Here is a 140,496-nt window from a genome sequence, read left to right as displayed (position 1 = left end):
GATATTGGACCTGCATTTAGCCTCACAAACCCAGAAAATCCTCCTCTGTTCAAAAGAACTGAAGTGGGGACATACGTGGAAGATTACTTCACTCATAAGTTGGATGGAAAGTCCTACTTGGACCTTATGAGGATCTCAGATCAAAACCTCTCTATCTAGTTCCAACTACTTACTATTTTTCAATAAATATCTTAATAAAGTTTCCCTATCTTTCTAGAAAAATGTCACTCTCGCATTTTATTTTCTACTGTCCAACAAGCCTAACTTTTCGGCTCTCTTTAATTTTCATTCTAATATATAGGGCTGGACAAAAATAAATGATATGTATTGTACTATAGTTAACTATAATATATTATACTTAAAAAAACTGATCCACTTTTACTATAAGTTTAGTATACTATTTTATGGTTTAGTTTTTAAAAACTGAACTTATACCCGTTTAATTGCTCCATCTTGTTAAGAAAACGTTATTTAATAATAAAATATTAATAAAAGAAACCGTTCAAATAAAAAATTAATAATGAATTTTTTAAGACAAAATTTTTTTATCACAAATTTTATATTTTTTTATCAATAAACATATATTATTTTTTAGATAATATTATTTTAAGTAATAAAAGTAAAATATATTTTTTTAAATTTAATTTTATTAAATGATTAAGTAATATAAATCATAAAAAAAAGACTATATAAAAAAATAATACTTTAAATATATTATATTCTTTAACATATTATTAAATATGTAAAAATATGTTAAAACAACTTTTAATGAAATTAAAATGTGTGTAAGCGCACACACTAAAATAACTAAAATAAATATTAATATTATTATTTTTAAATGATAGTATTTTACATACTAAAACTAAAATATATTTTTTAACGTTAAATTTTATTAAATGAATATATAATGAAATATCATAAAAAAATAGTAATGTAGCAAAAATAATTAATTATAGAAATATCAAATGACAAAAAAATTAACAAACGTTTATTAAGAGTAATTTTTCTAGTATCATCTTTTATTATATTATAATAATTAATAAATATTAGTTTAATTTTTACATAATAAAATATAAATAATAAATAATTGATTAATAAAACAATTTTACGAGGAAACAAAATAAATATAAATAAAAAACTATTTTAAAATAAAATAAGTAGATAAAAATAAAAAATAAATTATATACACATATAAAACAAAAAAATATAAATAAAAAATTAAAAAAATAAATATAAAAGTAAAATAATATTCATGACAAAATAAATATAAATAAAAAAATAAAAAATAAAATAAATAAATAAATAAATAATAAAATAATTTCCATACACATATAATAAAAAAAATATAAATAAAATAGAAAATAATAATATCAAATAATTAAAAAGTTAATTTGTAAGACACTTATGAATAAAATAAAATAAATATTAAAATAAAATTCAATTAAAAAGAACATGTATTGTTATACTATTCAGTTTAAAAACTAGTACAATTTAGTTTAAAAATTAGTACAATTCAGTTTAAAATTAGTATAATTCAGTTTAAAATTAGTATAATTATTAGTTCAGTTTAGTTTACATTGTAGTTTAGTACAATTTAGTATAGTTCAGTTCAGTCCAGTTTGATAAAATAAAAAACAGTTCAGTTCAATTTGTCTGAACTGTTTTATAGTTCAGTTCAGTTTAGACAAATTAGTTTTTAGTTCAGTATAAATTTAGTAATACAGTACAGTTCAGTTCTATTTGCCCACCCCTACTAATATACTTTTAAGTTTGGATTCTTTACATATAAATCATAAATATCTAGTTTTAAAATATATTTTTTTTCAAAAAACTTCCACCATGCTCAAAATTCTAAAAACCAGATTGTAATAAATAAATAGTATATATAAACTTCAACTTAAAAACTTATAAAATTGAGTTAAACATAAATCCTCAGGTACAAATTAACTCAATACATTACATTTTATAAAACGATTCATTTTACTTTTTGTTACCTACCTAGGCTCTTCTATACGTATTCACGATCGAGAAGCTCGTTTAAATGTGTTTTTAATAATGTTTCATTTTTAACATAATGGAAAATGATTTTCTATTTTTTTAAGAATATGAAATTCGAAAAATATGTCTTGATTTGTTTTTAACTAATATTACTTTTCGTTGGACGATGTTTTTTGAGAATGTTTTTTACAAAATCGTTATCGTAAAAATGTGGAAATCTATCTAACACTTTTAAATTAAAATAAGAAATGTTACTATAAAAATATTATCTTATTTTTATTATGCAATATTTTATCACACAATTTATCATGGTAAATAATTAAGGTTTCTGATAAAAATAACATGTTATATATTCTGCTTTAATTTCATTAAATTTACACGCATATTTCTAAAAAAAAATTATTCAATGAAACAATTTAATCATTCTTGAATTGCATACATAACCCTTAACCAAACTAAAATAATGAACTTATTAAGTAAATAGTTCCATCTTAATTTACTCTCTTTGCATAGTATAAGATGTGAAAACAAATTATTCAGGGAAGACACGAAAAGAATTCCGAACAACATTACATTCCACAGCTATACTTTGCCCAAATTAGACTCATGTGCATGCATTTAAATATAGGACATGTCTTATGCCAGACTTTTGTTTCCCATTTGTTTCATAGGTGAAGGTTAGGGCCATCCTAAACCCCATTAGCCATGGCACCAGACGAAGAACACAAGGTCAAAGTCCAGGAGAAGGTTCCATTTTACAAGCTATTCACTTTTGCAGATAGCCTTGACAGGACTTTGATGATCATTGGTCTCATCTGTGCCATGGCTAATGGGATGGGGCAGCCTCTCATGACCCTAATTTTTGGGAAGATGATCAATGCCTTTGGCTCCACTGATCCTTCCCACACAGTTAAGGAAGTTTCCAAGGTATAATCAATAGGCATATTAATTTGGCATGTAGCATTGAATGAAGCGTCATTCTTGTTTCTTTTTGGAGCCTTGCATTGCTTGCCATGTACATTTTTGTATTAACTATTCCATTTACATAGAATATGCTTTCCCACTATTGACACTTCCAATTTCAGGTTGTGTTATTATTTGTTTACCTGGCTTTTGGTGCTGGAATAGCCTCTTTTCTGCGTAAGATATCTCTCTGTCGGTGTTTCGTTTAAGCAAATGTGTACATAATATTATAGGAGTTAGTACTATGTACACTGTTGCTTGTCGTTATTTTCTGGGACGTTGTAGTTTTCCAAATAATAAACCCAAAACTCTGATAAGAGGTTGTTTTATTGTATGCTGCAGAGGTATCATGTTGGATGGTGACAGGAGAAAGACAAGCCGCTCGGATCCGTTGCATGTACTTGAAAACTATATTGAAGCAAGACATTACCTTTTTTGACACTGAAACAAGTGGTGAGGTAATTGCAAGAATGTCTGGTGACACCATTCTCATTGAAGATGCCATGGGAGAAAAGGTATGCTTCTTTTTGCGTATGAAAAGGACCAATATATAACAAAAAAGCAGAAGTACTGAAAAGAAGTTACTGGCAGGTTGGGAAGTTTATTCAACTTGTTACATCCTTTTTTGGTGCCTTTATAATTGCCTTCACAAGAGGATGGCAACTCTGTCTAGTTCTGCTTGCATGTATTCCTTGTATTGTTATTGTTGGTGGAATTATATCCGTGATGATGGAGATAATGTCAACACGCGGGCAAGCTGCTTATGCAGAAGCTGGAAGTGTTGCAGAACAAACAGTTGGAGCCATCAGAACAGTAAGACACAAAAAATTAGTGATAGATAGTTTATGCATTGTTTTTGGTATTTAGGCATATTCCTTGACATCCTGATGTTTAACCAGGTTGCCTCTTTCACTGGTGAGAAAAAAGCAATAGAAAAGTATAATAACAAGTTAAGGATAGCTTATATTACAACTGTTGAACAAGGGCTGGCTTCAGGGTTTGGAATGGGAATACTTTTATTGATTATATTTTCCACCTATGCACTTTCCATGTGGTATGGTTCTAAACTCATCATTGACAAAGGCTATGATGGTGGAACTGTTTTCAACATTATCATATCAATGAATACTGGTGCAATGTAAGTGGCACAATGTTTTTCTTTTAGTCTCTAGAGCTTTGTTTTTGTTTGATGCTCATCAATAGTATTTTATTTACTTAATATACATCCCTTGATAATCTGTTAAACTAGGGCACTTGGTCAGGCAACACCATACGTGAATTCATTTGCAGCCGGTCAAGCAGCAGCATATAAGATGTTTGAGACAATTAAACGAAAGCCAAAAATAGATGCTTATGACACCAATGGTGTTGTCTTAGAAGACATAAAGGGAGATGTTGAACTCAAAGATGTTTACTTCAGATACCCTGCAAGGCCAGATGTTCAGATATTTTCCGGATTCTCATTCTATATTCCGAGTGGCACAACTGCTGCTTTAGTGGGTCAAAGTGGAAGTGGGAAGTCAACTATAATCAGTTTATTAGAAAGATTTTATGATCCTGAAGCTGGAGAAGTTCTTATAGATGGTGTGAATTTGAAGAATTTTCAAGTTAGATGGATAAGAGAACAGATTGGACTTGTTGGTCAAGAACCTGTCCTGTTTACAGCTAGTATTAAAGACAACATAGCATACGGGAAAGAAGGTGCAACAGATGAGGAGATAACTACAGCAATAACTCTTGCCGATGCAAAAAAGTTCATTGATAAGCTGCCTCAGGTACAACAAATTTTCGAACTCAGGATATAGTTATACACACTGTCTTACAAAAGTGATATACCAAGTTTTATGTTTGTTATTTTTTCCTCCATATTATTTAAAGCTAAGTTGTATTATTCTGTTTGTAGGGCATTGACACGGTGGTAGGAGGACATGGAACTCAAATTTCCGGTGGGCAAAAGCAAAGAATTGCAATTGCAAGGGCAATTTTGAAGAACCCAAGAATCCTTCTCCTCGATGAAGCTACTAATGCATTAGATGATGAGTCTGAGCATATGGTTCAGGTAGCACTTGAAAAAGTTATTACCCCAAGGACTACTGTAGTTGTTGCACATCGTTTGACAACTATTAGACACGCTGACATCATAGCAGTGGTACATCAGGGCAAAATTGTGGAGAAAGGTAATAAAATTGAACCTACTGTTTCAGTTCATTTTGTCAGCACTATACTTTTGGTGTCATGTTTAGTCTACTAAGCATACTGCTACATATTTTTTTCATAACACGAATAAAAAGTACTGCATTTTTCCTTTATTTGCAGGAACTCATGATGAGTTAATCAAGGATGCTGATGGTGCTTATTCTCGGCTTGTTCGTCTACAAGAAGGAAATAAAGGAGCAGAAGAAGGGAGCCGTAAGTCAGAAGCAGATAAGTCAAATAACAACAGTTTCAACCTAACTCGAAGAACATCCTTTGCGAGATCGAGCAGTAGACACTCTCTCTCACTTGGTTTTGCTCTTCCTTATCAATTTCCCTTGCACGAGTCTGGAGTGGAAGATAAAGGGGATGTTGAAAGTAGTGACGTTGATAATAAGAAGCATCAAAGGGTTGCTGTTAACTATTTGGTCAAGTTGAACAAGCCAGAGGTTCCTGTCTTAGTACTAGGATCCATTGCAGCCGCAATACATGGCCTTACTCTCCCTGTATTTGGACTCTTGCTCTCATCAGCTGTTAACACATTCTTTAAACCTCCTGATCAGCTTAGGAAAGATTCTATGTTTTGGTCATTTCTATTTGTTGGTTTGGGGATTGCCGGTCTGGTGGCTATGACATTGCAAAACTACTTATTTGCGATAGCAGGTGGGAAACTTATAGAACGAATTCGTTCAATGACATTTAATAAGGTTGTGCACCAAGAAATCAGTTGGTTCGATCATCCTTCAAATTCATGGTATGTTGAGGTGATAATTACTTCCAATTTTAAAAGACAAAATAAACAGGCAATCATGTCATATATTAATTCCTTCAACTCATCTAACTCAAAATAATGGATCTCCATGCAGTGGTGCAGTTAGTGCAAGGCTAGCTACTGATGCTTCAACAGTGAGAAGTCTCGTCGGTGACACCTTATCCCTCATTGTGCAAAACATAGCAACAATCACAACAGGTTTAGTTATAGCATTCACTGCTAATTGGATTCTGGCTTTTGTAATTCTGGCTGTGTCACCCTTGTTGCTTCTACAAGGATACCTTCAAACCAAGTTCTTGAAAGGATTCAGTGCAGATGCAAAGGTTGGTCTAAATTCTGTTTTTCTGATTCCATCCGCAGAAATGAGAAAGTAGGCACATATTGACAAGTTTCCTTTGAGTTGTATAGGTGAAGTATGAAGAGGCAAGTCAGGTGGCAAGTGATGCTATTGGTAGCATTAGAACTGTTGCATCATTCTGTGCTGAGCCAAAGGTGGTGGATATGTACATGAAGAAATGTTCAGGGCCAAAAAAACAAGGTGTTCGCTTGGGGCTTGTTAGTGGTGCAGGACTAGGTTTCTCTTTTCTTGCTCTATACTGCACAAATGCTTTCTGTTTCTACATAGGATCTATTCTTGTGCAAGACGGGAAAGCAACTTTTGGAGATGTTTTCAAGGTATGTCATTGTAATGTAACGGTCCACCTTAATTGATGTTTTCTTCTCATCTGCTTCTTACTATAGATTTTATGCAGGTTTTCTTTGCCTTAACAGTTACAGCAATTGGTGTTTCCCAGAGCAGTGCCTTGGCTCCAAATACTAACAAAGCCAAAGGTTCTGCAACTTCAATATTCAAAATTCTTGATACCAAATCAGCGATTGACTCCAGCAGTGATGAGGGCACAACACTAGACCCCATAAAAGGTGATATTGAACTACAACAAGTCAGCTTTTGCTACCCAACAAGGCCTGATATTCAAATCTTCAAGGACTTGTGTCTAAGCATGCCAGCTGCAAAGGTAACCTCTAATCATTAGTATTCTATTACTTCAGTAAGAACAAAACTTAGGTGTAACTTGTTATTTGAATTTGATGTTGTCTTTTAGTTTCAATAAGATTTGCATTAAATGTTAACATAAATTAACCGGACAAAGTTACAGTTCTATAATTAAAAACCAATAGGAAAAAACATTCAATGAATTATTGTGTTGTACAAATCTACTAATTTGAGACTATATGATAACGTTGTTGATATATGTCTGTGTAGACCGTTGCCTTGGTTGGGGAAAGTGGGAGTGGAAAATCAACAGTGATCAGCCTCTTAGAGAGATTTTACAACCCTGATTCTGGACGTATACTACTTGATGGAGTGGATATAAAAAACTTCAGACTGAGTTGGTTGAGACAACAAATGGTTTTGGTTGGTCAAGAGCCAATTCTTTTCAATGAAAGCATTCGTGCCAACATAGTTTATAGTAAAGAGGGAGGTGCCACAGAGGAAGAAATAGTTGCAGCAGCAGAAGCAGCAAATGCACACAAGTTCATAAGCTCTCTTCCACATAGTTATGACACCCCTGTGGGAGAACGAGGGACACAACTGTCAAGAGGACAAAAGCAACGCATAGCCATTGCAAGAGCCATTCTGAAAGATCCAAAAATCCTTTTGCTGGATGAGGCTACCAGTGCACTTGATGCAGAATCTGAGTGTGTGGTTCAAGAGGCTCTTGATAAAGTGAGTGTTAATAGAACTACCATTATGGTAGCTCACCGTCTTGCAACAATTAAAGGTGCTGACATTATAGCAGTATTAAAAAATGGGGTCATTGCTGAGAAGGGGAGACATGACGCGTTGATGAAGATTGATGATGGAGTTTATGCTTCAATGGTATCTCTCCATATCAGTGCATCATAGTGTGAAAAAAATGCTAGTGCCATACAAAACGTCACTAGATAGTATCAAATTTTGCAACTTATCACTTCTTTTTTCTTACATGACTTTAAAATTCATGCTAAAGTCTTGTAAACACATCTAAAGATCATTCCCAGATTCCGGAGAGAAATTTACATTAAATATTATTAAATTTTTATTAGTGATTTTTTTTAATATTCAATTTTACAGTAATTACTTATAGTATCTACTGAACAAGAACATAATTGAGATTCAACTTTTAAAATGCCAAGTATTTTAGAATAAAGTAAAACATCAATAATTATTGGAAGAGTGCATATTTACTAATAACTAAGGGTTATAGGGTTTCTTTTTATAATCAAATACTAGCTGTATTTTTTTGTCATTAATAAGAATCTAATTGAGTGTAGATTAATGGTGATAATGACGAAAATAGGAAAATTTTAAGTTTTTTTTAAAACTTGTTTAAAAACATCTAAATTAAAACTTAGTAGGTAAAATAAGAAGGGCGTAAAATTATTTAAGTTGATTGCCTCATTAAATGAAAATATAAATGAACAGTTCAAAGAGACTCCGAGTCTCTATTTATAAAGTTACTTTTCAATAGAAATTTAATTATACAAACATCAAATTAGTGGTAAAAACAATCCTTTTCAGAAAATTTCTTTGCATGTATAAGGAGAAGACTGTATAATTATCCTTTTTCCTACTTTCACAAAACCAAAAACCATTACACAGATGCATTATATAAATATTGTGTTAGCTGCTAATAGCATGATACATCATATTAACATGAGTAAATGAAAAAGTCATTAATAATAATATTAATGTGAATGACAAAGAATGTGAGCATGATACATCATATTAACATATATGAAAAAGTCATTAATAGTAATATTAATGAGAAGGATAAAGAATGTGATTTTTTCTCTATAGACATACTTTATTTTATTAGTTCAAGAATTTGTAAGAATGATGAGATCATGTCTTTAAGAACCATTTTCCAAGCAAAGATGGTTGATAAAAAAATTTACTATGTAGTCGTATGTAGAGCAACCAATGATGCATAGACTCCATTGATAATCTTCATCAACTCATTATGTTTTCCCTTTTCAGCTACCGCTCCATCTTTCATTACAGCTATTATATCAGCCCCTCTAATTGTTGTAAGACGGTGAGCTACTACTACTGTAGTTCTATTCACACTCACTCTATCTAGAGCCTCTTGAACTACTTTCTCTGACTCGGCATCAAGTGCACTAGTTGCCTCATCAAGCAAGAGGATTTTGGGATCTTTCAGCATGGCTCTTGCAATGGCTATCCGCTGCTTTTGTCCTCCTGACAATTGTGTTCCTCTTTCTCCAACAGGGGTGTCATAGCCTTGGGGAAGAGCACATATGAATTGGTGTGCATTGGATGCTTTGGCTGCTGCACTTATCTCTTCCTCTGTGGCAACTCCTTCTTTGCCATATGCTATGTTGGCACGAATGCTTTCATTGAAGAGAATAGGTTCTTGACCAACCAAACCCATTTGCTGCCTCAACCAGCTTAGTCTGAACTCTTTTATATCCACTCCATCCAGTAGTATATGTCCAGTGTGAGGGTTGTAAAATCTCTCTAAGAGGCTGATCACTGTTGATTTTCCACTCCCACTTTCTCCAACCAAGGCAACAGTCTGCAGAGACATTTATATCAACAATGTAGCTACATCACATGTTCCCAGATAAAGTTTATTTGTACTATCCAAAAGCTTAATTACTGAAATATTAACGCATCAGTTGACTACCTTTCCAGCTGGAATGATTAGACACAAATCTTTGAGAATTTGAATATGAGGCCTAGTTGGATAACTAAAACTGACGTGTTCAAAATCAATATCACCAGCAATGGCTTCTAGTGTTCTACCCTCATTGCTGCTGGAGTCAATGGTAGGTGTACTGTCAAGAATGTTAAATATTGATGCTGCGGAATCTTTGGCTTTGTTGGTGTCTGGTGCCAAGGCACTAGTCTGAGAAACGCCTATTGCTGTGATGGTTAAACAAAAGAAGACCTGCACAAATTGTGGTGAGAACTGGATCAAAAGAAACATCAAAATAAATATGGAGCGAAAGGTTTTGGTTGACTTATTTCACCTTGAAAACCTCTGGAAAAGTTGCTTTCCCATGTTGCACAAGAACAGATCCTATATAGAAACAAAAAGCATTTGTGCAGTATAGAGCCAGAAAAGAGAAACCAAATCCTGCACCACTCACAAGCCCTAACCGAACACCTTGTTTTTCCGGCTCTAAACATTTCTTTCGGTACATATCCATCACCTTCGATTCGGCACAGAATGATGCGATAGTTCTGATGCTACCAACAGCATCATTTGCCACCTGACTTGCCTCTTCATACTCTACCTACACAGCAGTAAAAAGGTTCTCTTGATGTCCATCCATATTCAATAATGCATAATTTCAAACAGAATTGAAAGTAAGACTGACCTTGGCATCTGCACTGAATCCTTTAAGAAACTTCATCTGAAGAAATCCTTGCATAAGGACCAAGGGTGACACGGCCAGAATTATGAATGCAAGAATCCAATTAGCAGTGAATGATATAACTAGACCAGCTATGATTGTTGATAAGTTTTGCACAATGAGGGCTAATGTGTCACCAACTAGACTTTTCACTGTTGAAGCATCAGTAGATAACCTTGCCCCAACTGCACCACTGAAAAGTAATTCACATCCTTTAGTTGATGAGTATAATAAAGGGCAACACATAATAATTAAAATTTCTTGCTAAAACACCTTGAATTTGCAGGATCATCAAACCAACTGATTTCTTGATGGACCACCCTTTCAAATGTCAGTGAACGAATTCTTTCTATTAATTTTCCTCCAGCAACGCCAAAGAAGTAATTTTGCACAGGTATGACCACAAGAGTAATTAAACCCAAACCCATATATAGAAGTGCCCAGAACCTAGAATCTTTCCGCTGTTTTTCTGGAGGTTCAAAGAACATAGTTATTGCTGAGGAAAACAAGAAGCCAAAAATAGGGAACACAAGACCATGTATTATTGCAGCAACGGATCCAAGCACTAAGACAGGAACTTCAGGCTTGTTTAAGTAGGCCAAACGTCTCAAAGAAACCTTTATGGGCTTCTTAGCATCAACTTTATTTTTTTCAACATCCCCATCTTCATCTTCTACTTCTACAGATTCATGTACCCCACTTCGATGAGAAAGAGCAAAGCTATGTGACTCGTAATGTCTACTTGATGAATCTCTACCTAATGAAACTTCTCTCTGGGTGGAAGATCTGGCTGTGTGATTATCAAAATTAACATTGTTATTTGACTTCTCTGCTTCAGAATTATGGCTACCCTCAGCTTCCTTAGTTCCTTCCTGTAGGCGAATAAGCTGAGAATAAGCACCATCAACCTCCTTGATTAACTCATCATGAGTTCCTACAAATAAAACCAAGTGTCAAAAAGTGAATATCCTGTTCTAAGATGTCACAGAAAATAGAATTTTCTTTTATAGATCGCCACCCTGAGTTAACATGAAATAGAAAATGGACCCAAACTACTTTGATATACACACATAAAGAAGGAAACAATTGGTTCATGTTTAACCTTTCTCCACAATTTTTCCTTGATGAACCACCGCTATGCTGTCAGCATTTCTGATTGTTGTCAAGCGATGTGCAACAACTACAGTAGTCCTTTTTGACATGGCTCGTTCTAATGCTTCTTGAACAACACGTTCGGACTCGGCATCTAATGCACTAGTTGCTTCATCAAGAAGAAGGATTCTTGGGTTCTTTAAAATTGCCCTTGCAATTGCAATTCTCTGCTTTTGCCCACCAGAAAGTTGAGTCCCATTCTGGCCTGCCATTGTCTCAAGGCCCTACTAGCAGAGAATAAAACACGTTAATAGAATTAATAAAAGAAAACAACCTAAAAAGATAATTGATAATGGATTTTTGAATATTTATACACCTGAGGCAGCTTGTCAATGAACGTCTTGGCATTGGCAAGTGTTATTGCTGACTTAATTTCCTCATCAGTTGCACCTTCTTTTCCATAGATTATGTTCTCTTTGATACTTGCTGCAAACAGGATAGGTTCTTGACTAACCAGCCCGATTTGTTCTCTTATCCATCTAACTTGAAAATCCTTCAAATTGACGCCATCTATCAGTACTTCTCCAGAATCAGGATCATAGAATCTTTCCAATAAACTTATCACAGTAGACTTTCCACTTCCGCTTTGACCCACTAAAGCAGCAGTTGTGCCACTGGAAACATGTAATGAGAATCCAGAGAAGATCTGCACATTTTTCCTTGCAGGGTAGCTAAAGTAAACATCCCTGAGTTCAATATCTCCCCTTATGTCTTCCATGACAACACCATTGGTGTCATAAGCATCAATTTTTGGCTTTCTTTTAATTGTCTCAAACATCTTATATGCTGCTGCTTGGCCTGCGGCAAATGCGTTTAGGCTAGGAGATGTTTGACCAAGTGACCTGAGAATGTTAGAAAGATTAATCGGGTTTCAGTTCTCCATTAGGAATGCTAAACTGCTAAACTATGTGAAATCCAGAAAAAAATCTTATATTCCTAACTGATTTCATGCCTATGCCAGTTATTCGATCAAAGGTCATTGTCTCACTTACATTCCACCAGTCATAAGAGCCACTATTACAGTGATGACGGTTCCACCATTGAATCCTTTCTCAATAACCAGTTTAGAACCATACCACATGGCAAGTGCATAGGGGCAGAAGACAATCAACAAAAGTACCCCCAGTCCTAACCCAGAGGCCATCCCTTGTTGAATCATAGTTTTATAAGCAATTTTTAACTTCATATTATACTTTTCTATTGCTTTTCTCTCACCAGTGAAAGATGCCACCTAATTACATTTAAGAAGAAAGCCAATGACAATGGTTAGATAAAAATCATTCATTTTTTTTCTACAACTAGTTTCTGTGACTATGACTTCGCTCCCACTGTTTGTTCAACTACAGTTCCTGCGTAAGCAGCTTGCCCACGACTTGACATTCTACTCATCACAATGGACAGAATTCCACACATGGTATACATGCGATCAAAATAACAGCAAGTCGCCATCCTCTTACAAAGGCAATCACAAAACCACCAATAAAAGTTGAAGCAAGTTGTATAAACTTCCCAACCTATATATCATTATAATTATAATTTGTTATCACTGAGAAATGAGAAAAAAGATCGTTAATATAAAAATTTTAGACTAGTTAATAATTGAGATTATCTTGAATACGATACCTTTTCTACCATGGAATCTTGAATGAGAATGGTGTCACCAGACATTCTCCCAATAACCTCACCAGTTGTTGTCTCAGTGTCAAAGAAAGCAATATCCTGCTTCAATATAGTTTTCAAGTACAAACCTCGAATCCTCGCGGCTTGTCTTTCTCCTGTCACCATCCAACATGCTACCTTGCAACATTTAACCAAAACACCGTAACTCTCATATCAAAATTCTGTAATCTGATACTGAACTAACGCTACATAATATATAGTCTCTAACAAATAAATAAACAGAAAAAGAAGCGTGTGCCATCTTACGAAGAAACGAGGCAACTCCAGTAGCAATAGCCAAGTATACAAACAATAAAGAAACCTGAAATTTGAAATAAGAGTACAAACACATACAAGTTAAGGTTACTTTTCTAGACGTAATGCCACTTTTGTAATTTTATTTGACATGAAGAGTATTACGTAATATTATTGCATGTAGTAATCAAGGGAAACAATCCTGGGTAAGACCCTTTTACATAACCAGGAGTATTTTGCCATGGTATTGCAAAAGAATCATAAAGAACCATTCTTGTCTGTGTTATGAGTATTCCCCATGCCGTTGGAGCAGATACTATAAAATGAGAAAAACTTTCGTTGCAAGCATACGTACCTTGGAAACCTCTTTGATGGTATTTGATGGATCGGTGGAGCCAAAAGTGTTGATAAGCTTTCCTAAAATGACAGTCATAATAGGCTGCGACCAGCCATTAGCCATGGCACAGATTGTGCCAATGGTCATCAAGGCCTCGTCAAGGTGATCTGCAAAAGTGAATAGCTTGTAGAAGGGAACCTTCTGGTTGGCTTTGTCTTTGTCTTTGTCATGGTGTTGAACAGACGTAGAAGAAGGTAACCCGTCGGTGTTGTGTGCCATGGCTGTCTCAAGAGAGATGAAGAGCAAACCACAAATAAGGAAGAAAAGAGTGAGAGAAGTGCGAAGGGTTACAGGTGTACCTCGAGTTATTGGTGGAAGATTACATGATTCAGTTAATCAGTTTCACTCTCATTTAATTAATTAATACTTTATCATCATGATGGAACATTTTTCTATGTATGACATTAGTAAAAATAAAAAACAAATGTTCTGTTAATATTTAACTGATGTGATCTTTTTATGATAGGCATCATATCTGGAAGAACTTTTGCCTTTCTTTTCTAATTTTAGAAATTTGTCTAGATATTTTTGTCTAGAAGAATTTGTCAACTAATTAAAAACTATTTCCTATATAATTTTAGAAATATAAAAACCAACAAGTTTTTTTTATGTATCATGATGAAATGAAATGATAATATTAACCTTTATTTCTATTTAAGTATACTTTTTATCATTTAATAGATTGGTTTACATAAATATTCAAATTCACTTCTCCATGTTTAAGGAAATAAGAACTATTTTTAAATATTTTAGTTATACTTTATCTATATGAAAAATAATTTATATTGATACAAAATTATCAATATTTATAAGTATTAATTAACAATATTGATTTTTAAAACATCAAATTTAGAAACACTGATGGAAGAAAATATTGAAAGAGACATGAAAGCTAGATAAAATCGCTAATGTGTTTTATTTTTAAAATCCAAATATATTCATAAAATGTATCTTATATCTTCTTTTATGTTTTTAAAATAAATAAATGTTTTAACACTTTCTTTTAACTTTTTAATATTTTTATTTCTAATTTAAAATTCAAATATGATGAAAATTGAAATAGTTAAGAAATAACCAAGTCCATTACCTATAATTATAGGTCTGTAAGTGAGTATCTATTTTGTAATTCATTAGTAAACTTATCCATAAATATGTTTTACCGATTATTAATTGTCGATAATAATTCGTTGATAATAGTAATGATTGGAACATTATTTAATCTTAATCCAATATTTGTTTTACATAGGAATAATTCTGTATTAAATATATTAAGAACATACACTGTTATTATTGTGTCAAATTAAAAATAATTAGATAATGTTAATAGTTATGTATATGAAAGGTTATAAGACTTCTAATATGTGACAATTTAATCTGTCAATAGGATTTTTGGATCACATATCTTTTTTAACATCCCATCTATTGTAAAAAGGAAAATTATTAAAAGATTATATAAAAAGAATACGTAATTTAAAAGACCAAACTGTTTTGTTTTCTTTTTTATTATTATAAATTTATATATGTTCCCACTTTTAATTATGATTATTAACATGACAAATTAAGGATTATATATGTGATATTTTTTTATTAAAAAATTAGATTTAAAATTGGTTTTAACAAGAAGGAGATGCACCTATGAAATATAAGTATGAACCCAAATGGGATTAATTTCAATTTAAATATTTAATTAACCTAATAAATTATTGTGTTTTTGTGCTCCCGTTTGACTCAGAGTTTTGTAATGAATACAATATCTTTTAAAATTGCATTAAAATGATTTGGTACCTTTTTTTTTTCTTTCTTATAACGTTTTTTATAAAGTGAAATATAAAATGTTAGAGAATAAGAATAAAATAATATATTTTTTGCTTCAAAATATCAACCATTAAATAAAACATTAGTTCAAATGTGGGTTAAAACTCTTTCAGTTGGATAAAGAACTCAAAGAGGTATTAAAAGTGATGTGTGATGTGACAGTGAAAATTATAAAAGATTAGTTAAGACCACATTTTAATAACTATTAATTACAGTTCATTCAAAGTTTTCGTATATTTATTAGGTGAGATAATAACTTATAATAAATAGTATTAATTACAAATTTTATATTGTTGTTTTTCTCATTTTTAACTCTCTCCGTCTTACTTCGTATTTGTCACATAAAACACTCGCAATCTTATAAATAATTAATTATAGCAAAGTTGCTTGACAACAGTTTTGGATAGTTAAAAAGGACAATTATTTGTATCACTTTATTGTTTAAATTAAGGTTACATAGGATAGTAAATGTTTTTAATCATTATTTTTTATCTTTGTTTTTAATTAAGATGATATTACAGGTTAAAATAACAATATATTTTATACAAACTGTACAAGATGAAAATTAAACTTCGTATTTTTTTCCATTTTTGTGGAATATTTGGTTATGGCATGACTTTTTATTGTTTGCTATCTATGGCAGAGTAAAACGATTACAGGTCATAAATATGAATCAATGAATGAGATTTTTCTGCTTTTGCAACGAGTAGTACTAACATGTTGTTAATTGAAAAATAATTCTTTCAACAGTTAAATTTTTTATATTCATTTATCTTTTTTTCTTAAAAAAATATAAAACTTTATATTTTTTAAATTATTTTACTATTATATTATACGTTAAATAAATATAAAAGTATGTCATAATATCATTTTCTAGTTAATTAGAGAAAGATATTTAATATTTTTTTGATTACAAGGTCATAAACATGAATTAATTGATGAAATTTTTCTATTTTAGAATGGGGTAACACTTGTTAGTTAATTAGAGGTGAAGAAATATTTGCTATGTGTGAATTATGTGGAAAAAATTTAAGATGGTATGTTTCATTAATGTTTGTATTAATAAAAGATTTTAAATGTTGAAAATTATTTTATTGTTTTAATAATTATTCAAGTTCAATAGAATGGAATGAGATATATGTTGATAGATATAGAAAGTACTAATATAAGGTTTTTATTTTGATGAAAGATTATTTAGTGTGTAATATAATGAAACTCGTTAATAATAATTTTTTAAAGAAGAAAGGTCACCTACTACAAAATTTTATAGATTTCAACGTTAATATTTTATTCAAATAATTAGTCTTTATACATGAAATGATTGTTTTTATAAATAAATAATGTATAATAATATCTTTATGTTTATTTTATCAAAAAATAATTTGTACATTAACTTGTTTTTTTCTTTTTGCATTGTAATTAAATTATTATATTAAAATAATATTTTTTATTATATTAAAAATAACATATATTAATTTTTATTATATTAAACCAAAATATTTAGTATTTAGTATTTAGAATTGTAAATTGTAAATTTTTACTTTACAAAAAATCGTATTTCTAGCATATTGTATTCATGTAGCCTGTTGTATTCCTCTAAAATGAGAATAATTCGGATTATGATTGGTTCCATAAATTTCCAAAAAAATATGCAAATAAAATGTCCCAGCCAGCCCCATCGCACAGGCTTGAACCAGAGAGCCTTGTCACTTGACATAAACAATTAAATCTTTCCCATGCTATGAAAAATATTATATATGACTGTGATTCCGTGTAAAAGTGAAATACTAATTATTAATAATTAAAAACAATGGTGTCTATGTCATCCATGACTCAGAAACTCCGACTATAAGAACCATGGAAATGCCCTTCAACAAAAGATACAAACCATTAAAAATGGCTAACTTCAGTGCCAGTTACAGTACTTCTAGTTTCATTTGTTACGGCCTTCTACTTCCCCTTCTTCTGTTATCACTGTTCTTCTTTCAACTTTCATGGTGTGGATCCACGGTTAAGTTCCTTCCTGGATTCGAGGGACCCCTTCCTTTTGTTCTTGAAACCGGGTACGTTAAACTCAGCCAGGAAAAAAAAAAAAAAAACATTACAGTACTTCTGATCATGGGAATGAAAGCCATAGACATGTAACGTTACATTATATTTGTCGGATAGATATGTGGGAGTGGGTGAATCTGAGGATGTGCAGGCATTCTACTATTTCATGGAGTCAGAAAACAATCCAAAGGAGGATCCTCTCATGCTTTGGCTCACTGGTGGCCCTGGTTGCTCGGCCCTCTCTGGCCTTGTCTTAGAAATAGGTTTTGTTTCCAAATTTCTACTTTACTTTTTCGGAATACTTACATAAGACTTTGAGGTTCACTCTATTTGAATGTTGCAGGTCCTCTTGGTTTTAAGCACGAGGAATATGATGGAATCCTCCCAAATTTGTTCTATAGGCAACACTCGTGGACTAAGGTCTCCATTATGCTTCTTCCTTTTTCTTGGTTCAAACTCATGTTTGAGCTTTTATTCTATTTATTTCATCACATCCATTTCTTATTATGTTATGCTTATTTAATATTTATCATTTTTGGTAGGTGAGTAGCATTATATTTGTAGACTTGCCAGTTTTCACTGGATTCACTTATGCCACAACAGAGTCTGCTGCTCAACGAAGTGACTGGAAACTTGTTCACCAGGTCCATCAATTTCTAAGGAAGGTCTTCATCCTTTTTCTTTTCTTTCTTTATTTCACAATCATCACCTTTTTTTCTGTTTCTTTTGGCCTTTTTTGTAGATAAATGTATTAGTTCACTGATTTGTTACTGTCATTATTAAATGTTGGCAGTGGCTGATAGATCATCCAACTTTTTTGTCAAACCAAGTTTACATTGGTGGCGATTCGTACTCTGGCATTCCTATTCCAGTGATTGTTCAAGAAATTTCACAAGGTAAAAAACTGATTAATTTGTATATCATAGCGTCATTGAGTAATATAGACTGATTGCCAAAATCTCTTGTTTTCAGCAAATGAAAAGGGGGTACAACCATGGATAAATCTCCAGGTTAGCATATCTCTTTGATGTTGGGTATACATTTTTCCGCAATTATTACTACAATGTTTTGTGTGAGGAGAATCAGAGTATTACGGAACATAAAAGTTTAGGACTGAATTTCTTATGTACATTCATTTGTTTTGTACAATGATTGCATTAAGAAGCCATGAAAATTCGGACGTTCTTCTGCAAATACTAAAAGATGGACAGATTCAATGTACTCATCATAAAATGCTTTTTTTTTTCTTCAGGGATACCTGTTAGGGAATGCTGCTACTACTGGAAGTGAATATAATTATCGAATTCCTTTTTCTCATGGAATGGGACTTATTTCCGATGAACTATATGAGGTATAATTTCATTATAATTCATGAACAGCTGTGTTGAAGAAAATCAAATGCTAACTAAACTCTCTTATTACAATGAAAAGTCACTACAAAAAAATTGCAAAGGAGAGTACACAAAAGTAGACGTAAAAAATGTATTATGTTCTAGAGATATGGAGTCATTCAACGAGGTACGCTTATTTGATTTCTGCTTGCAAGATTTTCATGTGTAGAGTTTCTAATCAAACAGATAATCACAAAAGTGAATCATTGTTTCATTGTTATAGGTTTTATCAGGAGTTAATACTGTCCATATTTTGGAACCATCATGTGTGTGGCTTGATACTGAAACATCTTGGAGGAGATCACTGATTAAAAAATATCCCAGCACGAATTTCCTAAATACTCGTCTTAAATTGCCATCCTTGAGCTGTCGAGTAATCTTCATGCCTTGTTCAATCACTAATGTTTTTTCTGTATATTTATGTAATGATATTTTTGCTATAACGTACATCCGTTGTTTAACATACCTTTTGTAAACTAACTATACAGAGTTATGTATACTTCCTCTGCGGTTTATGGGCCAATGATGAAAATGTTCGCACTGCATTACATATCCGTCAGGTGTAGCTCATATCCCACATACAATTGCATATACAACTTCATATATAACATAAATCTTGGTTGCATGTGCTGCAGGGAAGTATAGGAAAATGGCATCGTTGTACGTTTGATATACCTCACAAGAAGGATATCCCGAGCAGTTTTGAGTATCATGTAAATCTCAGTAGAATGGGCTATCGTTCGCTCATATACAGGTCAATATTCTTTCTCTATGCTCGTATATTGAATAAGGAAACACGGTTGAACTAGTTTGAATTTCACATACAAGATAAATTTTCTATATTGCTGGCAGTGGCGATCATGACCTTTCGGTTCCTTTCTTGGCAACTCAAGCATGGGTCAAATCTTTAAACTACTCCATTGTGGATGATTGGAGACAATGGTATACAAATGACCAAGTTGCAGGGTATTCCACTAACTGTAGTTATATAATAACCAGGCTTAGTTCATCTAAAATGCTAATTAATTTATGTGTTTGATTTTCCTTTTCCTGCAAATAGATACACCAGGACTTACTCCAATCGAATGACATTTGCAACTGTGAAGGCAAGTCTTTTTTGTTCTTCTTGTTGCTTTTGTGGGTCAAATATAGATTCCATTTAATAAGTATATTCTAGATGGGTTGTTGGATCTTGTTTACACAAAATAAATTTGAATGGTTGAGTCCACTTATCATTGGTGGAGATATAATATTAAGTTTATGTCTGATTATTAGAATTCATGAACTCTGATCTCTGGATTGGATGGTAGAATTATTTCTTTAAAAACTATAACAAAAAGTGCAATGAGAATATGGTATGTATAGCATATTTGGTAGTTTTTGATTCCATTGTTTGTACTGATACATTTTCAGGGTGGAGGCCACACAGCTCCAGAGTACAAACCTGAAGAATGCCTTGCCATGTACAGTAGATGGCTATCTCACAGAGCTTTGTAAGAACAACCAAATAAGGTTATTTTTGGCAAAAACAATTTCTTGCAAAACTTACTCAAATACACGTTCATAGTTGATAACCACATTTAAGATTCTATTCTATGGAGATGTGAGAAAGACAGGCTCAGGCTATTCTACGTTACACGTGCTGAACTCAAAGAAAATTGATTATTTGAATACATCTAAATCTTTTACTTTCATTTCATATTATTCTTATTAACTTTTTACTCTCTTACTTTTAAAAAAAAATACAAAAATTTACAATTTTATATCTGTTTTCTGTGTAAAATAAATGTAAAAATATGCCGGTACCATCATTCGAACTCAAATCAAATAGGTAACAAAGAGGTAAATTGGAAAAACTTTGTTTGATACTCTCTTTAAATATACATTCATTTCACACTCTTTTTAACAATATAATAATATATATTATAATTTTAAATTAAAAAATAATATAAACACAATTAAAATATTATTATTTTCCAATATTAAATTAATATAATTTTATCTTTTGTGTCAAATATAACCACCAGTTAAATATATTTCCACCTTCCCCGCATGCCTACAAAATATACACATACACGCTCTCTTAAAATACATACATATAGAAATTTGTAATGCACTAAATTAACTTAATAATTTTATTTAAATTAAATGGAATAAAAAATAATTATTTTATGGTATTTATAAAACTTAAGAAAAATATATATCAAATAAATTAATTATTGTAAACAAAATAGGGCAATAAATTTAATATTTTAAATATATATATATATATACTATTTTTAATTTTAGTTAATATATTTAATCATAAATTTATATATATATATATATATATATATATATAAGAGAATTTTTTTTCCACGGGTTTTTCCAATTTTATTCTTTAAATAAAAAATATTAAAATTAAAATAATTATTTTATCAATTTTATCTTTAAAGTGATTGTTTCTTTCAATTTAACATTTTTTTATTCTATTTTTAAAAAAAATTGACCTTTTTTTTCAATTTTAAAGTATGACGCACGTACAATTCGTGTATCATACGACACATTTATGAGATAAAATTTTCATAATACTAATATTCTGTTAAAAAATGAGATAAATTTTTCATAATTTTACATATAAAAATAGAAATAAAGATAAACCTTTACTTTAAAAATAAAATAATCTCGTCTTAATCCATTTATACTTATAATTTCACACAATTTATCCTAAAATAATAAGATATTTCAAGAAAAAAATATCAAAGTGTCCACTTAATCTAAATCCTTAGTTTAAGACAGCATTTAAACTTTTAATTTTTATTATCAAATAACTACGTAATGTTATGACTCGCGCTTAGCAATGAGGGAGTTTCGGGAATCTCTGTCTTTCCGTCAATAAGCAACAAAAAATTGTGCACATAATCATTCATTAAACCACAAAGCAATTATCCTTTTCCATCATCAATGATAAGTATTGGTTTTTTAAAAACAAATATCTAACTTACTAAATTTATTATATTAAATTTCATATATTTTCGATTGACAACTTTCCCTTTCACAAAAAAAATCAATATTTTTTTTTAAATTTCAAGGACTAACAATATTTTTTATAAAAAACAACTACAATAATAATATAGATCCCGTTCTGAAAGTTTTGGTGTTTTGTACAAACCGATAAAAACAATATTGTTTTAACCATTGAAATATTGTTTTCCTTACATCTTTACATTTTCAACGATGGCAGTTATGAAATGGAACAATTTACCTAAACGTTGATTTTATATTTTTAACTTGTTATCAACTTTTTTTTTTCTTTTCAAAATTCATAGAAAGTAATCGAGTAAAGTGTATTATATATATATATATATATATAATATTAAAACTATAAATAAAATTATTTATAATATATCAGTGATTTAGAATGAGTAAAGTGAAATGATATAATTTTTTTTAAAAGAAATATATATTTAATATTATCATTATAATCATTCATAATATCGTATTATACCATGTAAATATAATATATAATTTTCTGTCATTGTACAAAGACTATCTACTGGTTTGTTGTTAGGGCTATTTTTTGTCGTTGAGCACCATTTTTAAGAATTAATCCATGGGAGCTCCATTAATGATTTAATTGGGAGGCACTTCTGCTAGGCAACAAAGTGACATTGAGCGCCATTTTGACTGGCGCTAAGCGATTGTTTCCAGAGGCACGGACTAGTGGCGTTGGGCGATATCAAGTAGCTTATCTTTTCTCGTGTAAAATTTTATTATATGTGATTTGGTGATTATTCAAATGTGTTGAATGTTTATGAATAATATGTACTTTTGGAGTACAAAAAGGTACGAAAGAATAAATGGTAAAGGGAATTTTAGGAAGGAAATTATTTTGAAATGTGTTGCATAGGGCATGCATAAAATTATGGACACAAAATGAAAGTTATCTTAAGACTATACTAATCATTTATACTCAAATAAATAAAAATGAAATAGGAGGTGAGAGTAGCAAAGGTCATGGTTTAAAGAACAATGTAATTTTTATGATTGTAAAGGATAAATCTTGTTAGGTGGAAGAGTATCTCCAATAAGTGAATGACTTTCAAGCTATCCGACATTAATGTATTTTTTATTCGGATGATTGAGTTTAGGATAATTTTTTCTTTAATATGAATATGTTTATCTATTATTTGATGTATTTTTTGATATATTAACTTATCATCTCTCTTTATTGGTCTGATATTTGTTTTCGGTATTATTTTCTTATAATGATTGTCTTAATAGTGTGAACATATGATGCATGTTTGGATAAATTTTTAGAAAAAAATACTGGTGTTTTAATATAGTTATAAGAGTTGTAGTTTATCTTTAAAAAAAGTTGTTAATTCTTTAGTTATATATCCTAATATCTTTTAGAGTTTATATATATATATATATATATATATATATATATATATATATATATATATATATATATATATATATGTACAACTTATTTGAATATATCTTTTGAGATGATATATTTTGTGTATTTATACTTTATATCAATTATTTAATATTTTATTTACTAATTTTACATTATTAAATAAGATATTACACATAAAATAAAACAACTTTATAAGTTGCACAATTAAAAATTCCTAATTATAATTCTTTTAATAAATTTTATTAATAAAAACTATTATTCTTTATTCAAAATTATAAAAATGTTAATCAACCCTATTATAATCATTTTACACTAAAAATATAGTATAAATCAATTAATTCCCACCATCAACAAATTCAAGGGTGTTGAGGTGTTAATAAAATAAATGTCGATAGTCATTATTTTATAGTTCAACATTTATTTTATAGTTCACCAAATAGTTAAAAAAAAAAGAAACTTTGGGTTTGAGCGTCGAAGTCTCACACCAAACATCACCTAAAAAAATGAGAATTAAAAATAATATTAAAATTAAAAATGTAAAGATGATTTTGGCGGGTCTGGATCTCCCTATAAATATGACAGTCTTGTGGGAATATCCGCTCAACGCAAAACACGCATCACGAACGAAGTCTCTGTTTTTGGTTTGCAATCTCCGGATCCGTCGTGACTGACGGCATGGCTGCTTCCAATGGCTTCGTCGACGGCGCAGCCACCCCCACTCCTTCGGAATCGGCGTTGATCTTTCTCGGCACCGGTTGTTCTAGCATGGTTCCCAATCTCATGTGCCTCCTTCAACCTTCCAACCCTCCCTGCTCCGTTTGCTTCCAGTCATTGTCTACCCCTCCCGAACGAAACCCTAATTACAGGTCCTTCACTTTATCCTCTTCTTCCCTTCTCCCATTTCAAGAATCAGCTTCAAGATCTCGATTTGCAGGTGCAACACGTCTCTCCTGATTGACTACTGCGGCGACGCGAGCGATCACAAGTATATATTAATCGATGTTGGAAAGACCTTCAGGGAAACAGTGCTTAGGTGGTTCGTTTCCCATCGGATTCCCAGAGTTGATTCTGTGAGTGCACTTTTCTCACGACGCTTCTTAATTTAGAGATGGTTCCCTTTTGGGTGTAAGCTAGTGGATTGTATAATGCAATGTGCCTTTATGCCTCTTAATTGATTGGAAGTTCGATGAGGATTGCATAAACTGCTAATGAAAAAGAAATTCATCGTTTCTGCTGATGTTGCATTTCGTACTTAGGTAGGCGGGATCTCCTTTATTTCTTGGGGCAATGTATGTATGGCATCAATGTATTTCCTTGCAATGTGTTGGATGAGTCAGAAACAAGTGTTACTACACTGTTCACCTTTTTGTAATTTTGGTCGTGTTTGATATAGAGGAGAGAAATATGGCGGATGGAAATAAAAAGGATGTGTGAAAGTAGGTAACAAATAATAAAATGAGTTAAAGGTGTTTAGTTGAAAATAGAAAAAGATAAGCGATGAGGAGAGAGATGGAGAGATATATGAAAATATGTGAGATATAGAGCAATGAGCTTCACCGTTTTTCAAAATTATTTCCACCTTATTTCGCTTCTTTCAAACACATCAACTTCTTTCCATCTATCCCTCCTCCTGTATTTCTCACCTACCAAACACACCCCAAAAGAAGTACTATTCTCATCATAACTGAAAAAAGGCTGAAAGGAGTAGCTTGCTTCCTCTTTATTCTTCCTCAGAGAAAAACTGGCTCCTAAATGCCGTTGTTGTTTTTGATAATATGATGTGATTTCTATCTTATCTCTTATTTACTGGACTATGGGCGATCTTGTGAAAGTTTATCAATTGAATGAGAAAATTTGTTGAGTGGTACCCAGCCTTTTTATATTCCTGAGATTGTAAAAGTCTGTTTGATTATGAAGGTAGAAACTCTTTTAATGGTTTCTCTACTAGCAAAAGCTTTATATTTTCTGTAGATAAACTCTCTCGAGCTCTTCTAGCTTGTATCCAAATAGGCCCTAAACCATTTTACCTGTATTATTTCCTTGCAATTTGTGTTGACCTGAATTTCACTTTATGTGAAAAACAAGTTTAATTATGCTCCAATTGCAGATTATTTTAACTCATGAACATGCTGATGCTGTCCTTGGATTGGATGATATACGTGCTGTGCAGCATTTTAGTCCAACAAATGATATTGATCCCACACCCTTATATCTAAGTCAACATTCAATGGATAGGTAACTCTGTTAGTGACTTATTGTTTTTTAACAAAATATTGGTAATATTAACATACCTGATTTAGCCAATATAACATGAAACTTCCATCTAATTTCCAAAAAGCTTCATACACATCTCTCAAGAATCAGGCACCACTACTAAAATATAACCCTAACCATCAAATAGTATCAGAACCATTATTCCTGACTCAATTGCAAAATTATTGTCAAATACCCTAAATATCAAGACTCCTACAATTTAACCTTCTGTGGGTAAATGGGCTTGGGTTACATCTTGTGTGGGACCATTGCTAGCATTGAGTTTAGTTATTCTCTGTATCACTTGCTTAAACTGGAATTTCTTAAATATCACTTGCACACTAGATAAACTTAGTTATTTAAGAAGATAAACTTAGATAAACAAATAACATTTTATTACACGTTCTTTCAAACTTTTTTTCATCACATGTACTTTATGGTTAATTGACACAGGAAGGTTAGTGACCTTTTTTTTTTTGTAACACACTTCCTGATTGTTAGAAGTTTATTGAAAATCATTGATTTTGGTGGGTCTCACTTGTAAATTAGGAGAGTCATTAAATGAGAAGTGAGGCCCATAAAAGTTTGTGATTTCCAATAATTTCAGCCAATCATAGAGAGAATGTAACAGTGAGTGTTGCTAGCATTCCTCTTAACAAAAAATATGTCCCATTAACACAAAAGGCGGCTAGTTGTACCACTACTTATGATAGTTAGTCAGTTAACTTGAAACTTAAAATGTAGTATGGACTTTGAGTTTCAACATAGATTGTGCGACTCAACTCAAGTTCCTATCACAGGATAATTTTATGATCGAAAAATTAGCCTTTTTAAAATTATTATGATGCAAGCCTTTGAGACATGATTGCTTTGTGTGCACTTAACAACCATGTTGTTTGATCACTAGTATATCTGGAAAACGGTCTTGTCTTGAATCTTTATCACAATGTAATCCCTGCTGCTGAATTATGCCCCTCTCAATGATTGCTTTGTGATTTCCAATAATTTCAGCCAATCATAGAGAGAATGTTACAGTGAGTGTTTTTAGCATTCCTCTTAACAAAAAATATGTCCCATTAACACAAAAGACAGCTAGTTGTACCACTACCTATGATAGTTAGTCAGTTAACTTGAAACTTAAAATGTAGTATGGACTTTGAGTTTCAACATAGATTGTGTGACTCAATTCAAGTTCCTATCACAGGATAATTTTATGATCGAAAAATTAGCCTTTTTAAAATTATTATGATGCAAGCCTTTGAGACAACATGATTGCTTTATGTGCACTTAACAACCATGGGGTTTGATCACTAGTATATCTGGAAAACGGTATTGTCTTGAATCTTTATCACAATGTAATCCCTGCTGCTGAATTATGCCCCTCTCATTGATTTCATGGTTGTCTTATGGTCTCGGGTAGTTGAATCCATGTTTTAAATCTTTGCAACAGCATAGCAGAGAAGTTTCCCTATTTGGTTCGGAAAAAGCGTAAGGAAGGAGAAGAAATACGAAGGGTTGCTCAAATTGACTGGAACATTATTGCTGATGACTGCAACCAACCTTTTTCTGCATCAGGATTGAAATTCACTCCTTTACCAGTTAATTTCCAGGATCTTTGTCGTTAATGGTGATGATGCGGCACCCTTTATTATAAGGATTTAACTGTTTCTTTATGAATGTAGGTTATGCATGGAGAGGATTACACATGTTTGGGCTTTCTTTTTGGTGAGAAAAGCAGGGTGGCTTATATATCTGATGTTTCCCGGTTTCCTGCTAGTACAGAGTATGGTATGTTTTAACTTAGTTTCTTCTTGTTTGGACATATGCATCTACTATGTATACGTTTTGTATGATATAAATAGTCTATACTCTCTGTTGTATCATATACTCTGACTCTCTCTATCTCTTCCTTGGAAAAAGGACATATCGGTCATGGATTGCTCATTTTGGCTGTTTGGGACATGCTGTCATTCTGTAGTTTGGACAACATGTGTAGCTTTTTAGATTGCAATAACACCATCAAACCCATAAGACAAGTTTCATGTTTGAAGCATGCATAAGAAAATTATCAAATGAATTACGATTTTCAACATCTTATATCTAGCAATAAATTTCTTCTTACAGTCATCTCAAAAAGTGGGGCTGGACAGTTGGATCTTCTTATATTGGATTCATTGTATAGGGTCAGTAGTTCCATCTTCAACTCTTTTGGGTTTAAATTATAAATATGATGTTCAGGCCGTGTTCCAGGTATATAATCAGTTATGTTCTGCCACTGAATTTGTTCCGATAATGTACATGATATACCAATAAAGGATCTCTCTACGCCCAAAGGGCATGAATGCATGTACCCTCAACATGCAAAAGTGTCTTCTTATGATTTTTTAAGGATTTTTTTTTATTTGTTTTCACTTGACATGGTTGATTTATTTTGTGTTGCATCATCCTTGTCTGATTTACAGTGCTTTTTAACTGTTTCTTATGGCTTGCTTTGATTCAATCTTTTGTTAATTTGTTCTATGGAATAATATTTTTCAAGTTTATTTTATTTTCCTTATACATGACGGACACCTCTTATTTGGTGTAAGTTTAAATTTTTATCAAAAAAGCTGATAAAATATGATTACTCCATGCATATGTATGCTAGACAATTGTTTTAAAATTTTCTTGCACTTCACATATCTTCAACATTAAAATAATGAAACCTCGTGTCCTTTTATTGCTTAAAAAACATAAATATGAAGTTTCATTCTTGATAATTTTGAAGTGAGAATTATCAGATTCATGTCATTTTATTCTGTGTTTTACCTTTTGTATTTCTCTACTCGTTGATTCATGTTTTCTTGTTTGTTTTCTGTGTTATCACAGACTGGGTCACATAATGTTCACCTTTGTTTTCCACAGGTTTGTTTTCCATTTTATCCAAAAAAGTTATGTTTACACTTCCTTGGTCCCTGACGTTGATGATGCAGTGTTATTAAATTGGTAATTTTGCAGACTCTAGAAACTGTGAAGAGATTGTGTCCTAAGCAGGCACTACTTATTGGTATGACTCACGAGTTTGATCACCACAAAGACAACGAGTTTTTGAAGGAGTGGTCCAAAAGGTATGTCTTTTTATTTTTTGAAGAGATCAAAATCGTTGCAAATACATATAGTAATAACTGACACGATGATCTAATAGTAACAGGGGAACCCGGAATACTAAACCCTTATATGTGTGTGTTTTATTGTATCTATATGTTTTAGATTTTAGAAAAAGATAGAAATGACTCTTCTATTATTGTATTATTTAGGGAAGGAATTCCAGTGCAGCTTGCTCATGATGGACTTAGAGTCCCCATAAACTTATAGTATGGAAAGGTAATTATACTTCATTTTTCCATCAACAGTGTATGACGAGTGGTGTGTGAATCTGTGTCTGATTTAAGGAAAAGGATAAGGAGTATGTGTGGGATGGCAAAATAATTTATTCATTTGCTTGGGTAGTGGTAAAAACTGAGAATTTACTCCCATAATATAGAAGTAGATAAGTTGCAGTGGAGTGTATATGAAGTAGAGAAGTTTTTTGTTTCCGAAAACAAGCACAGCCTTCTTTGTACCTTAGCCATTGACATTTTGGAATTGATTACGCATTTTAATACCAGACATATCATTTACCTTTTCTTCACCCCGTTATAAGTAGCCAAATTGACTTTCGATGATTATCAATGTTCTTAAATCTTAATATGTGCTATATCATGCTATTGCAGGTTAAAGCATGTGACATTGTATCCCACACACTGTGATGTTAATTAGACTGTATTGGAGCATTAATATTCTTTACAGGATCCTCATTTTTTGTAGTATTAAAAAGCCACATTTTTGCTTAAGGTGGCATTCCTGTATAACAATGATAATTTATTTTGATGGAAATCCCGATTCTTCTAATTAAACTCGCGAAAGCCGTGTTAAAATAATTCTATAATAGACTTCTTAATCCGAGAAAATGAATCGAGTAGCATTGACTTTTAAGAGCTTAAAGGATTCACGTCTTAGATTTCTTTGGCAGTCTGAGTCACTGCAATGAAACTAATCTGTCGTACAAGATTTTTATTATTTAATTGTATGCGTTGCTCTAAATAATAATTGGTCAATATGTCAATGGAACAATATGTTTTCTCACTCTGGTCTTCCTTCATACATTATGGAATATTCTGCCTTTTCGGATACCAATCATGACAATACCATAATTGTTTAATATATATAGTTAAGTTAATCTAAATGACAATTGTTTGCTGTCTTTCATGTATGTTTTCTATTTGTGATATGAATTAACATTCCTGAGTAACACAAATTTCTATAATGAATACTCGCGTTTGTACAAATAAATTTTACGAGGATAGAAATTAAGGATTTATAAATATATCATTCTATTCAATGTATAAATTTCAGTTTGGTTAAAGAAAGTAAACATTTCGTTTAATTAAATAGAACATATATTACATTTTCTATTTATATTTATTTTGTTGCTATGAATGAAAGTTATTTTATTTTTCTATCTATTTATTTATTTTTTAATTATTTATTTTATTATTTATTTTATTTTCACATGTACATAAAATATATTTTACACTCTTATCCATTTATTTTATTTTTAGACTAATTTTTTATTTATATTTATTTTGCTACTATATGTCCATGAAATTATTTTGTTAATCTATCATCTATTATCCATTATTTAAAAATTAAACTACTATCTAATTGAGTCAGTAAATATTCTAATTAGATAAATATAACAAAAATGTCATTATATATGTTGATTAGATGAGTTTAGGAATACTTTGATTAAATAAATTGTCGATGAATTGATTAAATTAATCTAACAAATTCGTCAATGTATTGATTATACGAGTCTAACAATACATACTAGACTAATATATTCATACACTAATTTATATTTATAATAAATATACTCAACATATTTTTGCATAATCTACATTTAAGAGTTTACTCTATATTTAAATTTCTTTATATATATATATATATATATATATATATATTTTGACTTTCCAAACTTATAAATATGATTTCATATAAATATGTTTTCACGTTAATTTTATTCAAAATTTAATTATAAATTTAAAATTATTATTATTATTTTCTTCCACTTCTAAATATCTTTTAAAAATAGTTCTTAATACATGCATAAATTTTCACCCGTTAAAAATAATATTAGTTCTTTATTTATAGAAGAAAACTTAATTGGAATAATTAAGTGCTACTATATGTTGCAGGGCTGGAATCCAGTCATCATATGATGTTTTTACTCGGTAATTTTTATTTGACCCGTAAGCTTTTAACCCATTCCACTCAATTATTTTAGGCGAATTTTAACTCATGGAACTTAATAAATTTTTAACACAATATGTACAAACGAGAGTAAATCTCACGTTTGAGTTTAGATTGTTACTTATAATGCAACGGATTCTTTTTTCTAAGAAACGGGGTAAAATATGTCGACTGTATACTCTTATATAATATATTTCAACGAATTCATAAATTAGTTTTTTTTAAATGTTTCAAAATTTCTGTATAAATTATTTTTTATTTTCTAAAATACTTCTAAAAGTTTCTTTATATATTTGTCGGTGTAAAATATATTAATGAATTGAACTAAAAAATTACACTGACAATGTATATAAATTAAATTAAAATACAAACATAAAAGTGAAATTATCTGTGAAATAAAAACATCTATTAACCTTTGCATTTCATTATATTGAAATTACAATCCATGTTGAATTAAGTTACAGATAAAAGACAAAGTTCTGAACCTTGTTTTAAAAAAAATAAAAGTATACTATAAATTCTTAAAAACTTTATTTATGTTCTGCATGTCTAATATTATATTTATCCTCTCATTTATTTTATGCTTTCTGAAATTGTAATAAAATATATATACAGAACAACAACGTTCCACCATAAATTTCTTAGACATTAAAGGGTTTTTTGTTCATGTTACAAAAGATACGAACGTGTTGAACTAGTCAATGCACGTGATATCTTTTTGGTTTCCATTTGGAAGACTTGGTCGTTTGCAAGAAACAACAGAAGTCCATGCAGAAGGAAACAACGAGTTGAGTTCCTCAAACCAATTAGAAACCTTTCTATAAAGCAGCTTCAAATTGATGGAAGCTTCGGGTATGCGTGTTTTATGGTTTATTTTTCGTATTTGAAGATTCTCAGAGACAAATAGAAACATTGGTAATTTAGTGCCAGTGAAGGAGCTTAAAAGCAAGGCTAAGATATACACAGTACAAACGTATGATGGCATGTTCTGTGCCTTTTAACAAGAAGAATTTGGACATAAGTTTCTTCGTTTTCAAGCCAACTATTGTGATCATAGATGACCTAGTTCATGAACTCAAACACTTCTCCTTAACTACTGAGAACCTTGGCTGTGTTCAGAGCTCTATATTTAGAAGCATCCATGGAAATATGGTAAGTTTTTTCTTTAATTTCTCAGTCTTTTTAATTTTAAATCATTTCTCATAGGCTTAATTATCTCGGTTTTGAATTGTATGATCTAAATTTCTGTGTCTAGTTGGTTCAATTGGTTTGAAACTTGCTGATTATAGTTTATGAAAACCCGTTTTTTATCCTTGAATGATACCAATAATTGGGTTGGAAGACAATAACTGATCAGTTTGCATCCTAAATTGATTAATTATATTTTATCATTCTTATTTTCAGATTTGTTTTCCACGTGGGATTTTGGACCCACGAGTTCATGTTCATGAAGAACTTCTATCTTTCAATGAATGACAACTTCAGATGCCATTGCTTCATGGTAGTTTACCATCTGTAATGGTTTAATCTGTCATCAATTTACCGATATATCCGTTTAACATCAGTGATTTTGCTTGTGTTCAATTAACTAGTTTTTACCATGTGGGTTCTCAGTGATAATCAATTTCCTGAATTAGCAGCAGAAAATTATAAATTTCGACAATAATTACCCCTGTTTCATTGATTAAAGTTATTTTTTGGACCCAACAAAACTCTAAACGTGTACTGTACTTACACCGATCATCCCACAAATGATGTTTTGTTCTGTTCTGTGTTAATGGTAAACTCTTTGGGTTGATGTTCTTCTGATTGGGCTTATCAGACACCATTGTTCTTTATCTTTCTTGATTTATTTGTTAACTTTGTGATATTTATGCTGTGTAATCAGATCATATGGTATGGAGCATGGCCGAGGCAGTCGAGTAAGGAAAAAGAGGAGCTGACCTCAACCCTTGTAAGTTGGACTCTTTCTTGAATAATCAAAATATGAAAAGTAACCAATTCCTAATAAAATTCATTTGAAAACAATGACATTTGCTTCAACGAAATCAACTGCCAGCCCACACAGGTTGAACAATTGATATCATTTTAAGGACTAGTCGTTCAGAATTTGGCTCACACATCTTTAACTATTAAGAAATGCACAAGAGACATGCAAAGGAAAAATGTTCTCTTTACCGAATTGTCACCTTACTAGGTTATAAACTACATTAGAACATGTAAACTCTTATTAATTCTTTAGCTATCTTTCACTTTAATCAACATACACTGATAACCTTTTCCTTTTTAGTTTTCTATGTATTTATTTATGCTATTGTTGGCACTCTACAGAAAACAATGTTAACCAACAGCATATCAACCATGGCTGTGTTAACTGATCACAGTTTCCTTGAAGCATATGGTGGAGAGTCAAGAGACGGGTCTTCCACAGCAAAATTCTCCACTGGGGACATATTATCCTTGAACTCAGCAGTGACCACTACCAATGACCTTAATGATCTCTGCTACGCTGTTCTAGCAATTTTAAGGTCTCGCTTTGCCAAAATTGAAGGAACAATCTCTGGGCTTTGCTTCAAGGGACAAAGCAAACCCAGAATGGTGTGCATGCATGTCTGGAAGTCTCTCCATTTTTGTTACTCATGGATTCTGAACTCCGACCAAAGAAAATGGATGATGCCATATCTCGAACGTTTCTCCATTGAGATGAAGTATGACATTTTCCGAGTAGTGTATGTCAGTGGTGACAATGTGGTTGATTTCAACTGTGTTTCTACTCATCAGATGTTAGAAAATGGGAAGGAGAAGAGCATGCAAGGGCAGGTTATGCAGAACTGAGATAGCTGCAAAGGGTTTCAAGTTTACAACCATCATCTTTTGCCGACTTTTTAAACTCCCTCTTATACTGTAAATATTGCAAGTTACTCTCAAAGTCAGGTTACAGTTTAGAACTCAAAATCCTATGTAAGGTTTTGGTTTTGGTTTCGGACTGCAAAGTCTTGATCAGTGAAAGAATGAATCATATTTAATAAAGAAATACTGTGTAAGGTTTTGGCTTACACGTCTTAATGTTCAGAAAAAGTATGAATCAAAAGGTTCGATTTCAGAAATAGTGTGAAATCCCTTGAATCATTCTTGTTTTCAAACCCACCCCAGAGTTGAAGAGACAAGTTCAATCTAGTAATGTGTTTTTTATTTTTTTAACAAAAAATGAAGGAAATATCATTTTAATCATTTTAAGAAACTTCTTCTAACACTAGTTTATTGAAAATTATAAAATCATATGCGTGATATGAAACATTTCGTTAATATTTGTTTTATTTCAAATACTTGCATTTTCATTTTCCCTTAATGTAATTAATTGTCAATTGAAGTTTCATAAAATGAGAAAAAAAAATAATGTAGAAAAGTAAATAGATAATTCCTCCATAATAAATAAAGTTTTTTTTATTATCTAATCTGAGTACTTTATTTTTTTTAAGTGTTTAATTATTTAAATTCTTCAAATATATTGTAGCATTTAAAATTAAAAAGTTTTATTAAAAATAAGGTGACAAACTCACGTTAACACTCTGTATATATATCATAATGTCTTTTAACAAAACTTCTTAAAGAATAAAAAAGACACACAAAATGTATTCTCATTATTAAAATAACTGGAATAATTTTTTAAAAATTTAAGATAAAAGTATACAGTAAAAAAATAGCTATTTAAAATTTCTCATCTTCACTTCATCTGTTTCAAAAATATTGTTCTTTCAGTTTCCCTTCTTCATATTGCCAGATTCCATTTTCATGAATTTCTCACAGTCACTTCTTCTTCCATCGTCAGTCCGAGAGAGAGGTATGTGTTGATTTTCACATTTTCCTTTTTTCCCTCATCTCTCACAAACTCAATACCTTTAATTGTAGTTAATCGATTCCCAAACATTTGACTGATGTCATTTTTGAGGAGGTTCAATTATTATTTACTGGCAAAACTTTTAGCTTCCAATTTTCGTGATAACCATTTCCCCTCTATTGGTTTGACCTTTTTTTCTGCAAAACATTCTGTTCTTTCTGCTTCTTATTCAACCGCTGGTCTCAGATATCAAAGTGAGGGTAAACGCAGTGACATTAGGAATTTCGACTGTGGTTTGGGGAAAACGGGTCCTGATTTTCAGGAAAGCTTAAGTTTTGTTGCGAGTGTTTGTGATGGGGCAGAAGAAGAACAGAGTGAAGAAGGGGAGGGGTCTAGTGATGACGATAGTCTTGAGTTTATCACTTCCTTTAGTGGTAGCAACCAACAACAGAGTGAAAGTATTGCAAGAATTGAAATTGGTGAGGCTGAAGTTAGGCACCCTTTGGTGAGGGAAGTTTGTAGGTTAATCACACTTAGGTCTGCTTGGAACCCTGATTTGGAAGGACATTTGAGGCACTTGTTGAGAAGCCTCAAGCCCCCACTTGTTTGTGCTGTCTTGCGCTCTCAGACTGATGAACGTGTTGCTTTGAACTATTTTTATTGGGCTGATAGGCAGTGGCGCTACAGACATGACACTATTGTGTACTATACAATGCTGTATGTTCTTAGCAAGACCAAATTGTGCCAAGGTGCGAGGAGGGTTCTTCGGCTAATGACTCGCCGCGGAATTGAATGCTCACCCGAAGCTTTTGGCTATGTGATGGTGTCTTATAGCCGTGCAGGCAAGTTGAGGAATGCATTGCGAGTTTTGACATTGATGCAGAAATCTGGTGTTGAACCTGATTTATCTATATGTAACACTACTATCTATGTTCTGGTGAAGGGCAATAAATTGGAGAAGGCGCTGAGGTTCTTGGAACGAATGCAGGTGGTTGGAATCAAACCCAATGTTGTAACTTACAACAGCTTGATCAAGGGTTACTGTGATATAAATCGGATTGAAGATGCATTGGAGCTTATTTCAGAAATGCCATCCAAGGGTTGTCGTCCGGATAAAGTTAGTTATTATACTGTGATGGCTTTTCTCTGTAAGGAGCGAAAAATTGATCAAGTGAAGCATCTAATGGAGAAGATGGTTCAGGATTGTAACTTGATACCAGATCAGGTTACATATAATACGCTTATCCACGTGCTTTCAAAACATGGGCATGCAGATGAGGCTCTTGCTTTCTTAAAGGAAGCAGAAGAGAAGGGTTTCCACGTGGATAAGATTGGGTATAGTGCAATAGTTCACTCGTTCTGTCAAAATGGAAGGATGGATGAGGCAAAAAGTTTAGTTATTGATATGCATTCAAGAGGATGTAATCCGGATGTAGTGACATATACTGCAATTATCAATGGATTTTGTCGCTTGGGGAGGATAGATGAAGCAAAAAAAATGCTGCAGCAGATGAACAAACATGGGTGCAAACCAAATACGGTATCATATACAGCTTTGTTGAATGGCCTCTGTCATAGTGGAAAATCATTAGAGGCAAGAGAGATGATAAGTGTAAGTGAGGAGCATTGGTGGACCCCAAATGCCATCACTTATGGTGCCGTGATGAATGGGCTTCGTAGGGAGGGAAAATTGTCAGAGGCCTGTGATTTGACCAGGGAAATGATTGAAAAAGGGTTTTTCCCTAATCCAGTTGAAATTAACCTGTTAATACAGTCACTCTGCCGAAATCAGAAAGTAGTAGAAGCTAAAAAGTATTTAGAGGAATGTCTGAATAAGGGATGTGCAATTAATGTCGTAAATTTCACTACTGTAATTCATGGTTTTTGTCAGATCGGTAGCATGGAAGGTGCACTATCTATGCTAGATGACATGTACTTAAGTAACAAACACCCTGATGCTGTCACATATACGACATTGTTTGATGCATTGGGGAAGAAAGGTAGACTGGATGAGGCAGCTGAGTTGATTGTAAAGATGCTCAGCAAAGGTTTGGATCCAACTCCTGTAACATACAGATCAGTTATCCACCGTTATTGTCAATGGGGTAGAGTAGATGATATGTTGAACTTATTGGAAAAAATGCTCGTTAGGCAGCCATTTAAAACCGTATACAATCAGGTTATTGAAAAACTTTGTGATTTTGGGAACCTTGAGGAGGCTGAGAAACTACTGGGGAAGGTATTGAGAACAGCATCAAAACTCGATGCCAATACATGCCATGTTGTGATAGAAAGCTATCTAAAGAAAGGGTTTTCTCTATCAGCGTATAAAGTGGCTTCTCAAATGTTTAGACGTAATTTGGTTCCTGATTTAAAGTTGTGCAAGAAAGTGAGCAAGCAGCTGGTGTTAGATGGTAAGTTAGCCGAGGCTGATAACCTTATGTTACGATTTGTTGAGCGTGGAATACAACAAAAATGAGATGCATTTGTGAGGTTAGCTGCTATTCAAAGCTTAAGTCTCGTAACAATGATTTGTTTTAAATTTCCTTTATCATTTTTATTTTGCTGGTATTCCATCTTGTAACCTTTCATGTGGCTAGGCAATTTTGAGGCAACAATGATTTTCTTTTGAGAGCTCATATAACTATCATTATATGATTTAGATGATTTTATAATTTTTTTAGTTCAGTCACATCACTTTCCATTCTCTGGTGGTAATGATATGCATTGAATACCACTCACAAGAGCACACTCCCAGTTTTATCTAAACTTCAAACTGATCAATCAATCCTCCGCCAAAATATTCCAATTGTACATGATCTTATGATAAAGCCATTCCTTGATAAGATATGTTACCATCAGCAGAAATTCATAGGTTAAGGATCTTCGTGGATTTCTACCCCTGTTGGTTCAGTTGGTCCACCACGTAGCCCTACATGTCAGTGCTTTAACGCCTATATAGGATGGATGCATCTGCAGTAACACTAACTCACAACATCATTGTCGATGACTGAATTTCCAGTTGAAATTACCAAAGGAAAAAGTTGTTCAAAGATTTGTAGCACAAGACGAGGAGGTATTACAAGGTTTCTCTTTCTAAAAGAACTTAGATCAAAATTGTATACTAAGTAAAAATCAAGAAACTGAAAAACAGTAATTTAGAACATATATGTCTATATCTTTTCTAAGGTGATCTTATGTTAAAATTTGCTTGCAGATATAATAGCATGAGGAAATAAAAATTCAAGCAAGGAAAAGACATCTACAGGTAAAATTCGACGTAGAAATGAGAAGAATTGAGGTTCTTGGCTGTAGATGTCCATATTCATTGGAAAGAAACTTCTTATATAAGAATTCAAGAATTTTGTTAAGATTAATGTCTGCTTGAATATATAGTCCATAAAAAAATAACAGGATTAAATTGGTATTATAGTGATGTTTAAATCATATAGTTTTTTTTTCTTTAATTTAGATATTCTAATTTTTCATTAGGTATCTTATAGTTTTTTTTTTAATTTAGATATTCTATACATAGACAAACCTAATTAATCATTCCACAACCTGTAACTTCCATGCTTTTCCAAGGAAGACGTTCAAGAAGCCTCTTGCAAATTTAAAATCTAAAGTCAGTTTGAAAGTAGTTAAAGTCGAAATTACAATTAGGAAATTAAGAATAATAGATTTTACTTTCTACAAAACAAAATTAAATTATTAAAAAAAAAAGTAACATTTCATGAACTTTCACAAAATAAATTATATTATAAACCCTTTACAATAATAACCAAAATAAGAGTCTTAAGTTAAGTGCGTAAAAGAAGAAAGTGTTCCATTTTAATTGATTAAAATTGATACGATATAACAAAAAATAGCCTTTATTTTAAATTGAATTTGAATTTTGTTTTAATTAAAATTTATTCAAAAAGATAACTATTGAGTGATGTTAAAACTAAAAATACGAATAAAATAAATTTTTAATTCTTTTAAATTTTGATTAGGTTAAATACAGAAAAGAAGTTAATTTTAATTGTATTTAGTTTTGATTAGATAGTGTTAGAGCTAACAATATACATAACAATAAAATTTTAATTACATAACATTTTAATTAAGTTTAGGTTTCATTTGATCTAAATACATTCAGCAAAAATAAATAGGTAATATTCAGATAAAAAAACTAATTTACAATTTTGTTTAATAATCTTATGTATTTTACTATGTTGCAATTCTGCTTATAATCTAACACGTATAAAACCATAGAATTTTACAATTTAAATCTCAATTTTAACTAGATTTAGTTCTGTTGGAAGAAAATTAATCACGATGCCATACATTTTACTAAGACATCTCAATTAAATACATGCAACCAAATTTAGAACTCTACTCACATTTGCAATCGAACTTTCATTTGGAAAAAGAAAATATCATAGGAGCTCTTCCATTTAAAATTAAAAAAATAAAATCTTATATTAAAGATGAGATGAATGATAAACTAGTAAGTAATTGAGCCAAGAACACTAAAATGGGCTATTCTCTAATCATAATTATTTTTTACCTTCTATCCACATTGAGATTATTGATAAAAGTCTTATTGTTGCCCATGAACAACATGAAATATTCTAAAGACTGAAATTAGTTTATAGAAAAAAGGAATATATATATATATATATATATATATATATATATATATATATATATATATATAAGCCTGACTGAAAACAAAGTAAAAATAAAACAGACAATAAATCCATACATATAGCTGCATAGCAAAAAAATATTCCATTAGACATAATTAAAGTTTCATTTGCCAAAACAACTCCAAACAATCAAGTCCTATCATCGTTCTAAATATAAAAGACAAACTCACAAAATCTCAAGCTCCAATTACAGAGAAATAAACTTAAGAGAAAAATCAAAGAAAATCTTCTCCTTGATATATCTCTCAGACGCTTCCTTTACAGGTCTTGAACACTCAAACCTGAAAATCGTTAACAGAAAAATAAGTTGCACGGCAATATACGACCTAGATCATACAACACGAACTAAAATAATAAAAAAGAACATAAGCGCCCATACAAGCATATAAAACTTGCTCACAATTAACCAGTTCAAAATATAGTTGTTCATAGAAATGCATGTTCCCTCAGCCAAATACTACGCAATTCGTCATGGATATAACACAATTGGCATTGTGTCAAAGCAGGGTACTCCACACTATGATAAACATACAATCACAAACTACAAATTCCATTACTAACCTGGAGGAAGTGATTGCTTCAATTTATCAGCTTTCTCTGGGTCAAACACACAGAGTGTGTAGAGGTACTTGGAGCATCTAACCTTGAACTTAACCACATCTCTGCTCCTCTTAATCTTCACCGACCTCGCATCCTTCCTTCTGGCTGTGAGAAGAAAGTCCTTAATCTCGTGAATTTGCTTAGGCTGCATAGGAAGTACCACACAAGCATTAACAGCAATTTCAAAGCATAGGAAGATAACTCTAAATGAATTGATCCCAAAACCACTAGTAAACCGAAAAAAATTAGATCCGAAACCTAACTGAATGTTTACTCGCATCCAAGCATACAGATGCCAAAGCATAATTACCAACGTCGAAATTAGAGAGAGATAAAACTCTTTGAAAAACGAAAGCCTTGAATGAGAGTATAATTACCAATTATTAAACCTAATTATATCCTCACACCATCAAAATCGATAACGCTATACTATCACTAACCCCACCTAGCTTCTTTGCACCCAATTTTCGTTCGAGACGGAAATAGGTTTTCCAACATTCTTTAGAAACTCGATTCCATTAAAAACAGAGGCATTAACTGAAACTAAAAAACCAACGAAAATAGATAAATAATTGAGAATAGGGGATGAGGAATCACCATGGTTGCGATAGACACAGCGGTGGCAGAGAACAGAGGCGCAACCAAATGTGCTGTCTATTGTAAAACTAATGGAAGGGCACCTCATAAACCCTAACCCTAGAGTCTCTCTCATTCCTCTCAAAGCCCAAATTGTGTTTCGGCCCGTTGGCCTGCTCCACTTCTTTTCAAGCCCATGATCTTAAAATTATTTTTCGAGTTTAGTTACAATCCGGGATTTTAGAGTTTGAATTATGTTAAGTTTTCAGCTTTTAATACTTTTAGTCAATTAAATGTTTCAAATTTAGGCAACTTTGACTTTCATTATTTTTTAACTTATATTTTTGCTCAATATATTTAAAATTTTAATGGATTAAGTTGCTTCAAATGTTTTTTACTGTAAACTTTACAATGAAAACATCAAATTTTAGCAACTAAAGAAAATTAATGTTCCCATCTTTAACTATAAATTTTCATCATCAAACTTCTATTAAAATTTCAAAACTATGTGATACCTCAAATTCATTAAACTTGGAATATTTGGATAACCACGAGAATTCAAAGACTTTAAAAGCATAAATTTTTTTATAGATGAGTCAAATTTGTGTAAAAAAGAATAAAATATCAATAAGCTAAAATAATGGGATGGGATTCTTCATTATTACACTTTAAATCTTTTGTGGACAAGGATTTGTTTTTGGGAGCTCAAATTCTCCTTAGAATTGTGGCCCAAGAACCCCACACAGCTATTAGACTAATGGGGCCTTATAAAATTAGGTTCATGACTACAGTAGATTTTACATCTCTACAATGGATTCTTGCATTTTTCTAAAACAACCAAAATTACTTTTTAGTGTGTGTGTGTGTAGTTTAATTATGTTAGTTTCTCTTCTTCATTTAATATTTGCCATGTCATTACCAACCAGGCCTCTTGAATGCTCTGAAAAATGTTTTCATAGTTTTGAACTAAAGCAAATTACCCAATAAGCTTTGCATATAGAAATGGAGCTAAGTTCAATGAGCCGCTAAACTTATGTTCATAATAATTTATTTTCTGGAAAGTGCATTGGAAAATATATTTTTCATTGTTTTGAAAACTTTATTTTGTAAAATCTTACTATGTGAAAGAACAGTCTAGAATAATCAATTATTAATTTTGGATTATAAATCCTGGAATTCCCACTTTGTAATGGATTTTTTTATAATGCTTTCACAACATGTAATCCGAAGACCTTTTAATATATTCAGTATAAGATTTCGGAGAACATTTTCGTCACTCTACAACAATAATAAATTGCATAAATCATCTATAGAGGTGTAAAAAACAATTTACAGAGTTTTAAAACACAATCGCACATGAAATGGGGACATCATGCACTCAAGTATACAAACCATAACAGAAAAAACTTGATAGTTCAGTGTAATTGCTTTAATAATTATAAAGATAAATAACTAATTATCTATAATATTTATAAAAACAAAAATAGTTTTGGGACTAACTTGTTTTTTTTGAATGATTCCGAAATTGTATCTGTTTGTAGTACACATTACCTGACATTCCGAAAGAAACCAACATGTTCCGGCCTCCAATGAGAGAGCAATGGCAAATTATTGGTAGTTAATTAAGCTACAGAAAACCCAACCTCCGTACCCAAATTTCGTACCTCTCGTACACAACAGTCGTTACATATTACCCCAATACTTTTGAAGATTGGCAATTCCCTATAGTTTAGTCACTCTCATCAGAACAACTCAAGATAAACACAAGCTGAAACTTTTTTAGATAAGTAATAGAATATGGGAGTTTGTATGATGGTTAAGGGAAAATTGATGAGAAAGGTGTGTGCACGTGTTGGTAGAAACGTTTTTGGTCATATTGTGAGTGACAGAAGGGAAGCATAGAGTGGAGTGAGTGGGAAGAAACAAAAAAAGAAAAGAGGGTGAGTTGAAGAATGGAGAAAAACTAGAGAAATAAAAAATTTAATAAATAAAAAAGAAAAGGTAGGGTTGGGGTGGTTGGGGTGGGATGGCATGGTATTATTATTGAGGATAGTGCCCTACCTGGTCACCATTCCATACCCAGAAAAAAGGTCCTACAAATAAGACAGCCCCACACACACATGCACAAAAACAAATAGTACTAACCAACACTCAACTCCAACTTCTTTAATCACCCATTTCCCACTTTGGGAACCTAGCTATTCACCCACTTCCAAAACTTCAAAAAGCTCCTCTTCTTCTTCTTCTTCTTCACGCCTTCCATTCATTCTAAACTTTATTTCTTTTCAACAATTTTTTAAAAACAAAAATATGACTGCAACCTAAAATCATTAAATCAATTATGCCACTGTACGGCATCAGAATGAAGTTATCTTCTTCTCACTGTCATATCTGCCGACATCAACACGTTCTGAGATTTTATCTTTTTCCCCAACATATATGTAAGGACATGTTCGCAGTAAAGAATAATTTCTCTCGTATGTAAAATTTTGGTCACTGTACTTCTCGATTTTGTTCCGATCTCGTGTAAAATGGAAACTTTATTATGCAAACAGATTTCGCTGTGTACTATATAGCTCGAAAAGGATACGGATCCCATGTAATTTTTTTTTCAATTCTATCAATCTCAATCATTAACATACATATCCATATATGTAATTGTATTTATTACGTATAACCAAATGAATTTCATGGGTTCGGGTAAAATTCTGTCCAGTATATTAGCAAAAAGAGTTTTGGATTTGGGATAAAAGTAATTAAAATAAGATATCACTGAAAACAATAATGAATATATTTGTTTAATACTAAGCAAGGTTAAAAAGCTGAACAGTTACACTCTTTAAAATTATCAATCTGTTTGTTGTTCGTGTTCACTTCCTGCATTACATGGTTTTTGCATTTGTGAAAGGGGATATTTACTTTACGTTGCACAATATACATTTTAAAAATCAAGTTATTAAGGTATATAAATCTCGTAAGAATTTTCCAATCTTATATCCACGTTAAATATAAGCATACGATAACACCGTATGGTATGTTTAAGTGGGCCCGGCTATTCATTAAATTTTAGGCCACTTTTGTACCAAACATAATAAAGAGAAAGATAAGTGAAACAAAATTAAGAATAGACTTACATATGTGTTCCTTAATCAATTGGCAGAAATTATTAATTAATTAATTTGTCTGCTGGTTAATTTTTACAATCGTAACAATGATTGTCCCGATAAGTTGAAATTATAGTAACAGGTATTAAGGAGGTAACGTCATTTATGCATGTTTTCCATGAAACACGAACTTAGACAATATTCCAAACACTTGGGACAGTAGAGCATGAAAAGAGGCCTGATTAAGCAAGATCGAAATGGACAAATGCACACAGCTTTTTCACTTTGCGATTGATGAGGCAAAAACATTAAGAGGAGGTGAAAGGGTGCATGTCCAAAACCAAGAACACGACAAAGCGGGCCACTTTAACATTAATAGAAGGACATGGTGATTTGTTTTCCATCCCTGTATGATCAGAGAGACACATCACATGGCTTTGGTGTCCTCTTCATGTTCTAAGGGTCACACAACCTCCTTTTCCCAAATGCGTTTATCCATCACTCAACCAAGTCAAGTACTCCAACATCATCACCAGTGCCATCTGCACCTCTTAATTGAATATCTTTCCTACATCATAATAGATTCTACCAAACATTTCAACCAAAACTCATTAAAGGTGACAACAAGTTCAACATCACCTCCACTCCATTGCCCACTGTGCTCCATAATGCACCCCAAACATTTAGCCAAATCCAAACTAAAAAGAACCGTACAAGCTAAGAGAACTATCCAAGGCATTGATTTCCTAACGGATTAAGTATCGTATATATTGTAGCTAGCACAATGACTAGATGCCATATAGTTAAAGTATTAGTTTATGAATGGTCCTAGCAGAAAAAACAGGAAAACAAAATCCAAAGGCTGTAGGCTATATAAACTACATTTAAGCAACTGCTTCTCACCGTACAAGAAGGGTTGAGAAGTAAGGGTAATAATATTACATTTGATAGAAGAAGTGCAGACTATTAACAGTCACATGATTTCAGTAGTCTAAAGACCCCACAGCTGTTATTCCAGTGCTTAAATTTCTTGGGTCTTGACGGCTCACATAGTCATCACAGATGCCATTAGAGAGCCTTTGAATTGGAACCGAGTTCAAGAGCTCAAGGCCGGAGTTCCTCATTTGCTGCACTTCCTGAGGAGAAAGTATCTTTATGCACCATACACTATTTACGAATTCCCTGTCATAACATCAGCCATGCGTCAAATATGAACAGAAAAAAGGGCTCCATCATTTGATTTAGAAAAAATAAAGATTCTTAAATCCACAACATAAAAATGTCATCACCATGTGAAAGGCTAAAAAGCAATTTAATGCAAGTTTATACTATTTCATAATATAAAAAGGATTAGTTCATACTTCATACAAAAACTACCATATTATTTATAACAAGTCCCTCACTTTCTCTACTTTTCAAAACGTGCAGTGTTCATAGGTAAAAGGAAGAAAAACAAAGAATAAGGCATGTTAAGTATAGGAGACTTACGGCCAGGGGCCATCACCGAGGAGAAGAACATCGTTCTCTCGGTCTACAAATACAAGCTGCCAGCCTGATCTCACAGGGTCCTCCAACTCGCCTTCAAGGCCAAACATTTGTGCAAGTTCACTTCGCAGCTCATGGTAGCTGCTGAATTTAGTGATATCCAGTGACCTTCCAAAGGACCCTGACTTATAAACCTGTACCCAAAAAGTTAAGTAAAAATGTATGTAAGTCATGAATAATGACCAATTTCTACTATTTAAAAAGATATAATCCTGCTGGAAAAGCTTACCTTCACAAAGGTTTTGTTCAGCGGGTTTCCTTGTCCAGCATTTTCTGGACTCTGCAGGTAACCTGATTCACCGCCAATACTGGGCGTTATTCCATGATTCAATGAAGAACCAGTCCCTGTGGCGGTATTCAGATAATTAGAAGATTGATATGGCATGGTTGAGGAGTCATTGTTGCTGCTAACCCCCTTAAGGGTTGACATTCCATTAGGCATGAGAAGGGATGATGAATCTATATTAACACCAAATAAGAGATGATTTTGAGGATCATTGCTCCCTTCTTGGTCTATGGAGCACTCCCTACCAGGAAAAGGGGGTAAAGTAATAGCATTTTGAGACACAGTACTCTGGGGCTGCCCTAGCTGCTCCACCTGAGGTAGAACACACTGAGAGACTCCAGTAGAAAGAAGAGCATCCACCGCAACACGCTTTGAAGGCCACCCAGTTGAATTTTGAACAGGAATCCAAGAGCTTGTTCTGGGAAGGTTCAGTAGGTGAGCTGTTTCATCCTGTGGAAATGAACCCAAGATACTGTGAAGGGGAGAAACAATAGTAGGCCCAGAGTTCCCATTCGAATCAGAAAAATTTTGCTGTTGGCACAAGGAAGAGATAGCTTGCATAGGTGGTGATTGAGGTGGAGGAGCTGAAACAAACTGAGACATTGAAGAAACTGCACTTGAAATTTGCTGATTATCTACTACTTGTTGCTGTTGTTGTTGCTGCTGTGTCTGTCGTAGTTGTTGCTGGTGCTGATGATGATGCTGACTATTGAATGAGTGCTGATGTTGTAAATGTTGCTGAAGATGAGCCTGAGTTTGCAGCTGAGATTGTGGTGAATGTTGATTCTCTTGATTATTTCCAAAAATCTGCTGATGTTGTGGCTGCTGCGCCATCTGGGCCTGCACAAAAGCAGCTGTCCTGTTTGGGAAATTCTGCTGTTGTTGAAATTGAAGTATGGAAGCAGAATGCTGTTTGGAAGGATCCAAACCCCTCATCTCCTGAACAGCAGCAGCAGCAGCTTGATACATATCTGTTTGCATATTCAACATGGAGGGATCAAATCTAGGCTGCATCCAAGGATTAACACCAATTCCCTGAAAAGTAGGAGACTGAAGCCCCCTATCACCATCTCGGAGCCACAAGAGAGATGAATTCAGGCCAAAATCATCATCCTTCATGCCTGCCATCATTTTAAGCAAGAAAAATCGGGAGAGCAAGGAGAATGAGTTTCCGTCCACACATAAACGAAAGTCTATGAAATTAATTAGCTAGGATTTTATTTTAAAAAAAAAAGGTGGAGAATTTCAGTCCCCTCCCCAGGTGGGGGCAAGAAGCTCACCATGGAATGAAGGAAGTCCAGGAGGCCATTGTCGTTTAAGCCTAAGGGGGAATGGAGATGGATACATAGGAAACGTAGTTAATGGCTCAATTTCCCATAGAGACACTCTAGGTTGTCTCTCTCCAGCAGTAGATTCATCCCAGCCAACCTGCAATCCAACTCAAAGCCTTACACTTGAGATGAAAGATGTAGGCCAGTATAATAAGAAAGCTGGAATGAAAAAGCACAGTATTTCCTCACAAACCTTAACTGAGCGCCAGTGTGAGTTTGGCCACCGGGCAGAATCCAGGTCACTAATGCCAGTTATTGTACCCATGTATCTGCGCAAGAAACATACAACAGTAATACATAATTACAATAAAAACAAGTATCATAAACTTTATTAAATGGTTAGCCATATCTTTTCTGACAATGAGAAATTTATTCAACCAAACACTAAAGTTTTTTTTATTCTTTACTCATTAGAACCTTACTAAGGATCAGAGGTTTGATCAAGCATACAATGAAACGCACATCTCATTCATTTCATTGTAAACATTATAATTTAGAGTAGCATTTGCCAATGTTTGGCTAGCCAAGATAAATATGATACAAATACTGTTACACAACATCACATCATAGGCACGTTTTTGCACACATTATAAAAGACCTCACATTTTTTTAATGAATTGAAGCATAGAGCAAGTACACTTGAAAGTCAAAAATCTAATATTTATGCTTCATCTTCATAATATCATTATTATTCTTTAGGTCATTATAAATCTTAAAAATATCCAGGTCCCCAATCGTATGTTTCCTCGAAGAAATGAAAGTTCTAAAAACCTACCGTCGTACACTTGATTCCTCAGTTTCAAACAGCATCCTGAACCGCATACCAACTGAAACTCGAGTATGATACACAGCTTTAACATATTTCGCTAAGGGTATGACAAATTCTGATGGGCTAGCACTGAAATTATAAGGAGAAAAAAAATAGTCAATTAAAGCAAACATTTCCATGACTTTAAAGTTCTGCAAAAGTGTACAACTTATACCGTGGATTATAGAAAATGGTGAACCGACTATTTGTTGCAGCTGCATGAGCTGCTGCAGCAAGAAGCCCCAAGTGCATACTATCACTAGACAACACTGATGAAGGCATCACAGTTTGTGGTCTATTAGCACGACGGATCCCAAGAAGAAGCTGGTTCTTTTCATTCCTATACCAGAAAATGCACGTTACACAAGACAACATATCATATAATAGTAACAAAGTCAACATTTCTCGCACATTATCTTAATAAAGTAAACAGATATAAGAGATAACAAGCAACCACACATCTTAAAGTCTGACCCACATGTCAATGAGAATGTTTTCACTTTTCTTTTCAGTATAATGATATGTTCTTTAGAATGGCCAAATGACAGGCAAGTCACACGGCCTGGTTCAGGGGGTAAAAGTCAATGAGCCAAAAAAGCCAAAGGTCAAGATTGAATTTATGAGAAACTTCGAGGTGGAGATGCAGAGTAATATTAATGCTGCTCAGAAAATTAGCAGCACATGTCTCTGGAGAGCAGGAAACAATTAAATTACTTGCCAGATAAACAGCACAGAATCACCAGCAACAAGTCTTTTAGCACTCACAAAGACACTCCACCCAGTTGTAAGTAGATGCCTTTTGGGCTGGCCTACAGAGGAAAAGAAATAAAAACCAACTTCAAACATTGTACACAAAAACTGAATATAGAAGTCTCGGACTGAAAGGAAAAGTACACTTTTGCAATTATGTTGCCGGAAACCGTGCTTTTTAACTCACCGCGGAAGATATGTCTGAATTTCCATTCATTACCATGCAAATCCCTTGCAATTAATTCTTGAGCAGGAGGCTGCTGAGAAAAATCCTGCAAGATCGCAACTATAAATATAAGACCCAGAAAATTACCAGATTCGATAAATAGGTTGACTTCACGTAATATGTTATTCTTCACAAAGGCTTACCAATGCAGGGAACACTTTTTCAGCTGCACGGCGAGGTACAGAGAATCCCCCATGCGTGCTTGTGTCACTTGCAGTCAATGTTTTGCAGAAATAGTTTGTGGGCTGTTTACTAGGAGTGCCCAATTCCGCTGGAAGGTATGCCTCCTTTTGCTCTTGCTGAAACACAGAGATAGTTAAAAGCTGAAGAATGACCACAACTCTAAAAGCTCCAAAACCAGTTATCAATAGAGATTTCAGAGTCATGTACAGGATTCAGAGGTTGCAAGGTCATCTGAGCATACACTTCGTCAGTCTCTGCATCAGCCTGAATCCCAAATAAACAAAAAGATAATAAAGGCAAAGAGGCTGCAGGATCTAACAAGGTAAAAATTGAAGCAATCAAAGGCCAAAACAAACCAATCATCTCACTAAAACAAGCAAGCAATTCATACATGCATAGTCATGTTATGAAGTTGACAAATGAGTTGAGGAGGCAAGCTTGGGTAGTTTGGGATATGAGCATCCACTTCCTTGTTGGTAGACACAGCCACCTGAGCAAACAAAAGAAAGGATAAAGTTTTGAATGAGATGGTTCATGTGGTGGTTCTGGAAGGCAAGTGAAGTTACTTCATTAGCCTTCAACAGTTCAAGACTAAAGAATTGAGCTTGGGAACACCAGTTAAGCATAAATATACACATGGTTCCCCAGAATGAAAGAAAAAACAGGTTTTGCTAAACAAAAGTGTAACAGTAAACCCCACCCCATCCTCCAAATTAGAAGCAATACGGAGACAGAGACAAGAGACAAGAGAGCATCCTCATGCCCAGAAACACAAGATTCGCATTATTACTTTATTCTCAACACCGGTAAGAGAATGTTACCACAATGTCCACAAGGCTAGTAGCAATACAATAATCAAACATCATATATTTTACTCACTTGTTCACTGTGACCTTGTGGAAAGTATACCACGCGGCTACCAACTGCTGGTAAAGAGACAAGGGGACCAGCACATGCATGCCAAAGTTCTGAATCTAGAACTCGCCTTTCCCCTGCAAAACCCACCCCAATGTCATCAAACATGAAGTAATATCAAGAGCCCACACCAACAAACTCATTTTGGCATACTGAAGCCAAATCCAAGATCTTCATACCAATAACCGAATCCCAAAAAACCAAATTACGTTTTTTCTCTGATCTCTGAGCTGTGAATAAACAAGAAAAAAGCATAGCCCAAATAGTTAAATTTTCACCCCCCCCCCCCCCCCCCCCCCTCAACATTAGCACCAGCCATACAAAAGACTTCATTGGCTTGGCTAGTCATATTAACACAAAACACACACTCTAATCCACCAGGGACTTAAGGTTGCAAGAACAGTTTCAGAAAAGTTGAGAAGTGAAAACCAAGAAGAGATGAAATTTGGAAGAAGAAAAAGAAGAAGAAGGAGAAGGAAGGAGAGGAGAAAGACGAGAAGAAGAGGAGGAAGAAAGTGGTTACCTTCCTGGGGAGGAGGACTAAAACCAGCTGAAGAAAGTCTCATTTGAGCTAAAAAAGTCTCAGACAAATCAGTAAATTCAAAATTGAGTCCACAATCACAACACTACCAATTAGGCAACAGAATTCTCACAAAATAACAACTTCCACCACAAACCAAGCCTTGTCCTCTCCTCCTTCCTTCCCACTGCAGAATAACATTCTGAGTGATCTTTGTCCCAGTTTATAACACCTCTTAAAACCCAACAAAATCCAGTAATTACCCACAAGATTCCCACCCTTACACACTCAACCAAAACCACAGTGACAACCAAAGACGATTGTTTTACGTCTCATTCGATTCCGGTTCTCTTCAACCCCGAACACCCCAGGTTGCAATCCTGAACATAAGTCCTCATTACACAGAACAGAGTCTCTGGGAAACGCACGTGTGGTCTGAGTGCCAAATTTAGCAACAATCTGAAAGAGCAACGAGAGGGGTGAAGGGGAGGAAAGGAAGAAGCCGAAAAGACGTAGATCTCAGAAAAAGAGGGGCGAATCCAAGAAGACAAAGAGCTTAAAGGGAAGAGTGATAGACAGAGAGGTAAGAAGGTTGGGTGAGGAGTAGAAAATGGAGAGTCAGCGTTAGGCTCATTTCATTTCCGGTAATGAAAAAATGGGAAGTAGCAGTGGTTGTGTTTGTGCTTTATTTTTATGGTTACGGTTTGTGGTCATGGTCATGTTCAAGCTATACTACTACTACTACTCTACTTCTAACTTGGTGGCCATGCTACTACTATAGCTTTACCCTCCTCTTCTCCTTTCTCTCTCTCCCTACTCCAATCAATCACAACGCAACCGCCATTATTTTTGGGCGTCCTTTTATGAGTGAGAGTGCGTACAAGTGTTGCATTTTTTCTAGGGAGAGAGAGTGAGAGAGAGAGTTTTGCTTTTTATTATTATTACTTTTTGTGCCCACCATTTCATTTTCAGACAACCTGCGAGGGAGAGTTTAGATTTACATTTCCTTTCCCATTCCTAATTATGGATTAATCTTTTATGTATTGTTGATTAAATATTTCACATTCACCTGTAATGTATTTAAAATCTTCCAAGAGAGAGAGAGAAAGGCGTTTTTTAACAGTATTAGGATTTATTTAAATTATTATTACTACCGAATTTATTGAATTGATTAACCGTTTGTTATTCAGTTACTGTTTAATTACTTACATATATCGGATTTTATAAACTTCACGCTACAAAATCCTATATTAACTAATGATATAGTTAATATAATTTGTAAATACTAATGATTACGTCTTAGTATGTGTTTGCGTGTTTGATCTGACATCAATTCATTTCCCTTCATCATTTTAGTCAATGTTGTTAACAATTTTTCAAAAATAACTTAAGTGTTTGTTTGTAAGAATGTTCTCCCATTCTTTTCAATTCAATTGAGTATTATACGACAAAAAAAAAGCATTAAACAGATATTTAATTTAAAAATAAATCTTAGAGCAATTTCTTACAGATTGTATGCTTCGTTCCTTCAGTCGTAATTATTCTTACGGACGAGTAAATAAAAAAACAATTCTAAAAAAGTATATAATTTTTGTCTTGAAAGTAAATATAAACAAACCCGAACTCTTTTTAAGAATTTAATTAAACTCGAATTCTAAACGTTATAAAAAATAAACATACAAAAACATTTCCGCTCTAGAAGTTTGTATACTGTTAGATAATATTTTCGAAACTGGTTGGGAAAAAACCTCAGATTAAGGTAGGTTTAAGGGTACTAGGTATGAGAATGAATTGAATATTTGGATAACATTGTCATGCTGTGGGGGTAGAATACTTTATTTAAGATAAAGTTGGACCATTTGCAAAATCTAAATGCAGGTGCATTGATTTTGACAATGCAGTGACCCAACTTTGATAATCATGAGGTAAGGAAGATACAGTGTCTTATGTTGATAGTCAGTTATCTCTTTAGATGTGAAACCATATCCTCTTTTAAAATTTCCCTCTTCCTCCTCATATAACTTCATATTTTCATAGCTTTCCTCTTTATATTTCATCAAATTATAATTAATATCCTATCAAACAAACTTTTTACAGTATTTCAAGTTTTCAACAGTAAATGTTTTCTTGTATGGATAAGGAGGTCCCACTTGTCGCAACTTTTATCGAATAGGTAATCAATATGTACATTTAAAAATTGTTTAGACAAGTGATAATATCCTATCAAACAACTTTTTACTATAAATCTTTAGACAAGTAACAATATTTGAGTAACTAGAAAAATATTAACTTCTATTCTTAAAGGTTAAAAAATACAATAATATTCACTCTTTCACATTATACTCAAAAAGAAAATTATAATTTTGTAAATAAGAAATAATGAGTATAAGAGTGAATATGATATTCTCTAAGTATAGTTAGAGAATATAGTTAAATGAAATTTTGTTAATTATCTCCTCACCTATATTTTACTAAACCACAGCTTTGGAACCTACCAAAATAAAATAAATAATTTTGGGATGATTCATTTGTCCCATGACTTGAAAAAGGTCGTGAGAGTAGGGAATTATATTGCCAATTTTGGCCCTTATGATGAGAGAAATTAAATGTTGAATAAAACAAAGCATGGCATGTTATTATTCTCTTTTAGAGTTTATATTTTGTGTACAACATAAGTATTTTATAGATCAATTAATAAAAATATTATTTTAAAGCGATTATCATAAAACCAATAATTTATAATACAAAATATTTTACATTATTGTTAAATTTGAATATTATGTACCTACTTAAGTTCCATATGATGTTATCTAACTCCGTATTCCTACCCACCACGTGATTGGTTGAAATTGCTTAGTTCCTTTTTCGTTCGGTATCCATGTTTTAATACATATTAATTTCACCGGTGGGAATTTATAAATATGGCAATATCTTCCCTACCAAAGAAAAAACAACATTTCTTTTACCCTTAATTTATACAGCCTGCTAAATTTTCCTTTTTAGTCAACAAAAGTTAAAACCTAGTATACTTATATTTAAAACATTTATTCAATTAAAATAATATAAACCATGCAATTACTATGCCAGTGGTCGTTCCTTTAGAGAGAGAGATAGAGAGAGAGTTGTTGTATGAAATTGACTTATCGACTACATAAGTACCCTATATATTATAATCAAGATCAGAATTTTCAATTAATCGTAAACCTTTTGTGCAGAAAGGACATTATTCTTTTAAAAAGTATATTTATTTCATTACAATTTTAAGTACCGTTAACATCTATATAATATATTTTTTTTCTTAAATCACAGGACTTTATTGAATCTCACCTATTCAAATATATACAAGATTAAGGCAGAATAGAAGCAACCTAAACTGTAATTAACAGACAGTTATAAACAGTGATGTCATTAACGCACTCTCATGTTAATGTCAAAGACAAATAGTGTCTGGAATGAAGACATTCTAACTATACAAACAAACTTAATTTGAAACAAGTTTTTTTTTGTGTGACTATGAATTAAACATGAAAGAACCAATAATGCATTAAATATAAAATTATGTTGGAAATATAAGTACGAGTTAAAGTTTCATATTAGATAAAAAATAAAATAAAAAATGTTTAAATTTTTTGTCTTAAGATTTTTTACTTTTGAAATGAGGTCAATATTTTTTGAAAGACCTATAATACTCGTGATTGGAAAAACTTCCACTCAATAAAAATTATAGAAGTATTAAAGAAATTATTAAAAATTCAAATGAGTTTAAATTTCATTTTTTTTTATATATTTGGATTGAGTTTGTGTCTCATATTGCATATGAATTCTCTCTAAAAGTTTCATGAAAATTAAAGTTCAAACATAGAAGCATTGACCATGGCGATGAAGAAGAAGCTAATTTGACAAGGAGTGCTTTTAACGAATAGTTGGTCTGAGAGGTGGGGGATGGGGTTTGAAAGTTCAAATGGGATCCAAGAAGAGTAACCAGTTATTTTCTACAGAATCAGGCACATTCAGAGAAAAAATAAATCAATATTATATATTTACTTTTTCTATTGTATAGATATATACCTTATAATTTCATTAGACAGATAAATGATTTGTAACCGTTATAATAAAAAATAATTAATTATTAAATATATGGAAATTTGTTACCTGATACAGCTATAAAAATACATAAAAAATCTGTTAGTTCAGTTCTCAAAATTTGTTTCTTAAGATTATTTAATCAAAGTCCATAATATATTTCTTATTTTCTTTCAATATTTCAAAATTTATTATCAAATATTATTTTATGTAATACAATAAAATCTTTCTCACTTCTCTTCCATACTTCTCCCATGCAAAGGAGAGATAATACAACGATGAAGGTCTTTGAACACTTTTAGTTTATAGTTTGATTTTAATGATTTATGTTAAAAAATGCAAGTTTATGTTTTACTTCTGTGTAAAATAAGTGTGAATCATACGTTATTTACACAGTCTTATTAACTGTATATATTAACTTATTCCGTAATTATTTCGTAAAATTGAAACTTTCTCAAAAACTATTTTAAGCAGAATTTTAGAACATAGTAATTAAGTATGCTAACAGAAAATTAATTATTCTGTATTTATGTGATGTAACTCTCTCGTAAATAATTGATTATCTTGTCTTTTATAAGTTATACAAATAATAATCGAAAATGTGAAATTTTGTTCAGGTACAAACACTACTCAATCCGTTTGACTGTTTAATTTATTCAATTATTTATAACATAATTAATTATTCTAAAATATAATCTATTATATATAACCAATTATAGATTTGATTAAACTTTTGCACAATCATTTACTATTAATTTTTATTTTTTATTAGATAGTAAAACAATCTCACAAACCTTGATTAATATATTAGCTAGTTGACCATGACCAATATAAACAGCTTTGAATAATTTGATTTAGTTAACATAATTCAATCTATTAAATTTTAAAAATAAAAAATTAACCTCATTTACATATTATATTTTGACACGATCTCTGGTAAATATGAAATAATTTTCCTCGATAAAGCTCCTCCTTTCAAACACCATTAAGTTTGGTAATAAATAACATTAGTGAGTGACTTTTTAAAAAATTGGTCACTAACAACTTGAAATTAATAAATAATTTGATGAGAAATATTAAGTGAATTTTAAGGTGTCAGTATAATTAATACGTCAAAATTAATAAATAACTTTCCACTATTATAATTTTTTTCTTTAATATTTTTTAAATACTATTTATATGTTACAATAAAAAGTTTCTACTTTTCTTCCCTTTAATACTTGAATACAGACAAACACTCGTAAGGTTCTTTTTTTTCTTCATTTTATTTAAGGTAGCAAATTGGTCTGTTTTCCCAATCAAACTTCTCCTACTTCACTTTTACGGTAATTCTTTCCGTCAATTTTATTATACCACGCCCATGTCAACTTTCTTCGAATTATTGTCAACATATTCCAAACCTTTCATTATTTCTTCATTTTTTTTCCTCGATAATAAATGGAGGATGATGCTTCTTCACACAACTTTTCCAAAACAAGTAATAATTAAAACCAATGAATTTAAAAAGAAAAGAAAGTCCACGTATACGCCGGTTTTATTTAAAGTGGGAATTTTTTTTAAAACAAATACTTTAATAAACTTTGTCTTTGAAAATCCTAGAGTTGAATTACACAATGAGAATAATGAAAACCAGTTTTCACCTTCTTAAAATATTCACTCAAAATTATTTCTTTATAATTAATTCAAAAAATAAGTTACAAATTTTATTGTTGTCAATAATCAAATAGATTACAAATCATGAGCTTTGATGAATGATCAAATCGCTTACATAAGAAGGGATTGAGCACGAATGGTATTAAGGTTATAAACGTTATAGCTTATATAGTTTGTCTAATAGAAAAAAACAATTATTTTTTAAGGATTTATAAAAATTATTTAACTTTATATGATTGACGATGTCAGACGTAATTATCTAAGTATTTGTATAACCATTTATTAGTATCATTTCTTAAAATACATCACTGAAACAATGGACCTTAATTTTTGCATAATAAATAATTTAAGGATTAAAAAGCGGTAGAATTGGAAATAGGGATAAGGTGTTAGCATAGTAATTAAGAAAAAAGTAAAAATTAAAAGAAAAAGAAGTGCGTAAGTAGGAATATTTAGGGATTGAGGAAAAAGAGCGTTGAGTGTGAAAGGAAAAGATTTGGTGATGGGACATAACAGTGTACAGTAGACGTAGTGGTATAGCTACAGTTACAGTACTTTCATTATTGGTCCTTGTCCAACTTGTACGTACCTCTTACCCCACCATCACTTTCGCACTTTACACCCTATATTATACTTCCACCTTTTCCCCAATTTATAATATCATTTCATAAAATACATCACTCACACTTTCATTCTCGACTACTTCTGATCAGTAACACGAAATTTTTTTTCTTCTATTTTATGTTTTTCATTTTTAGTTTTAGAAGTGTGGTTTTTAATATTTAAAATTTTTAATTTCAGAAGTTTATTTTGTAGTACTACAAGTTTTTAGTATCGTAAGTTTCTTTTGTAGCAATTTTAAATTGTTAATTTCAAAAATTCATTTTCTAATACTTTATATTTAGTCTCGAAGATAATTTAAGAATAATCTTCTTATAAATACAAGATAATACTGGTCTAGAAAGATAACTCAAATAATATTTTAGTTTAAGACCACTTAAACTTTGAATGATAACATTCATATTTTATAACAGTAGCCTAGATTGTTTAATTTTGTTTATTTGGTTCAACTAAACAAATTGTGATAACTAGATTCGTTAAAGTGTAGTACAAATGGTATTTAAAATAATGTAGATATATCTATATATATATATATATATATATATATCTATATATATATACTACTTATTCTTTTCATTTGTAAAACCCCACATTTTTTTTAAATTCTTTTACACTTTTATATCAGATTCTGATTTTGTTTAACAATTTTTTTTTATCAGAAAGGTCAAATTTGTAGATAGTAGGATATAGGACAGTTTGAAGTTATTATATAGACTTTTTTAGTAAGCTTTTTATTCACTCAAATATATATTTTTTTGGGATGCATACACGAGATTTATTCTATGCATCTAAGATTAGATCTGTTGAGTTAATCTACTTAGAGGAAGCATAGAATTAGAGGTGAGGAGAGATACTAGTTTTAGTTACTTTAATTATTATATATTTATATGAGATGTTGAATTTTAATGTATAACCGAAGGATAATGATAATATTTAGTTTAAATCTTGATAGTGTAAATTAAGTTTATAGCTTGTAGTAGAGATGTTGATTTTGATATAAGTATTATATTAAATATTTAAATTAAATAATTGTTATGAAGATTCGTAGTTTAATCTGGTTAAGGATAGTTCGTTGAGAAGAAATTATGAGATGCTTTTAATCTCATTTGAAATTTGAGATTAAGTTTTAAAAAAATGCATAATATATGTGTACACACAAAAACTTGAATGATGGTAATTGATTAAAATAATCCCGAGTGAATCTTGTTAAAATTTGGATTACGTTTTAAATTATTATGTAGTTTCACTTCACTGTTCTTTTTGCTCAAGTGATGCAATCTTCCTGCAACAATGTATAATACAAGTTAAATTAAAAAATGGATTACGTAGTTTTCAGTATCAATATTCAACACATGCAAACGAGGATAAAAAGCTTTTCAAATGAATAGCCAACAAGCCAAACACACAGTAGTCAACTATGCTGCAAAATTTTAATTCAACTAATCCAAACGTGCTCTACTCAACCGCATGACATGTATCATGTTGACAAATACACTCAATAAAGTTTTTTTTTCCTTCTAATTATGTCTCCAAATTAATTTTCTTCAAATTGATGTAGATATATATTAAATTGTAAACTAACTAACACAATTAAATTTATTAAATAAAATATTAAAGTGTATTCTTATTAATAGTAATATAACTATATTCAAATGATTTTATTACTTAAATATGTATTTTTAGACCTCTGTGTTGTTTTATTATTTAAATAATGAATAATATCATTTATTTCCTTAAAAATAATTTTAAAAACTTATTGAAAATAGTATTTAAAAATTAAAAATTAAAAAAATATTATTTAACTAACTCAACCCAATCCAACACATTCAATGAAAAATTAAGTGAAAGTGGATGTAATAGAAATATATATATATATATATATATATATATATATATATATATATATATATATATATGAACCACTTCTTTTATGAGAATAAAAAATGAGTTTCTTTAAACTTATTCCAATGGATACACATTCAACCCATAATATCTATTCAAGTACATTTGTTGTTACGACGATAAAATAACTCCAATGAACAACTTTTCTTTGAATTCCTAGTTTGTAAGTTGGAGTTTTCACCCAAAAAAAAAATCATTAAAGTTGTTGAGTTAACATGTGGATGTTCTTGATAATAAATATTAATTTTCATTTAAGAATCAATATTTAAAAATAAAAGAAATTAACTATAATAATTATATTATTTTTTAAGTTATAAAAAAGTAAAATATAAATATTATCCAGTAAATTATCCATCAAAATTTTGGACGGGAACAAAATTTCAGTAAGTTAATTATAGATTATTTGACATGATAAATTATCCGTTAAAATTGAAATTAAGAATCATCCACAATTTCTTACAACAATCTTTATTGAAAATGTTCTTTGAAAAATTCCTAACAAATAATTCTCTCGGAGTATACACTAAAATTCATATAGTTTTTTTTTTCTTTTACAAATTCATTGAGATTTCTTTTACGTTATTATAATTATTATTAAAATCTTACATACGATCTTGTTGTAGTAGTTTAGCGCGTGAAAGTATCTTCATCCAGAAATCAACCTGTTGTTGTATCGAATAGAAAGTAGATCTTCAAGTGTAATCTACTATCATATATGTGAGAACAAAATGTCTTACCTTATATAAACTGGTTTAAGGTATAGATATAACTTATAAGAAACTATGCACCACACGTACAAAGCGCAATTTTCTTGAGAGTCGGTGTTTGCAAGTATTCGAAGAATATTGAATAGATTCGAAGAAAATGATAAATTGTGGAATCGCATATAAAAATGATGAAGTAGAAAGTGGTAGGAACCAAGCATTATTGGTTGAAACATCAAAGTCGAATGCACAGCATAGCCGCGTCTGGTGTGGGAGATTTTTGGAGTAGGCCACATGTGAAGGGATTGCACAGATGTTGTTGAAATTGAGAGAAGAAAAAGACATGTTTTTTAGGTAATTTTTCTGCACTGGAAAGCAGCGAAAAAAGCCAAGTAATTATAAAAGGCGTAGGTATTGTCTCGGGCAGAAGTGGCAAAAAAAGCCGTTGGGAATTTTGCAAAACACAAGGTACTGCAAAACCTAGGCTGCTAGGTTCTCATAATTCAGATTTTGCAAGCAAGATAGGGTGAGAGTGTTAGGGGAAGATGACTTGAATATAGGGAATTTCTTCAACAGTGGTTTGTGTTTAGTGTTTTGTGAATTGTGAATTGTAGTGATTGCGACAATGCCCATCCACCACTGTGTTTACCTTAATTCTGTAAAACGTGGACCATTCACAGCTACTGATTGCGAATGTATTACACACCCAACAGATTCATGTTTCGAATAACCCTTCAAGATCAATGCTTTAATCATTCTTTAATTAATGCCAAACATGTTATTCGTCCAAGAAGTTTCAATTAAGGAGGCAAGAACAGACAAAACCACTCAGAAAAGGAAAAAAAACATCTTTCTATTACATGCAAAAACTTTCTCTGTGCCTAATTTTTCTTATAAATTAAATATACATCAAAATTATCAAAAGTTCCCTCCCTGGTTCAAAAAAATGTAATTTCAAGATGTCCAGTGAAGGAAAAATAGGATTATAATAAATCAAATAACGATTGACAGAATTACTTTCTTCTGACATTTATTATAACACGTCATTTAGAGTATGAACAATTTTTTTACTATTAAATAAATTAAATATTTATAGTTAACTAGTTTAAATGAGCATTTCCCAGTTGTCGAACATTAAAAGAAATAGATGGTAGGAGGGTGTGAAATAAATGTGGATGGGAAATTAGACGTATGCCCTTAAAATTACTATTTTAATTGGCAATGATAAACTTAGTGGGGCAGATTATAGATAATGAAATTTTGAAAATGGAAGAGGGTGGGACACAGGATCCTGCTTCAGATTTGTAAATGGTTCCCCACCCTTGGGTCGGCTTCTTCGGGATAACACCAAAATTTAATAACATGGACCCACCTACTTTTTTCCTTAATATGTTTTTTCAATCTTAATTATATCTTCTGGGATTGAAATTTATTCACCTTCATATTTCATACCCTCATTCATACTACTTTGTATTTAAGGTTCCCAAAATGTATATCGAATCGGTCAGAAATTAGAGATTACACTTAATTTATACGAAATAATTAAAATATGGTATTTAATTTGTATACAATTAAGTAGTTCATTGTAATGTATACAAAACCGTGGTTGATGAAAGAATGATTAAAAATTTTAATATTCCACGGAACAAGTGGGCATGATATTTAGTTTTCCCTTTTAACAGATAAATAAAAAAGCATCTCCTTTTTCCTTGAAAGATTCGGATTGATTTTAAAAGTATCATCATTTTCCTTCCTTTTGGTTAAGAGTCAAAAAGCCTCGTTCAACAAGGTGTATAGCTGGTTTCATGCCTACCTATCTCTTGTTGAAGCCAAGAACAGACAAATTAATACACATATGATACTAAATTAGGGCATTACATCCTAGGAAAGTACAATAAGCTAAGGTTATTTATATTATAATGCAAAGCATGGCTACCTTATAGAAACGGTGCCAAGAGTTCAGCTTGTTTTATACAGAATTTAGCTAAAACCATATGCAACAGGCTCGCATTTTATGATAAAAAGACTATTTATTAAATTAAAAAACAAAATATATGTCATAAATACACACAAAAACACAGCTTATAGTAGGGCCTTACACATATATAAACTTTACAGGGATCAAAATCGTTCTTAAATTAAGTTGACCCACTAGCCAATTCAATCCTCTAAAAATAGTAGTTGAAATAAAATGCAAACCGTTTTCATACATATAAATTAGCCAAATGACTAATATATTTAAACATCATTGTGTTCCTAGAGTATTTTTTTTAACGGTGAGCAGTAAAATATAAATAAAATAATTGTTTGAAATTAATACTATTATTATAAGGAGTTTTGACATAGTTTTTTTAATTATCATTCTAAGTGCTCATAATTAGTGATATGATTGTAGAGAGATGAGACAGAGGTTGATGTTGTTGAATAGGAGAAGAAAACAGCACTTAGTCCTAAAAGGCAATTCCTAAGTCCTAACTCCGAAGGAGAAACATGGGACAAAGATGCAGTGAGCTTGGCCTTCATCCGAAAATTTGGGCATCCCTTGATTGCGACAGTTGCTACATAAGAGTGCCGAAGCAGTACCAGACAACCTTTAAGCCCTTGTGGTCCTGTGGATCTTAGGATCTACAAACAATTAACTTTCGAAATCCATACGTAATTTGCATGAGCAGTAATAGGTTTTCTGTCGCAACATAGACTCTTCCTTCTAGCGGCTATCGTTAATTTAATCTAGTTCTTCCGGTATTCGCTTCCACGTCCAAGTTCTCATCATGCACACAAAGCCAAACTTCTGATAGTAAATTCCTTCTCATTTTATCTTCAAATTATTATCGCTCTCTTTAGCATTTGACAAGATATCAATTCAACATTAGAACATATAATTATTGCTAAACTAATGTATATAATACAATAAAATTATCTATCTGTCTATCTATATCATACGTCTAATATATATATAAAATAATATCAGCAGGTGCCTCTGATTAAACCTGAAGTGTCTTTCAATCTGATATGAGTTTTCTGACTCCAACAATCACAATATCACATCAGAAGGAGGAAGCTTATCTGGTGGTGCACTGATCTCAAGGAAATTCAAACCATTCACACGTGCAAACAAATAGACAGATTCTGACCTGATTCTGATACATGAACTTTAATCTTAATAAATTTAATTTAAACGTAAGAATATAAATATGTGCTGCAGTAGGTCCGTGGAGTGCAGTAGACAATCTTAATTCTTGTATATATGGGCCTTTATTAAATTAAGAAACGAAGCAAGAAATATTGCAAGTAGATTAAAACTCAACAACTAGTGGGTCCTATAATAATACCATGACCTAGACCATCAACTACACTATCATCATGCATCCATTTTTCGCCTCTCCTTTTCCTGCCATCTTATTTTCTTATCATATACAGCTATATCCCTACTAATAAATAACTCATAAAAAAATCATTTATAAAATTTATATGAGAAATTAACTTACACAAATTTATTTTAATTTAATAACTGATTTTTGAATTCCAACTTTCTAAATATGTATTTGTATGAAATATATAATGATTTATTTTTGTGTTTTTAATGTATTATGTCATATCCGTAGTGGGTATATAATGGTGATGTTATACAGAATTGTAGATATTTAGAGTTTTATAATTAATAAGGTGGTAAAGGAAGATGGGTGGGGAAGGATAAGGTTATAGGAAATGGGTGTGGAGTTAATTTAGAATAAAAAAAGGATTTTGCATGAATATGAAGAAATAGCTTAGGTTAGCTAGGTAGTCTTTCATTTTCGTACATTCTCTATCATATTTTTGAATTGATAAGTGAGTTTGTGGGTTAGTGCATAGAAAGAGAGAGGGGGAAAGAAAAAGTGAGAAATGTCAAAAAAGCAACAGCTCATGGCTTAGATTTGAGGGACCCTCCAAATTCTTCTCTCTGGATTTCATAGTTTCCCTTTTTGACGCTTTCGAATTGGACTCCATCGTCACCCCTTTCTCTTTCTCTTTCTCTCTCCACCATCATTTCTGCCTCGGTTTTGGAAGAATTTAATATAATATAACATACTTTATATTTAAATTTAGCTCTATGTATGTCTAATTTCAACCATTTTAGAAAACATCATTAACAGAAATTTTACCTTTTTAAAGATAAAATATTGTTTGTAACTTTAATTTTATATTTGAAATAGTAGTTCAGTTTGCCTTGTGTTAAATCAAATCATTGAATGTGGATGTGAGAATTGCTTCATACTTCTCTTCTTTCTTTATTTTCCTTACCCAAACACACAAACGTTGGGGTTTCCATTATTCCACTAGTTTATGACTCAGTTTAATTAAAGAAAATGATAAATTATTTCAATTAATTGTGATCCCCGACTTATTATGAAAATAAAATATCATTAAACCTATTGCTTCATGATTTTCAAGAATTTTATTCACTTCTTATATCAAAATATTCGAAATTGAAAATTTGAGAAACACCCAAACCCAAAAATTTGGGGGAAATTTTATAATTTTTAAGAAAATTGAAATTTTAAAATTATTTTAATTTATCTAACTTTTAGAATAATTTTTTTAAACATTACTGTTTTTTTTCAATAAAATATTTACTATCAAATATAAAATGTTATCAAATAACATTAGCAATGTTTATTAAAAACAATTCATACAAACATAAATAGAAAATATATACATTATAAACTTCAAATCAAAATATAAACTAGCATGTGAGGATTGTTTTATAGATAATGGTTGAGAAAACCTTTATCAAAGTCAACTAACCTATATTAACAAATAGATAATTTTGATGATGTTAAAAAAAATTATTTTTTATTAATGTTTGTTAAAGAAACTCTTATTTATTAAGAAAAATTATTGCTGTTGATAAAAAACTTTGGTTAGTACTAATAGAAAATTAATGTTAGATCTAACGTTTTCGGTTGTGGCTTTTGAACAATTAATACAATTCATACTAATTTCTTTCTAATGCAAATAAAATATGAATCAATAACTTGACTCACTTAATTGAAACAATTTATGCCTACTAGTTAATATTAACTGTGAAACACTTATTAGTGTTGATGGAAAAATAATCTGTGATTTACATTTAAAACTAAAAAAGTTAACTAAAATTAATTCAAACATAATTTTAGCATGTTGATTAATGAAAACAAAAGATAATTAGAATGATTTTAAGAGGAAAGAAACTTCCACTGTTACCAATAAAAAAAAAATAGTATCACGTTGAGGATATCCCAATTTTAGTTAAGCCACCAATGTCATAAAGAAATCAACTTTTGACAATTTCCTGATTAAATCTGAGTATGTAAAGTAATATAAACTGAAAGAGATATATTGAAAATATAAAAAAAAGAGTCTAAATTCTTATTATTTAAGTAAAATTTAAATAATTTAATTATTCTTATAAATTTCTAAATTTCTAAATTTTCACTTTTTTAGCTTTTATATCAAATGACATGTTTTATCATAAAATATTTTATTTTTATAAAAAAAAATATTAAAAAATTAGAAAAAGAATCTATTTTATCTGAAATCTTATCAAAGTTCCACCATCACCATGCATTAACTAAGAAATACTCTCCACCAATAGAAACAGAGAGTAAAAATAAAAATGTGTCCTAAAAAATTGTTATACAACAATTTTTTAAAAGATAGAAAGAAAAAACTTCTGAAAGAGTTCTTTAATAATGAATTCACATCGTTGTTCTCTTTTGGTTACTATTGAGCAGAATTCATTGAACCTAATTAACTTGCTTGGTAGTACATTATATCTTGTTCAAATGGTAGTGATGTGGCCATGATGTATCCAATTCAAAACCTACCTTTGTTTGTCTCATCAAAACATGTCCATTTTCAATCGCTGTGTATTATCGTTTCATCTCTTGTTTTTCTTCTCCTTCTTTGTTTCACTGTGACAAGTTGGAAAAATTGGAGCAATCAAATCATTGAGAAAAAAGACATTATCACCAAGTCAGGAAAATTTTACTACTTCAATGTCTTTCGAGTCAAACATTTCCATCACGCAATCATTCAAAGTAAACAGCCACTCGTTATATTTTTAAAACAAAAATTATATAATTCGACTTATTTTGTTTTTCATTTTACAAACTAACCCAATGGTGCACACTGTTGTATAAAAGAGAGTAGAAAAACTGATCAAACTAATAATCTAATTACCTTTAAATTATAGGCTTCTTTGTGTTATGTGTGTCTAACCTTGTTGAATTTGAATTCGACTTAATGATCGTTAAAATACATAAAGATGCTAATAAAAATATGACAATTTTTTCTTTGATTTTACTCTAATTTATGACTAAATTGACAAATGGTATATAAAAAAATACAACAATGAGTAAAACAATAGATGGTGCAAAACGATGATATGAAGAAAGGATAAGCTTAGAATTATGGATGAAATGATGGAAACGAAAAGTGGAAATAGTTTGTGTAGAGTGTAACATCAAGTTGTTTTCAATATCAGCTACTAACGTGCTTTATTCTCATTGGTATTTTCTCTACAAAACCTTTTTAGGAGGTCTTCATTCTGAAAATAGTTCCAAGTAAGGTATATTTAACCTCAAGCTTCTTAAGCAACAAGCTATTATAAACACACATCTTTGTGGTATGATAAGTACCAACTAAATGATAATTTTGTTTGAGTTAGTTATTATACTCGAACAACTTTATAATTTATAATATTTATTAATACATTTTTTTTAGAATCTGTCAAAAAGTAATTATTATATAATGAGCTTTACACTCATTTATAAACTATGAATTGATTTTATTTATAATTGATGTATAACTTTCAATCGATTTATCTTCATAGTAACACATGAAATTGGTGAGATATTATAGGATAAAAATAGGTAGGGTTAATTGGGGTTGAATAAATGAAGGTAAAAATAGGAATGCATGAAGAAATAATAATGGATAGCAAAGGGACAAGGGAGAAGGCATGATGTTTGTAGTGGCAATTTATCTGGAAGACATTGGTTATTGTGTAGATGACTAAAAAGGACATGTTATAATTGTGGGAGAGAGGTGGCTTTCAACCTCCAATAATTTCGAGGATCTTGCGGAATTTGTGACTCCAGTATGTCCACTAAGATACTTTCTTTTCCACTCCTCCATTCTTGTCAATTAGCTAACGCAGGTATCACACTTCAAAATCGCTATTTTCTTTTTATTTAATATTTTTTTTCTTTCTAAATTTACTAACTCTTTGCTTATTTACTAATGGATTTCTTTAATCCCTCATTTTAAATATGTAAAATTTATTGTCTGAGAAAAATATAGAGGATATGTTCTAGATTTTCTTTCTGCGCCAATCATTTCATATCAATACCTGCAATGCTGATGAGGTAGACTCTGTAAACACGTGTAACATGATCGTACGTTGTCATTTTTTGTCATCAACAACATACGCTTCATCAAACATTGTTCTTCAAAGATTGAAAATCTCAGAAAAGCGTTGCATCTTTGCACAGGTGACCATTTTATTCTCTCTCTCTCTCTCTCTCTCTCTCTCTATATATATATATATATATATATATATATATATATATATATATATATATATACACACACACACACACACACGATTGCAACAATTAATGTCTGATAGTTTGTTTTGGAGTGTTAAAATTGTTACTAAAATATAGACTGTGGTTTTGCAGAAACTTTGTTTATAATGTGGTTTTGCAGAAACTTTGTTTATAATGTTTGAGATTTAAATTTTGGAGTCGTGGTTCTGAAAACTTAATATAATAAAGATATATATATATATATATATATATATAATCATAAAAGGGAAAAAAACATGAAGAAGAAGAATTTCATCGATTGATTTTTTCTGTTTTAGAATTTAACTCGATAAAATGGAGGAGAGTGTGTTAAGAAAGCTACGATTATATTAAATATGGAAGAAAGTTGTATGCAGATAAATCATAATCAATGAGTGAGTCATATAAGTGGTATTTATTCTCTTTGCTTTAAATATTGTTTTGCATTTAGGTAAATAATAGACACCGTTAACCTTATCGTATAATAAAAAAAATATGATTTCATAAAATTATCTTTTTAAAAAATATATTATCTCATTCTACAGATTAAAAATAAATATATTAAATTAGAGTTTTTTCAATTATTTTTTAGCAATATATGTTTTGCATGTGCTTTTAAAATAATTATTAGTGGACAAAAATAAAACACGTGTAGCTATTTTTTAAGAAAATATCTAATAAATTAAATTCTTTATAAGGAAATAAAAAAATGATTTCCCAACTCCCTTATTCACCTAACCAGTTTCATTTCTTAAAAAACATGTAATCTATTTTTTTATTAATGTCAAGATTTAATAAGAAATTCTGAGAGTAAATAAAATTTAGAAATTGACATATTTAGTTATACAACGTTATTTTACTGCAAATCTGTTATTATTAGTCATAGTTGATGATGTGTGATTTATTTTCCGGATAAGTATAGTCACTAACCCAAAAGACTAGAGAATTACTAAAATAATTTTTCAGAACTTTCTGTAAAAAGAAGAAAAAGATGATGATGATAAATATAGTTTTTGTGGAGGACCAATTTTAACAAAACTAAGGTCTAAAAGTAATATTTATATTAAATTGAAGGATTAAAAAACATTCATTTTTTATATAAATTCCAATACGTTTAAAAGAGAGTACCGAATAATTAAAACAACTTTATATCACGGTGTAATTTAGTATCAACATAAAATATATATTTTAAAATATTTTTTAACTATAATAATTTGCCCATTTAAAATTAGTTAATTATTATGTATTTTAGAGATACATACATTATACAAGCTAAACTATTAATTTATAAAGTTTTTAAGAAAGAAAAGTGTAAACAACAACTTAAATGGTCACGGAACTTAGTAAGAAATTAATAGGTCACGTAACTTTCGATCGAGTTGGATGGTGGATACATTTCCTTTTAATTATATCTTAACGTATAGTCTTTATCATATTTAAATTAAATTCCCATTACAAAGAGAAAAAGAGAAATTTAAATTTCTCTTTTTGAATTCAAAATATTTTTAATATTCGCAACAAATCAGGAAATGGGGATTAGACTACGATTAGGTAGTTTTTTCTTATAATTTTACTAATTGTCGAGAGAAATTACAATAATATTTAAACCTTACATCGTTGCTTCCTTTTTTATCCCCCCTCAAGTATCTCTTTGATATAATTCGAAGTTATAGAAAATTGCTGTATAATATAAGTATGAGAATGAGACTTGTAGGGATCAGAGACATCACAGTCCCAAAACAACAAAAACAACACACTTGTCCCATTTCACATGCTTATAAAATTTATGAATTATTATATAATCATAATCTTCAAATTAATTCATTTCACTGAATAAAATAAATTAATTCTATAACCTAGCCACTACATGTAATGTATTTCTTGTAAATATATAGATATAAATATTGTTTATTTAGACAACTTTGAGATTGTACTACAATTTAGTTAGAAAAGAAAAACATGAATAATAAGAATTATTATTATTATTCTTACTATTCTATCATTGTAGTGATTTTATGTATATATATAGCCCTTTGTGTGAAATATATGTTGAAGCTGAAGATGAGATGGAGTGAAGGTAACTAACAGTAACACAGACGCCTAATTAATTTGAAAATAAAGGTAAAACATAAGAATTAGAAAAATTGTTAAGGTAATTATGATAATTAAAAAGTAGTGATTAGAGGGAAGATGAAAGTAGAAGGTAGAGAAAAAGGGAAGAGAATAATTTAGAAGTGGAGCCCACAGGTAATGATTAAGGTGTGTAGCGTGAGACGAATGCGACTAATGAGTGATAAAGAAAGGTTAAGAGTGGCACTAAGCATGATTATAAGTGATGAATGAAAAGGGGTTTGGTTTAGGCATATTTTGAAACGTAAGAGAAAGAAGAGGATGAGAGAGAATGAAACATGTTGACCAAATGTTTGTGTTTTTCACTCTCTTTCATTGCCATATTTCAAAGGTAACTGGGAGGCAGGGAGCAGAGGGAGCAAAGCAAGAAAGCAAGGCAGCATCCATTTGGATTTTTTCTTGGCCATGTTTTGGGTGACACACATCAAACATAATAAACCCATTAACAGTTTTTCCTTTTAATTATACCAATTATAATAATAAATTCATGTTTGCTCAACACCATACTTCCTAATCATTTCTATATCATCTTGGTTAGTGAAAATGGACCTACAACAGCTACAATAAACATTCTGTCTTTCAAGTCAAATCCAAAATTCCTTGTCATTAGACCCTTAATATATTTTTTCTCTCTCTTTTTGTCTCTCTTATGCACATCTATTTCTACATGTAGCTACATGAGCATGCATGGCATGATGTAGGAGTGAAAGATGACATATTACAAAGGATGTTTTGGGAATAAAATAAAGTAGAAAAATTGTAGAGCGGTTGAGATGGGGTGGTCAAACATTTGATGGTATTAATTCGAGGATATCGGTATTGTAGAAGGGTGAATTAAAAAGGTGTTGTGGAGTATCCCTTAAGATATAGAATTGAAAGGTTTGATGTTATGAGAATGTGTCAAAGATGCATTTGAATATGAAGCTCTGAGTAGGAAAGGGTCTATTATTAATGGGACCACATTCCAAGCAAGGCAAGTGGGTTCAACACATTTCTTGGTTTAGAAAATGTTAGACATCAATGATGGTATTAATTCTGCAGAGAATTATGACCATAAAAGTTCATTATAATATTGTTAACATTTTTCAATCGCTGGGATTTAATATTACTGGAAGGAATGATATCTTAATTTGTAGGGCACTTTTAAGATCTAGGAGAAGAATCCCTTGGATAGTGTAGGGTAGAGAGAATAAATTATTGTGATCTAGGGGTAGAGAACAACACACCTGCCCTTTTTATTAGATTTCCTTTTAATTTCACCAGATTTCACTCAAATATGCTCTGCAACTCACTAAGATCCAAAATTAAAGAAACCTGTGTTTATTCTTCCTAATAAATCAAAGGGATTATTGTTTATTTTATTTTATTTTTTGCAGTGATTGTTCATTTCGATCTGTATTATTTGGTTGATGCTGACAAGTTTTATAATGTGGCGAATAGTGCTTCGTATAACGCAATAGGAGCACATGGTTGAGTCAAACATCAAATTATCACAAAAGAGCCAAAATAGTCTATGGAAAAGGCAAAATACACGCGCGCAACACACACACTGCATCGTAAGCAATAATATTAATATAAAATATATATAGTACGATTTATAAAAATTAGTCAAATAAGTTGCATAGCTTTTTTCTTTATATATTTGTCCATGTTTGAAGTATAATAATTGCTTTGAATTTTTTAAATAATTAATGAAATTAGTGAGAAATTAAGCAAGCAAGTAACAGTTTTAGAAGAAGATGGCTCCGATTGAAGTTGAATTCCAGATGGGATTTCAAATGTGAAGATACGCACCCAATACCTAACTCTGGAATTGAGGTCAGAGTCATCGAGTTTCCTTTTTCAAAGTACGATATTTAATTACTTATCTTTCATTTTTTTAATCATTACTTTCTTGAATTCTTCTCCTACTTCAATTTTTTCATACATATAATTGCCGATACAAGGAAAGCATATCAATGGATTCTCAGAATTCCGCTATTTCACACACTGAATAACTCCTTTCATTTAGAAAAAAAGTCCAGAATGTTATTTTTGCATTATGGGTTCTTATCCTTTCAAAATAAAAGGATTTGAATACATAACGTTTAGATACAGTAAAAAATGTTCTACATCATTTACCCAAAAGAACTCTGAAAATGTGACTTTTTTTTTTTTTTGCATCCAGTCTTGGACATGTCGTATTTATTGTGGAAGGTTTTTGGTATGGGTTTTTTATATTTCGAAAGCTCATTTCAAAAGGAATGGTAGTTGCCCAAAAATTAATTGAATGAAGAAAAAGAAAATACTCAGAAATATTACAGCTTAACTGGGCCCGATAACTGTATGAGACTTTACAACTTTGGGTATTGCTTTCTGCAGCCCCGTAGTTACGAACTGCACCCCCATAACAACAGGAAAAGACAAATATTTTCCACCTCTGCACCACACTACCATTGTCACTGTCAGTGCTGCGCCACCGCACCGCTGCTGTATAGGAAGAATAGAGAAAACGCATAACAGAACTAGTTTTGGGACACTCTTTCTTAAACACATTTTATATATTCCAAAAAGGTAGCTCTTTCTAAAATATATTTTAGAGGTGTTTCGAAAAAAAAAATCGTAATATATTATTATATACATTCCAGAAAGATTATTTTAAAAGCTTGTTTCAGAATGCATTTCACACGTTCCAAAAATTCTGTACCAAAAATCTCGTTCCAAACATGTATTCTACAGGTCACTTTACGGAGGGTGGTTATTTTTAAAAATTTGAAGAGGTGAGAAAATAAATTGTTGAGGTGCAGGAAGTAAAAGCCTACAACGTGATAATTTCTTTCAAATAAACCATAGCCATCTGATTAAATAAAAATAATCAAACGGATCAAACAAAAGTGCTGGACCCATATACATTGATGCAACCAAATCTAAAGTCTATGTACATGCCTTGGGCCAAATTCTGAGGGAGGTCGTAAATCTCAATGAAGGAGGACATCGTAATATGAACTACTTGAGAAAGAAGATGTGACTTCACATATCTATTTTGCACCAAAGCTACAAAATGCACCAATATGTTTAATATATTGGATTGGTCACCTCCCTAGTTAATTTATCGACTAAGTTCCGTATGAAGAGGGATATCAAAATTGTTAATGTAGACATGTCTATGGAACAAGTGCTTAACAAAAACTAGAACCCTTGAATCAGAATCTCACTCTAACTATAATCGCATTGGCCATCATCCACTCTAACAATATAGAAATCGACAAGGAAGACTAACAACCAAACCTTCTGTTCTGTCTACAAAGCAACACAATACTCCACTTGACATGGAACAAAGGATGCATGTCATTCTTCTTCTTCAAAGTCCATGAGGAAGTCAGTCAAGTTTTCTGAATCGCCTACAGCTTCTTCCAGTGACATAGGACCATCTTTCTTTGGCTTTGGCTGCATATTCAAGGAGAGGAAGGGATGATTTGTCCATTAAACAATGTTACGGATAAGAAAGAAACGTGCGAACTACAAAAATATGTCAACGATTTTTTATTTGATTGTCATCCCAATACTAGGAGATACCAGAAAGCCTTTGATTCATTACTTAACTAGAAAATAGATGACACCAGCAGAGAAACGACTACTAGAAAATATTTGATTTACAACAGTACCTTTGACTTGCGAAGCTCAGGAGTACTTTTCAAAACACTCCAATAATCACTAAGCTTCTCTTCCCCCTCTTCCTCTACCTCCTCAACATCACTCTCCTCTTCATCCTGGTCGATAGAGAGAGAAACAAGGGAGAAAATGTTTCTTATAGCCAATCATTTTGGAATAAAACTAACATGACAACTACTATAAATGAAATCCTATACAACTGACTGAACAGAAGCTCACATCATTTTCCCCAATGTCAACAGCTTTGGCCATAGCTTCATCCATGTCCGTCATCTGCCATAATACAAAACAAAGGGTATCAGACCATATAATAGAATGACAGGTCAAAGGAAGTATTAAATGGAGGAGGATGAAAAGCAGAAGGTAATTGTTACAAGAGGTTCATACTTGATCCTGAGTAAAGGAAGAAGTTCAAGTGAAAAAACCAACCAACACATAAAGTTATTCCATAATAATTCTGTTGTCAATGAGTTATACATCCGTTTATAACTTTTGAGAACTTTCGAAAAGGTCATGTCTACCTGCTATAAATTAGACATAAGGATCATAGTATAGGTTGCCGTGATAAAGAGGAAACTTACTCATTAAATATGTAATTTAAAATGGATCTTCCCCGTTTTATAGCTCAACTTTAATAAATAAAATCAAAGAATAAAGATATTTTTCTTATTTGAATTTGTAGCTTCCTTACCTCAACTTGTTCAGTCTTTTCATCGGCCATATTCTTCTCAAATTCTTCCCTTGATATGAGTTTTCCATGCTGATCGTATAAACAACAGAAATTCAGAAATTGTGGCATAAATAAAATAATCACAATTTTTATTAAAAAATTGGTGTTGGCATCATGTAACTGTGAAAATGAATGACAATCAGTAAATAAGACAAAAATCATATATTTGAGGGAAAAATTTGGCCAATGACTACAGTGCGACACTTGTAACAGTATGCCAAGTGCTTTGGTGGATTATCCTCATAAAGTAACAATAACAGTAAAATTGAAAGGATTAGAACAGAAATGAATCTAACAGTAACAGATTCAACTCCATCTCGTAACCAACATGGAGAATTGTCTTACTTTTTTTTTTTTATAGAATTCGAAAGAAAAGTAAGACAAGATATCTTATGAGTTAAAACTATCACATTATAGTGTGTAAAAATCTAGTTATGACGTGGATAAAAATAACAAAAAATTATCATATGAAGCTCACATTTTGGAGAGACAGTATAAGTAGTATCAAGCACATAATTTAAACGGTGTGAAAATTTATGCCAATTTTGTTAGCACACCACCCTGGAGATATATGTTCATATTCATCTAAAGAGATTAACTATTGCAACTTACTCCAATTTTAACGAAAAGAAGGAGTAATCAGAAACAGGGACAAGATCTTAGAGTAAATAACCTCCTTCAGATAAGCCACCATATTTGGTGTTGGTTCATGAAAATTTGGCCCCCTGTAGTCAATCACTTCATTTGGATCTTGAATATAGTTCACAGTCGGGTAAACTGGATCTCCGCCCCATACTGCGAGACAAATATTGTTTAATCAAATATTCTGAATTCAAATATTATCAGTAAAGCGAGCAAAATTGTTAGATAAAAAGATGGCAATGCATAAATTATGTCATGATGACGACAGACAACAGGTGAATAGTTTAACAGTAATTATTAGAGGTAAAAGTAGATGACCTTTAATTAAGTAAACAGGAAATAAATGCAAGTCAGGAGTTTCAAGGACAACAACAAGATGTAAGATGCTGAAAACTCCCAGTTAATTATTGTGAAATTGATATAGAAAAAAAAATGAATAAAAGGCTTTCGAATAAAAGCAGATGATCAGTAAACAGATATAATAACAAAAGGAAGTCAAAGTTCTCCTTTCTGATATAACTTCAGTTAATTATTCTCTTATTTCTTAAATACATTAAAAATTGGTCCAGATAACAGCATACATAGTGTTTTTTTTTCCTGAGAAAAAAAGTTCATTAAATGGTTCTTTAACTAGCAGCTAATTAAAGCGAAACAAATTCAAAATCATAGAAATAAGAAGAATGGCCATGTGACATTAGATGACTGAGAAACTAAAAAGTTACAGCCATGACATAAATATTTAAGTTTTAAAGTCAGTACTTTGCTTTATCTGATCTTCCCTCATTCGCATTGCCAAAGGATCCCTTTGTATTCGATAATCAGTCCCCATCATTACGCGGTACTCTCGATCAGTTTGGTGGCTAAACATTTCAATTAGTTGTGTATTTTCATCTTCTCCAGTCTCTTCAAAATGTTTCTGAATAGCTTCGCGAGATGTGTCCCTTTTCCATGCTTTCACCCATTCTGAATAGTATGCAATTGGACCGTCTCTTTCCAGTCTTTCTTGCTCAGCCTGAAGCCTGCAAAAATCAAGAGTACTTTAATTGATCAAATTATGTGACTAGACAAAATAATACAGGAAGCTTTTGTACTTGACATTTTCCCGGTTTGAAAGCAAAAAAAAAAATGAAGTGAGAATATTTTTTATTCCAATTTAAGATAAAATGATTTTGAATTTTAAAATTAATTCTTCTGTATGAATTTACAATTATGAAAAATTAAATTCAACCCCACACACTTATGCTTAGGCACACTAAAACCCAACACAGCCATAGTAGGTAGGTTTTCTCAATATTTTTTCCTGCGTTCAACTGTGCTCTTTACTTTTGCTTTAAAAAAAACAACTAATAGTGCATTTTCTTTTCCTTTTGAAAAGATACAGATTTAATGAGTCTTGTAATCCGTTGTTCACCTATTACATCCGTTTTAACAAGGAAGCAGAACTCAAACTTGAACCTTTTAAATGAATGAAGCATATTGACTGGTACCACTTATTTCTAACTCAGTTTATTATAAAGTACATACAATGGAGGGGCTTAGATAAACTTGGAGCAGCATATATGTTCGGCCAGGACAGCAAGAACTTTGTCAAATTACCCTCCTTACAGTTAGTGAATTCATGATGTGATTTATGTCAAGTAGTCTTCTTAGCATGTGAAGGTTACTCATGCATTTTCTCAGTCCTTTCAGAATGTTTTCCAATCTTCAAGCAACCGGTGTTTAACCTATCCAGTTAATCACTTTGTTTGCAGCTGTTATATGTTTTACATTTAGAATGCACTACAAGAATACCATTTTTATTTCTAGGATTATCAGAATTATGTTGTTAGTCAACAATACCTTTCTTCTTTATAAATTTCGCGCCTTGCTCGATAAAGGGCAGTTTCTGTTAATGTCGGTTCTTCGCCGTGAAGCTTTATTTGACCAGTTTCTGCCATAGCTTTCAGGAAAACCTGAAAAATGAAAGAGAAGTTGAGGTTCAATATGTAAAACTTAATAAACAAAACAGAATTTGTGACTTCAACATATATGACTGGCTTTTAGACCTATTGTTTGATGAACATAACCATGGATGATCTAACAAAATAAAAGTATCTCACACGGGGACTGGGAGCACCTTACAAGAAAATGATTTTACATCCCAAATCATTGTAGTCAGTTAACCGTATTGCCAACAGAAAAAATGAACTGCCCACATGACCTTTTAATCCATAAATTGCCCGTAGTGAATTTATCAACAGACAGAATAAATTCCGATCATAAAGCGCAAAATCGAAAATGAACACTAACCGTTTCAACATCAGGTTTCCTCCTTTGCCACCTGGACCATTGTTCTTTCTCCGGCTGTTGCCAATTCCACCACAGCTCCTCATTGGGAAGCACCCCCTCTATCGGCTTTTTAGCCTTTGGATCAACAAACGGATGAGGAAGGCCAACTCTCTTATTGAACTCATATTCACTCAATTCTTCCTCCACGGGTTCAGACTGATAAACAACAAAGTCAGACGAGTGATCCTGAGAATCTTCAGAAGACTCAACCAAAAGCTCGGAAGAGCCAGACCCATCACCAGTAAATTCAACAACGGGCTCAGAAGAAAAAGAAGCAGCAGGAACAGATGCCTTGTAGTTCTTCCTCCTACTTCCAGGCTTGGCTCCATAAGATGGAGAAGTTGATGATTCAGCAGTTGGAGCAGGTGCCCTTGCAGCTCTCACACGACTGGCAGTTCCCTCAGGCCAATACTCCTGACTGGGAATACTCGCTCGGGCGCCGGAGGCCGGCTCGAGCTCGCCGGAGGTGGAGTCAAAGTAACTGCTATAGGGTGGCCGCTCCACTGATACATGCTTAATGTGCTCCTCATCTTCCTTTTCGCACTTTATGCAAGGAAACCTCTTTCTTCTACAATAATTGCTTAAAATAACTCCAGGTTGCACAATACCAGCACCAACAAGATACGCTGATGGTGGTGCCTATAATGTTTGGTTTCAATTTTCAACCATTATTACAATACAAACTAAATTAGCCAAATTTCTCATCCAACAAAGGCATGTTATATAAGAAATGGATTCCCTTTTTTGTTCATGGCGTTAATGTAAAATGCAGATAAGGCGAAAAGTTGAAGTTAGAAGGGTAACCTGGAAGCGATTGAAGGACAAATTGGGGATGAAATTAGAATGAATGGAAGCCATGAGCTCCCACTGAAGTCTGGGTTGCCCAAAGGCGTAGATGACGAAATTCAAAACGGCGTCGTTCACGATTACTCCGTTACCGAGAGATAGAGTTGCAGCGATGGAGAGGGAAACAGTGCTTCTTTATCGATTTTCTCTGTTTACATTTCCATCTGGATAAAATTCTTCATTACTTGTAAGAAAAAATAAAACCCAATTAAATAAAATCATTTTATTAGGCTTCATTTTCTTTTTGTTTTAAATGTTTGTACATTTGTTATTTATTTCTGTAATGGTTATTAGACTTTCATAATGATCAATTTAGTTATTCAACTTTTGTAAATATAATAGTTTAATCCTTCTTTATATTTAAATTTCATACTTAGTATCAATTTTTTACTATTACAAAAAGAATAGAACGATGAAACTAACCTGATATATGATAGTTTTTTTATCATTAATCGTAAAACGAAAGACTAAAAGTCGTAAATTTCTAAAGTAAAAAGGATAATTAATAATATTTGAAGTGAAAGGTTTAAATCCAAAAAAAAAATCAGAAATAAAAAGCATAATTAATTTTTTTAAAGCAAAGTTGAATTCGAATCTTAAACATAATATTACATTAAATATTAGAGAAATTGACTTAATTGTTTTCATGTGCCATCTACTTTCAACCAAAGAAACATTTGATTAAAAATACAAAACTATTCGAAACGATAGTCTCTTTTAAAAATTTCTAATTAATAAAAATATTATCTATAAAAGTTTTTAATTAATAAAAATGTTATCTTAAGGTAAATTTTATAATAAATTCCTTAAAATGGAAGAGAGAATATATATCTTACAAAATAATATTGTTTATTAATAAATAACAAAGATTGTAAACCTAGTAAATATTTATTTTTATGTATGGTATATGTAAAACTTTTTTTTAAGTTAAAAGAAACTCCCCCTCTTACACATTCATTTGTTGTTATCAACTAAAAGTAGTATTAACATTTTATTCTTATATTTTGTTTTGTCACCAAAATTCTTATCACATTTTTTCACACTCACTTCACACCTTTCTCATCTCATTGGACAAGGGCTTATTGCATAACTTAAAAAAGGAGAACTTTTCTATTATACGCATTCTTAATTTAGTTTAAGCTCAGTTTTCTTATCCTTTTGTTTTGAGTCAGTCCACTTCCACATGCAATCGTTCTATCTTCTCTTATATATGGCTATTGGATATCTTTTTGGTTCTCTTCTTTATTGTGAGTTCAATAAGACATTTGAATCAATAATCTGAACTCCTTTTGTGATTCTAGAGAAATTTTAAGTAGCGGAAACTTTAGGACATATTAGAGAAGTAAGAAATTTATCAAACATTGGAATGATAGATGTGTTGGGGTAAATTTGATGATTAAGTATGTATGTAATTTGAAAATTTTAAAGATATGTTGAGATAAATTTGATGAAATTTAAGGTTGTATTGTGGAATTGACGACGTTTCTAACTTGTATGAAGTTTATAATGAGTTTTTGGTTCTTTTTAGAACTAATATTTTTACATTATATTTTCAGAAACCTTATAGACAATGTTTTAAATCTTAAATTTCATATAATTGTATTTGTATGCATCTCTCATATGTTATTAGAATTATTTTGGATGACTTTAATAACACTTCTCTAAACAGCAAACTACTTATTTATGATTATTAACGATGAGATATCCTATTTTAGTAACTATGATCTATTAAAGTGAGATGTTAGAGTATTCCTAAATCAAACATAATCCCAATATTGATAAATTTATTATTTGTATGTGAAAAACTTTAAATCAATTTGACTTGTGACTTATTGTTTGTAAATTTTGTATGCTAATTAATTCGAAATCAATCTGACTTGTGAATTTAAGTTGTGGAAGAATACTGTAAAATGTAAGTTTTTTAATAAATAAATATTTTCCATGAATCGAAAAATTCATTTATTATTTTGTAACTTTATTCTTATTTAACAAAAAATACCAAATTGTTTACTAGAAATAACCAAAACATCTAAATGGCAAAATATTAGATTGAATGAATTGAATTAAAATGTTATTTTGAAATCAGTTTAAATGGAATATCAATTTTTTTATAATCGAATGAAATCCATAGCTACGTACCTGCACGCACAGAAAATGATATTGTCCCACGCGCTACGCAAGCTAACAAATTATTGGATGAAAGAGGAGAGAGAGAGAGAGAGAGAAACATCATAAGCGGAATTTGGAGATAGCTACGTTAACCGTTTTCGTCGCTCCTTCAGTTACTGGCTTCTTGTGTGTGGAGCATCGTCACTTCCATCTTTCTCTTTTTTTTCTTCCTTTGAACCCTCCTCTACCCTCCATATATCAATTTATCAATCTTCAAACAACAATCCGTATTCCAAATAATTAATTAGATATATGAATAATGATGGCATTCATGAAGCAGGGGTCAAAGTCTGAACCTTTTCGTCGGGAAGGTCAAACGTGGTGATCATTCATCTCTTTCAAAATCTATACTTTAATGGTTCCTTCTGCCATTAACCTTCGTTTTGTTAATTTCATAATTGTTAGGTTCCCACATAAATAAAAATGTAACCTTGTGTCCCTTGACGGTTTTTTCATCACTTTGTTTTTGAATTCTCCTGATTTGGATCATTTATACTAATATTGTTTTGCATTCAGGGTGTGTACGACAGGACTACCAAGTGACGTGACCGTTGAAGTTGGCGAAATCTCGTTTTTCCTCCACAAGGTGCTTGGTCCTATTTAGCATTAGACAACTTAGATGCGTGTGCTTTTAGGTTTGCATTAAAAATGAATATAAGTTACCAAGGTGAAGCTTCAATTTTGACACGAGAACAACACTAGAAGCTCCTAAAGATCTGCGTCTAAGTTGTATTCTTTCATATGCTGCATGCGTTGTGTAGTTGATTTGTCCCCGTCTCTTCAACTTCTATGACTTTGAATGCCTTTTCAAGTTGATCCTTAGTTTGTTTCTACGTTTGTGTTTGTGATTTTGATGCAGTTTCCATTGCTTTCTAGAAGTGGCCTACTGAAGAAACTTATTGCAGAGTCCTCTAATGAGGATGGACCAAGTTGTGTTTTGCAACTTCATGATGTTCCCGGTGGAGCAACAACATTTGAGGATATAACCAGCTTCTGCTACGGTGTAAAAATAGAAATCACATCATTAAATGTAGTCAGCCTAAGATGTGCAGCTGAGTACCTGCAAATGACTGAAGAGTATGGTGAAGGAAATCTTGTTTCACAGACTGAGACTTTTCTCAATGAAATTTTCAGCAATTGGCGAGATTCCATAAAAGCCCTTGAAACATGTGAGGAAGTGCAACCCTTTGCGGAAGACCTCCATATAGTTTCAAGATGCATTGATTCCTTAGCTATGAAGGCTTGTTCAGATCCGAACTTATTCAGCTGGCCAGTGGCTGCACGTAATTGCAAGCAAAATCAAGCAGACAACCGTGCATTATTGAATGGAATTTCTACTGATACAAGATCTTCTCAAAGTGATGGTTGGTGGTTTTATGATGTGTCTTTGTTAAGCCTACCCTTGTATAAACGACTCATTATAGCAATTGAAGCAAAAGGAATGAAATCTGATGTTGTTGCTGCATCTCTCATATATTATCTTAGGAGGTTTCTCCCCTTAATGAATAGGCAATCAAGCTTCACCGATAAAGGCCATGCTACCATTCCTAGTACTTCCGAAGCAGACCAAAGGGCTCTACTTGAAGAAATTGTGGAGCTGATTCCTAATAAAAGAGGGGTCACATCCTCAAAGAATTTGCTTAGGCTGCTTCGCACAGCCATGATATTGAGTGCAAGTCCATCATGTAGAGAAAATTTGGAGAGAAGGGTAGGAGCTCAACTAGACCAGGCTGAACTTGTCGATCTTCTCATTCCAAATATGGGATACTCAATGGAGACACTATATGATATAGACTGCATCCAGAGGATCCTTGATCATTTTATGTCTATATACCAGCCTGCATCTGTAGCAGCTTCTCCATGTATAATTGAACAGGGGGCATTGATGGCTGGAGCTGATGCATTGACACCTATGACAATGGTTGCAAATTTGCTTGATGGATATCTTGCTGAGGTGGCTTCAGATACTAATATGAGCTTGGCTAAGTTTCAGGCACTTGCTATTGCAATTCCAGATTATGCTAGGCCACTTGATGATGGTGTATACCATGCAATAGATGTATACCTTAAGGTTAGATAATTTTGATAACCAATCCTAACCTGTGTTATGTTTCTGGTTTACCTAAATGTTTTGGTATGTAGATAACTTTTGAAACAGAATTGAAATTGGGGAAGAATGAACCAAATTAGTATTAGTGATATTTGAAAGCTACATCTTACTGCCTTATCCGCAGTTATATTGAGCATGAAAATAAAATTAAACTCATGACCAAGAAAAAAAGTGTTTAACAAGTCTATTTGGTGAGTGAATCTCTCATACAATAGACTACTAGGTTTCATATTTTAGATTATTTAAAGTGTGATGGAATCGAATGGATGGAGCAATGAGGCAATGCAGTAAATTCCATTTCATCCAATATCTTTTCTTGTTCTTTCCTCCAATTTGGAGAATATGGAATGGGACCAACTTTTTCTTTAAAAGTTCAATCATAAATCTAAACAATGAAATGGTAGTTTTGTTTTTATCTCAATATGCTTTTGAAATCTTAACTTCTGAGAACGACCTCGCAAGAGTAATATAATATTATTATATGATCATTCTAATGTAAAACTCTGACAATTACAGATACATCCATGGCTGACAGATTCTGAACGGGAGCAACTCTGTAGATTGATGAACTGTCAAAAGCTCTCGCTGGAAGCAAGCACTCATGCAGCACAAAATGAAAGACTGCCTCTACGAGTAATTGTTCAAGTCCTGTTTTTTGAACAGCTTAGACTCCGGACATCTATATCTGGATGGTTTTTTGTTTCTGACAATCTTGAGAACGGACATCAGCACAGTGGAAATGTCCTCCCCAATGACGATCTTTGTCAACGGGACACTGCAGAGGGAAATGAAAACTTGAGGGAACGTCTTTTGGAACTGGAGAAGGAATGCTCAAGCATCAGAAGCGAGCTCCAGAAGTTGACTAAGACAAAGAAAAGTTGGAGTATTTTACCAAAAAGATTTGGCTTTAGAAAAAAGTCAGAGAGTAGCAATAGCGGTGATATGAAAACACCAACTTCCACTACGAATGGAAAACCAGATCATGGAAATGGTTGAGAGATTTCAATGAACTTCACAATAGCACAAGTAAGAGCAGATGATTATTTCCTTCTGACTTGCATTCTATTTTTTCTGTGTCTGTAACTTGACAATCAAATATGTTGGTAGAGAAGTTCAGGGTGTGCTATTCTCACATTTCTTACATTACTGTGTCTGACAGGTGGAATTGTGGTCATCACAACTTTTGGTATTGCAGATCCTCAAACATTCTGTTGTTGCTTTTTGTCTGATCGTTTTAGTTGAGATGGTTATATAGAGCCAATGTTTTAGCTCTATTTATTTCTTAGTATGGTACATACAAACGTGAGATCCTGTCAGATTTGAAACACTAGGGTGATTTATGGTGCACTTTCCGATGGGGGCTCTTAGGGGTGTCCATCCTTTTTTGCCATTGACAATGACTCTTGATTTACCATATTTTCTGTCCATCAACAAAGTGACTAACCCTATTCATTCCTTAGCTAACCTGTGTTGATTATCTGGAGTAGTTTCTTGTTTGAAGAACCCTTGGCTCACTAATGGCAAATACTACCTGTGTATATCCATTTACTCCCGAAGGATGTGCCTGACCATGTTGTTTAACGACCACTTGAATGCGGCAGCATGCAGAAGTTGCTTGTCGATTAGGTAGATAGGTAGATGGCATAGACACTGTAAATACAAAACTACATGCACATGCGTATGGAGTATAGAAATAATGAATATATCTGTATCTAACATTTAGTATTGACCTAACAATTTTAGTCCTTTCCACGTAAAAACTGAGAATTGCGATAGAGAAGATGAATAACATGTTTTGTTCCCTTTTCAAACGTACTTTTCATATTATAAGATAAGAACGTATCGCATTTACTGAGCAGAGAATGAACGTACTGTGAGTGATTGGGAACGGCAATTCAAACAAGCGTGAGAATGAAAATCTATTATTTTAATCAATCCCTTTGCAAACCGAACAGTTTGGTCACCGGGAAGTATATTTCTATAATTCCTCGTATAATAAAATAAGATGTTGCTGAAAATATTCTTTAGTCCAAGCACTGGTATCCTGAACACAAACATGAGACTTAAGCACATATTTGATTTAAAAAAAATCCTACCCATGTGCCAAGTGCTATCATGTGCACACGAACTAACCATGCGCCAACTCAATCAACCCAATTCTTCCCATTCTCTCTGCCCCGAGACTTGATGCAAATCGTGGAATATCAGGATTGCTGTGCCCCCAAGACTTGATGTATCTCGTGGCATGTCAGGATTGCGTCCTAATGAAGCTCTGAAGAGGTATGCTAGGACATGGAATGACAAGTGTTAACATCATGTACTCATTCTGGAATGGTGAATAAGGGGATTGATTGAACACAGCGTCCATGTCCCGTAAGATGAATCTTTATGAAAGAATGCGAGACAGGGGAGTGATAAAAACACCAGACTGCGTTTGGATAGATATGAACATTACAGTTCATAAGTTCTGAATGGAAAAGACCTCTACACCTCTATCAGGCAGAATATATTAAATGGTTAAGGAATTCAGACCGAATTTGAAAATCACCGGTTACAAATAAAAGACAGATCTTGGGGCACATACAGGTATACACGGAGAATAAGGATGTTATACCCATTTGTAGTGAGACGTGAGGGTACCAGAGAATAGGCAAAGAACTGTTAACTGCAAATACAGTGTTTGCCAATGACTGTCAAACTGCAATACTAAGCTTTTCCAAAAAGAAATAATCATACAATCTTTTGAACATTCGGAAATGCTCTATCACCGACTTTTGGTGGCATTCAAAAACATCAGTTAACTTATTAATTAAGCAATTAATAACCACATGGCAGATTTCGCGAATTCAAATGCCAGAATAGAACAGGACAAAGAATCATCTATCCACGAACAGTCACAAGATTAGAAGATCAGGTCTGATGAATATGTTAATTTGACCTCTATACGAAAAACCATGAATATGTAAAAACGTCGAATGAAAGACTGCTTATGTAGGGCTACAACCTTTACTATGAAAAAATGATACTTAAAACTGCATTGGCTTACTATCTTCAATTTGAATCTTTGGCATTTCAAGTTATAGAAAAAAGACACGTAATTTTAGATAACATTGAACTCGTAAATGTAGATTCAGGTGTTCTAACATTATAGAATTAAAAAGCAAAAAGGCATAAGCAAACACTGCATGAGCTCCAATACATCGATCACCCATAGTAAGGGATATACATTATTCAAACTAAGGGGGCTTCAGGAAGTCAGAATTACATTTAGAGCTTATCCCATTCACAATACATAGTATCATGCGTATAAACACACCTGAAACAAAAAAAACGAAAATACACTGTTATTGTCTAAGTCGAATTATTAGAATTACAGACATATCAGCAAACAGCTTAATTGCAGAAGAACAAAGGATGGGAGAAATCGAATCTTGAAATCCCTAAAATATAAAACCCTAATACCGACTTGAAAAGGATTAAAGAAAAATTGAAATACTTTGAGTTTAGTTGTAGTAGAGTTCGAGACCCATGCCGTCATGAATCTCGTAATCCTTCAGAGTGATGTGATCCTTGTAGATGGTGTACCACTTCTGGATACGGATCTTGTCGGCTCTGGTGCCCGTCTGAGCCGCCACAAGCTTCTTCAGATCGCCGATGGTGTCATCGTCGTTGCACTTCACGCGCACCTTCTTTCCTAATCGATCGTTCAACACCACCTCGATCATCTTCACAATGCAAACAACCCTAATTCCCAAATTCCAAAACCAAAGTTATTACTTTGTCTGGAAACTTTAGAAAAGTCGTATTTATACATAAGTTCTCATTGCGTGGCGACCAAGTTTGACTTGGCTATTTAAATTTTCAGAGAGAAAAAATAAAATATATATTTACACAATTTTATATATAGAGATTTATCTTTTGTTTATATAGATCCTTTTTAAAATGTAACTACTTTTTCTTTTATTTGATAGTTTCTTTTAAATTTATATTTTTAAAAGTAAAATAATTATTTATAATATAAATTTATCTATAAAATAAGTGAAAATAATATGTTTCCAACATTTTAGCCTTAACGAAACTCACATATTACGAAGTTAATTTTTCCTGAAAAATAATTTTGAGAAGCTATTAGATGTTGACTCAGATCAAAGTACAACTTTATAAAATTATGTGATTTTTTGTCTCAATCTAATGTTCAAAATTACATTTGATGTATCTAAATCTATTCATTTCAGGTATGAATATTACACTTGTTTTGCATGACAATAAGGAAGTTTCAAACAGGAGCTTTCTCTGAGGTTGTCTCCAAGACGAAGGAGCAGTGAAAAATGCAGAAGAAGGCGATGAAGGAAAAAGAGAAAGTTAGCTGCAATATTATTAGCTCATTAAATTGTTATTTATAAAAATTAATAAATTATACCTAAAATATTTTATAAGTAAATATCACTATAGAAATATTTTTCTTTACGTAGTTATTTTTTTCACAAGCATTGAAAAATTAAAATTGATCATTCCCCCCTTGAATGCCTTCCTCTAATACAGAAGTTCCATTCAACTACCTACCTCTCTGCTTCCACTCTGTTTTCACCATCGAAGATCTGGGTACCTTCAGCATTTGTTCTTCATCCCATTTATGATGTTTCTTCAGATGCTACTTCCCGCATGATGTAGGACTGCGCGTCCCATGGCAGTCGATCGAATCACTGCAGCATTGGTTGTTTTAATTTGATTTACATGAAAGTTTGATTCTTTTCATTTTTCCCTCAAAGCCCACCAACAACTCTCCAACACGTTGCCACGTTGCTTTCTTTGGATTGGTGGGTTTGCCTTCACATTTTGAGTTTGTTTGTGGGCCACGGGGTTTTGAGGGACTTGTTGTAGACTAGATTGTATTATTGTTTGAAGATGACGTTTAGGTTGTCTCATTTTTTGGTTGCTGTTGGGGTGTTGTACTTGGTTTTTATATTGTGTAACTTTTCACAGTTTGAGAAAGTCGTCTCATCGTTGAGTGGGGATGAGAGTTACAATGGAGTTGGATTGGATAGGGTGAATGCTACTGGGGACACTGATGATGCAGCTTTGAGCCAGCCTTTTGTTAGTTCTGTTTATACGCATTTCATTGGAGGTTAGTGGATGATAGGGGCCAGGATGCTCCCTTGAGGCCAAAGGAGGAACCAACGAAAGAGGAAGATCTTGGTCTAGAATCTGTGAAGCATATTCCTCAGGGATATGGTAGGATTACCGGGAAATCTTGCGGCGAAGCAACGTGACTGGTGGTTTTTCTGTTTTAGAGAACATGGCGGATGAGGCTTGGATATTGGGCTTGAAGGCTTGGAAAGAGTTGGAGCAGGTTGATGATAAGGAGGCTGGAGAAAGAATTGAAAGAAAGACCGAGTTGTGTCCTTGGATATCAATGAGCAGGGAAGATCTGTTGAAGGGGGGTGGCTTGATGTTTATTCCTTGTGGTCTTGCTGCTGGTTCTTCAATCACTGTGGTAGGAACACCTCATCACGCTCATATGGAGTATGCTCCTGTGCAATCAAGGTCGAGGTCCACGGGGAAAGGTGATGGATTAGTATTGGTTTCGGTTTCACAGTTTGTGGTTGAATTACTAGGGCTAAGGTCAGTGGAAGGGGAAGATCATCCTAAGATTCTTCACCTGAATCCTAGGTTAAGAGGGGACCGGAGCAGACGACCGGTTATTGAGCATAATACTTGTTATCGAATGCACTGGGGAACATCTCAAAGATGCGATGGTTTGCCATCTGAGGATACTGAAGAAATGCTTGGTATGATTTTATCATGTTTCATGTTCACTTTGAGTATGTTAAGTAGGGAAAAAAAAAAGTCTCGCAGGATGGAGTTGCATTGTCGTTATGTAGAATGGGAAGAAAACAGCAAAGTAAGTAGGTTTAGTAATCTTGAAACTGATGGAATAAGAAGATGATGATGACAAATGAGCATGAAAATAAGGAGTGCCTTGTTGCTTGTATAGTTAGCCAAAGAACACTGATTGGCTGTTTGTAGCACGCTATTAAAAGGAACACAGCAAAAGTAATGATTATTCTTGTCATAATTATAGGGTTGTATATAGTAGTGCAAGTTTGGATTAGTTTTTGTGTTCTGAAAAGTCTTTATTCAAAATGCTGCTGTTGGAGGTTTTGGCTGAAAAGATGTTTTGGGTTAACATTTATCAAATACTTACGAACTTCGAATTAGATGCAAGATTTTTGTTGCATGACCATTTTGTATACATAAGGTTCCATTTGCAGATTTTGTTGACGTGAATAAAAGGATGTTAAGACTTTTGGCTATCAGGATATATCCTCATTCGGCACTATCTATGATCAGTACGTAAAATCATTACTGTTAGGATTCTGAGTGAGCTTGAGTCTTACATTGAATAGAAAAGAACAAGATGAACAATAAGAAAGAAGACTCACAAATTGTTAGGACTTGGAAAGTATATGAAAGGAGAGAGAGAGTGAGAGTAGAAAAATAAGGAAGATTACTTAACTGCTGAGTAGTAAAATGGGGCGGGAAAAGTGTCTATATATAAGAGACCTATTTTGTAGTTTCAGTTAGAGAGTTATTACTTGCATTGTATAGACCGGTTTTAAACTTGGTGAGGGAGGTTAAGCTCCCGGATTCTGGATTGTATTTTTGGTTCTTTTGCTGTGAATATTATACGTTTCTTTACTCATTTTTGTGTGTGATTCTTGGAGTGTAATTAGAGAGTAAGCGTGTTAGACTTCTAACCTAGATTCCTAAAATCTAATCTTAAGGTTTTGGGTTAAAGATGGTGTCTTGATCTCTTACAGCGTTTGCTCATGAGACTCTTGTGTGCTCAATCTCCCTGACATTTTCCATCACAAGAACCCAACTATCACCGTGAACAAAAGGCAAGGATAATAAACTAATGTAACTTCTCTAGTTTTTGTGATATGGGTAATCTTTGTTTATTAATATTTGATAAATGACAGTATGGAAGCATGCAGAAAATAGTTCTTTATGGTTTGATTATTTTATAATATAGTGGGTAATAATTTGTATAGAAAGTCATTCACTCTAAAATAATTATTTTAGAGTTCCATAATTATTATTTTTCTGCCTAATTTTTTATCTTCTTTGTGGGTGCTAATTTAATATATAAGTAAACTTTTTGTCATGCTTGGCAGTTGATGGGTACAGGAGATGTGAAAAATGGATGCTGAATGACATTTTAGATTCGAAAGAGTCCAAGACAACGTCATGGTTAAAGCGATTTATAGGGCGTAAGCAGAAGCCAGAAGTGACCTGGCCATTTCCGTTTACGGAGGGTAGAATGTTTGTCCTTACTTTACGTGCTGGTGTTGATGGATACCACATCAATGTTGGGGGTCGCCATATGACTTCATTTCCATATCGCACAGTAAGTTAATCAAGACACCACAGAAGTTTTCATCTTATATTCCACTAAAGATCTTGATGCAGTGAAATTGCGTGATTAATTCATGACAATCATTATTCAAGGGGATGAGTTTCTTAATGTTATTTTTATTTTGCATGTTGTAGTTGGTTGAAGTAGGGAATTATCGAGGGAAAGTTGTCCTAAGGAGGGAATTACATGTTGTACTTGATGATTGATCTTTTATAACCAGTCACTAGAGTAATCAAGGAACTAATTAGGAGTTAACCAGAAACTATGTTACCGACTAATCATTGGCAACTAACTCGTGGCCTTAAGTAACCAGCTAATTTAGATAATACAATAATCTAGCGTAAATAGTTATAGTAATATTTAGTATTCTAACAGAATTAAAAAACATATCAATTTCATAGTGGTGAATCCCTTTTGCATTTATGACGGATTCTATAGAGCATCTAGATAGAATCTTGGTCTATGGCGTACCCACGGTTACATTGTAATTTATACTGATGGTGATGTCTCTCTTACGTATCATTTGCCTGAAGGCCAGATTAAACTAGTCGGATAATTGAAATTAATTTCTGAATTCTATAATGCTCTGTGATTACAAGTTTTGCCACGATGATTTTTCGTTCCCCTTTCTCATTAGGGTTTTACACTGGAAGATGCTACAGGATTGGTGGTTAAAGGGGACCTTGATGTTCATTCAGTTTTTGCCACTTCTCTACCTACTTCAGATCCAATTTTCTCACCTCAAAGAGTACTGGAAATGTCAGAAACCTGGAAAGCCAGTGCTCTACCTAAACATGCTATTAGGCTTTTCATTGGAGTTCTTTCTGCGTCAAATCACTTTGCAGAACGTATGGCAGTTCGAAAAACATGGATGCAAGCTGCTACAATCAAGTCTTCGGATGTGGTAGTACGATTCTTTGTTGCATTGGTATGGCTACTGCCTTTTTTTGGCGTGAAAATGATCTACTTTTAATCTGGTACGAGCATGGAGAAATGCGTGATAGATACCATTGATGATTTGGGAGAATTTATTGTGACCAGGGTTTTTTATTCTATTTTGAAGTATCTTATGCCTGCTCAGAATATAGTTAACTTTACTATATTTGGTTTATAAAATATAAATTTACCTTCAATGTAATATTTGAGACACTTATGATTATTATGGGGTTGGATTTCCTTCGTTCAGAGAGACGGTGAGTTCTGATATTTGAGTTGGAGGAAATACCCTGTCTTAGACATCACAATAGTATTGTGCTACATCATACCAATAATGTTGTTGAACACTAGAACTTCTGTAAGAATTTCATGAAGAAGAGAAAAACAACCATCCGGGGTCATTTTGTGGAAATTATGGGTAAAAGTATGTACTCAAACCCTGAAGGGACAACATAAAATATTTCTGACCTTCAAGTGGACCTGGTAACTTCCACTTTGATGGCCCAAAAGCTTCGGCAAATAGAATTTGGAGTCTCTAGTTATTTTAATTGGAAATTTCTTAATTTCAAGAGCTAGGATCTGATCAATTCACCTGGAAACTTTAATTAAAATAAACAGAGAAGTCAGTGACATAGAAGGGATCTTCAGGTTTTTATAAAACTCTCACTTAACAAAGGTCAGTCGTGATCTATTGGTTGTCTGGCTATAGTTTTTGCCAATCCTTGTTGAAATAAATTGAGATATGGTTGCCATACCTCACTTGTAAGCTGCTGAAATTGATTTTGGAAAGAAGAAGAGAAGATGAGAAGTGCTCTAGGATCAGGTTTCCTAAGGCATTGCATACATTTAGCATCATAGAACATTCATTCAATTCGTGATCCAAATTTGCAATGGAGCCCAGCGAGTTCAGTGTATCACTAGGTACCTAAAGCTAGTTATCACCTTAGCTACTTTTGTGCTCCAAGAAGCTCTTATTGATTTCAAGTTTACAAGAGGTTCGATTTTTCCAATATTTATCTTTTAATATAGCTGATATAAATAGTTTATATTTGCATGAGATTGTTGTTTTAGTTGGTTATACTTTTAGTAACTACATTGGTTGGTTCATGGGAATCACTATTGGTTGTGCAAATCACTTATTTTATATTTGTAATCCACCTCTGTATTGGTCATTTATAATATAATTCTAATTTCTAAAGAAAAATATAGAAATGTAGATAAATGTAGTTATATCGGAGTGCTATGAAATAGAATGCAATTTGTAAACAATTTTTTTTCATTTTGACCACTTATGTTATTGTTTGGAATCCAAGGGCTTTCTGTGTTTTTTTTTTTTCACTATTCTTCTTCTTATTGATGTGATATGGCTGATTTGTCTGTGTTTTGTTACCTGTTATAATTTCTAAACATCAACATGAAGAATCCAAGGAAGGAAGTTAATAGGCGACACTGTCATTTTGCCCTTTATGGACCGCTACGACCTTCTTGTGCTTAAAACCATGGCTATCTGTGAGTTTGGGGTGAGTGAATTTAGTCAGATTTCGTGCTTTTCTTTTACTATTTACAGATATTGGGGGTGAGCAAATTGCATTTGTCCAGCTAATATCTATCAGCTCCCTCGTAATGTGCAACTCTTACAGCTCCCTCTCATTTTTCTGTTGTTTCCGGTTTTATAAGACAATTTTCTTCAATGCAGATTCAGAATGTGAGTACTGCATATATCATGAAAGTTGATGATGACACTTTCATCAGGGTGGATACTATCTTGAAAGAAATCGAAGCTGTACCCCGGAATAAGCCCCTTTACATGGGCAATCTCAATCTCCTGCATCGCCCTATGAGAAATGGCAAATGGGCTGTTACATATGAGGTATTGTAGTTGTCACATTTAGTTAAACTTGTAGGTAACATGCAAGTGTGTACATTTTCTGTTTGTTTATACAATTTTTTCAATTTATGCAAAAAAAAAAAAAGTAACGACACACCATCCTTTATCTTGCTGAATATATATTAATCAAATGGCCCTGCATACATACTGTCCAGAGACATTGTTACTTTCATCATATCCCAACACAAGGAAAGGAGGCTGCGGGTTTGTTACCAAAACCAACATTCTATAACCACTTGCAGAAAGTAACATTCTATTGACTGATGAAACGTTTTGATTATGGTGGCAGCTCTTTAAAATGGAGGATGTAAGCATGGGAATGTGGGTTGGGAGATTCAACAATACGGTGGCCGCAGTTCAGTATTCCCACAACTGGAAGTTTTGTCAGTACGGATGCATGGAAGGCTACTTCACTGCACATTATGAATCACCCAGGCAATTGCTCTGTCTGTGGGACAACTTGTCAAGAGGTCCTGCAAGATGCTGCAACTTCAGATGATTTGCCCTTGTATATTTTAAACTCTTGTACCTATTTCATATACATTACTGTTGGACGAAGTTATTACACATATTCAATTCCAAAGAAAATAGAATTTAGCATGCTCTTCATACTACTTCCACTTTTTCTTTGCGCTTTAAATAATCATCAGCCTTTTGAAAGCGTATTTGGCCCACCTCGACCAAAAAACTAGTGATCTTAGTTGTCGAAGGGTATTTGTTCTTGCATACCTCTATTATTTTAAAATAAACTTTCCGAAATATAAAATATATATTCTGAAAAATTCATTCCACATCAAAAGGATCACTGCAAGGAGGAAAAAAAACACTAAAAAAATAATACTCGTGAGCATGTTGTTGATCATTCATACTTTATTCTTAAAACGTGAAATGAAAGCTCATTAAAAGCAGGGAATCTCCAGCACCCTTGTCTAATCCTTATACTTCAACAAAATTTGAGCCTAATGTATAATTTTTTAATAACAAAAATTGTACAGGTAGCTGTGAACTCCTTTAAAAAATGAAATAAAAAGAACATATCTGAATGCCCTGAAAGTCATAGAGATATATTGGTGAATCATGATTGATAAGAATGGGTCCACTAAAGTAGAGAAAAGAAAAGAGGTCTGCGAGGTTTAATTCACTGCTTCTTTCATCCGTGTCTACCGCGTGTTTCACTTTCAAAAAACTCAACTTGTATGGTCCCCCAAATCTCAACCCTACCACACTTCTCATTCTCATTTCTCTCGTTAGTTGGCACATGCCATGGCCCACCTCAGTTGTTATCATCTCACCCAACCGAAAATAATTACATAAACTATTAAATCTCCATACATATCTCACCCAACTGAAAATAATTAAATAAACTAAATCCTCTTACATGTCATGACAAATCTAGGAATTAAAACTTTAATTTGTGTTTTTAAGAAAATAGGAATGATTTGTGAGAGAGGCAAAAAGTTAAAGTTTTTACTTTTAGTGGAAAGAAAATTTGGTTTGAATGGTCTTGAAGGTAGGTATGTGTAGCATAACAGCATTTGCATAGCTTTCCTTCTTATCTATCCAATATGTGGATCCCTCTGTCGGCAACACTTCCATGTGCCACCTGTTCCTAGTACCACCAACACGTGTCAGCTGGATAGGCTGTTTCCTCACTCTTAGGGTAAAATTACTACCCATGTCGACAGCAACATGGGTGTGTATTTGAATTGGACTGCCCATTGGTACAAATGTAGATCTAGAATATTACCGGTTAACTGATTTTATCCATATTCCCTGCAGTTACCACAATGCCCATGGTTTGATCCCTCTCTTTGTTTTTTCCGACAACTACAAAAGAAATATCATGCACATGACCCAGATCTCTTGTCCTTTTCTGTTTTTTCAATCAAACTCAAGTTCCATATGTATTATGTAATATAATATAATGCATACTATAGTGGGTAATAATGACACGACTATGCTGTATATTGTAATTATGTTCATATTAATTTATTAAGCAATTTGCTCAAATTTGGAGTGTGTTGTGTATTTTAATTATATATGCCTCTCTCACTCAATCCTTTTTCTTTAATGAAAAATCTCCTACTTGCTTTTCATAAAACTACTTTGACATTTTCAGTAGCTTGTTTTATTTCCAAACATATTTGACTAATGCTAATGAGTTACTTATTTTTTTAATCATATAATATGTACTAAACACGTGAAAAATAAAATTCTCCATTTACGACGTCTGTGTGTTTACTTTCGGCACTGTTACTGAAAAAAAGTAACAGTATTAATAAAGTAAAGAAAATAAAAGGTCATTGCTTCATTTTGTATGTATAAAACATAAAATATTGAACGATATTTCCGAAAAAAGAAAAACTTTTTGATGGGGTACACCACCTAGAGTGATCTGTGCTTTGCAACTATCAATGTGAAGTGTATTGGAGCTGTCATGAAGTTCGGTGGCCAGAAAGAGATGGGTTTCTGGGAAAATCTACCTAAAATACAAGTTTATCGAGTACACTTGGGGAAGATATACACATTACTCTGAAATTGGAACATGAATTGGTTTGAAACATCAGAAAGTATACAAAGCCTGCTAAAGATTTTCAGAAGGCAAAGAATCAACATGATGAATGAAATGATTTTATGATCTTTGTGAAATGAATGGTTTATTAAATACGTGAATTGTGAATAAAATAATCCACGTAATATTAGCTTTACATAATACGTGTTTATTTTGAATGGAAATCTACTTTAGTGTTCTTTTGTAGACACATAACAGACAGCGTACCGTTATGGACTTCTGATGGTAAGCAAGAAGCTAGAAATACACAAAATATATTTTGACTTCCTTTTGAATCTCATGGACAGCACGTGAATAGGTCCCGTTTTTTTCTCCGCTTCTGTAAACTTCAATCAAATTTGAGTGGTTTCAGATTTGCTTCTGAGAATTCATCTTTCGGAAGGAAAAAACAAAATCTAACATCTAGATAAAATTTACAGGGGAAAAAAATGTATATCCCTACACTACAAATTAGCCCATATTTACTAAGACATACACTTTTCCTCTGTAATGTTGTATAGTTTAAGGTAAGTTGAAAAAGGGTATCACTTGCGATAATTCTGGAAGCAAGAGGCACGAGATCCCTGATTCAAATTATTGAGGGGTAATATTGGCATGCAGGGGCATCTTTGTAATACAGAAATAGGGACATGACAAAGTTTTGTCTTTTTCAACAGCTCCTCTGCATCACCGTTTTGCATTATTTCCGCGCTCGCACACACTCATCCCACTCTTAATTTCCACGCAAACTCAAAAATAAAACCTTCGATTCATTACATTAATTGAACACAAGCAATCCAAAACGTAAGGTGCCCCACAACACAACTACCACCTTTGCTCAAAATATCTCCTTCTTTATTATATCCATTTTCCTTTCATCTTCTTCCTTCGTGTCATTGCCGTTTGCTATCGTTGCTACATAAAACAACACCCTTTTATTGTCATGCTTCGTAACCGTTTGCAACGGTTGGTTTGAATGAAGGGAGTGGTAACGGCTACGGTGCATTCGTTGATGTTGATCAAGTGAGGGACTTTGTGTTGTATTGTGTTGTATTGTGAGAAAAGTGAGAGGCCCAGATGGATTTTACTTCGTTTTTGACGTCCCTGGGAACTTCGTTTCTGATATTTTTGGTTTTGATGATCGTGTTTGCTTTTCTATCGAGTAAGCCTGGGAACAATGTGGTGTACTACCCCAACAGGATCCTCAAGGGGTTGGATCCGTCGGAAGGAGGGCCCAAGAGCCGCAACCCTTTCTCATGGATCAAGGAGGCCATGTCTTCTTCAGAACGTGATATTGTTGCCATGTCTGGGGTTGACACTGCCGTCTACTTTGTCTTTCTCACCACTGGTTTCTCCCTTTTCCCTTTTTTCTATATATCTGCCTGCTGTATAACTTCCTCTTTGTTGAAGCTCCTAGAATAAACTTGGATATGGTTTTATGGGTAGTTTTTGGTCCTGTTCTCCGTTAAAAATTGGAGTTTTTATCTAAATGAAACTTCAATTTTGATTGAAGAATAATACCAAAAAGCACATAGGAACTGCATCGTGAGTTATGTTCAATGAAAGCATAGAAGAATCTTCGTAAAATTGTCTGGTCCCTTGAGAAATTTTCACTGATAATTACAATAATGCTACCTTCGTGTTCTGTTTTTGATAATTTGTACAGGAAACAAGAGCATTTCATTGTATTCACTGTTCACTATTCTTCGGTTTAGCCTTTAAGAGCTGAAACAGGATTTAAACTAGGATTTTCAAACTAATTAGTAACGGAGGTTTTTGAATTAGTTTAGCCTTTTAAGAGCTGAAACAGAATTCTTTAGAAACATTAACCGTCAGGAATGAGATTTGGATAAAATTTGGGGAACTGATTTAAGTAATACTTGAAATCTCGAGCTTTGGTCTTTATCTCATGTTCGTAGTGAAGGACAAATTCTTGGTTCTATTTGCAGTACTAGTATTAAACAAAACTGAGAAAGAAATTTTGAATTACACTAAGAAAGTCACATGTTATTCCAGTTTGCTTTTGTTTAGATTGTCATCTTTTTTTGCTATTGATTCACCATAGTACATTTTTAAATGGTTACGAAAGCCAGGTTCTTGATTGTGTGAGCAAAATGCTAGCTTGTCTGTGACCTGTGTGTGGCTTGTAGACTCTAGCATTTATGTTTTCCCATCACATAACACAGAAAGAGAAGACAAGTATTTTCCACTATAATATTATTTTCCCCTATAAATATGTTTGTCTGGTGGTAAACTTTCATATTTTACAATAGTTGACCATAACATGTTTATGGGATCAGTAGTGAATCCAACATAAAGGATTTTAATTATTATTATTATTGTTCTGTGCCAGTGTTGGGCATCCTAGTTTTATCTGGAGTTATTCTGCTACCCGTTCTTCTGCCGCTTTCTGCTACTGACAATGCTGTGAAGAGACAAGATGCAAAAGCACAAACAACTAGCAAAGGAACTTTCAATGAACTTGACAAGTTATCAATGGCTAACATCACGGTAAGATCAGTGTTTTTTTTTCTTTCAAAAATATTATGCTAAATCTTCCTTTGATTCAACGTATTAGCTGTGTGTGTGTGAAAAGTAACGACCAATATTTTTACGGAGTTAAACAGCTAATGAGTTTCTTTAATACCTACGAATGATAATAATGCCAGACACTGAATAACTTGTTGTCAGTGTAGGCAAGGAGTTCAAGGCTGTGGGGATTTTTAATTGCCTGTTACTGGGTTTCAATCGTTACATTTGTTCTCCTGTGGAGAGCTTACAAACATGTCTCATGGCTGCGAGCTGAAGCTCTTAAGTCCCCTGATGTGAGGCCTCAACAGTTTGCTATAGTTGTGAGAGACATACCTAATGCTACTCAAGGTCAGACTAAGAAGGAACAGGTTGACACTTACTTTAAAGCCATCTATCCAGAGGCATTTTACAGATCTATGATCGTAACAGACAACAAAGTGGTAAGGTGTTCGTACGATTATCTTCTTCCATACCCTCTCAATTAACTATACTATTTCTGACTCCATATCAAAGTTTTAAAAGATGATGCATATAAAATCCATTTAATGTGGCCATACATCTTGCAGATGAAAGAAAATAAGGATAATTTCTATAGAAGTAACCCATTATATTGTTTAATTCTAAAAATGCAAATGTCTAACGAATTTGTTGTTCCCGTTGTGTAAATGTATAAATAGCCTGTGATGACGTTTCTTCCTAGTTTTTCCTCACTGAATATTGTAGTATTTAATTTAATTGCTCAAAGTTATTGCTAACAGGTGAACAAGACTTGGGAGAGCTTAGAAGGGTTTAAGAAGAAGCTTGCCCGTGCCGAAGCAGTATATGAAAGGTCTAAAACAACTGCTAAACCAGAAGGAACAAGACCTACTAACAAGACTGGCTTCCTTGGACTTGTTGGTGAAAAGGTCGATAGCATAGATTATTACAATGATAAGATTAATGAACTTGTTACCAAATTGGAATCTGAGCAAAAGGTCACCCTTAGAGAGAAGCAGCAAGACGCTGCTCTGGTGTTTTTCTCAAGTAGGGTGGTTGCAGCTTCTGCAGCTCAGAGTTTGCATGCGCAAATGGTTGACACTTGGTCAGTCTTTGATGCTCCTGAACCCATTCAACTAATATGGCCTAATTTGAAAATCAAGTATTTTCAGAGAGAGCTGAGGCAGTACTTGGTTTATGTCATTGTGGCATTGACTATATTCTTCTACATGATCCCAATTACATTTATATCTGCATTTACTACTTTGGACAATTTGGTGAAATATCTTCCATTTATAAAGCCAATTGTTCGTATAAAGGCTTTAAGAACAGTGTTGGAAGCTTACCTCCCTCAGCTTGCGCTGATTATTTTCTTGGCATTGTTACCCAAGTTGCTTCTGTTCTTGTCTAAATTTGAAGGCATTCCAACTGAAAGTCACGCAGTTAGAGCTGCATCTGGAAAATACTATTATTTCATCGTGCTGAACGTTTTCATTGGAGTTACTATAGGTGGAACCTTGTTCAAAGCATTCCATAGAATTCAGGATAACCCCAACATAAATGAAATTGCGTCCTTGCTAGCTGAAAGCCTCCCCGGAAATGCTACTTTTTTCTTGACCTATGTCGCCCTTAAGTAAGATGTCTTCCTAACTTTATTTTATTTGGTTTATTTATCTGTGGTGATACTTTATTTTGTTTATTTACAAGCAAAAGGAAATACAGAAGGCTTAAAATTTTAGGAAATGGTCTTCCTCATTGTATCTTGTTGTTATCTTTTCCTGCATTCTTTTGCAGTAAAAGTTACTGTGTTTTTTAAAGGCATCATATTTTCTCACATGATTTGGGTGTAAAGTTTAAAGTTAAAAAATTGGACTATTCCTACTAGATTTGACATAAGTAGAAAAGGCTTCACCTTTCTCTTTTAATTTTAAAACACTTGACATGACACATATTAATTGATTTTTTCTGTCTTAGATTTTTCGTTGGCTATGGCCTTGAACTGTCCCGAATAGTTCCTCTCATTATATACCATTTGAAGAGAAAGTATCTTTGCAAGACCGAAGCTGAGTTGAAAGAGGCTTGGCAACCTGGAGATCTTGGTTATGCAACAAGAGTTCCCGGTGACATGCTGATTGTCACAATTGTGTTCTGTTACTCTGTTATTGCTCCTGTAATAATCCCATTTGGTGTTCTATATTTTGGCCTCGGATGGCTTGTCCTGCGAAATCAGGTGAAGTTCTTGGAATTTTGTTTTCTTTACTGGCTTTAGTGAAGTCCCTTTTACCATGCTATTTTGAAATCACATGCGTTAGTAAGTATTTTCTTACGGGTTTGTGTATATTTGTGTTAACCAACAGGCACTCAAAGTCTACGTACCAACATATGAAAGTTATGGAAGAATGTGGCCTCACATACACAAGCGTGTACTAGCATCTCTGATATTATATCAAATTACCATGTTTGGATACTTTGGGGCGCAGAAATTCTACTATACACCACTTGTGCTTCCTCTTCCTTTTTTGTCACTGATCTTTGGTTTTGTCTGCGGAAAGAAATTCTACCCTGCCTTCGAACATCCTGCACTTGAGGTTGCAGCTAATCCACTTAAGGAACCCCCCAACATGGAATTGATTTTCAGATCTTTCATTCCACCTAGCTTGAGTTCTGAGAAGATAGAAGATGACCAGTTTGAAGATGCATTATCTTCAGTTTCGAGAAGAACAGCTGTTTGATGTAATTATCTGAATTTCAACTGCTTTTTACGTGTTAGTTTTAGTCTTGTAGGGTTACCTTCAGATATTCATTGTTCATAATACGTCTTAGGAACCACGATGTTGAGTGTTAACTGTTGGGAATGTGATTGTGTAGAAATTGTTGGATGGACTGGTAATATTTCCGTGTAATGTTATGATGTGTTTGTTCAACTTGTATTACTTGCGGATAAGTGTTATGGTGTTCAGTATGCAATTCATAAATTTCGGTACTGAGTGAGAACTGATATGACCTTTTACTTCGTCACAAATCGACAATGTTGGATATTGTGTTTAAAAGTAGCTTGTGGTAGGAGGATGTATTGGGGTTTTCAGGGATACAAGGGGTAGTTTTAAACCATGACCGAATTCATATTATGGATTATGACACCACTTATAAGTATGCTTTCTTATTTTAGGTTCTATTCATGTATTATTCCTGCTTAAGCAAAGCAGTTATACTGCTATAAACAAGCAGCCGGTTCAGTAGAGTATAGTTTGTAATTAATAAAGTGTAAAAGACAATTGACGGAGGAGATACTGCTACGAATAATGATGTGTGTGAGTTAAGAGTTTTGACAACTTATATTCAATCTCAGAATTGGCAAAAATTCACTAGATAGTCTACCTTTCTGCTTCTGTTTTTTGTCTACCCTACACAAAACGTCTTTTAATTTAAGCAAACTAATGTCATATATTCTTCTCATTAACACATACCTTACCAGATTTGTTTATTCAATTATATAAATGTAATTAATGTACTAATAAAAAACCAGAGAGATAGTGAGCGTAATTGTTTCTTTCCTCAAAGATCAAGATCAAATAACAAAGAGTGGAGGACCAATTTGTGAGAAATTTGATTCAACGTTCATTTTCACATGTTCCTCGAGAAGAGGTCTTCAATACCATTTATTGATTTTTGTTTAATGATAAAAAGAAAAACAATTGAGCAAGGAAACAGCAAAAAATATATTGAATTACACATGCGAGTATCAATTTTATTGAATCCGATTCATGAAATACACTAAAATTACTGAATAAAATTATTGCACCATGATCTTAGGTGCTGCTATTGACTATTGAACAAAAAAGTATGAAACTAACTAATCCACCAACAATTAGAAATACAATAACACATATTCTTATCAATTTTGTTCAATTTAATACAGAAGATCAATGTAATTTCTCCCCTTATGCCATCAAGACCAGTAGGCTTGCTAAGGGGAATTAGGACTACAAAATAAATATCTGTAACTAATACAGACAAATGCTAGCAACTGTAAAACTTTTAGCTAACATCTATTGAAGATTAATTATTGGAGAAAACAAAATGATGAACTAAGGGAAAGAAGTTAGCAACAAAGAACAATCAGATGAATCTCGGGTAGCTTTGGTTTTTTTGCAAAATACCATAAGATACTCATCCGCTACGGCAAACTACCCACGAACAACTTCTGCATGATTGCATAACAACAACATTAGGTGGAAATTGAACCTCAGGATTTACAAGGCCGTGGTCTAGTCCATTCAGCGTGCTCAGAAGCAACATTTTATCATAAAAGAAGCTTGCGCCACCTTATCATCAATATCAGTGTTTATAGAACTAACACCTACTCAGGTGCCCCCTCCATTCACATTGCAAGTTAAATTAGTCCAAAAGATGTTGAGAGCAATTCTCCAAGCAAATACAATTATTTATCTGCATTAGCACTCATTCAAAAGAATCAGCTTCCTCATAAGAGCAGGAGATTAACAAGTTATACTCCAACAAAAGCAGCTTTATATGCATCTTATGCTACCTCAAGTAAAGGCATTAGCACAAAACCTACTCCCGGCACGAAAAATGCAACCCGTCCAACAAACTCACGTACATCTTCTCACCCATGGAAGCATCCCTCTTCTTCCATTCATCAAGCAGTTCAAAAGCATCATCGACCCTTCCCTCCCGACACAACCCTTCCAAAACAGTCTTGTAAGTGAGATGATCAGGGGACCTAGACTGCCCCAACATATCAAACACAACCTCAATGGCGTCCTCAAACCTTCGCTCCATCGCAAGACTACACACGATTATCACGTAAGTACTGGTACTAGGCACAAGACCCTTCACTCTCATCTCCCTATAAAACTCCAAACCCTGACTCACCCTCCCTTTCTCACACAACCCCTTGGCAAGGTAGCCATAACTATAAGCGTTAGGCTCACAGCCATACAACCCCATTTCGCGAAAAACCCGAACCGCCTCATCCACCTCCAAGCACATGGCATAAGCCTTGATGATCATGTTCAATACAAAGGTATCAGGAATAACACCAGAAGCCTTCATTTGCTTAGTCAAAGACCTAACTGCGTGCAGATACACGTAACAAACATGCAACTTATTGAACCTCCGAAGCAGCGAGTTGAACAAAAGGGAATAGGTTTCGAGGTCAGGTTTACAATCGTTGGAATTAAGCATCTTCTTGTAGACATCGAAGGCGCGATTGAAGAGGAATTTGCGACCGCAGCAGAATCGAATGATAGAGTTGTAGAGAGGGACGGAGACGTCGTGGCAGGCGCCAGCAATGACCTCCTCTATCAGGGTTTCGGCGTGGCGGTAGCGGCGGCCGGCGATTAGGTGTTTGATGATGAGGAGGTAGGTTTGGCTAGTGTGCTTGTAGTTGCGCTGCTGCGCGGTCCAGCGGAAGATATCGAGGGCCAGGTCCGGGTCTGATTGGGCCTGCAGGGCCTCGGCAACGTCGAAGGGGGTGAAGCCCGGTTTCAGGGCCTGCACCCACGTCTCGAATTGTTTCTCCGACGGGGTTCTCGATGGCTGGGTGGAGGACGGGCGCGCGTGGAGTAGGGGTCGCGTGAGGGGGAGAGAAGTTTGTGGCCGCGTGAATGGAATTAGGGAATAAGCGGCGCGGAGGGTGAAGAGGCGTTTGGGGACGATGATTGCCATTTCGTCAGAGAAAAGGAAGAAACATTGGGAGTGATTGAGGAGAGCATTATTTTGCTACCATCTTCATAATTCAAAGAAACCCTAACCATTTTAGGGGTTTTACAATTTAAATGTAACAAATTAAATTGAGTTAGCATATTTCGAAGTGTATGGTATTCGTAATTAATTTATACTATTACACCAAAAAAAATTATATATGTTATTTTCAATTTTATTTTTTAAATATTTTTTCAAATTAAAATAATTATTTTATCTTTTAAGTAATTGTTTTTTTTTAATTTAAACATTTTTTATCATTTTTAAAATTGATTATTCTTTTTAATTAAAATAATCATTTGAAATAAAAAATTAAAAAAAAAACTAAAAAGTACTTATTATAAAATTATAAAAATTATTTGAATTTAATTTCATAATTTTAATATAATAATATATATTTTTTGTCACATGAAAAAAATATACTCACGTGTATTTTTGCTATAGAAAATAAATTTAATTAAAATTGTCATCATTTTACTTAGTTTTTTTTAGATAATATCACTGACATTTATACATTAACTTCATATTTATTAATTAATGAAATATCTTAAGGAAGATGTAAGCTTAAATTTCCACATGTATTATTTTATTTTTCTTTACTTAACTCTCTATATATCATAGTTTTCTTAACTTAATTTTGTAATCAAGTTTCAATACTATTTATTGGTCATATCTTAAAATTTGTGAATCACATTTTTTTATACGTTTTCTTTGTTGTTTTTCTGTTGGTAAAAAAATTGGTGGTAATATTTTACTATACGCAAAATCAGTGACTAAAATAAACTATATATTAATGGTCGTATAACATTGTCTACAATTTATTTTATTTTAGATTCATTTGAATGATATTAGATGATATTTTCTTTAATATATTATGAATATTATTCAAATACTTTCACCAACATATCTGTACTATACATGGGTAGTCGACCGTCTTAGGAGAAGACCATCTACACCGACCGGTAATTCAATGATTGTGGTAAGATGGATGTCGTTAATGACCAATTAATACACTTGTTGACCATATCAGTGGAAAATATACGGTATTTATGGACAGTTAGTAGGTATATTATTAAATATTAATGGTTTGATTGTCGTAGTGTCTTCTGCAGTTCAACAACTCTACCGAAACATTTTGGCGCCCACAGTGGAGTCGAGTGACATCCCCATGAAACCACGAGGAACTAGACGTGTAGACGTCCACTCGGCCTCGACATTGCTACTTCGGATCAATATCAGGTTTTGCAATAAGAGTACAAAATTTCATAATAATTTCTAAAGACATGTCTTTTGTTTTGAGAACTTTTAAAAACGTTCAGCCCTACATCCAACCTTGTCAGGTTCCAATACTTTTCATTATAATTTATAAATTATAATATGTTTGTTTCACTCATATTTGTGAGTAAAAATATCCTGCACAGGAAGGTTCAGTCATACGTTCAATCTTGAGAGGTTTCACTTTTCATTATAACTTATAAATTATAATATATTTGTTTAACTCATATTTTTGTGAGTAAAAATATCCTGCACAAGAAAATTCAGTCTTATGTTCAGCCTTATGAGGTTTTAGTGACTTTTTATATATAATTTATAATATATTGAAGTGTTTACTTAACACATATTTTTTTCTGAGTAAAAATATCATGTGCAGGAAGGTCCAGACTTACGTTCAACCATGATCTTCTGGTGACCAGCTCACTAGCAATCCTGGGCGGCCAAGTGACCAACTCACTTGTGTCTTCTAATGATCTACTCATTAGCAATCCTGGGCGGTCATACGAAGACATTCAACTATGGTCTTCTAGTGACCAGCTCACTAGCAATCCTGGGCGGCCAAGTGATCAGCTCACTTGTGTCTTCTAGTGATCTACTCACTAGCAATCCCAATCGGCCATACGAAGACATTCAACTATGCTCTTCTAGTGACCAGCTCACTAGCAATCCTGGGCGGCCAAGTGATCAGCTCACTTGTGTCTTCTAGTGATTTACTCACTAGCAATCCCGGGCAACCATACAAAGACATTCAACTATGGTCTTCTAGTGACCAGCTCACTAGTAATCTTAGGCGGCCAAGTGATCAGCTCACTTGTGTCTTTTAGTGATCTACTCACTAGCAATCCCGAGCGACCATACGAAGACATTCAACTATGGTCTTCCAATGACCAGCTCAAACCGCTCCTACCACGACTCAACTACAAAAAGTTAAACCCCTTCGAACCTGCAAACAACTGCTCGGGGCTTGGGGGCCTTAATGTACTATACATGGGTAGCCGACCGTCCTAGGAGAGGACCATCTACACTGACCGGTAATTCAATGATTCTGAGTCAGGTAAGATGGATGTCGTTAATGACCAATTAATACACTTGTTGACCATATCAGTGGGAAATATACGGTATTTATGGGCAATTAGCAGGTATATTATTAAATATTAATGGTTTGATTGCCGTATCAAATATGAATATACGACATTATTTTCATATCCAATATGAATTAATGAGTTTGATTGCCATAAGTCTTATAAATATATGGTTAATGTCCACATCTTAATCTATTACAATAAAATATAGACCTCTTTATGAAACATATCTGACTTGACTTGAGCGTCAGAGTGTCTTCTGCAGGTCAACAACTCATCAAAGTGGATTGCATTCTCAGAGATGATTGAAGATCAAAAGAGAACATAGTAACGAAAGACGACCGACCTTCAGACCAATTCTACCGAAACAGTATTAATTATATAAATCTACTTTGTATAATACAAGAATAAAATAAATACATGAGACAAGTATATTTTATTATAATAAAAACTTGTATTAAAACTTAACTCACAAGAAAAATAGTTTAAAATCTAAATATAAGTTGAAAGTTTAACATTGAGTATAAATAAAAAAATTGAGAGATATATATAAAAAATAAAACTCACAAGCATTGAACTTTAAGTTTTTATGTTGAAAGTTGTGTTATATTTTTTATATAGATATCTCATATCTCGAATGTAGTTAATCTCGACCGTCTTTTCTAGTAAAATTTTTATAACATAATTCATTATATTTCTATGTAATTTTGTTTATTGATATGTTTTTAAATATAATAAAGTTTTATTAAATATGTAATTAAATGGGTATTTATACTTACCAATCAAAATAATTAATGTAATTTTTGAACCTGGATTTATGAAAAGATATTGGAACCAAAAGACATTTTGACGACTAAATCAACAAAATATTAATATAAAAAGTATATTGAAAAACTAAATAATAGATATTTGTTTATATTATTTTAATTAACTTTTATTTGAAGAGATCTAAATTGACAATTGGTTCTTGATACCTAATTAGCATTCTCCATGTTATTTTATTAAGGCAATGTCTTTTTAATGACAAAACAATGATATCGAATCGCATTATTAATATCATCTCCATTTCTTCGTTTCAAGGAAAAAAAAAAGAAATAACGTAACATCTTTCAAGTCTTTAACACCAGAGTCTGAATTTTCATATATTATATTTATTAAAGTTAAATATACAGATAAAATAAAACTGTTTAAAAATAATAATTTTAATTTAGGATGGACCACCCGATCCATATTGTTTGGGCCGAGTATGATTTGAGCCCGCGGAACCCAACCCATTGAAAGCTTAAAATTAATTACAATTTTAAGAAAGTTATTATCCAAGTTGTGTAAGAAAGTTATTACTTTCTGGCCAACTGTGCGTAAGCTAAAGATTGTACTTAAAAAAATTCAAAAATTTAAACTGACCTAAGAAACGACTGAGTCTTACCTCCCTTGAAAGAAATAGAGTATGCGAAGGGAAGAAGAGGGAAGAGGGAGCGAGTGAGTGAGTAAGAGAGTGTGGAATTTGAAGCATTGTGGTTGGTGCAGAGAATAAAAGAAGAGAAAAGAAAAAGGTGATTGTTTGTGAATGATGATGTCTGGGAGCAGAGGAAGGTTGGAGTTGGTGGTGAAGAACCGGTTGATGAGTTTCTTGATCTGGCAATCCATTTCATCAGCTATCGTCTTCCTCCATTTTCTCTGCTTTCCCTTCTCTCCACCTCACTACCCTTTCTTCTCCTTCATCGTCTTCCTCTCCTCCAACCTCCTCTTCTCCCCCACCCTCTCCTTCCTCTCCTCCCCCAACCCCCGCCCCCGCCTCCCCCTCTCTCTCCTTTTTGCCACCGCCGCCGCCTTCTCCGCCGCCCTCTGCCTCCCCGCCACCACCCTCACCTCGTCCACTCTCCCCCGATCAATCCTCCGGGGCTTCCTCACCGGCTCCCTCTTCGCTTCTCATTACCTTTTCCAGCGCCGATGGCTCCTCCACTTCCCCATCATCCAGGTCTCTCACTCTCTTTCCTGTTATTAATAAATTCATATTCTTTATGCGTACTGATTTTTTGCTTCTTGTGGGAGCAGCGTCCTCCCTTTTTCAGCTTCAAGATGGGTGTTCCTTCCGCTGCTCGAAAAGCCTTCAAGCTTTCCTTTCTTGCTTCCGTTATATCCGGTGTTCTGTTAGAGCTTCTCCCGCATCCGTTTAAGTACGCGGTCGCCACTCCAAGATTCTTCGTGGAGCAGATATCCTCTCTTGCTACCACTTTTGTTATCTTCTTCTCTTGGGAGTTGACTCATCATTTGCATTGGGTGGGTTTTTCTAAAACTTATGACCTCTACATGTTTGTTGATATGCCCAGGAGAAAGTGATCCCGTCTGCTCATGCACTTTTTCGTTTTAGGTTTTATTTCTATGCTTGGCATGGTGTCTAACTTGCTCAACTTTGTTTCATTGATCTGCTGTTGTGATGTTTTGGAATTTGGGATCTCTATCGTGTACATTGGATTTTGGTTCTCTGTGTACAACTTACCCTATTATGTATAATGTTCAGGATGTGTTAAAAACAACTTTGAGTATAGCTTTATCTTAACTATCCAAAATGAAACCCTGTATAATGTCACCTGTGTACCAGTTACAGACATGTACAACAAGTAGGGATTTTGAATTGTATGAGTTGTTTTATAAGCATTTATATCCCCTAGCCTTTTGAAGGGCAGCATTGTTTCCGAATGCTGAAGTTTATGTTTTGGTTGAATATGCTACACAGGTTTTGCACACTAAGAGGTCCATATTTGCACCTCCAAAAGGATCGGCAGCAGCAGAAACAAATCCAAGTGAGCATCTCCTTTCAGCCTTGGAGGAGACTAATCCTACATCGCTTCTAAGATATCTTGCACATCTTGATCTGTGTATGGTTTGCGAGAACAATGTTGACACTTGGAGGCGTGCGGGGTTTTTTGAAGAAACCGGTGAAACTTACAAAAGAGTAGTTGCTGTGTGCTTGAAGCCGTTGGAACACCTTGCAACTAAATTAGGTGAAGGCTCAGGAAATTCTGTTGACAAAGCTACTCAATTATCAAATCAGCTGTTGTCCCCCACGGATTTGAAGAACGTGGAAGAACTGTACAACTTCCAGGTACATGTATAACTTAATTATATTTATACTTTATATGAAGTTAAAAACCAACTGTTTTCCCCCTCCGCATAACCTGAAAGCTTTGGGCATTTGTGTTTACACTGAATATTGAACTTCACTAGAAGTTTTTTCATGGCTTAGCATTAGCATTTCTACGATGTCTTTCAGGACTCACTGTTTAATGTTCACTTTTTTTCTGTGGTATGGACTATGGTTGGAAAAACTTATTTTTTAGGTTGTGGAACCAAAATAAGCAAAGTTGCTAGGAGTATGATGATAAATGTACCTCGTTATAAATAGAAACATATAGATTGAAAGAAAAAATCATGATTTAAAGACTCTAAACTCTCTTAAGTTGTAACAGAACACTGATTATCAAACACCCAGAAGTTTCATCTTCTTGTTTTAAAAACACAAACTACCTTAAAAATGGGAGTTTGCACATTAAACGAGGTCCTTATATTGAGGGAAAACTGAAAATGTCTATGGTGGTATGATACACTAACCTAATATTCCTATTTTCAATAATATTTTAGGCGCATTACTGTTGTATGAAAACTATTACGAGCCCATACCAGTTGCAGTTTTAACATGATAATTATAAAGCCCTAATATTATATTGATTTTCAGTATTTGACATGTATTAAATGTGAAATTACTCCCAGAACCAACTATTGTGTGGTTGATATTTAAGCCATCCCTCTTCATATGTAAAGAGAAAATAAATTCAGGGAGTTATTTTTAGTACTTTGTACATGTAAACCAGTTATATATATAACTCTAGGTGGATAGACTTACAGAGGGGAAAGCTAACTCATGATTCCTCTGGGCTTCATAAATATTAATGTGGGTCATTGACATGAATTGCAACCCTGTAAATTTGATCAATTAATAACCAATAGTTCAAATGTTCACTTGTTTAACTTCTCTATGACAAGAAACCTTCTAGTTGTGGGGCGACAAAGCTGCACACTCCCAGCCTTCTATCCAGAATTTGTGGATAACATATTAAAAAGCATCTGTTTGCTTAAATGCAGCTATATGCATGGTGTTCAAGGAGTGTTGCTTCACTGACTGCCTGTTCACGTAAAGAAGACAAGTTTGGGGTTGCTCAGCTTTCCGGGAGTAACGCTGCTGTGGTTTCAACACTTCTATCCTGCCTTCTGGCTGTTGAAAATTTCATGGGAAAGAAAACAAACCTGCAACCCTCAAATCAGTTGCTGGGACCTGCTGGTATCAAATGGGCAACTGTGAATAGTGGAAGAGTAGATGTTGCAGCTGGTAAAAGAAGAAGTGGCCCAGTGAATTCAAAAGCTTATGCTATTGCTGACGTTCTGAAGACTTCAATCTACCAAATAGTCTCTGCATTCCAAGATGAAATGTCGGCTGGTGCTAAAGCAAATCTTCTGGAGAAGGACTGGATCACCACTGGGAAGCCCGTTTTTGGCACTCGGGAGATGCTAATACAAAAATTACGTATTTTTCTTGATTTTCGAGCTACCTAACTGCCTCGTTGTAGCGTGTTTTGAATACTACTTTCCTTATTAAACATGCTTGTAAGACATTATACGCCCAGGAAGTTGACAAGTGAGGAGATGTAGATGGAATGGAAGGAAAAGGTTCAGTTTTGCTGTAGAAATTCGAGATGAACGATATTAATCTCTTGAGATTTTGTTGAAGATACTGGCATTGACAGTAAGTGATAATTTGGACGAGCTTTTCTTAGTAATGAACAGACTCGTTTTCTTAAGATAGTTTTTCATGATCATAAAAAACCTACCCAACAGTTGAATAAAAAGCCTTTACAGGAAAAACGAGTTCAAAACTGTTGGTCTTGTTAATCATATGGAAGCGATTCTCCTTGTTCTAACGCGAAACAGTCCTGTAGTTTCTCATTACTCATGAAAAAACTTTTGTCAATTCTTTAACAAGGGTATATAGGTTAGCGTTTGTTCAAAATGTTTTCATTTTTAAAAAATGTTTACTATTTTGGGACATTGGGATAGGTGGGCAGAACTGGCCGACTCAATTGAACACACAGATTATAAAATTTAGAACCCATATGTATCCGAACCCAACCAAAATGCGTTTTTCAAACGTACAAAAAAGATGTATTTATGGAAGGGAAAGTAGCATTCTGCCATTTATCACCCTGTTTTCGCTTCTGCAATTGACAGAAAAATAATAATTGAAACCCACTTCACTTGGAACCTTGGTCCAAAGTTGTGCTCCTCGTTACCAAATCCAAGCTATCCTTCCTCTTCCTGAAAAAGAAATTCTCAGAAGATGTTCAGCTATGAATCTTTTCAAGTTCTCTCTCTCTCTCTCTCTCTCTCTCTCTCTCTCTCTCTTTTTGTGTGTGAAATATGTAGGATCTAAAAACTGAGACTTGCTACTGACTCTAGTTTACTTTCTCAAAACATGCTATATTCTAAACATGCGGAGGGTTAGTTACACAGATTTTGCCCATGGAAAGAAGATACCCGGATTGATATCTATTTTTCTTCGGTTTTTTCAAGGTGGTTCTTGTTTTTTTTTATCTAATAAGTTTTAATTTTTGTTAATTTTATTTAATTAATTTTTTTAATGTAGTTTAGATAGTTAACTGCATGTGAACAATAAATATATGTTATGTGTCGGTGATTTTTTTTATCTTTTTTTCAATTCAGTTTTTATATCTATTATTTTTGTTTAATTTAGTCTCATTTTTTTTAAAAATAGGACAATTTTATTATTTTCTAAATTGAAACTAAATTTATTTTTTATATTAATATTTTTATTAAAATTGACATTTTTATTAGCTAGTATTTTTGGAATTACTTTTAAACCAATTTTAATAATTATATTTTAGTAATAAAGTTAGAGTTGTTTTTTGGGTACATATTGCACAATTTGTATTTTGTTTACATGGGATTAAAACTATAAATATTTCTTTTGTTAACTAATGTGATTTGTGATGTACTTTAGGTAATGTGAAATTATTCTTTCTACATTTTTAATTAGTAAGAATTAAAAAAAGATTGGTCATCGATTGTGAATATTGTATAATATTTCTCCTGCTAAAGTTCTTAACTGAATTTTAATTTTGGGTTTTATTTTTTGTTTTTGGTGGTTAATAAATTTACATTTTGTTTTTTATTCTCAATAATTTTTTTTCTCATTTTGGTTTTCATAATTTATTTTATTATTTATTGACATCTTTTAAGTGATTATGTGAATGACATTAATTGTGTCTTTGATTGTGGTTGCAAACTTTTTAACGTGTTTAATTGAACACACACACACACATATATATATATATATATATATATATATATATATATATATATATATATATATATATATATTTATTTATTTATTTAAATTTTCGTATAAGTGATCAAACATAATGGATAAAAATAATACATGTAAGTTTTTGACCTTTTAAAAAGTAAAAATAAATGTATTTCTTTTAATATTTTTGAAATTATTTTTAATACATCTATCGCTTCAAACTTTATTTTTAATATTTTTAAATTAATTCTAACGTTAAAATATAATTACTAGAATTGATTTAAAAATAATTTCATAAATAATAGCTACTAAAAATGTCAATTTTAAAAAAATATCAATATAATATTTATATAAAAATTAAATCTAGTATTTTAAAAAAAAACTAAATTGTTCTATTTTAAAAAATGGTTAAATATGTATTTGGTCCCTCAAACGTTTTTTGGTTTAATCCATCTTTTTCAAAGTTTGTTTCATTTTCATCATTCTCTTTAATAAAACTATAATTTTTAATAAAACTATAATTTTTGTCCTCTCCATTACTAAGGACGTTAATTCTTTCTGATGTGACAAGATGTGACTAACAATTTGTCACGTGTAAGACCAATTCTAGTTTTGTTTCTAACTATAATTAAAATCAAAAGAAAAATTATTAAATTATAGGATGAAAACTGAAATCACTTTTCTCTTCGTTGATGAGTTCATCTTCCGGACACACTCTTTTCTTCTCCATCTTCAACCAGCCATGACCAATTAATGTCCCAGACCAATTTCAAGTTACCATCCAAAACCCAGACTATTCCAACATTTTCCATTACTATGCATCAGAAAACAATCATACCAAAACATTTCGGACCAAACTATCAATACTAGTTAAAGATACACCAGTTATAACCTTCTATAACACCTCACAGTGCACAAAATTTCCACTTTTAAATGTATAAATCCAATACAAAAACATGTATCATATCATTCTCATCTTTTTCCTAACCTCAATATTGTTATTGAAGTACTAACTGTTTTCATTTTATAAAAACTCATTCAACAAACCATCAATCTGTTCACAATTAGAACAAAGGCGAAACTATTATCCAATCAATTAACTCATCAAGATAAAATAACCCCCCAAATATGGACACTTTGCTCTTCTGCTTTACCCTTTCCACCAAGTTTCGCAACTTCACACGTTTTGCATTCCATTCGAATAATTTTCAAACCCTAGAATTAATTCCCCAACCTTGGATTCTTCTTCTCCTTTACTCCTTTGAAACCCCAACTTCCTTTCCTTTAATCACCCTTTTCGTTACTCTTCGGAACAATAACGGTTGTCGATCTCCCTCGCATAAGTGATTCCCTTACTCTAGGATTTTGGTAGTCTTCTCCGGAGGCACCGCCTTCAACAGCGTCATCGAAGAGCTCGAGAATTTTACTAACCGCGTTGCTCACGTTCTTCCTGTTTCTGACGATGGTGAAAATACTGCAGAGATTGTTCGTGTTCTCGGTACAACGTTTTGTTAATTAATAATTATAACTGGAGAAGGGGGAAGAAATATGGAATGCCCTCCACCCCAATTTTTGGGGGAATAGGTTTAGGGAAGGGAGGAAGGAAAGATAGAGGAAAGTATATAATAAATATTACAATTTGAGTTGAAGATAGACGACAGTAAAAATGAGGTGAAAAGGAGATGGAATCATAGTTAGAAGAAAGTGAGTGTAATAGTTGGAGATGGACCTCGTGTTGGCCATGACTGGTTGAAGATGAAGAAAACAAGAGTGCCTCCAAATGATGAATTCATGAACTAAATAGAAAAGGATTTCATTTTTGACCCTATAATTTAATAATTTTTCTTTTAATTTTAATTATAGTAAAAAACAAAATTAAAATTGGTCTTTACACGTGACAAACCGTTAGTCAGATGAGAAAATTAACATTGTTGGTAACGAAGGATTAAAAATTTAAGTTTCATTATGAAAATGATGAAAATGAACCAAATTTTAAAAAATAATTAAATAAATTTTTTTAAGAAAATAATTAAATAAAAAAAACGTTTAATAATTAAGAGACTAAATATATATTTAATTCTTTAATTAATTTTAACGTTAAAATATAATTACTATAATTGATTTAAAAATAATTTCATAAATAATAGCTACTAAAAATGTCAATTTTAAAAAAATATCAATATAATATTTATATAAAAATTAAATCTAGTATTTGAAAAAAAACTAAATTATTCTGTTTAAAAAAATTTAAGAATGAATTGAACAAAAATAATAAAAATATAAAATCTGAATTGAAAAAAAAATTAAAAAAAATAATATTTTTTTAGATAATAAATATTTTAAAAAAATATATATATAGCAAAAAACTACATCTGACACTATTCACTTGTGTCATTATTTATTTAAACAACAATAAAAAAACCTTAATTGAATAAAAAAAAATTAAGATTTAACTAAAAAAATTAGAATCACATTCAAAAACTGTTATTTAAGTCTTGTTATAAAGTTAAGCAAAAACTAAAAGTTTAATGTGAGAAAACTCATTTAATAATAAAAAGACCAAAACACCCTCCATTTTCATAACCCGTTACGTTAAAGAAAACCCGCAAAACCAGGTGAGAGCTGTCAGCTATGGATTACCAAATGCTGGCCGTTTTTTCCTGAACTTCCATAACATTCCTTCAGCATTTTTATATAAAAAAATTATCATTTTATCCTTTTCAGATTTAGATAGTGTAATCTGAAAATAAAAAAGATACTTTCAGACTAGACTGTACAATCTAAACATAATTATTTTTCTTAAAAATGTCAAAAGTAATTCTAAAAATCGTTTTGGATTATATAACACAAAAGCCAAAGTAATTTTCAAATTGTGTAGTCTGAAATTCAAATGATTTCTAAATTATATAAACGTTTTAGATTCTGTGATTTAGAAGTTATTTTTTATTTCTTGCACCATTCAAAAAATGACAAAATGATAACTTTATTTAAACGAAGGTGCAAGAAGAAATTTATGGAGGTGCAAAAAGAAACTGTACGAAATACAGTGTGCAGTTTGGATGGGATTGTTTGAATTTTAGCCCGAAGCCTTCCGAAACTACCCACGAGCCGGCCTTCGTATGAAAGCTCTTATCTAAACCAGTTGAGATCTGAATTTAAAAATAAACGGAGTGCTAATTTAGTTCTTGAGGTTTTCATCACCTACCATTATGATCATTAACGAATAAAAAAATTGTCTTTTATATCATTAGAAAGGAAGTTTAGTTATTAAATATACTACTATAATCACTAGTCAATTAGGTTCTTAAAAATAGCATTAATGATTAATTTCGCCGCTACTATTATGGGAAAAGCAAATTTAATTCGACTTCTGTCCTTGAGAGAAGAGTGTTGTTTTGATTTTCTGACACTAGGAAATTTTGTATGGTTATGAATATTTAAATAAGGATCAAGTTAACTAACACTTATTAAGGTGGTTGAAAACTAAATCTGTTTCATTGTAGCGTCAAGGATTATAGGGTCTGGTGCTGCGCTGTCAATTTTGGTGGCATAATTGATTGTTTTTAAAACATCAAACGTTTGAATTTAGCTGTATAATTTGTTTCTGTTCCTTAATTTGGCCCTACGACCCTCCTGTAAACTAAAGATGAAGGACAGTATACAGTTTCTCTGTCAATATCAAAGATTATATTATTTTGTCTACATTCATACTCAAGTTGAAACTATTTTAAATGACTTTTACTATTTTTCACATTTGAAACATGTATATCCAAAGCTCCAAACTAAATCAAACTCGTTATCAAAGCTTTTTGACCTTTGATGTAAAACTTGTATAAAAAAAATTGGACGCAAATGTTGAAAGTAGGCTTGTGAAAGTTTACAAAGAGACCAAGTCTGGCATCAATACAACTTATGCATGAACTTCTTCAACCTTTCCAGAAGTTATTTGTGAATTAGGTTTATGAAAAAAATAAATGAATAATTTAGTTATGGAATTTTGAAGTCAATAATATAGTGATGATTGAATGGATGAGTTATTAGGGTTTATTATGATTATTTGACATCAGCAGCTAGCCATCCTAATCAGTGACAACTATGATCCATTTGGCAAGTAAGCGTCATTTAGTCAAAGGGATGTTCAAGTTCCCTAATCATAATCAACTTTTGCAATTCAATTCTCACTCTTAATATAACTTAACAGCAAGTTGTTAAACCTTATCCATCTATCTTAAAAAACCACCATAATTTATACCCTAAGTAATGTCATTTTTGGGTATTTTCGCTGCCTACTTATGAAAACGAGAGACTAATCAAACACAAACCAACCACATATAACGAAATTATTAATCACAAACCAACCACAACAATGAAACCGGGAGATGGCTCAAACTGCAATCATAGGAACTTAAAAATCCTCATCCAATGCCACCCATCCACGTGTCCCTTTTCAACACTAAGCAAAAGCAACATGTTCATTCCGCGTGTTCCTTCAACTGTCGGCAAGCTTAGCTGTCACTGCACACTAGCTAACTCACTCCTACACGTGGCATGCCTCTCATTGGTCCAACATTCTTCCTCATACCCCGCATCACCACCATAATTTCCCTCCACACTCTAGTCTCGTCTCTTCCAATTTTTATGACTCAAGTTTTATATTTTCTAAAATCTAATATACGATCACAAGAAAATATTATTCATAATACTCTTTTTAAATCTACCTTATCTTCATAATTTTTTAATTACAAGTTAATTATGTATTTTACTTTTAGATTTTTCAGAAGTAGAGAACCGTGTCATCCAAGTGATATTAACGTGTACATCATCGTCGATTGTTCATGTCAGATATAAGCGTCTTGTTCTGTTAGCAACATTATGATAATTAAATGTATGATAAACTGACTTAATTTATAAAGATAGGAAGATAAACGTGTAATTAATTTTCCTTTTAAAACTGCGGAGACCAAAGGTTAATTAAATCTAAATATTTAAAAAATAGTATATTATAACAATGCTAACATTGATTTCTTGGTAGTATATAAGTATTAATTTTTTTTTAAATTTTTTTTACAATAAAGTAATAATAACGCTCTCAGTTAAATAGCATTAGTGAGAAATGACGCAATATTTTGTGTTTACCCACTCCTCGACTGATACCATATAAAATCTCCGCAGCAGCAAACGTTGCAACCTATTTTGTGTGTCGGCAAAGATTACACAGTTTTTTCAAATACAGCTCGTCACGCGTTAGATATTTTCCCTAGAAAAAAAACTCACCACCACTGTATTTCATTTTCCCGGGAAAACTGAGTTCAAAATGATAAGGAAGAAACCGAGCGCCAGAGAGAATTCGTCGTCGTCGACAGTGGGAGAAGAAGAGACGGAGTGGGAAATGAGACCTGGAGGAATGTTGGTGCAGAAAAGGACTGTGCAAACGGATGCTCCAGCACGCAATTTGCGCCTTCGAATCGCCTACGGTGCTCTCCGTTACGAGATCTCCGTCAGTTCGCTGGCCACTTTCGGTAAGACAAGTTCTGGATCTAAACTTCCATTGTTAATTTTATTCTGCTCTGCCTAGTCAATGAGAAAAATGCTACTGCGAAGAGTAATGTTGTTGAAATTGAGTTAGGTGGCTGTTTCAATGCAGAATTGTGAATCCATCGGTGCTGATGCTACGTGCCCACGTATCATGGCACTGTCTGCTAGTTTTTTTGCTCAATTTTCTTTGAAAATTATAATTAAGATATAGAATGAAGAGTTTAGTCTTTGTGTATTATCAAATTTTTATGTTGGGAATAAGCAAAAAACGATGTTAATATAATTTTCAAGTAGTTTGATTGTCTTGTAAGAATAAGGTAAAAATAATATTACTTAACGCAGAAGAATCAAAGTAACATTAAATAATTAAATTTAAAGATTTAATTAGAATAAGTATACATTGTCATTCATGTTTTTAATTGCGTGGATTTGTGTAAAAGATTTTAAGAACAGATGAGTGTTTTGCCTTTATAATATAATTAATACAACCATTATTTATTCCTTTCATCTTAAAAACAATATTTGAGCATAATTTTAATAAATTATTAGTTCAGAAAATGCAAACCAAAACTAAAGAGGATGATAATATTGGATGTGTGGGAGGAAACATGTGGAGATGGGTCTGATTTGATGATAATTGAATTGTTAAAGGAAAAGTTGGTAGTGGAATTGGGAGGAGGGTATAGTGTGAAAATGATGTGACATGAAATGAAATGACAGGGGAAGTGAAGAAGGTGCTGAGTGGGGAAACGGGGTTACAGGTGGATGAACAGAGAGTGGTGTACAGAGGCAAAGAGCGACAAAACGGAGAGTATTTGGACGCGTGCGGAGTGAAAGACAGATCAAAAGTGGTGTTGATCCAAGACCCTTCCAGCATCGAACGACGCTTCATCCAGATGCGTATCAACGCTAAGATCCAAAACGCACATCGCGCAATCAACACTGTTGCACTCCACCTTGATCAGCTTGCAGACCAGGTATCTGCATCATTTTCACATCCTACCAATTCAATGTTTTGAATAAATTCACAACAGTTCAATGTATATTTACTGTAAAAATATTAAAGTAAATGGTTGTATTCTTTTACCGTGTATGCATGTCGGTGGTTATTCTTTTCCGTCCACTGTGGATGAGAAGGAAAAAGGGAGAGATGAAAAAACAAATAGAAAAATATAGTAGCAAATGAATGAAAAATTTGGAAATCGAGGTTAGTTAAAAAATCTTGTCATAGAAAAATGAGAATTTTTTTGAAAAGTTTAAGAAGACACACAAAACTTAATTTATGTTACTAAGTATAGTATAGAATAGAAGGATTTTGTTTAAAAGTAAAAACACATGATCATCTGTTTATTTTATTTTTTAAAATAAAATCTTCATTTTCTTATAGTTTTTTCTTTTTCAACAAATAATCTATATTGCTATTCATTTATCATCCGATTTTTCTCCTTCTTTTCTTTTATTTTTGTTCTCTGTCAATGATTAAGGTAGAATTGACGGTGGGTCAATGAGTGTATTGCATGACAGTTTTCCTTGGTAGCCGGTGGGTTATTGTCATAAGTAGTGAGTGATACATTGTTTTTGCTCAGAAAAAAAGATGAAATTGTCTTTGTCACAACAGCTGTAACTGGAATGACCTGGGTCTGTATTTCAGTATACTGTGGGAAATGCACAAACATACAAACCCCATAAGTAATAATAATAGTAACCTAACCTCTTAGCTCTGTGCTACATGGACCAAGTCTATATAACAATTTGAGTGAATATGACATCATATTGCGTCGTTATGTTATTCGGCGCTGAAACTTCGTTCTTTTTTATAAATGTATTTCAATGATAATTAGATAAGGGTCGAGCCAAACATGACTGGTTGATTTTTTTGGATATGCGTATGTGTTATTTAGAGAATGAGCTGTTAAGGTTATAATCATGAACATTTTAGACATACACTCTTTATCTCAATTAACTTCATCAATGTTTATATGATATAACCTTCAACGTAATAGTAAACTCAAGCAACCATCAGCTTCAACAATACTATTCCTTTCACTCCCTAAGTTTGAATCCGTATCTGAAACATATATTGCTTGATATAAGTAGTAAGCACCATGTACATATAAGTGCTACCCGATTTTTTGTCCGAACATAACATACAACATACATTTTCTTTCCAATGCAGGTATCTGCCATTGAAAAGTCTATTTCCAACGGAGTCAAAGTACCGGAAGTTCAAATTACAACACTAATCGAGATGCTTATGAGACAAGCAATCAAATTAGAAAGCATTACTGCAGAAGGCGATGCTTCTGCACAGAAACATTTGCAGGTATTTTCAATATAGTTCCAATTTCTCTCACCTATACTTGTTTTGGTGTTTGTTTGGTTTCATTTGAATGGTAATTCGTCTAAATATCATGGTATGGTCATGTGGGTGAAAAACATCTTTTAAATAACATAATCATTTCTTTAATCTTGTCATAAAATTATAAAGACAAAACTTACATGCAGCATCATGGTTGCTATTATGTTGTTTTCTGATCATATTTACAATCTTATCTTGATAATATGCATTTTATTTAATACATTGTATATTATAACCAACGTGAAATTAAACATATGATTAAAGAGCATTAACACTTCCTATAATACTTTAGGTAAGTAAAGCAAAAAATTAAGGAAAAGTTGGTTTGTTTATTTAGAGTACCTTTACCAGGGAAAATATTGTTAGACGGGAAATCTACAGTGTTTGGACTATGCAAAAGTTGAATTGGTAAGTCACAGAGAATAATCTACTATTTGCTTTTTCAGGGAAAGAGAGTGCAAAAATGTGTAGAAACCCTGGATGAACTTAAGGTATCTAATGCCAGAATAAAGCCTGTTGTTGTCACAACCAAGTGGGAGACCTTTGATCATATTCCATCCTCCACCACTTGGGAAATATTCGATTGAGTTTGCTCCATTTTTTTCTTCTTTTCCCCTTCTTTATTCCATTTTCTTCCTCTTTGTCTATACGTACAAACTTCTTGTTTCGGAACTCTGTCAATAAGTCTTGCTGTCACACTGTAATAGCTACCTAAGTTTTTGTTCAAAATGGCAATTCAAATAGAAATCGGAAATGTTAATATAACCATAATTATTATTTGATGGTCAATTTTTTAATAGTTTATTTCATGTTTGTATTTGCCATTCCATGCAATTTATCACTAACCACTTTGATTAACAGTTTAAATATATTAATTGTTTATATTTTGGACACTATTATATGCATGGGGGTTCTCTATTTTGACTAAGGGTGCTGGTGCGTTAGTTTTTCATGTTTGATTTATGTGTTAAACTAGAACTTAGTGTGTTGTCATAAACTACACTCCTTTGTGCTGTTATAGTTTAGATAGAAGAAATAGGTTGTCCATTTTATAAAATATTTTATAATTTTTTTTCTGGTGAAACTTATACTTGTTACTTCTACTGCAATATAGCTTGTAAGCCATGTTAAAACAATGATTAAGCCCCTTATATACAGAAGTGACTAAAATTTAAAAAATGGTTCTAGAAATGGAGAGCGAAACAAAAATAAATGTGACAATAATTAAGGTGTTGGAAAGTTAGGGAAAAAAAATCAGAGGAGTGAAGAAATTTTGAAAAAATGGGGCAAAAGCTCTGATTCTTAACAAAAACATTCTGGACGCGCAAGACAGAAAGAGAATATCAGAGGGTGGTACAGGACAGTTTTATTGTAATTTTTTTTTAAAAAAATAATATGATTTTTTAATGTTCATGCATTTGTTTTTTTAATTTTCCAAAAACTTAAGAATAAAATGAAATCAGACGCAATTTTAATTCACTTCCCCTAAAAATAACTGACTTTTTTTTTTCAAAAAGGAAAATGATTTCAAATAAAGATGTATTAACTTCTCATTCTTGGAATGTTGAAAAAAAATTTGATTGCATTTAATATAAAAATTATTATTTTTATCCTTGAGAAAAACAAGGTTTTTGAATCTACTAGTTTTTATTCGTATTTTCAAGTTGTGATACATTTTTTTTTCTCATTTGAACGGAAAACAAATTGAAAATTTTAGAGAATAATTTATTTTTATATAAAATTTAAAATTCTGTACGACAAATTATATTATATAAATAAAAAAATTTAAAGAAATATTAAATTCTAAAAAATTTATAATAATTTATAATTTTAAGTTATATCCAAAAATGATAAATTAAACTTGGTTATACTTTTATTATCCCTTAAACTTATTTATTTTTGTTCATTGTTTTTCTCTGACACCATTTTATTTATTTTGGATCAATTTTAGTATAGACTTTGATAGGAAAATTTTGGGGTTTGATTATTTTCTCTTGTTTGTTGGAAGTTTGTCAAAAAAAGTATAATATTCAAATCTTATAAGGAATCAAAACATCACAGCTTATTAAATTTTCAATTAACACGTTATCTTGTGAAAACAAATCAGGTCATCCACCTTATTTGCTTTTGACCCTTCTTCTAAAAGGAGCCAAACCATATAGATATTATTATCATTTGTTTGAGTTTGAAACATTTTTTCACAATTTTATTTTTAAAAAATTTCTCGATCAAGAATTAACTTTCAAAATTACTTTTTCATCTTTACAAAGGTTATGAACTGAGTTAATTGAGATAAATACCATTAAAATCAATCACTGCATAAAAAAATATTCCTGTTAAACTCAAAAGACACCCGACAAATAAATATATTAAAATTGTAATCTTTGTCTGAGCTGATTTCAGTTGAATATTTTAGTCAAAATCTAAGAAGAGGACATAACATAAGCAATGAAGCAAATATAAAACATGCCTCTCAATTTTGAAGCCTAGCTTCCAATTTTTCAAAATCTTCTGTTTCAAATTTCTTCTCATTTAGTTTCATTTTCCTTTTATTTTAATTTGTCTTGAAAAACTTTGATGATAATAGCCACCTTATCTCTTTGTAAAGCACTTTTAAATGAATACATTTTTTTTTTTTATAAAATTGTGAGAATATTATTTTCTTCAAAGTGTTTTAAATGTTTACATTATGTATTACTAAGCTAATATCTCCACTCTGAACCCATACTTTAATTAAGTACTCATACTAACTGTCTCCTAGTCTAATATTTTCTCCATTCAACTAGTCTGTGACCCGGATCTTCTGTTAGTTTTTTATTTAAAAATTCATAAGATAAAAAATTTTATTTTATACAAATTTATAAGTATCCAGAACCATAATGAATTCAAATATTTCTGCTGTGTATAGTGTGATCAGCATTCATACAAAATTGGAATAAAACTCAAAGCGGTGCACTTCTTAATCTTTTAATCCCCTACAAGTTCTGATCATTTATCTTAACGTGGCTTAAATATTAATCTCCATGTTCGTCTTTAATTCACCATAGGTAATATATAACAACTTGTCAGACTTACATAGAGATAAAAACGAGTGACAGAAGAAACAGTCCCAGTTCCGACTAAGATGCACAATAGACTAATCCTCATGGACCTAGCTATTACACAAATGTGTTTTACAGACTCTGCCATTCTCTTTCCAAATAACGCCTTGCAACAAATTGAACACCAGCACACCGGAATGCCAATGAAGGACACCAAAACAAACAAAAAAAACCAATACCAGGAATATAATCAACAAAATGAATTGAAACAAAAAAATACAGATTAGCCACCCAATTTCCAATACCTAAAATATAGGTTTATAAAGATTGAAATAAGCAAAAGCTATATTTAGAATATAATTGCTACAATATAAGTAAATAAATGATAAAAACACCACACAACATATCACCCAGGAATAGAATCAACACAGAAAGATCAAAACAGCAAGTAACACAAAATGAAATAAACAAAGAAACAAAATCCAAAAAGAAAAAAATTCTGCAAATGCTACTTTAATTCCATCAGGTTGTCCAACCTCTTGAGGATGATCCGATAACGGATGGAATAGAAAAATAGAATGTCTACATAGAACTCGTTAAGATAGATTCTCTAACCATGGTTTTCAGAACATATTAGAAAGTAGATTAATTTCACCTCACAAAACCGGCTTGTAAAATGAGGTTTATACCTCGTTTATATATTATATTTTGGCCTTATCTAATAGAGGTGTGACTTCCAATACACTGCTTCCAACTTAGTATATCATGCTGCTCTGTTTCTATAGAGCCTGAAAGCATTGAAGACATTAGACAGATAAAGACCAGCATTTTCCATTAAATATAAGTATTAACCATTATATTCAAATAGATCTAGTATCCTAGGATCTTTCGGATTTCTTTCTATAAACTCTCTGTGCTTCACAGCTTCGGGATACTTCTGCTGCTTAAAGAATTCATTTCCTACATAGCAGTTTCAATAATAGATAGTATATAATAAGTTAGACGGAATCGAAAGCAAGTGATTGTACTGCCCCCATTTTTCATCCCAACATTCTCTAACCTCTTCTTCAAAATATTCAACTACAACTCCACATTCTCCAACTGAACTTCAGAAAACCAAACCAAAAACACAAAAAGTTAACAACCAAAAACACAAAAAGTTAGCAACTTGAAACCCTAAAAATCACAAAAAAATAACAAAAGAACTTCACCGTAAAACCAAAAATACGAAAACAAAGGACATGAGTTAAGCACTTAACGCAAAAAAAAAAAACTTCTAAGCTACAAAGAAAATACACATGTTTACGGAAAACATTCATTCACCTCACTATCGCCAGACCCTTAAGCATTAACAGTGTCCTTTTTTCACAAATTGAATAAAAGTAAACCCAGACCTGAAGTGAAATAAAAAAATTTACCATTCACGATGAAGGGGCATAATATATAAATGTGAATAAAACAAAAAAAAACTCATTATATACCTGAAAAAAATGGAACAACACATCAGAACGAAAAAATACAACTAGAAGAAAAAGAACAATATCGAAGAAACCAAAATCACAAAATCTTGCCTTATCAGATAATAAGCCCTTTAGGAAGAAGAAGAAAAAAAATCCAGAACCAACAAAATGGAACAATCTGCCACAAAACCAAGAAGAACATTAAAAAAGAATAAAAGCTCAGAAAAAATAGAATGAAAACGGCACTACGACATTATCAAACCAAAGAACAATTAAAACCTAGATTTTAAACTATTTCAATGTAACGCACAGACCATTTAAAAATTTAAATACCAACAACTAAACCCAGAAAAACCATGGAGATGTACAATGCAGAAACCCAACAAAACTCCACACCCAAAACCATCCCTCAAGTTCTCTTCGTAGTTTCATCATACAAATATTCTCTTCTTTTTTTCTTTCTAGAATCTATCTTACATTTTAGTTGACATTAATTAATTAGCTAGTATTCAACATTGTAGCACTCTTATTAGAAGTGTTGTTCCCAGCTCTTTCCTTATATGTGTATATATCTTTTAAATAATAACACATATTCATTTGATATCTTTGTCCATGGCAAACACGCAAAAGTGAGCCCCAATTGATACCAAACCCAAATGCTCCTTCAGGATGTGATTTCGACCCTATACTTGTAAATACAATTTTAAAACAAACTAACTTCTGTGCCTTTATAAAAAAATCTATCTTTTTCATGGGAGAGAAAAGTTTTCTATGCTCTATGCACATTTGGCCAATGAAAAATTGCTTAACTTCATTGCCTAATACAACATCATCATTTTTTGCTCCAGTGGGACTGTTAAAGGAGAAGCTAAACCACATTTTGTGACACCAATTCAATTCAATATGCTATAGAGTTGGTGAGAAACATTAAAGGTTACATGGATAGTGAGAATTGGCAATGCATTGTCAACATCCATGAGAATAATGATTCGTGATTTAACCATGGAGAACTAAACCACACTCAAGAGTTCTACACAGTAATCCTTAACCAACAAGATTTGGGATGATTCGTATTGGTAATCAAAGGAACCCTGAAAAACACCCTTATATAGTCCACGTGGTCACACTGCCACATTGACATCCTTCTACATGTATCTGTGTACCTCGAGAACATGCCTCCCACGAGACGTGGGGCTTCTCTCGCGGCGCCACCACAAGAAACAAACAGTCTGCCTCAACCCCACTTCCATGTTTGCATAATTGCATTAATCATTATTAAGATGCTTATCAGCCATTGCTTGCATACTACGGTTGGATAAATGTTTGAGTGTAAATATGAGTATCAAGTTTCCCTTAATCTCTCAAGACTTTGTCTTAGATGTCCTACCAAGTTCAATTATGCTATTCACTTTCAATTCACTGACAAAGATCTTCTTTTCAGTTCACTTGTTACCAACAATTTTCTGTTAAATGTCAAATTGCGCTGTATACAACGCACTCTTTCTTGTTCCATGTGCATAAAATCCAAAATATGATCTATGTATCGTGCACATGCTTTCTTCCAAGACTCATATATACTATACCAGAAGTCCTATTCATATTTAGTTCTCATATTTTTGGGTTTTTAGCAGATTTTCTCCTCTCTTTGGCACAACCTTTGTAAAGAAGCAATTGGCTTTTTTCTATCCCCCATTATCTCTGGGGAAAGATTCTTGTGATATATTCATACGGGACCAGTACTTAGATAATGACCCTCTTCCACATGCTAAATTAACTAATGAGAGCTCTCAAAACTTTATTCTTCCTTCAAAAACCACAAGTACATTGTGCTTCATTCCTTTCCATCAACTATTTCAAAACGTCACACAAACTATAGTTACTTTTGTTACCTTGCAATGTAGACATCCTACCTTGTGGCTTAAAGACAAGAATGAATGAATGGAGAGAATACAAAGAAAAATGCTGCCAATACATGATTTTACCAGATAATTCCAAAACATTTATCAACACATTACTTCACAATATATAATCCACATGCAGTAGATTATCATCACCTAATCATATATGGGCCACAAGGCCCCTTAATCAAAGGTGAAGGTCGGTAGTAATCTGAAGCATTCATTGTCGGCCAATCCAAAACTACAACGAAAAAGAAAGGAGGTGAATTAGCACATGAAGATATCTTGATAATCAGCTACATTGATTGATAATTGAGATTTTCTGTTAGTGGGTTTTGGACAAGTATTAGTGTGTTACAACCCCCTAGAAAAAGGCTTATTGGCCCACGTGTCATATTTACATAGAATCCCCACTCATTCTATTGTCTGTCTGGTATGGTTTGTCCTTTGATATGTGAACTAAACACTAACCAATATGTTTCATCCTGAATCTATTCTTCAAAAGCAAGGCTATATTTTTATTATATAATTTCTACCCTTTTATGTAGCGATGGAGCTACCACCACATCAACCAAAACCAACCCCACGGCCACCAATACCACCACAATATATGCAGCAAGAAACACCATTGCACCTTCTTTGTATCCCCTAGTCGGCATACAAAGTTGCCTGCAACTGCATTTCAGAAACTCTCTACTCTCTTGTCTGCCACTTGCCGGGCTATCACTTTTCATCCACTCTCCTTCATTTTGCCAATCTTAATTTGTTGAGGCAAAACGAAAGATTTTCCCTACACGTTTTCACCACTCCCTTATCTATCTTTTAATTTGCATTAGTTTCATAAGCTTCATGATTGTTCCTTTATCACAGGCTACATAAGGAAAAAGTCAGTAAGAGAAAAAGTAGTCAACAACCAGACTATAAATATGGCCAATTCCTTAGGATTCAATTCAATCCCTTGAACACTTAACTACCTCTATATAGCCTTGAGGATTCAAACTTAAACACACATGTCGCTTTCCTGTGCAAAAAACTTCTTCCAGAGGTTCTGGCTAGATGAATACCAAATGGGTAATATTCCCCATGGAAGCTTTTTGGCCAATGATGATCTCCTGCCATCTCTTGGAGCCAGAATTAACCAGGAAATTAGACTTAGAAGATACGTAATCTCCCCTTTCAATCCTCGCTATAGGTGATGTAATGACCCTTCACATATAGTCACAAGAGGATACATAACTCTTGTGAATATTATTTGTGTCTGCATCTTCTCATGTTCTTTTATTACAGGGCTTGGGAGTTGGTACTGGTTGTTCTAGTCATATACTCAACTTGGATTTGCCCATTTGAGTTTGCCTTTCTGCCTTACAAGGAAGATGCTCTATTCATCATAGACAACATTGTCAATGGTTTCTTTGCAATTGACATAGTGTTGACATTCTTTGTAGCATACCTTGACCACCATTCTTATCTTCTTGTTGATGATTCGAAGAGGATTTCAATCAGGTGAATGTACATAACTTTTTCCTCAAAGCTTAATAATGCTACAGCAACTCTGCTTACTCTAAATGGCTCAATCAAACTTGCAGATACCTATCTTCCTGGTTTGCTTTTGATGTCTGCTCAACAATACCGTTTCAGTCCTTTAGCTTCCTCTTCACGGATAGTGGCAGTGAGCTTGGCTTCAAAGTTTTTAACATGTTTCGGTTATGGCGTTTGAGACGAGTCAGTTCTCTGTTTGCAAGGTATACCAATACCATCACATCATATTCAACTTTATGGTTATGGATGGTTCTCATCATAGGCTTCTAATTGCAAGTATATGACATTTCTTAATGCCGCCTTTGCTTTGCTTTCAGGCTTGAAAAGGACATTCGCTTCAATTATTTCTGGACTAGGTGCACAAAGCTCATCGCTGTAAGCTACTAGAATTCATATGTTTTCTTTGTTCTTCTTGCTGTAATAATTTCAAGGTACTTTCAATAACTGAGTTGCCACTTTCACAAAATTTCAGGTGACCTTGTTTGCTGTGCACTGTGCGGGATGCTTTAACTATCTCATTGCAGATAGGTACCCAGATTCCAAAAGAACCTGGATTGGTGCTGTGTACCCAAATTTCAAAGAAGAAAGTCTTTGGGACAGATATGTCACAGCAATGTACTGGTCCATTGTCACTCTTACTACCACTGGTTATGGGGATTTACATGCTGAGAACACAAGAGAGATGTTGTTTGATATCGCTTACATGCTGTTCAACTTGGGTTTAACATCCTATATCATTGGAAACATGACTAACCTTGTAGTCCACTGGACCAGCCGTACCAGAAATTTTGTATGTACTCTCTCAAACTCCTGTTTTTTCTCTTCTGGTAATGCTGAATTTATCAGTGCCAATTATTATTATGCGCTAGATTAAACTAAAATCTGCTTCTCATTTAATAATGCCCTTCAAAGTCACTATCCAGGACAATGTTCAAAAAGCTAATTTTAGATATTCTGTGGGCCCCACACTTTGGTGTTACAATTAAAACAGCAAATCTAAATCTAGCATTACTCTACTGTTAGTTTCATGGAATGTTGGCTGCGCTGCAGTTTCATTTTCAGCAATAACTAACTATCTCCTTTCCAATAAAATAACTCGTTCAGATAAGAGGAATTTTATTTCTTCTGTCTAATGAAGAGAGGATTGGTTTTGGTGCCGCAGAGAGACACAGTCAAAGCAGTTTCTGAATTTGCATCAAGAAATCATTTGCCCCATCGCATACAAGATCAGATGTTGTCACATATATGTTTGAGGTTTAAAACCGAAGAACTGAAGCAGCAAGAAACATTAAATGATCTTCCAAAGGCAATTCGTTCAAGCATTGCACACCATCTGTTTTTTCCTGTCGTGCAAAAGGTCTACCTTTTCCAAGGAGTCTCACATGATTTCCTTTTCGAACTGGTGATACCAATACCCCACATGCCTTGTTTGTTTTTATCATCGTGACATTTTGTCTTAATGCTAAAATATCCGTAATTGACTAAAGTGACCCTGTTATAATAGATTTCAGATATCGAAGCTGAATATTTCCCACCCAAGGAAGATGTCATACTACAAAACGAGTCCTCCACGGAACTTTATGTGCTGGTTTCAGGGGCAGTGGTGAGTTAGCTTAAATCGTGAATAATTCAATAAGCATTAATTAATATTGGAGAATGTTTACTGACAATTTTTTCTTTTAAACTGTTACCTGTTGCAGGATCTGGTTCGCTACATCGATGGGCATGATCATGTAAAGTTGTTCAAGATCATGACATTTTATTCAGCTTCAAAATATGAAATAACTGAATATAACTTTCTCTCTACATTAAACAATTCAGGTTCATGGGAAGGCAGTTGCAGTTGATGCGTTTGGAGAGATTGGAGTTTTGTATCAGATACCCCAGCCTTTCACAGTTCGTACAACAGAACTTTCTCAGATTTTAAGACTCAACAAAACATCCTTAATGAATGTTTTACAAGCAAATCCAGGAGACGCACAAATTATAATGGATAACCTTTTAATGGTAATAATGAGGATATGGAAGACCTCTAAATTCAAATCATGGAAAATATTTAATAGAAACTTCATTTATAGCATATTCCGCCAACAATAATAGAATCCTGAACCACTTTTTTGTGCATTGACAGAGGTTGAAGGGGCGTGAAGATTTTGGCTTTGAATTTCTTTGCACAGATTCTGGGCGGTTTACAAATGAACTGCTTCAAGGAGATCATACGATACGAAGCTCTTCTCACGAGTGTACAAATAATTCACATGAGCATTCATTAATGCGTGAAGGAGAGTGCATAGATATTAGAAAGTCTGAGATCAGTTTTCGTAATGTGACTAATGATGATGATTTAGTCACTAAACATAGCGTGATCCCCGAGCATGATACAGGAGAAGCTCGTGCCCCTGCACGCAAAGAGAATCTAGATGTTGTTGAAATTCTGCTGGAAAGAGAATCAAATCCTAACGCAAATTCCATAGGGTGGACACAAAATGCTCTAGCGAAACAGCCGAAAAACAAGAGCATTTGTGACCCAAAAAGGAGTCATGAAAAGGAGAAGTTGGATGAATTTAGAATAGAGATAGAGGAGCCAGAAATCCTCCTTGACAGGGATAGCTCAACGAGAAACAGAAGACATGGAGGTATTAGATCTATCAAGTATCCAAAAGAAAAAATAAGCACAAACTCCAATTCAAGAAATTCTAACTGTCCAAGTGATATCGATTCGGCAAGGCTTCCCAAGAAGAGAGTAACAATCCAGTTGCTACATGGATGCAGGAGTAGCTCACAGGGAAGCCACGGAAAATTAATAATCCTGCCCGATTCATTAGAAGAGCTGCTCAAAATTGCCGGTAAGCTTTTTGACTCAAAATAAAAACGTTGATTATGAATTATGATTTAAGAACCTATAGAAGAGCAAATATAGTTTCACCCACACACACTGGATCAGCTATTTTAATGGGGGAAAGGGGCCGAGGGGAAGATGGTGAAAAAAATACATGTTATATTCAAGAAACAAAAACAGTGTAACTCTTTTTACTGCTCCCACTTTGTCCTCCTAACTATAAACTTGAAAAATTGCAGGTGAAAAATTTGGCGGCTTCAACCCTACAAAAGTAGTAAATACAAAGAATGCAAAGATAGATGACATAAATGTAATCCAAGATGGAGATCGTCTCTTTCTTCTGTGCTGCGATAACGAAAATTTGTGTTCGTGATGCTATGAGGATAGATAACATCTTTTGGAACATAATGACAACCGTGTAATCGAATCATAAAATGCTAAGCATTCAGAAAGATATGGAAAATCATACAATTAAATTACAAAAGCTGCTCGCTGTTCAATGTTCACTACTTAAAACAAAATTTTACAATCTCGATCAGATAGGGCCGGCTATAAATCCAAGAAAATGAGTGGAAGTCAATTTGACGGTCTCTAAATGTGTTTTCTGATGAATTGCCTGATCCAAACAGTATTTCACAGTTTTTAATATCACTGAGAACCCAGCTAATCATTTCCTTTACAACCAGAACTGCTTTTGGTCAGTGTAAGAGATGCTAGACTGAATTCAAAGAAGCATCTCACTTTGTGAGAACAGGGTCGTATTTCTATTAATTGACTGTTGAATGCCTTTGATGAATAAAACTCATTTCTTCAAATTGATTGGTATAGGATGTGCTTCTGTGTTGAAAACAAATTTATCCAGAGGAATAAGAGAACTGTCCGAAAAAAGTAAGTATAAATACTTGAGTGTTTCTCCTAGAAAGAAAGTCTCCATTTTGTCTCTTCTGTGAGGAGGAACACTGGTTACATCGTCCAGGGAACAATATCCACCTGTATCAACCTTTGTGTGTTTTTCAAAAGCTTCAAAGATTTGCCAACCCCATTCACGATATCTGTAAGACAAGATTATATCTAGTTATTTCAAAAAATAATGAATAAGTAAAACTAGAAAAAAAAATTAAGCTAACTTTCACTGTTTCTTAGATATGGTTAAAAGAAATATATAACTATAAACTAATCATATACAACATAGGAGGAAAGCATACTTTGGATCTTCTGTGATGCGGTACAAAACAAACAACGACTCCACAGTCTCAGGTCTCAGAAGATTATGACGGTCAGCAGGTCTTATTATGATATCATTAACAAATTCTGAGCTCTTATTTCCTCCGTCGTGACCTTCTTCAGAAAAATCCTGGACACAAAAAGCAAGAGGCAAGATGTCATGTTTCTATTCTTGCCATGAAAAAATTCAGTAGAAAAACAAATTATTTCCATAAGCAGCACCATAGAACATAAATGTTGCCTTTTCTTGTGATCTTCTTTCAACTGATGAAATAAAAAATTCTATATAAAGTCTACTAACCTCGGTATGAAAGTAAGCAATTTCAGGAGCAAGACCAGTTGAAGTTACTGCATACATTTCAAAGCATGTTTTAGTCAGATCTTCTGCTAGCTTCAGATTTTCTAGGTCTTCAAAGTTAAGCATATTGTTTTTCATTGCCTGTTTCTTTGTAAGACCTTTAGTGGCACCAAGTGCAAGAGTACCAGGTAGGAAACACACCTGAGAGGGCAGACATTGCAATTTTACGTCAATGTTAGTATGTACAAGTCAGTATTAACAAGGGAACTCTTAAATCTTAATTATGATCAATCCGCTTAACAGAATTTTCATGAGAAAAATGAGGGCAGAAAAAATAAGCAAATAACAGCAGAGTATTTTTCTACTAAACGGAAGAGCTACTTGATACTCTCTGTCAAATCCACAGCTCAAAGAAATCTATTAAACTCAAGCTTCTCTATAAATGTTTGGGACAAAATCTTTCTAAGAGCATTAAAGCTGTCATTGGAACCCATCTTACTACTCCGAATCAATACTGCTACTGTAAATGTAAATTTCCGGACCAGTCACGGTACTCATACGGTTCAGGCTTCAGAAAATTATGGTAGCCATTTTTCCATCATTCTTTTGTAACCTCAACCATGAAATATAGGCTCAGTTTTCATTTGAATGTTGTCGTTGAGTACAATTATGACGTTCTCATCTAAAAAATGCACCCTAAGCATATGCTTAACTTGTAAAAAATCATAACCGATTCCAATTATGTATACAGTATAATTAAACATAAGAGGAAAACTTAGTTCCCAGTATGTGAAACAAATTATATAGGCATTTTAAAATGTTTATGGAACGAATTTAAACCACACACAGACGTAGCAGAATATGACTCAGCATTACAGTGGAAAATGATAACAGAGAAGCCCTGCAGGAACATCTGCTGTTCAATTTTCTATAAAATCATACATAATCGTAGTAGGGTGGGAAACTGGGAATATCATAATTTCAAAGGCGATAAAAAATTGAATTTCATAATTTACGTACATCAAATACAATTAGACAATTTCTAATGACAAACCAATCCAGCAGTTCATAATTAAGGATACTGTATAGCGAGTGCAGCATATTACATATGGCACAGTAACTAGATCAAACCTATTGCACGATTTCTACTGAATGATATTTTCAAGCAACTATACTATATGGCTAAATAAATAGCCTGCAATGCCAAGTTTAAAAATTAGAAAGTACCACATACCAAGTGATCCATTTTTGAGCTGAAAGCACCGTTTAACCCGTAAGGTAATTCTCCAACAAAAACTAGTCCATTTGGAATTGATTTCTTAACAAGACGATGTCTAACACCATTCATTGCTTCCTTGTACATTTCATATAGATATGATGTATTACTATTGCTACTATCTCCACTCTGAAGCCATACTTTAATTAAGTACTCATAGTAACTGTCACCACGAGATCCCAGTCTAATATTTTCTCCATTGAATTCGCCAGAGTGAGGGCTGCATTTAGTTATTAGAGATAACTAAATGTCAGTAGAAACAAGATGAGAAAATAAAAAGAAAATATAATAAGTATATGAACAAAACCAATCAAAAGACTTATCCAGAATTACTCCAATTGAATATGAATTCCAAATACAATGATTAAGTTATATTCAGTTTCATACCTAATATAGATAGGAACCAGTCCTTCAAATTTTGGAAGAGTCTTCATGTGCTCCATGACTTTCATTGCTTCCAAACCATATTTCTGATCACCAGATACAGAACTGAGATAATTAAACTCAAGCTGCACAGTGGAAACTTCTGACGTGCTACTCAATCCACCAGGAGCTGGTTGTGCTGACTTGTCATGAAGAATAACATCACTAAAGGGAATAGCAGTGGGACTGGTCGTAAAAGCAGATAGCAAACGGTCAGCCAAATCCTTAGCAGTTGCTAGATAAACTTCTGGTTTAGGTCCTGCTTGAGTAATGTTCATTCCATTTTCCCCACCACTTAAATGGTACGCGCTCAAAAGTCCACCCAAAACTCGAATCGTGGTTTCAAATAAATTCACTTGACCCTTGCTCCTAATTCTCTCAGAAAGGTGTTCCGCAACCCAGGATCCAGCTTCAGCAACAACCTCATCAAGATCCATAATCATAGCAGTATCGAGAGCATCTACAACCGTCGCACCTAACCCTCCTAATCCATCAACTCCTTGCCGGCTGAGTGGCATAAGCTCATCCCTACCCATGGCAAATTTTTTGTACCCAGACCACGCATGAAGAAAAGCTTCCTTAACCTTCTGTTGCCTAGCAATCCACATTGACCTAACAACATCCGGATTTCCCAATACCTGGCCAGCGCCATTACTACTTACCTTTTCATCCGGCGATAATCGAGGAGGAAGCCTCGGAGGCCGTCTCCAGAATCTCTTTATTTTGCCAGCACCATCAACAAAGCTACTATTGGCGTAACTGACTCTATTCACAATTGTTTGATCATTAGAAACTACACCACCTGAACTCGAGTGTGCCAACACAAGATAAGCCACGCCAAAGATCAATATCAAGAACAGAAACTTTCCTGTACTACAGCTGACACAATCACGCTTTAGGTTACCGGTGAGCAAGTTCTGAGTAACAACCTGGAAAATCAACACATAGCAAATAACTAAACATTTATTCCTTCTTAAACTAACACAAATGCCCGTTACAAACTCACAATGGCAAGGAGTACAAAGAGAAACTAATGTGAAGATTATAGAGAATCGAATTAGCGTGATCAGGATTATAGGAATGGATGCAGCTAAGGAAGATAGGTATTGGGGAAAACGACGATGATTGGATCTGAATTGAAGAGAGAAACGTACCTTGGAGAAAGAACGGTGGCGAAACTTGGCGTTATCGTAGTCAACATCTTTGATGGAGTAGGGCAGAGACTTGGACATGGTGTTGGATCCGATCAACAATTCCAATTGAGCAAAAGACACACGAAGATCTAGCTAAGAATTCGATTGCGTAAAAACAGCGGGATTCTATGCCTAACTTGCATCGTCTCATGCGACCAGAGAGAGAGAGAGAGAGAGAGAGAGAGGTTTCTCCGCTGCCAGAATAGGGACGTTGTGAGAAGAACTTTCAGATCAATGGTGTTTGACGCATTCAACACGTTTTAATTATATCCTATTATTTTTACAAATCTTCTTAGAGGTTTTATGAACCAACTTATTAGATGGGAAAAAATGTATTCAAAATTTTAAAAACATAAAATATACTTAATTGACTATTTTTTTATAAATATAAATTTTAAAAAATATATGTATATATATTTGAAGAGAGTTTTTACTATTCTTAATTATCTTACCCACAAACCACGTTGAATTCCCATCTAATGGGTTTATATGCACCAAGTGTACAAATTTTAAGGTGTGATTGGTTGTGATGTTCAGAATGTTCACCAAAAATTTGACGATGTGGCGGCTGCACCTGACTTTTACGAAAAGAATCAATTATCTGTGTCACTTGGTAAGTTGATGCAACATTTACACATAGGTTTTATCTTTCTAGTGGCGTTAATTATTTTGTGTTGAAAATGGTAGGAGCTATTGTTAAAGATTTACTAGTCAATTGTCATACTATATCATAGTATCTTGCCTAATTGTACTTATGAAGGTCAACTTCTAATATAAGTTCTTTCTAAAGACGGACAGTATTATGAAGGTATGTAATTATTATCTAGTTATGTTGTAGGAATTTTTGACCGGAGAAAAAAAAAAGAACTCGTTCTTTGTGCATTGTACGAGTGAGAAGATTTGGTGCATTTATTTTTGTAAATCTTTATTGTAGGAACTTGAAGTGAGGGTAAAGAACTATTTTGAATATATAAATATAACTGTAAAGATGGTGGGTATATTAATATAATATACATATACATGTAAAAAAATTCAGAGATTAACCCTTTTAAGATGAGATATTCTTGAATATATATATATATATATATATATATATATATATATATATATATATATATATATATATATATATATATATATAAAAGATGAGATATTTTCAAGTATTATCACACGACAGTTACGTTGAATAATAAAATTGTCTTTTTTAATATATATTTTTAATGTATAATTGAGTATTATCTTTTATATATTTCTATTGAATATAAAAGAAATGTTATTATTATGATATTACGTGAATAATGATAGACTATAATAAAATATTTGATAAATTGATAACTTTTTGGCAAGTATATTAAATTGTTCAAGTAATACAGTAAATTAAGTTAAAAGTATTGTTTTTCCAAGGAAATTTGAGTCACGTTATTCAATTAAAAATATTTATCAAGATCAATTAAACATTTGTGATTTCAATTTGGAAATTAACATGAAATTAACAACGTAAAAAAATTAAGATTGAAAAATACGATTAGAGATCACTAGAATTGGTCTTTGACTAACATTACAGTAAAATCCTGGACAACATACATTCTCTGTTCAAGCATTCACATAAGAGTATCTTGGTTTAATTCCTTAAAACAAGTTCTAAAATTATCTATTGAATTATTAATTCCTTAATTAATTCAGCAGATAATTTTGCATTAGATTCAGATGTTGAGAATGACCAAAAGAAGTTATTCCTAGCGTAGTTACTTTTAGTTTCTTTTCTTAAGTTTTTTGTTCTAAAAATACTTCCTAGTACAAAAAAACTTTTAAATAGAATTATACTTCCGTATAATCAAAAGCAAGTCAAGAAAAGAACAAGAATAGAAACATATATTGCACAGGAAATTTACATTAATGTGTCGTCATACAACCAATTCTAAGGAACAGAAAATTTAGCCTATCCTAGACATCTCAAACGTACTCTTTACAGCAATTCCTTGCAGAAAGTGAAGTCTTAGATGTCTTGGAAGGTCTCATGAGTGTCTCCTGAGTTCTCCAGTATTTTTCTCGCTCTGTTCGTGTCAGAAGATGGTTTCTCTCTTTGTCACGTCTTTTAAAGCCATTTAACTTCATTAATTCGCTCAGCGCACATGTACTGGTGCGCTATGCGAATTTTCTTAACTGCTGCACTTTAACTTATGTTATTCGCTCAGCACACAGGTACTGGTGCGCTATGTGAATTTCCTTCTTCTGGCAGTGCGAATTTTGGCTTTCGCTTTGCGAAAATTGGCTGACAGAGTCCAAATAATACACTTTTTCCTGTACAATATTTTACATAACAATCTACTACCTATTACAACTTTTCAACGAGGAACAACATGAATAATTATAATATTGAGTTGATAAGTGTAAAAACAACTCTTTTTCACACCTATCATAAATTACATGAAAATATAAAAACAAAATCATAAAGACTCCATTTTCGTTTAACGAAAATATCACATGGATTTCCTCAAACTAAAATCTCTTATCACACACCTCTGGCACCCAAAAGTCATATTAATGTAACATTTCGTATAAAATTATTAAGATATTACTTTATATATATATATATATATATATATATATATATATATATATATATGTATATGTATATGTATATGTATATGTATATATATGATAATAAAATCACTTAAATTAAAACAAACTTACAAGAAGACAATAGATTTACCCCTACCAACTCATTTGCTTCGTCTTCATCTCTCGAGTAGCAACTGAAAAACTCACATCATTTAGGTAATCATTGTAAAAGAAAAAAAATTAACACACAACAGACAACACAAAAGCAGGTAAGTTAGTTGTAACACAATTTATTATAATAAAATAACATTACAACATGTTTTACACTTCACACAAATGCAACAGACTTAGACTTGACCATCCGGATATACAATAAATGTCGAGCTATAACATCTTATGTTCTTTGTGTGATGGAACAACTGACAACCATCAAAGTTACCACACAAATGCACAACCCACTATGGTCCTATGAGGGTCTTTCTCCATGGCAAAGGGCATGTTACCCTGTGGAGTGTTATGGAGTGTCAATAGTAGTTGCTTTGATCCTATGTAGATTTTAATTCTTCTTCTTTCGACTAACAATTTTAATCTTGTCCAACAATTCTCATTTGCATGCTCTCGTGATTGATTAACACAGAAAATAGAAACAATTAGTGAATAATTACATGTTGAATGTAAATAATTATTATTTTTAATTTAAGTAAGAATAATCTTTAAAAGTTTGAAAATCAAAATATGTTTTATTTAAAAATTATTTTCAATTTCTCATCAAAATTTAGGAATTAAAAATATATTCAACTCAAGAAAATTTCTCATAAAAATGATTATATATGATTATAGATTTCAAGAAAAAATTTAATATTTTTATAAAATAAAAAATAAATATTATAAATTTAACGATTCTTTAAATAATAAAATAAATAGCATTAAGTTTGTGAATTAATTAGCACAATACTGATTAATCACATCTCTCTAGATGTACAGCAAAATTGAATACAATGATAAAAAAAATAACTAAACTAAAAACTTTAAAAAAATTAATGGAGATAATTAAAAATAATCCTTCATCATTCCTAAAACAAAATTTAAATATTTAATCTAATAGCATTTCCAAACTCAAGAACTCTAAAACGGTAGTTTTTAACATTTGAGGCTAAATTGATTGTTTTATAAGAATTGAAAGGGAGTTTGTGAAACCCTAAATAATTAGCAGTAATAATTCCCTGTCACATCCAATTAATACACACCATAATCCATGCTTATCTCATTAAAAATCCACTCCCAACTCTGATGCATCCCTGCTGTGCACAGAAACACGCATCACGTCACTCGCGCAGGGTTTAAAAGCGTACTAAACTCTGCATGCACGCACGCCACTTGTCACGTTGGAAGCTTCCAATTCAGAGTTGGTGTGCAGGTGTCAACGTGAGAGAAGTTCGTTCAAACGAACGTTATTTTAACAAAACTGGAATTTCAGAAAACTCTCTCACCTACACCATTCATCTTCTTCCTCACGAAAGCTCACCCCTTCATCTTCTCCAACTTCTCTCTAAAACCAGTAAACTTCTCTCTACTGTAACCTCTCATTTTCTTCTCCAAATCCCATTTCAGAACCATAGGAACGTTTCCAGAGACGCGGACGTTAGTTTGGACCGAACAGAATTTGATTCTAAGCTGGTAAGTTCCTTCCTCTAGTAGTTCGTCCATTAGGGTTTTGTTCGAAACCATACTCTCGGTTCATGCATGGACTGTATCTGAGAATTTTCTGGTTTTGTTGTTTAGATCAAGTGAGAGTGTTGAGTGAAACTGAGGGTAGAAAGCTGTAAGAGACGAACCCAACTTTTGCATTAGGGCGTACACTGCTATCCAGGTAAGGGAAGCTTATATGTTTAATTTATACTTGTATGAATTATATGAAGGCATGATATGGGTTGTCTGTATGTTATATACGTATATATGTGCTATTCTGGATCTGCATGTGCGAACCCTGTTGTGCTGTTTGAATATGTCTTCTGTTGGTTGAAATGCATGTTGAATTTGATTCGTATGAAAGGTGTATGGTTATTGTATAGTTGGAATGATTAAAATGTTGAGATCTGTATGATGATGATGTTTAAGGCGAATTAAATCTGGAATGAAAGTTATAAAGTTTATAAATTTGAAATCTGGAAAATTCTGCTAAGGTTGAGAAATCTGAAATTTAAAACACTTCCCTATGATAAAAGACGCTCGTCATCGTACGGTCTTATACCGTTCGGTTTTCCTGGAAAATAACTTAGAATGGAATTCTTTCATTTGGAAAGAACTCTGCTCGAGAACGAGCGTCCCCATTTGAATGTTTGAGCGTTCGGTTCAGCTCAACTGTATATAAATATTTGAAACTTTATAAATACGTAAAGTTCGGCCTTATGTCGAGCGTTCGTCTTTGATAGCGTTCGGCCTTATGTCGAGCGTTCGTCTTTGATAGCGTTCGGCCTTATGTCGAACGTTCGTTCTTAATAGCGTTCGGCCTTATGTCGAACGTTCGTTTTAAACGGCGCACGGTATTCTACCAAGCGTTCGTCCGAAATAGCGCTCGGTCTTAGAACGAGCGTCCGTTCTAAATCGCGCAAGGTCTCATATCAAGCGCTCGTAATAATTGAATAATTATTTGATAAAATAGCGTTCGTTCTAAAGTATTAGACATTCATTCTCCGTACGTCCGTTAAATCTCTGGCCTTAGTTTTCATTATGCAACCATCTTCAAATATGATTCTAAGTAATCTTGACACTCCATTGTGTATTAAATCTGGTTCATGTTTTTATCACAAATATTTTCTAAGTACCAGTACACTTCAAGTCGAGTCAGTTCATCTAACTGGCCAAATAGAAAATTACGTTTGTTGTATATTTCCCTGAGTATCCAGTAACTTTATTTGGACGTTCGTCCTACTTCTTCAATGGATTGAGCGTTCGTCATTTTTGACTCCTGAACCTAATGATGTAAAAGATGATGGAATATGATAAATTAAAGTGTGAACACTATGAGAACTGAATTTATGATGTTGGATTTTGGACGAGCGTTCCAGGGAGGAACGTCTCATATATATATATATATATATTGAAAGATTGAATTGGTAAAGTATGACTGTGGATAGCTAATGCTGGCTTGGTCCATCCTGATATTCCGTGATGCTCATCTTCACGTAGAAGGGAGTAGTCATGTGTGGGAATGGCAGGAGGTTCTATTCCTTAGGGGTACTTTGGATAGAGCTAACCTCGAGTGGCAGCTGTTGAGGGTATCCCAGTTACTACATCACTCGGGTGCAAGGACGCCTGTAGCTACACGGTTCATACAGTCCGGACGGTCGTCTATTATTCTTATAAATTACTATGTTACATTATGTTGAATTGTATGTTGTGCGTGTGCATTGAAATGTTGAATGTGTATTGTGAATGTATGAATTAAATATTATAAGCTTACCCTTTTGTTTTCCTTGTGTTGTCAATTG

At 32.9% G+C, this 140,496-nt stretch overlaps 18 protein-coding genes, 1 long non-coding RNA gene and 1 pseudogene across 28 annotated transcripts in view; 12 read left to right on the top strand and 8 right to left on the bottom strand.

Moving 5' to 3' along the window:
• The window catches only part of LOC108342764 (codeine O-demethylase), a 3,147-nt gene extending 2,818 nt beyond the window's left edge, over window positions 1-329 (top strand). The window contains exon 4 of the mRNA XM_017580557.2: window positions 1-329. This exon is cut by the window's left edge and continues 105 nt beyond it. Within this exon, the coding sequence (XP_017436046.1) occupies window positions 1-159 (159 nt within the window). The 3' untranslated portion in view covers window positions 160-329.
• A 2,287-nt stretch (window positions 330-2,616) lies between these two features.
• On the top strand, window positions 2,617-7,998 carry LOC108342761 (ABC transporter B family member 9). The gene is made up of 12 exons (XM_017580553.2): window positions 2,617-2,925; window positions 3,084-3,138; window positions 3,304-3,476; window positions 3,553-3,774; window positions 3,861-4,099; window positions 4,211-4,736; window positions 4,865-5,138; window positions 5,278-5,908; window positions 6,021-6,249; window positions 6,335-6,601; window positions 6,679-6,942; window positions 7,191-7,998. Exons 1-12 carry the CDS (start codon window positions 2,704-2,706, stop codon window positions 7,833-7,835), a joined length of 3,747 nt encoding a protein of 1,248 aa, XP_017436042.1. The 5' UTR covers window positions 2,617-2,703; the 3' UTR covers window positions 7,836-7,998.
• An 816-nt stretch (window positions 7,999-8,814) lies between these two features.
• Window positions 8,815-12,686, bottom strand: LOC108341660 (ABC transporter B family member 9-like). Its single transcript, XM_052879151.1, has 7 exons — window positions 11,820-12,686; window positions 11,454-11,727; window positions 10,625-11,285; window positions 10,316-10,544; window positions 9,965-10,231; window positions 9,619-9,882; window positions 8,815-9,507 (listed from the first exon to the last, which is right to left on the bottom strand). The coding sequence occupies exons 1-7, from the start codon at window positions 12,279-12,281 to the stop codon at window positions 8,866-8,868; spliced, it is 2,799 nt and encodes a 932-aa protein (XP_052735111.1). The 5' UTR covers window positions 12,282-12,686; the 3' UTR covers window positions 8,815-8,865.
• Window positions 12,687-17,485: 4,799 nt separating this feature from the next.
• LOC108342763 (serine carboxypeptidase-like 11) lies at window positions 17,486-20,771 on the top strand. The gene is made up of 14 exons (XM_017580556.2): window positions 17,486-17,692; window positions 17,799-17,944; window positions 18,025-18,101; window positions 18,224-18,346; window positions 18,475-18,577; window positions 18,654-18,691; window positions 18,934-19,032; window positions 19,113-19,199; window positions 19,296-19,445; window positions 19,561-19,632; window positions 19,708-19,826; window positions 19,925-20,038; window positions 20,133-20,178; window positions 20,486-20,771. The coding sequence occupies exons 1-14, from the start codon at window positions 17,487-17,489 to the stop codon at window positions 20,567-20,569; spliced, it is 1,464 nt and encodes a 487-aa protein (XP_017436045.2). The 5' UTR covers window position 17,486; the 3' UTR covers window positions 20,570-20,771.
• Window positions 20,772-24,085: 3,314 nt separating this feature from the next.
• LOC108342765 (putative hydrolase C777.06c) lies at window positions 24,086-29,691 on the top strand. The gene is made up of 10 exons (XM_017580558.2): window positions 24,086-24,343; window positions 24,412-24,547; window positions 25,585-25,712; window positions 27,181-27,328; window positions 27,413-27,518; window positions 27,855-27,913; window positions 28,599-28,634; window positions 28,728-28,837; window positions 29,027-29,093; window positions 29,483-29,691. The coding sequence occupies exons 1-9, from the start codon at window positions 24,153-24,155 to the stop codon at window positions 29,082-29,084; spliced, it is 972 nt and encodes a 323-aa protein (XP_017436047.1). The 5' UTR covers window positions 24,086-24,152; the 3' UTR covers window positions 29,085-29,093; window positions 29,483-29,691.
• Window positions 29,692-31,808: 2,117 nt separating this feature from the next.
• On the top strand, window positions 31,809-34,117 carry LOC108342766 (uncharacterized). 2 transcript variants are annotated; one of them, XM_052879150.1, is made up of 4 exons: window positions 32,083-32,213; window positions 32,466-32,562; window positions 32,950-33,015; window positions 33,393-34,117. In XM_052879150.1, the coding sequence occupies exons 2-4, from the start codon at window positions 32,503-32,505 to the stop codon at window positions 33,894-33,896; spliced, it is 630 nt and encodes a 209-aa protein (XP_052735110.1). In that variant the 5' UTR covers window positions 32,083-32,213; window positions 32,466-32,502; the 3' UTR covers window positions 33,897-34,117. The 2 variants fall into 2 exon arrangements, with proteins under 2 accessions (XP_017436049.1, XP_052735110.1); XM_017580560.2 differs by lacking the exon at window positions 32,466-32,562 and having other exon boundaries at window positions 31,809-32,213.
• A 632-nt stretch (window positions 34,118-34,749) lies between these two features.
• On the top strand, window positions 34,750-38,276 carry LOC108342762 (pentatricopeptide repeat-containing protein At1g09900). Of its 3 annotated transcripts, none has more exons than XM_052879149.1 (3): window positions 34,750-37,392; window positions 37,775-37,975; window positions 38,117-38,276. In XM_052879149.1, exon 1 carries the CDS (start codon window positions 34,997-34,999, stop codon window positions 37,376-37,378), a length of 2,382 nt encoding a protein of 793 aa, XP_052735109.1. In that variant the 5' UTR covers window positions 34,750-34,996; the 3' UTR covers window positions 37,379-37,392; window positions 37,775-37,975; window positions 38,117-38,276. The 3 variants fall into 3 exon arrangements, with proteins under 3 accessions (XP_052735109.1, XP_017436043.1, XP_052735108.1); XM_017580554.2 differs by having other exon boundaries at window positions 37,765-37,975; XM_052879148.1 differs by having other exon boundaries at window positions 34,751-37,975.
• A 1,341-nt stretch (window positions 38,277-39,617) lies between these two features.
• On the bottom strand, window positions 39,618-40,943 carry LOC108342229 (60S ribosomal protein L38). Of its 2 annotated transcripts, XM_017579972.2 has the most exons (3): window positions 40,788-40,943; window positions 40,152-40,335; window positions 39,618-39,871 (listed from the first exon to the last, which is right to left on the bottom strand). In XM_017579972.2, exons 1-3 carry the CDS (start codon window positions 40,788-40,790, stop codon window positions 39,849-39,851), a joined length of 210 nt encoding a protein of 69 aa, XP_017435461.1. In that variant the 5' UTR covers window positions 40,791-40,943; the 3' UTR covers window positions 39,618-39,848. The 2 variants fall into 2 exon arrangements, with proteins under 2 accessions (XP_017435461.1, XP_017435460.1); XM_017579971.2 differs by lacking the exon at window positions 40,788-40,943 and having other exon boundaries at window positions 40,152-40,341.
• Window positions 40,944-44,608: 3,665 nt separating this feature from the next.
• Window positions 44,609-51,310, bottom strand: LOC108343007 (auxin response factor 6). Its single transcript, XM_017581001.2, has 14 exons — window positions 50,438-51,310; window positions 49,879-49,991; window positions 49,391-49,489; window positions 49,207-49,263; window positions 48,960-49,115; window positions 48,778-48,862; window positions 48,559-48,649; window positions 48,016-48,180; window positions 47,808-47,930; window positions 47,226-47,301; window positions 46,982-47,129; window positions 45,645-46,822; window positions 45,359-45,549; window positions 44,609-45,052 (listed from the first exon to the last, which is right to left on the bottom strand). Exons 1-14 carry the CDS (start codon window positions 50,478-50,480, stop codon window positions 44,854-44,856), a joined length of 2,724 nt encoding a protein of 907 aa, XP_017436490.1. The 5' UTR covers window positions 50,481-51,310; the 3' UTR covers window positions 44,609-44,853.
• Window positions 51,311-71,977: 20,667 nt separating this feature from the next.
• LOC108343535 (protein PLASTID TRANSCRIPTIONALLY ACTIVE 12, chloroplastic) lies at window positions 71,978-77,487 on the bottom strand. 2 transcript variants are annotated; one of them, XM_017581880.2, is made up of 9 exons: window positions 77,272-77,487; window positions 76,429-77,106; window positions 75,979-76,091; window positions 74,899-75,158; window positions 74,171-74,292; window positions 73,459-73,527; window positions 72,987-73,040; window positions 72,761-72,865; window positions 71,978-72,542 (listed from the first exon to the last, which is right to left on the bottom strand). In XM_017581880.2, the coding sequence occupies exons 1-9, from the start codon at window positions 77,323-77,325 to the stop codon at window positions 72,444-72,446; spliced, it is 1,554 nt and encodes a 517-aa protein (XP_017437369.1). In that variant the 5' UTR covers window positions 77,326-77,487; the 3' UTR covers window positions 71,978-72,443. The 2 variants fall into 2 exon arrangements, with proteins under 2 accessions (XP_017437369.1, XP_052735106.1); XM_052879146.1 differs by lacking the exons at window positions 71,978-72,542; window positions 72,761-72,865; window positions 72,987-73,040 and having other exon boundaries at window positions 74,110-74,292; window positions 77,272-77,477.
• Window positions 77,488-79,454: 1,967 nt separating this feature from the next.
• LOC108341241 (BTB/POZ domain-containing protein At5g03250) lies at window positions 79,455-83,519 on the top strand. Of its 4 annotated transcripts, none has more exons than XM_052879144.1 (5): window positions 79,455-79,793; window positions 79,999-80,068; window positions 80,359-81,553; window positions 82,109-82,618; window positions 82,752-83,519. In XM_052879144.1, the coding sequence occupies exons 3-4, from the start codon at window positions 80,549-80,551 to the stop codon at window positions 82,586-82,588; spliced, it is 1,485 nt and encodes a 494-aa protein (XP_052735104.1). In that variant the 5' UTR covers window positions 79,455-79,793; window positions 79,999-80,068; window positions 80,359-80,548; the 3' UTR covers window positions 82,589-82,618; window positions 82,752-83,519. The 4 variants fall into 4 exon arrangements, with proteins under 4 accessions (XP_052735104.1, XP_017434424.1, XP_017434422.1 ...); XM_017578935.2 differs by having other exon boundaries at window positions 79,455-79,800; window positions 80,342-81,553; XM_017578933.2 differs by having other exon boundaries at window positions 79,455-79,803; window positions 80,342-81,553.
• A 102-nt stretch (window positions 83,520-83,621) lies between these two features.
• On the bottom strand, window positions 83,622-85,388 carry LOC108341926 (ubiquitin-like protein 5). Of its 2 annotated transcripts, XR_008249925.1 has the most exons (3): window positions 85,089-85,388; window positions 83,726-84,908; window positions 83,622-83,636 (listed from the first exon to the last, which is right to left on the bottom strand). XR_008249925.1 is itself a non-coding variant. In XM_017579612.2 (2 exons), the coding sequence occupies exon 1, from the start codon at window positions 85,315-85,317 to the stop codon at window positions 85,096-85,098; it is 222 nt and encodes a 73-aa protein (XP_017435101.1). In that variant the 5' UTR covers window positions 85,318-85,385; the 3' UTR covers window positions 84,670-84,908; window positions 85,089-85,095. The 2 variants fall into 2 exon arrangements, 1 of the variants encoding a protein (XP_017435101.1); XM_017579612.2 differs by lacking the exon at window positions 83,622-83,636 and having other exon boundaries at window positions 84,670-84,908; window positions 85,089-85,385.
• A 1,109-nt stretch (window positions 85,389-86,497) lies between these two features.
• Window positions 86,498-92,445, top strand: LOC108341658 (hydroxyproline O-galactosyltransferase GALT2-like; annotated as a pseudogene).
• A 2,646-nt stretch (window positions 92,446-95,091) lies between these two features.
• Window positions 95,092-99,878, top strand: LOC108343049 (CSC1-like protein ERD4). Its single transcript, XM_017581080.2, has 6 exons — window positions 95,092-95,735; window positions 96,741-96,898; window positions 97,084-97,359; window positions 97,678-98,528; window positions 98,870-99,125; window positions 99,253-99,878. The coding sequence occupies exons 1-6, from the start codon at window positions 95,465-95,467 to the stop codon at window positions 99,625-99,627; spliced, it is 2,187 nt and encodes a 728-aa protein (XP_017436569.1). The 5' UTR covers window positions 95,092-95,464; the 3' UTR covers window positions 99,628-99,878.
• Window positions 99,879-100,766: 888 nt separating this feature from the next.
• Window positions 100,767-102,683, bottom strand: LOC108341803 (pentatricopeptide repeat-containing protein At3g25210, mitochondrial). The gene is made up of 2 exons (XM_052879213.1): window positions 101,445-102,683; window positions 100,767-101,344 (listed from the first exon to the last, which is right to left on the bottom strand). The coding sequence occupies exon 1, from the start codon at window positions 102,584-102,586 to the stop codon at window positions 101,471-101,473; it is 1,116 nt and encodes a 371-aa protein (XP_052735173.1). The 5' UTR covers window positions 102,587-102,683; the 3' UTR covers window positions 100,767-101,344; window positions 101,445-101,470.
• A 3,682-nt stretch (window positions 102,684-106,365) lies between these two features.
• LOC108341657 (uncharacterized) lies at window positions 106,366-109,781 on the top strand. Its single transcript, XM_017579313.2, has 4 exons — window positions 106,366-106,957; window positions 107,035-107,259; window positions 107,717-108,085; window positions 109,123-109,781. Exons 1-4 carry the CDS (start codon window positions 106,547-106,549, stop codon window positions 109,588-109,590), a joined length of 1,473 nt encoding a protein of 490 aa, XP_017434802.2. The 5' UTR covers window positions 106,366-106,546; the 3' UTR covers window positions 109,591-109,781.
• Window positions 109,782-116,501: 6,720 nt separating this feature from the next.
• On the top strand, window positions 116,502-120,041 carry LOC108342258 (BAG family molecular chaperone regulator 2). The gene is made up of 4 exons (XM_017580005.2): window positions 116,502-116,877; window positions 117,614-117,870; window positions 119,070-119,216; window positions 119,699-120,041. Exons 1-4 carry the CDS (start codon window positions 116,673-116,675, stop codon window positions 119,837-119,839), a joined length of 750 nt encoding a protein of 249 aa, XP_017435494.2. The 5' UTR covers window positions 116,502-116,672; the 3' UTR covers window positions 119,840-120,041.
• Window positions 120,042-122,305: 2,264 nt separating this feature from the next.
• On the bottom strand, window positions 122,306-126,265 carry LOC128197365 (uncharacterized). The gene is made up of 2 exons (XR_008249856.1): window positions 125,808-126,265; window positions 122,306-123,931 (listed from the first exon to the last, which is right to left on the bottom strand). It is a non-coding gene; the product is annotated as an uncharacterized LOC128197365 (long non-coding RNA).
• Window positions 126,266-126,308: 43 nt separating this feature from the next.
• Window positions 126,309-130,402, top strand: LOC108343147 (potassium channel KAT3). The gene is made up of 11 exons (XM_017581241.2): window positions 126,309-126,843; window positions 126,939-127,154; window positions 127,238-127,393; window positions 127,508-127,565; window positions 127,663-127,980; window positions 128,353-128,592; window positions 128,695-128,793; window positions 128,891-128,923; window positions 129,012-129,197; window positions 129,322-130,036; window positions 130,269-130,402. The coding sequence occupies exons 1-11, from the start codon at window positions 126,662-126,664 to the stop codon at window positions 130,400-130,402; spliced, it is 2,337 nt and encodes a 778-aa protein (XP_017436730.1). The 5' UTR covers window positions 126,309-126,661.
• A 46-nt stretch (window positions 130,403-130,448) lies between these two features.
• LOC108343148 (mannosyl-oligosaccharide 1,2-alpha-mannosidase MNS3) lies at window positions 130,449-134,699 on the bottom strand. Its single transcript, XM_017581242.2, has 6 exons — window positions 134,405-134,699; window positions 133,215-134,179; window positions 132,786-133,047; window positions 131,555-131,752; window positions 131,235-131,383; window positions 130,449-131,081 (listed from the first exon to the last, which is right to left on the bottom strand). Exons 1-6 carry the CDS (start codon window positions 134,480-134,482, stop codon window positions 130,832-130,834), a joined length of 1,902 nt encoding a protein of 633 aa, XP_017436731.1. The 5' UTR covers window positions 134,483-134,699; the 3' UTR covers window positions 130,449-130,831.
• Window positions 134,700-140,496: the final 5,797 nt, after the last annotated feature.

Source organism: Vigna angularis, chromosome 6 (assembly GCF_016808095.1).
Source record: "Vigna angularis cultivar LongXiaoDou No.4 chromosome 6, ASM1680809v1, whole genome shotgun sequence".
Taxonomy (NCBI): Eukaryota; Viridiplantae; Streptophyta; class Magnoliopsida; order Fabales; family Fabaceae; genus Vigna; species Vigna angularis.
This window is presented reverse-complemented; position numbering and strand designations above follow the sequence as displayed.

Coding starts and splice junctions, on each gene's coding strand:
- LOC108341241 (XM_017578933.2), top strand. CDS start 79,742: ATGATGGCATTCATGAAGCAGGGGTCAAAGTCTGAACCTTTTCGTCGG. Junction 80,069..80,341: donor TCTCGTTTTTCCTCCACAAG/GTGCTTGGTCCT, acceptor ATTTTGATGCAG/TTTCCATTGCTTTCTAGAAG. Junction 81,554..82,108: donor CAATAGATGTATACCTTAAG/GTTAGATAATTT, acceptor TGACAATTACAG/ATACATCCATGGCTGACAGA.
- LOC108341926 (XM_017579612.2), bottom strand. CDS start 85,317: ATGATCGAGGTGGTGTTGAACGATCGATTAGGAAAGAAGGTGCGCGTG.
- LOC108342229 (XM_017579971.2), bottom strand. CDS start 40,341: ATGCAGCCTAAGCAAATTCACGAGATTAAGGACTTTCTTCTCACAGCC. Junction 39,872..40,151: donor GAAGCAATCACTTCCTCCAG/GTTAGTAATGGA, acceptor AACGATTTTCAG/GTTTGAGTGTTCAAGACCTG.
- LOC108342763 (XM_017580556.2), top strand. CDS start 17,487: ATGGAAATGCCCTTCAACAAAAGATACAAACCATTAAAAATGGCTAAC. Junction 19,033..19,112: donor TTTCCGATGAACTATATGAG/GTATAATTTCAT, acceptor TACAATGAAAAG/TCACTACAAAAAAATTGCAA. Junction 19,827..19,924: donor TATCGTTCGCTCATATACAG/GTCAATATTCTT, acceptor TATTGCTGGCAG/TGGCGATCATGACCTTTCGG.
- LOC108343147 (XM_017581241.2), top strand. CDS start 126,662: ATGTCGCTTTCCTGTGCAAAAAACTTCTTCCAGAGGTTCTGGCTAGAT. Junction 127,981..128,352: donor CCAGCCGTACCAGAAATTTT/GTATGTACTCTC, acceptor TTGGTGCCGCAG/AGAGACACAGTCAAAGCAGT. Junction 128,794..128,890: donor TGCTGGTTTCAGGGGCAGTG/GTGAGTTAGCTT, acceptor TACCTGTTGCAG/GATCTGGTTCGCTACATCGA.
- LOC108342766 (XM_017580560.2), top strand. CDS start 32,037: ATGATGGCATGTTCTGTGCCTTTTAACAAGAAGAATTTGGACATAAGT. Junction 32,214..32,949: donor GAAGCATCCATGGAAATATG/GTAAGTTTTTTC, acceptor CTGTGTAATCAG/ATCATATGGTATGGAGCATG. Junction 33,016..33,392: donor AGGAGCTGACCTCAACCCTT/GTAAGTTGGACT, acceptor GGCACTCTACAG/AAAACAATGTTAACCAACAG.
- LOC108341660 (XM_052879151.1), bottom strand. CDS start 12,281: ATGTTTGAGACAATTAAAAGAAAGCCAAAAATTGATGCTTATGACACC. Junction 11,728..11,819: donor TCATTGACAAGCTGCCTCAG/GTGTATAAATAT, acceptor CTCTGCTAGTAG/GGCCTTGAGACAATGGCAGG. Junction 10,545..10,624: donor GATGATCCTGCAAATTCAAG/GTGTTTTAGCAA, acceptor ATTACTTTTCAG/TGGTGCAGTTGGGGCAAGGT.
- LOC108342258 (XM_017580005.2), top strand. CDS start 116,673: ATGATAAGGAAGAAACCGAGCGCCAGAGAGAATTCGTCGTCGTCGACA. Junction 116,878..117,613: donor CAGTTCGCTGGCCACTTTCG/GTAAGACAAGTT, acceptor ATGAAATGACAG/GGGAAGTGAAGAAGGTGCTG. Junction 117,871..119,069: donor TTGATCAGCTTGCAGACCAG/GTATCTGCATCA, acceptor TTTCCAATGCAG/GTATCTGCCATTGAAAAGTC.
- LOC108343049 (XM_017581080.2), top strand. CDS start 95,465: ATGGATTTTACTTCGTTTTTGACGTCCCTGGGAACTTCGTTTCTGATA. Junction 96,899..97,083: donor TATCAATGGCTAACATCACG/GTAAGATCAGTG, acceptor TTGTCAGTGTAG/GCAAGGAGTTCAAGGCTGTG. Junction 99,126..99,252: donor GGCTTGTCCTGCGAAATCAG/GTGAAGTTCTTG, acceptor GTTAACCAACAG/GCACTCAAAGTCTACGTACC.
- LOC108342765 (XM_017580558.2), top strand. CDS start 24,153: ATGGCTGCTTCCAATGGCTTCGTCGACGGCGCAGCCACCCCCACTCCT. Junction 24,344..24,411: donor GAACGAAACCCTAATTACAG/GTCCTTCACTTT, acceptor CTCGATTTGCAG/GTGCAACACGTCTCTCCTGA. Junction 24,548..25,584: donor GGATTCCCAGAGTTGATTCT/GTGAGTGCACTT, acceptor CTCCAATTGCAG/ATTATTTTAACTCATGAACA.
- LOC108341803 (XM_052879213.1), bottom strand. CDS start 102,586: ATGGCAATCATCGTCCCCAAACGCCTCTTCACCCTCCGCGCCGCTTAT.
- LOC108342761 (XM_017580553.2), top strand. CDS start 2,704: ATGGCACCAGACGAAGAACACAAGGTCAAAGTCCAGGAGAAGGTTCCA. Junction 4,737..4,864: donor TCATTGATAAGCTGCCTCAG/GTACAACAAATT, acceptor TTCTGTTTGTAG/GGCATTGACACGGTGGTAGG. Junction 6,943..7,190: donor TAAGCATGCCAGCTGCAAAG/GTAACCTCTAAT, acceptor ATGTCTGTGTAG/ACCGTTGCCTTGGTTGGGGA.
- LOC108342762 (XM_052879149.1), top strand. CDS start 34,997: ATGTCATTTTTGAGGAGGTTCAATTATTATTTACTGGCAAAACTTTTA.
- LOC108343007 (XM_017581001.2), bottom strand. CDS start 50,480: ATGAGACTTTCTTCAGCTGGTTTTAGTCCTCCTCCCCAGGAAG. Junction 49,992..50,437: donor TAGTCCTCCTCCCCAGGAAG/GTAACCACTTTC, acceptor TGGGTTTTGCAG/GGGAAAGGCGAGTTCTAGAT. Junction 48,181..48,558: donor GATTCTGTGCTGTTTATCTG/GCAAGTAATTTA, acceptor TTTCTGGTATAG/GAATGAAAAGAACCAGCTTC.
- LOC108343148 (XM_017581242.2), bottom strand. CDS start 134,482: ATGTCCAAGTCTCTGCCCTACTCCATCAAAGATGTTGACTACGATAAC. Junction 134,180..134,404: donor GCCACCGTTCTTTCTCCAAG/GTACGTTTCTCT, acceptor TTGATTTTCCAG/GTTGTTACTCAGAACTTGCT. Junction 133,048..133,214: donor CTGGTTCCTATCTATATTAG/GTATGAAACTGA, acceptor AACTAAATGCAG/CCCTCACTCTGGCGAATTCA.
- LOC108341657 (XM_017579313.2), top strand. CDS start 106,547: ATGATGATGTCTGGGAGCAGAGGAAGGTTGGAGTTGGTGGTGAAGAAC. Junction 106,958..107,034: donor TCCACTTCCCCATCATCCAG/GTCTCTCACTCT, acceptor TTGTGGGAGCAG/CGTCCTCCCTTTTTCAGCTT. Junction 107,260..107,716: donor TGACTCATCATTTGCATTGG/GTGGGTTTTTCT, acceptor TATGCTACACAG/GTTTTGCACACTAAGAGGTC.
- LOC108343535 (XM_017581880.2), bottom strand. CDS start 77,325: ATGGCTTCCATTCATTCTAATTTCATCCCCAATTTGTCCTTCAATCGC. Junction 77,107..77,271: donor TGTCCTTCAATCGCTTCCAG/GTTACCCTTCTA, acceptor CAAACATTATAG/GCACCACCATCAGCGTATCT. Junction 72,866..72,986: donor TTGACATTGGGGAAAATGAT/GTGAGCTTCTGT, acceptor TCTATCGACCAG/GATGAAGAGGAGAGTGATGT.